Genomic DNA, 144,179 nt, shown 5'->3' on the forward strand with positions numbered 1-144,179 from the left:
TAACAGTGGAGGAGGCAGGGTGGAAAAACAAATTATGAATAACACATGGTTTGGCATTTTTCCAGTCAATTTAACGGAAACTCAGATTAAAATATTCCACAGAATGTACCTGACTCAAATTTTCACACCAAACAAGCTCAACAATTCCCTGGGTTGTTGACTCAACTTGAAATACATTTTAACAATTTAGTATATCCATACGGCCTGGCATCTGATCCTGTCAAACATAAATTCTAGATTTAATGACCAGGATTTCAAGAAATCGAGAGAAAAGCGTAAGGACGATCTCATGAATAAAAATTCTACAAGGGAGGGAATATTAAGAAGGAATATTAAGAATCCCAGCCACTAACCAACAACGGGGTGTATCACAAGTGAAATTCTAAGTATATAATTAAAAATTGTACCCATGGAGAAGAAAACTGTTCATATGCTTCAGGCAATTTACAAATCTGGGCTAAGAGCTCCTGGGTACATGTATAGTTGCAAATCAGAAACACAAAAGAGGCCAAGCACAGTGGCTCACGACTTGAATCCCAGCACTTAGGGAGGCCAAGGCTGGCAGATTACCTAAGGTCAGGAGTTCAAGACCAGCCTGGCCAACATTGTGAAACTCTGTCTCTACTAAAAATACAAAAACTAGCCGGGTGTGGTTACGGGCACCTGTAATCCCAGCTACTCAGGAGGCTGAAGCAGGAGAATGGCTTGAACCAGGGGGGCAGAGCTTGCAGTGAGCTGAGACCGTGATCATGCCACTGCACTCCAGCCTGGGCAAAAGAATGAGATTCCGTTCCCCACTACCCCCTGCACCCCCACCCCCCCAGAAAAAGAAACACAAAAGAGAAAAGTGATGGTTACTAGAGACTAATAATGATTTAAACTACTGAAGAAACAGTACAAAATAGAGGCTTTTGAGGAATGCTAAGAACAGTAAAAATTTATCATTCATTCAACAACTGTTTCAAGTCTAAGAAAGACCCAAGCAAAATAGAGGCGATACATCATTGATTTGTGTAAGTTTAAGAGCTGAGATTCAACAATCTGGTGTATTATTTTTATTTTCTCTGTAAAAAGGGTAGCTTTCAAACACAGATGATATGTTTAGTTAAAACTGAAGCCTCAAATCAGTGAGAAAATAGCAAGGATATTATTATTATTTTTGTTTTGAGACAGTCTTACTCTGTTGCCCAAGCTGGAGCGCGGTGGCGCGATAACGGCTCACTGAAATCTCCGCCTCCCAGGCTCAAGCAATTCTCCTGACTCAGCCTCCCGAGTAGCTGGGATTATAGGCATGCAACCCCACGCACAGCTAAGTTTTGTATTTTTGGTAGAGACGGGGGCTCACCATGTTGACCAGGCTGGTCTCGAACTCCTGACTTTAGGTAATCTGCCAGCCTTGGCCTCCCTAAGTGCTGGGATTCAAGTCGTGAGCCACTGTGCTTGGCCTCTTTTGTGTTTCTGAGGCCTCTGTGGTCTTGAACTCCTGACCTCAAATGATCTGCCCACCTCTGCCTCCCAAAATGCTGGGATTATAGGTGTAGAGAATTTTTTAATGTGCTTTAGTGTCTGGGCCTGCTGAGTTAAATTGTAGGGACTTGAACAAAATTGCAGAGAATAAGCCAAGTCTCTATAGGTAATCTTTGGTAATTCGTGGAAAATGTGAAAACTAAAAAATAATAACATATCATTTTGATTTTCAAAGTGGTTAAAAATGTAGGGTAGGGACTTCCACTTAAATGAGGTAATAAACTTATGTGGAGTACTTGCAGCATTTCAGAATATTAAGAAGAGTTCACATCTCTGGGAACTTAAGGATTTAACTTTAGTTTGACTTATTATAAATTACAAATTATTATAAATTTACATAAATTATAAATTATTATAAATTTTCTAGGAGAGCTTGGTAAACTGTGTGTAGAAACTTTCTATCACTAGATAACTTCTCATACTCATGATTCTGGAAGGGAGGTAGAAAAAAAGGGACAAATATAGTAAGTATGTGGAATAGTAATTAAGAGGGAAAAACTAATTTCAAATACACTCATAAGATGATTTGAATAAATAAGCTTTTAAATAATGGATTCAAAACAATCCATTGAAATGTTTATGAAAAGTACCTTTTAAAAACTAGAGACTCCATATCAACCTCTTTCCCTTCTTAACTATGATTTTTCTATGCAAATGTTCTTGGTATCGTGTCTACTACCTATGATCAGGAGTGATAAAAATGCACAGTGGGGTTGACCCCTTTTTGGGGAATGGCCAAATGTGTTCACAATGGCATTATTTAAGAAACTAACCATAGAATTCAAGCTCCACAGAGAATCAAGTATAGCAGAAGTATAGATTATAAAGTGAGACATCACTTATTTATTTGTTTAGCATAAATGAAGCGAGGGTCTACAATGTACCAGAACCTGTCCTATCCACTAGAATACTGTGACAGTTTTATGTGTCAACTTGACTACAATCCCCAGTCTCAAGTTAGTCAATCAAACAGATGTAGGTGTTGTTATAAAGGCATTTTGTAGATGTGATTAACATCTGTAATTATGCTAGTCATCATGACTCATGCCTGTAATTCTAGCACTTTGGGAGGCCAAGGCGGGAGGACCACTTGAGCCCAGGACTCAAGACCAGTCTGGGCAACATAGTGAGACCCCATCTCTTATCTTTCTGGTAAGATTCAGAAAAAATGAAGAACATGTTATTGGAAACTGGAGGAAAGCTACTTTTTGTTATACAGTGTCACCTTGTTAACTGAATTGTGCCCTATAGTTGTGTGGAAAGCAAGACTTGTAAGCAATGAATGTGGATATATAACTGAGGAAATTTCAAGCAAAATGTTGAAAGTACAGCTCGATTGCTTCTTTCTGCTTATGGTAAAATGAGGGTGGAAAGAGGTAAAGTGAAAAAAAAGAACCATTAAGGAAAAAATAATCTGCATTTAATAACTGGGTAAATTCTCAGGCTATCCAGATTGGAAACAAAAATCCTAAAATTCAGAGATTCACTCATTAGGAAAGAGTGCTCTGGATAGAAGATCAAAAGTGTGGCTGGACAACCTTTTGTTGGTACTAAGGAGATTAGGCATATGACTCATGGATCTCCCAGGTCATCTCAGCAGAAGACAAAAACAGAGACAGGATTAACTAGGAAAGCTCTTTGGAGGATCCTTTGGTCGAACAGAAGGAATTCTATAACATACACAGGAAAGCCACAACAGTTTTGAGAGTGTTACTGCAGCAAAAACACTATGAACTTGTCTTGAAAGTGACAGAGACAGGCAAATGAAAGAAGATTGGCAGACTTTCAAAACTCTAGAAGCAGATAACAGGACGCTGAAACTACTCAGTTTCAAGCATACGTTACCCTTCAATAAAAAGCAAGCACAACTTTGAAAGCAGAGGCCAGGGCCTTGAGTCACTGACAATAATTCCCAGGTTTTGAAACCCAACATAATTTGTCCTGCTGGATTTCAAAGTTGCTTGGAATTAGTAACCCCTTTCTTTCTTCCATTGTCTCCTTTTTAGGATAGGAATTTCTATAACTTTTATACTGTCTGTCTCACCATTGTATTTTATGAATAGATAACTTGCTTTCTAGTTTTACAGGTCCACAGATGGTGAGGATTTTTGCCTTTGGTTGAATTATACCCACAGTCTCATCTATTCCTGATTTAGATGATTAAGGTGATGAGGTTTGTGCTTTTAATCAGATATGTTTAAATGAAATTTTGGGCTTGAGTTGATGCTGTAACGGGTTGAGACTCTTCGAAATGATGAAATGGTTTGAATGTACTTTGCATGTGAGATGGACATCAAACTTTGGAGGCCAGAGGATAAACTGTAGTAGATTGAATGGTGGTCCTCAAAGGAATCAAGAACCTGTAAATGTTGCCTTATTTGGTGTGGGGATGGCGGGGGAAGGTACTTGCAATGTATTAATTTAAGGGTCTTGAGATAAAGAGATTATCCTAGATTATTTGTTTGGGTCCTAAATACCATCACGTGCATCCTCATAAGGAGACAGAGAAAGATTTGACAAGAGAAGGCAGTGTGACTGTGAAGGGAAACGATGGATTGATGCTGCTACAAGTCAAGAGGTGCCTGTAACCACCAGGAAGAGAAGGAATATTTATTAGATTCTCCCCCGAAGCCTCCTGAGGGAGCACAGCCCTGCTGATGACTTACTGTTGTCCTAAAGATACTAATTTTGAACGCTTGGCCTCCAGTACTAGAAGAGAACAAATTTCTTTTTTTAAAAAAAGCCATCAAGTATGTGATAATTTGTTAAAGAAGACATGGAAAATTAATACAGGCACAAAGAAAAGAAAGGAATCCCTTCACAGAGATTATCACAGCCTTGTAGGGTTCAGAGACATGTCAGAAATAATTAAAATCCTTTACAAAAACAACAGTGTACAAAAAAGGAAAGGCTACTTTCTCCTTGAGTCAAGGTCATGTCACAAAAATTTTTTCAGCTGTACTTGCAGATTAAATTTATCTTATCCAGATAAGTTAGAGAAAGAAGGTGATTAGACAGAAAGTAAAAAGGTGCAGAGGCAATGAAATAGTAACTGGTGTTCACAATGTGGAACAGGATCCTATTTGAGTGGAGGAGGGGATAAGCGAAAGGAAGGCTAGTAATGAAGCTTAAGAGGTAATCTGGGATCTTATTGTGGATGACTTTTTGTGTGGTCCTAAGGAAGTTGGACTTATATGTAAGAAATGGGGAACTCTCAAGATCTTTAATGCAGTAAGCCAATAGGGGTTCATGAGATATCATTTTGTTTAGACGTTATAGTGTTCACCTTAGAAGATATATAGAGAAGAAACTAGTGTGGGGTCAGACAGAGACCAGGAGACCAGTTAAAAAACCAATGGCAACACCCCAGGGGAGATTATAAGACAGAGGTGACAGAAAGAATATGAATTTAAGAGTCATTTCTGAAGTCAAACAGCCAGGACTTGCTGATCAATTGTATGTCAGGAATGAGAAGGAATCCAAGGCTTCTTAATTCAGCAGATGAATGAATACTAATGTCATTAACTGAAAAAAGAATGATTCAGCAGATGAATGAATACTAATGTCATTAACTGAAAAAAGAATGATGGGGGGACTTGTGGGCTCTTTGTACAATTCATTCATTCACTTGATAAATATTTCTATCTACCTACTTTGTCCGAGCTGTGGGTTACTGTTGTTCAGCTTGGAGTGATTCCAGGACCAGAAGGAGGTCAAGCAATACAAGGAGGCATGGAAGTGAAAAATGTGAAATTGTTAAAATAAGTTGTAAATCAGTTAACAATACCAATGTTAATATTGCTTTGAACAGAAATGAAAAATGTAACCTTTTAATGATTGACTCTGAAATGCTTTGGATTTAAATGCAGATAGCATGCCACATGCATTTCCTTCAATGGATACTCCATAGAATTGCTATGGTGTAATTCTATGGCAGAGCAATTTCTAATTATTAAAGGCCTACAATGTACTGGGTACTAATGTAAAAATGACTTCTACTCCACCCAACATTGCAGCAAAGGAACTGTTATTGTAATAAATATGAAAACTGGTAATTTTCTCATTTTAATAAATGACAAAAATATTATTTTAGATATTTTAATAGATGAAGAATTTTACTGGCAGAATTGAGATTCAAACCAAACATGAGACTCTTCAATCCCAAAGTCATGCTATTCCTAGCAAAACAAGCTACATCATAAACGTGCTGCTTAAAATCCCGAAATAATCAACACATTTTTGTTTGTTTTGACCAAGATTTAGTTCTTTGGGGAAAATTTTTTTCTCTTATAATGAAAGCTTAGCATATTTATAGGTATTGTCTTTGGTTTAAAACAGGTAGCTAAGGGAGCTAACTAAAGCTAACACTTCAACTAGAGATGTTACATCTTTGAAATTCAAAGTGCCTTTATTTATTTTTAACCATGGTATACAATTGACCATCATAGTCAAGCTACATAAAAACTCATAACATTGAATTATATGCATGTTTTATGAATAAATTCTTTATGATTTTTGCTGTTCTTTAATCATATGAGATTGATCACAGGTATTAATTGTCTTTCTTTCTCAAGAACATACTGAAATGAATCATTAACCAATTTATTCCGTTACTCCCAGACCATCCTTCCTCTTATTCTCCTCTCACCTCAGACCTCGAATTTCCTTCACTCTCAGCCAATACCCTTGCTCCCTGTTATTGCAAAAACAGGACTTCTGAAAACTACTGGTTTTTTTCCAAAATTTTTATTTATCTATGTTGGGTATATATAGGGAAAATAAATGAGTGGGAAGGGTATATAAGATCAGTCTTTGGCTACCGTGAGAAGTAACTGGGTGATGACTAAAACTGATAAATCAAGAAAGAGCATTATGAATATACACCCCATAATATGAAAATAGATATCAAAAGAAAGAGCTAAAGCACTTTGAAAATGGAAATGTTACTTCTGAGGAATAAAACTGGTGGGTCTGGAGGTGCCTGGGGACATTATTTTTTCACCTTAAGCCTCTTAGCATTTTTTTAAAATTCTAGGTGATAAAAAATATAATTAACAAAATTATAAAATTGAAGGCTGGAAAAAATATGTAAAAACTATCATTGCTTAACAACTAAAGTGTTATTCTAGGTAATTACCATGTTTTCCTCAACTTTTTTCCATGTTAGATAACTCATAATTTACCACTGAATCTTTAAGATAAACAATTTCTTTTGTAATTTATTCTATTTTTGAAAATATTTTAAGGGTTTTTAAAAAGAAATAATTCAGTAGTGGCAAAAGGGAAAAGCACATACTTTTGTATGTTTATATATATTAAATCTTACTACTAGCCAGGATAAAAGGTTATTCCCTGCTGGCCCTGCTATTGGACTCAATACAAAATGAGAGAGTATAAAAATGTTTTCCAGGACTAAAGGAGCTGCTGACTTTATCAGCAAATTTAATATGCCAAAGAAAGTACATATCAAGGAGGGTGGTCAGCACAAAAACAGTGGGTGAGTTGGGAGATAAAAGACCCAGTTTCTTATCTTCAAGGCTAATAACTAGACCTTAGACCACGAAAATTCACCAAGGTAATAAGAATCTCTGAGAATTTTTGGTGAACAGTAAGCTGACCTCAAAATACAGCCCACTCACACCTCAAAATGATAACCCATCAGAATTAAGAGTTGACCTTGATAAGGGTAGCTTCAAAGTACAATAAAATAGCTAGATGTCTTAGTCTCTTTCAAGTTAATGTCATACTGTCTAAATCCAAGAATCAGAAGTGAGATATTTCTCTTTCACAGACCTTGCCCTCTATTCTTTTCCTAGATCATTCTAAGACAGTGCTTGAATGTAAAGCTAATTAATCAAGCTATAAATGAAATGACTCAAGTTGACTTTAGTTTTCTTACAGGTACAATGTTGTAATAAGGGATTATTTCCTAATCAACAGCCTGATGCTCAATCTGTAAATAAAATAATCACAGCCTATCAAAATTATTTGTCACTAAAGCATACATTTATACACTGTATAGTATAAAGGTTTTTACATATATAGAAGCTAATATACTTGAACAAATGCAATAATAAGACACACAAATGTGATTGAAAGTATAACTGGTAGAAGGACTTGTAGCTAAAAATTAACAATAAAGGGTCTTCCTGAGGAGAAGCAAAATTATACAGTAAAAAAGGAACAATATTTGGAATCAGGAAACTTAGATATTAGTCCTAGCTCTCCTACATACCAACTCTTTGCCTTTACCCACGTCAGACATCATTTTCAAACCTAAATTTCCCTGTATTTGTCATTTCTCATGCTGCTATAAAGAACTGCCCAACGCCACTGCACTCCAGTCTGGACGACAGAGTGAGACCCTGTCTCAAAAAAAAAAAAAAAAAAAAAAAAGAACTGCCCAAGACTGGGTAATTTAATTTATGAAGAAAAGAGGTTTCATTGACTCACAGTTCTTCATGGTTGGGGAGGCCTCAGGAAACTTACAGTCGTGGTGAAATGGAAGGAAACACCTTCTTCACATGGTGGCAGGAGAGAAAAGTGCTGAGAAAAGGGGGAAAAGCTTCTTATAAAACCATCAGATCTCATAAGAACTCACTCACTATCACGAGAACAGCATGGGGGTAACGGCCTCCATGACTCAATTACCACCAGCTGGGTTCCTCCCACAACACGTGGGGATTAGGGAAACTACATTTCAAGATGAGATTTAGGTGAGGACACAGCCAAGCCATATCAGTATTTTTAAGCAAAATACAATTAATAATGTCTTCCTCATAGGTCTCTTAAGGGATTAAATACACTCATCTATTTAAAGTGACTACTATAGTGACTGTCACATAGTAAGTGCTCAATAGACATTTGACTGTTGATGTTAGCACAGAATAAAAGAACATGTCCACAAGGGTAAGTAGCAAAGCTTTATACAATATATTCTACATTGTTATTATTGATTATTAACAAAATGTTTGAAAACAAGTACCAAAGAGAACCCACACTGAGGAAGCTGCAAGGCTCTCAAGAAGTCATCTAAAGTCAAGGATCCAGGCAAAAGGGTCTTAAACATTGGTGCCTGTCAGAAAGAAGACAGTGCCAATGATGTAGCTGTGTGTGACCTTCTGCCAGGGCTCTGAGTAACTGGCAGAGCACAGAGCCTATGACTCATTATAAGTCAAATTGCTGTAAGTGGGAACCACCTGTAGTTAAGACAAGCGTCTCATTGAATTTATTAGAGCATGAGAAAACTCATTTAAGAGTGATCTCTTTGATGCAAAGTACGTAGTCCTCAACTCTTGCTTTCAGTACTTTCTAGGAATTCTCTCTTACCACACCTGTATCTGGTAAAATCTTCTCTTCCAAGCCTCCTCTTTGGAGAAAACTGAGATCTGGACTCTGAGACACCTATGGTCACCCTATATTTAGATTATGTATACTTGCCTTCTATACAACATTGTAGATGATGGATTGCGCTTAAAAAATAGAAATTAAAAAAGGGAACCATTTCCCATCAATGTCATGTATAAATCATAAACGAGGGAGCCTTATCCTACCTACTTAGCCTGAGTTCTGTCCCATGTGTAGGCACTCAAACTTGGTTTAGAAAACCAAACTTTCCAAAATAGCATCACCATTCACAAAATCTATTTCTCTTTCCCTTCAACTTGTCCAGGGTAGTTTTCACGTTTTAACATTAAAGTTAAATCCTGTCTGGATATTGCCACACATTACTTGACAATTTTCTGCCTATTCTCTTTTCATTATTAAAGCTTTAGAAGCTCACTAGTTCTTTCCAATTGGTTCCTTTCAGTCCCTCCACTTGGGTCTGAATCAAGCCTTCATTTTCCCTCATTTTATTTTCGTATATTTACATTTCAATTTCACTAAAAAGCCTTCTGGGCCCCTCATAACTCTCCTTTCTTTTTATTCCTTCCTAAATTTCCAGCAGCATTAGCCTCATTTTCTCAGTGTGTTTTTCTCATGATTTGACTAAGGTTTTTTCGAAGGAAGACAGTAGAGATGAAGTGTCATTTTCATCATATCATATGATGGGTACATACTATCCACATTAGTTATCAATGATGTAGTTAATCTCAATCCCCTGGCAAGGTGGTGTTGGCAGGTTTTTTTATTGTAAAGACACTTTTCTCCCCTTCCACACTGTATTCATTGAAAGCAAGTTATTAAATGTAACCCATTTTCAGGGGACAGAGAGCTAAGCTCCAACTCCTTAAGAAAAGGAGTGTTAACATGTTATATAGTATTCTTCTGTATGGGAGATTTATATCTTTTCTTTCTTTTATTTGTTTAATAATGTGTTCATATCAACATGGACTTATAGGTGGTTTTTTTTTTATTTTTTTGCTTTGAGTTACAATCCTATACTACCTCATTTATTTTGCTCTTCAAATTGTTCCATCTTTGGCCGTTAGAAGCTTTTTCAGGATAGCTTCTATATTAAAGTTCATAATAATTTCTCCCATTTTATTACCTTGAACAAAATAAGAAAAAGCATACAAGCTGGGCTGTTCTGCCTCTATGTCAAAATTCAATGTATTTATCAACATATTTTATCAATTATGCATTCATCATCTTCCCTCTGTGCTGACCTTCCTTCTTGCTAAATTTTATTTTTTAACAATTCCTTTATAAAGGCCTACTAATTGATGGTAAAATTTCTTAGTTGTGAACAATTTTTAAAGAATATTTTGTCTTCATTTTTGAAAAATAATACAGCTGGGTATAAAAATTTAAGTTTAAATTTTAAGTCATTTAAAGATATGAATCTACTGTTTTCTGTTACCTACTTTTGCTGACAAAAAAATTTGCCTAAAATGTATTAATCTGGGTTTCCCTTCAATCTAGAAGCCATTAAGATAAATGAATTATCCCTCTTGTTAGTAAAATTCAACACAATGAGTCTAAATTAAAATTATTTTTTATTAATTCATTTTGCATTCAGAGTGAAGTTTTTATCCAACAAATTCTGGAAAATTATCAAGTATTTTCTATTAGAGTACTGCTTTTCTACCATTCCTTTCAATCCCTTATTCTGTTGTTACCCTCTTTATTAACCTATACACTTTTTACCTGGCCTTTTGTGCCTCTATTATGAAGAACTTTAGATGAAGGTACCTTCCTCCAAATCACTAATTCCCTTCAACTGTATGCACCATTTATGGAATCCATTAAAAGAGTTTTATATTTTTAAAATATACTTTTTTACTTTCAAGATTTCGACTTTATTTCTTTTTATACTTCCTCTTACTTTTTTTACATTTTTTTTTATTTTTTGAGACGGAGTCTCACCCTGTCACCCAGGCTGGAGTGCAGTGGCACAATCTCGGCTCACTGCAAGCTCCACCTCCCGGGTTCTTGCCATTCTCCTGCCTCAGCCTCCCAAGTAGCTGGGACCACAGGCATCTGCCACCACGCCTGGCTAATTTTTTGTATTTTTTGTAGAGACGATGTTCACCATGTTAGCCAAGATGGCCTTGATCTCCTGACCTCGTGATCCGCCCATCTCGGCCTCCCAAAGTGCTGGGATATTACAGGCATGAACCACCGTGCCCGGCCCTCTTACTTTTTGTTTCACCTTAATTTTATCTAATATTCTATTCTTTTTAATCCAACTTATTTCTTCATTTATCTCTTCAAACATCCTCAGAAACTTTACTTAAAATTTTTGTCAATCTCCACTGAAATTATATTTATATTTTGGATTTTGATTTTGTTGGCTGTAATTTTAGCATTTGACTTCTGTGTAATATCATTTGTGCACTTGGATGGGGATTTTTTTTTTATTTTATTTTCCTCTGCACTTACCCATCTCTGTTTAGCAGTCATTAGCTCTAACAGCCTAATACTTCATGATTTCAGTGCTCCTGCCAGAGGAGGCACTAGGGATGTCACAGATGTATTCACTAGTCTACTAGGTTTCTTGGTTCAGTTTATGGTTTCTGAGCTTGGTTGTTACTGACCCGGACCATAGCCTGCTACAAAACATTGTTGCAGGTAACAGTTAGTTGCCATTTTCCTAAGCCTGCTACTATAATCTAGGGATTGGGGTAAGATTTAAGTTTGAGCTTTAAGTAATGAGACAGACTTCGGGTCTCCATTTATTGTGATAGAGTTGTTTTTTGTTTATTTGTTTGTTTGTTTGTTTTTGCCTCGATTAGCTCGCAAGGGCCAAACACTGCCTGCTTATCACAAAGTCCAGAAAGCCTCTGACTTCATAACTTTGAGTTTCTGTTTCTGATCTAAAGAGATAGGCTTTAGAGAATGCGTTTTTCTATTTTTCTCTTTTCATATTTTATGTTACCCATATTCATTGCATGTTTGAGTAGAGGGATGTAAACAAGCATAAATATACATTTAAAATGTAAGTTTATATGTTTTTAATTGTAACTTAGATGTAAAAATATAAACTTTATGTGCTTTGTGGATCCTAGCTGTTCATATCTAATCTTGTAAAAATATTTACAGTCTATTTTTTTCAAAGTAAAAGAATAATTAGTCTGGGTGCCATGGCTCACACCTATAATCTCAGCACATTGGGAGTCCAAGGCAGAAAGATCACTTGAGCCCAGGAGTTCCAAACCAGCCTGGGGGCAACATAATCATCTCTACAACAAGATTAAAAAAAAAAATAGGCAGATGTGGTGGCATTGCTTGTAGTCCCAGCTATTCTGGAGGCTAAGGTGGGAGGATCGCTTGAGCTCAGGAGGTTGAAGCTGTAGTGAGCTGTAACTGGACCACTACACTCCAGCCTGAGTAACAGAGTGAGACCTTGTCTCAGAAAAAAAGAAAAAGAATAATTGAACCAATATTAAGTTCTAGACTATTTTTCTACATCCAATAGCAGCAGCAACATATAATGGGTATGCATACTGACTGGGCTAAGCATTGCGCAGAAGACATTTGCTAGGTTTAGAGATATGTGTGAATAGTAAATTATCACAGTCTTCCCTTTCTGAACCAACTTAGAAACAGGATACAGATCAAAATACAATCGGTAAAGCTTAATTGAAGGATGGCTTTAACTTGATTCTCTATCCTTCTGACTTCCTTGGTTAGCCTTGGGACTTGCTATGAGAAGAGCAAGACATTTAGCAGGTCTGCTACATGAACCTTTAAGCACAGAGGATCCATCCCACCCTCCATCCACCTGGACACCCAAAAGGCCACATATGCTCAATGATTTTTGCCATATTAATTACATTCCACTGGGAAATGTAGGCCAACATTTGTCTACCTTTTCATTTCACCAATCATTTCACCAAAGTGGGAAAAGTTGACCTACTTTTTCCCTGGGGAGAAGTCAGTAAGAGATGAAAACAAAGCAACAGCATCCTTCTATTTACTAATGTATAAGATAATTACCTGCAAGTTTTGTGAAAGTGCAAATCCAGTAGGTCTGGGGTCTAGCCTGAAATTTTGCATTTCTAACCAGCTCTAGGTCATGCAGATGCTGGTTTTGAGTAGCGAGTTTCCAGAGCAAGATTTGTGAAGCTTTTTCAGGAGAGCCCCAAGATTTAATTAAAAAAAAAAAAAAAAAAAAAAAAAAACTTTGGGAGGTCGAGGTGGGCGGATCACAAGGTCAGGAGATCGAGACCACGGTGAAACCCTGTCTCTACTAAAAATACAAAAAATTAGCCGGGCGCGGTGGCGGCGCCTGTAGTCCCAGCTACTCGAGAGGCTGAGGCAGGAGAATGGCGGGAACCCGGGAGGCGGAGCTTGCAGTGAGCCGAAATCGCGCCCCTGCACTCCAGCCTGGGTGACAGAGGGAGACTCCGCCTCAAAAAAAAAAAAAAAAAAGTTCTTGTAACAACACAAAGATATTACAGTGGAGTTTCCTGGAGAGTACATGTGATGTTAAAATGATTAAATACAGGATAAGATATTAGAATCCAGCTATCTTCTATAAAGAAACTTGTCCATATATCAAACACCACCATTTGTTTCACTAATTCTTTTTGGTTTTGGAGAATATGATTATTTGCCATAAGAGTGTTACCTACATTAGCATATAATAATTGTGGTATTGTTATTAACAAATATTTATTTTTTCAGTTGTAATTTCTAGTGTGGTAAATATTAGCAGATACAATCTACATAAACAAAAGTTCTGGGGGTCCTTGAGAGTTTTTAAAGGCATAAAAGGGCCCCAAAATATTTGAGATTCACTGCTTTCTAGAGGCTGGAAGTTTATTTCTCCTTGGTCAATACACATATAAAGAAAGAGAAAATATGCTCTCCTACTCTTACAGATATGTCAAGAAAATATTGAGAACCCACATGTTTTAAAATACCACCTTAGCTCAACGTACTTGTGAACATTTTTGAAGGGAAAAAAATTTTGGCTGTGTCTTATGCTCTTTTTAATGGAATGTCAATAAACATTCAGCGAGTTCCTATTCAAGTTCCTTAATATTGGGAAATGGCAGAACAGGGAAACAAGTGAGTCTTAATCCCAAAATATGCTGCATTGCCACAAAAGTGGATGAGTCAGTTTATCCTTGGCTTCCATAAATCCTGGTGTTTTCTTACCCATCTCATGGATGAATATTTGGGAAAGTATTTTCTTGTAACATAGGCCAGTATTTTCTTTATTAAACGTATTATTTCTTTTCTATGAGTTTCTTCCCGTCAAGAGAACACATGTGGGGCAGTAAGTCAAACAATGCATTTGTTGATCTCACATGTGGCAAAAACTATAAAATGTTTCTGGAAGTCTAAAAGCAACATTTACTACAGGTATCCCTAGTTTAGCTGCCTACAACTTGCCTTTACCAACTGTAGCTTCGTTGAAATGTTTGCACTCTTGACTCTCTCTCTTCAACCTCATTTTAACGGAACCTCACAGATGTGGTTTTTTGTGTGTAATAACACATTTGGCCATTTTACAACTTCTCCCAAGCATTTATTGATGAGTGAATTCTGCAATGGATGAGCTGCCTGGAGGCGCTATCTCATCTACCACCTTTTCTTCTACCTGTCCGCAGTATAATTGAGATTATTCCCATGTTAGATCTGAGCCATTACTGAATTCCCTTTTTAAATCTATCTGTTTTACTTTATGTCTTAAAACACAACTGTCTTGCACTTATTTACATTCTCATCATTTCCACCCCCAACAATAATAGCTAACCTTTTTAGGAGGAATATCTCTTTCAAAGGAACAGAGTTGTGGCTTTAGCTTTTCTTTAATCTATTTACCTTAGCTACTTGCTATGTGACAATGAGTATTCAAACCAAGACAAACAAACCAACAAAACCTAGAACAAGAAATGCCATTCAACTGCATAGGCTGATCACATTTCAAATTATGAATTGCTGTGTACTATGCATCTAAGATCTTCAGGAAACCACTCAGAGACTGAAAATGTGAATACCATATACACTAATCCTAAGGGTCAAATGTTACATTATGTGATGGGAAAGATAAGAGTCATTGACTTTTCCCTCAAGTTAAAAGCAATCAATACCATTTATTACTACCTGTATTAGTCCGTTCTCACACTGCTATAAAGGTATTACCTGAGACTGGGTATTTTATGAAGGAAAGAGGTTTAATTGACTCCCAGTTTCACATGGCTGGGGAGGCCTCAAGGAAACTTGCAGTCACAAGTTTGCAGTCACAAGAAGGCCCATCTTTGGGCCTTCTTGAAGCAAGGCCCATCTTTCATGGCAGCAGGAGAGAGAAACAGCAAAGGAAGCCACACACTTCTAAACCGTCAGATCTTGTGAGAACTCACTCACTATCAAGAGAACAGCATGAAGGAAACTGTACCATGATCCAATCACCTCCCACCAAGTCCCTCCCTCGACACATGGGGATTACAATTCAAGATTTGGATGGAGCACAGTCAAACCATATCACTACCTGAGTTTTCTTCGAGGTATGGAGCTCTAGAACACAAAAGTTTCTATTAAACTGAGTTATAGATAGTCATGATTATTTTCTTAAGCTATAATTCTTTTTCTTTAAGTTAAACCAATATTACATATGTATGTACATATGTACATACATATGTAATATATGTATATATATTCTCTCTCCTCACCTAGACTCTATGGGACTATATGAGATTGATTTAATCGAAAATCATTAAACCAATGTTTGTCAAAAAACTGTAAAGTCCGATGTGCTAGGCACTGGAGGCATGTGTAGATGGAGTCCTCATGCTCTGTGTGACGGTAGCCTGGCATGCGACAGGAGCAACAGAAAAATAAGCACACAAATGGCTTTAACACTATCAGGGACTATAAATACAAAAGGACATTAACGGAAAGGATGCACTGCTTTTTAAAATTTTTCTCTATATGTAGTCCACATAGAAGTCGTGCATCTTTATACACCTTTTTGGATTTTCCACTTATTTGCATCAGACTTTTCTCCAGCCTTAGTAACTGGAATGTCTTAAGCTTCTTTATTCCTCACAGCCTTAGTGATTCTCTTCCAAAAACTTCTATCAGAACAAAGTCAGAGGTAATCTCTGAGGCAAAATTTAAGTGAATATGAAAGAGTTAAAACCCTTAACTGCTATAGTGAGTAATTTAAAATAACAATAATACATTTATTATTTCTTTGCCATGTTCTAGGTATTTCACACATATTCAAATTCTTAACCTTGCTCACCTTCATAAAAACTCAATGAGGCATGTGTTATAACTATCACTCTTTTGCAGATGAGGAAAAAAGTACACAAAGTATCTAAATAACTTCCCCAGGATCCCAGATAGTGCCTAGGCTAGGACATAAACTCAGGCATTTTGGCTGCTTGTTTCGGCAAGGTGTGCTTAACCATACAGAAAGTTAAAACATAGTGAATGTTCTCCTTCCATGCCTTGTTGTTTGGTAGAATAATTTTGTTATGATGTTCAGCCAGGCAGTTAGCTCTCACTGTTTAAGAGCCACGATTTTCTATACTGCAAGGTCACGCACTGAGATGAGGAAGGCTAGCCAATTGATTTCTTCAGAATAAACACTGGAGGAAGGTTAATGTCCTTACATTCCAGGATTTTACAGATAATTATGGTATTTAGTAAGACTAAGCAAGCTTAGAATGATAGAATTACAGTGGAAATCTCGGTTTTGATTAATTATGAATGTAAAAATTTTATATTTAGTATACCCACCCCGATAAAAGGCGTTGACAGTTTTTACATAGACCAGCAGGTAAGTGACATTCATAGGTAAGTGACAACAGAAAAACAGGAACTACAATAATAGAATAAATGTTGCACACTTATTAGTTACCTGAGACTACACTTTTTAGGAATAATGTAAGAGATAAGCTTGTTAGTTAACATCACACCAATAACTACACACAGTTTCAGCTCAATCTGTTAATATTAAGTATTCGTACTTATGCTCTTTGATACCAAAAATATTTAGATTATCTAATACATGCAAAGGACTGAGCTAGGGGCTAGACATAACATGGTCAGGACAAAGTAGTATGTTAACCAGGTTATTTCTGCTTTAGGTGACAGAATCCCTAATTAAACTTACTTAAACAAAAGAATATTATTAACATTACTGGATTCGAGGATTCTGATTATTTATCGTCCCCTTTTTCTCTCCTCTCTTTTCTACTTTCTCCTGCCTTCTCCCTTTCTTATCTCTGTTCAACTTCATTCTTAGACTTTTCCCATTTGGTGGGATCTCTGAGATAAAATGGCAATCAGCAGAGACCGGCTAGATGTTTCCCCCTCTTTCTTCTTCTTGGTTCACTACTGGTTTGTATTTTTCAGCTTCCCACTCCCATCTTTACATCTGAGTGGGGTCATAGGGCTATTACTGCCATATGGACTGTATTTCTGCCAATGGACCAGAAGTATGCTACTTCCAGGAAGAGGCAAGCAAGGGAGAGTGTGTCTTCTCTACTATCTCTTTCTCTTTCTTCCCTTTCTGCATCAGCCTTGGAAGCAGCTGGGGGGAAGGACTACAGGATGGAGCAAGCTTGAGCTCCTACCGCATGGATCACTACTGTGCTGGCCATCAACCGACAAGGGACAGTGACAGGAGCAAAGAATACACTTTATGTGAAACCATTGAGAATTTAAAGGTATTTGGTACAGCAGTTCGACTTCCCTTCTTAATGCATGATCCTTAGATTGTCTGATCCCGGAGAAAAAGTGCTTTCGGCTAATGGTTTGAGCAAATGTCCAGTGGGCAGAGCTCTTCCCAGAACCATCAGCTCTGGCCAGATGTACGAGGCACTCTGACTTGTCAGGCTTGGTATCCAGTATCCAGATCTGAAGAAAAGCAGTCAGCTTTATTCAAACACATGGATTGACTTTCCTTGGAAAGGTGTGCTTTTATTATTAGAAAAAAGGATGGTAACGAAGAGCAACAGGAAAAATATCAGTAAGCACCCACATACATAATTTTTAAAAATAGTTAACATATGTGTTTTGCATATTTTACATGTGTCCAGGCATGCCTCCAACTTGCTAGTTACTGAACTAGAAACTGGAGATACCATGGTGAGGAAGACACGCATGGTCCCTGGTTTCATAGAATATACATTCTATGGCAAAGACGGAAAGAAAAAGAGGAAGAAAAGAAAAGAATGTGGAAAGAAGAAAGAGACGTTAGCCAAAAATAATTCTGAGACGTTATTATCCTTAGCATGCAAAAAGTTTACTTATGTAGGAGGGACCCAACCATTAGACTCCTGCCAACAACCAAAAGCAAAAGTGAAATTTATGATAGAAAAGAGGGGAAAAAGAATCTCATAATCTCAAGACACTGTTTTGCATTTTTTGGAAGGTAAACTGGTTGGCTGGAAGCTAGCAGAGACTCTAATCAGGTTACTTTGCTCTTTAATGCTCTGAATACCAGCAATTTGTTCAAGTTATTTATGGATTATCTGAAACTTCTGTGGAGTTTAGCTATACCACATATGTAAGAGACTTTCTCTGTGTCATACTGGCCAGTTTCCCTATGTTAATGCCTCTACCTTTCTTAGATTCAATCTGCACCATTTTCCTCAATTGAATTTTCTAAAAGAAAGGAAGACACCTACTAAGCTAATAGATGAATGAAATAATTGCTTATATGATTAATGCTTATCAGAAATAAGTGTGAGTCTGAGGTGCAAAAAAACACGCTAGAGATTATATAGTTAATTATAAATATAAATTTAGTAATTTATAGCCAACTATCGGTAATGAATTCTGTGTCACAAGTCAGAATAACTTTTTCAGGTGCCGTTCAAAATTCACCTGAAACATTTGGAACCAAAATGACATGGGCCATCAAGGGTCTGATAAACTTTCTGGGCAGATCTGGTGGGGATTTATCTGAGAAGATGATTTTGAACAAGGGCTTGAGTCTCACAAATGAGGGTCCCACAACTGAATCCTTTCCTCTCCACCTCCATTCTGAAAAGATTCTGATGCTCCACCTCCTTAAAGGATGGGGGAGTCTTGTTTTATCACTAACATAAACTGGAAAGGGTATAGATGGATTGGAAGAGGGTCCTGAAATGAGAAAAGGAGAGGAGCAAAAGTGGTAGTCTGGCTCTTGGAAAGAACCACACTAGAAGCTATGGGCAAGAGTTAGTTCCCCGAATTGTAAATCAGTCAAAGCCCACTTCCTCTTTTCCTGCTGCCTCAAGCTCATGTGCTCATATTTTCAAAGGTCAGAGGGGTCAATCTTTTTGGGACCCTGGGGCATTTGGGACCCTGGGACATAGTGGTGAAGCAGAAGTTTCCAACAGGTCCAGGTTGGGTCAGCTGGAAGGAGAAAAGGGGGAGAGTTGATGGTGAGTTTCTGGAAGAGGGTTCCTTCCTGGGACTTAGAGTCAAATCTTCATTCAGCCAGTGACAGTGCATTATGACTTCCTGTTTCCAACTTGATTTAACACAGTAAGAAGCAGAGATGTAGGAAGAGCAACTCCTCCTAAGTCAAATAAAAAAGTGAGAAAAAACTGTAATGTATTTACTTGAACTCAGGTCTAGGAGTGTAACACAGGTAACTACTCTTCCACCTGTTAGTCCCTGACTAGGAAAGGTGTAGTATGAGAGAGCTATGTAATAGTGTATGGAGAGTCTGAAAAAAGATACTGTATATTGTCTTCCACTGACTACATAAGCAACTTGCAATGACCCCAACATCATGGGTAGGAGATAATTACATTTATCAAGAAGCTACAGTTTCCATTTCCCTACTTGCCAGGGGTGAGACTGTAACCAACTGATATTTATCAGCTTTGTGTGAACTTACTGCAAGTTCTTACCTTATTTACCAGAAGAATATATCTAACATGGAGAGACCAAATAGTTTTGAGGAACATGGTAATATTCTAGAGCTTGAGCAAGGCGATGTTAAGATACAACCTTAACTGTAAAAAAACAAAAATGCAATTATAGAACCGAGAAACAACTCCTACTACAATTACAGCTACTACTCAGTAAGTAATTTGAACACTTTGCTTGAAATTTGCCATTATGAAAGAAAGGAAAGAAAACCTCAAATGTTTCAAATTACTTCTGCTGGAAATTCCTGACTTTCCATGTGTTTCTAGTAAGGTTTGATTTTTGATGATTTTGGGAAAATAAAGAAAAAATAGAACTCAAGTAACTCATAAAAGCAAGTAATATGTGCATAATTGTGTGAGAAAAGCTAAAACAACATTTCACAGCTGGTCAGCATAAAAAATGACTTGTCGGTTTTACTTTACAGATAACACCTGTATGTCTTAAATAATACATATGTACATTATTCATTTGAAGACTTCTATATAGTATAAAATTACTGTGCATAAAAAATGAAAATCTGGCTTTTCCAGAAATATATTTTCTATAATATTAAGTAAAACAGATTCTAAAGCATATGTTATCCCTCACAATAGATAGATTGTTTTGTAACATGTCCTAATCAGATAGTAGAGAAGATGGTTTCGAGTTTTATCAGGCATTCAGTAAGGTTTCCTGAGGGGGGAAATAAAAGAATCTCTACAACACAGGTCTCTAGAAAGTTTTCTTCGTGAAGGCAGAGGATGATTGGTTTGATCCCCTCTTCTATTATCTGAGCTCTAATTAGGATTTCTATCAAGCCATCAGTGCAGCCTAGAGGGAAACGTGAGTTCAAGTGAGTACGTGTGTGACACATGCGTGCTGATATGTATTGTGTGTACTAATGCATATGAGATTGGGTATACATGCATTAGTGCATCAGGATACATGTTCTGCCATTGTAAATATCAGAGGGGATGGACGGGGGGAAAAGAGCTGGGAAAGGAGTGAACAAGGACTATTTAAGTGTAGTTTCACCCTCTAGAAATGAAGAGTTCTTATCAAAGCTAGAATTGCTCCCAAAGTGTAACCTTTGGTTTTGAAGCAAAGCCCTCTAAAAACTAGAATTTGCAAAGCGAGTGTCACGAAAGGAAAAAGCTCACCCAGAGTCTTTAAGGCATTCATTAATGATCCCACGCAGTAGTGGAGCTTAGTAGTGGAGATCTTACCCGCAGAATCCACACACCCTGCTACCACCAAGGGGGCTGATACTAAAAGGGTTTCCAATTCAGCAGGCCTAGGGTAGGGATCTTGATGTGGGAAAGAAAAACGCAGAGTCGAGACTGTAATTCTTCTACATGGGAGGTAGGGAGCAGGTGTTTGGCTGGAAGGGAATATTTTACTGTCAGATATTTCCTCACTCTTACCATTAAAATCATAGTTTGGGGTGGGGGTAGGAAATGACACTTTAGCAAATGGAAATTTGAGAAAATACTACTTACAAGAGTATACAAATCTATGGAGTGGAGCTATATTGGAAATACAGGGCTCAGAGCACCTGCAGGAGCAATTCTCTTGCTTTTTCTCCCTCTATATTTGCATTTTCCGGTTTGTTTTCTGTGCATCTATTACACAAATGGCTCCATCTCTAAACTGTGAGTTTCCTCCAAACATTACGCATGACTTGTTCATCTTCTCATGCCTCCAGAGAGCCTCATAAAGGACTTTGCAGTAGGACCTTGACAGATACTTGTTAAGCTGGATACGTCGTAAGAGGTGTTGTAGAATGAGCCCACATTAGGAGCTGGGAGATTTAGGTTTCAGGACATTCGGCCGCTACTGGACTTTTTATCCACAGGCAAGCCATTTTGGCATCTAGGTCTCAGCTTTTCACTGTTAGATGGAGGAAGTTGCCCTACCTGATCTCCAAGATAAATTCTAACATTCCGGAGTAGTAAGTCCTTCTTCCTTTTGGGAAATGTACAATCATCTATCAATGGTATTTGTGATCATATACTGTATAAATTTCTCGTTAAATATGCACAAATAAAACTGTTACTTAGAATAAGTAGCAATTAGTCTACTTAAACATGACTGCTAATATATTTTTCTTTCTACTGTAAAAATAAAAAGTTCAGCTACTTTTATCCAGTGCAAATCACTTCCTTAGAGTGACAGATAGTAATTTTTCCCACAACGTAGCAACTCATCCTAATCTACTAGTGTAATGTTTTAAAAACACTACCAAATGAAGTTTCTAAAGTGTCCAAGTTCTTTTCTAAAAAAAAAAAAAATTATATCCAAGTAGAAATTTTCTGAGATATAAGAATTTACTCATTGTATTCATAAGATTTAGTATTTATTTCCTTGTGAATATGTAGCTCTAGTAAATATTCTGTGCTTGATATTCATGTTTGGAACTTTATCTGTGTCTATCCTATTCTCCCCATGTATTTTTAAATATTTGCATAAACTGAGTACACATGTCACTATGTAATTAAACTTAAAGGCTTAAAATTCAGATTCAGGATTCAGCACAGTGCTTGTGAAAGAGGAGAAAAGCTCCATTAAGAAGAAAATTCAAGCTGGCATTGTGTCTCATGCCTGCAATCACAGGTAATCAGGAGGCTGAGGTGGGAGAATCCCTGGAGGCTATGAGTTCAAGACCATCAAAGAAAAGATAATCTGTTGGAATTTCCTGAAATCCTAAATAATAAATCTGTCTGTGAAAATAATTGTAATTAACAAATTTTAACCACTGTCGCCTAAAATGCCTATCAAAATGATTCTTTGACATGAACAATGACGAAATGATTAAATTTATTGAATCAAGGTTGTATTAGAAATGGTGCTTAGTGCCAAATATTGGACCCTTTTTCACTGTACCTGGTTAAAAAGATAAAGTTTGCTATTTGTAGGTGCAAAGCAAAGACCACGAGAGAGAATGGTTAAGGCAAGGCTCACAGGCCTTGGTGAGATAGAGAATATGGCTGGAACCTCCTATGCTGACCCATCCAGCTGTTAGCATTGGCCTGGGGCAACTGGCCACTGAGAGGCTGAGGCATTGTGGAATTATAAAGCAATGGCCTTCAGCAATAGTAAATTCCTCCCTGGTCCTGATGTGTTTCAGAATCCATCAGGGGCTGTTGGGTGTCCCTAAGGCCCCAATGATTTCTTAATTTCTAAGTTAAAACAAGATGTTACATTGGCCCCTCACAAGACTCCAGAGGGTGTTTCAGGCACAGGGCAATAGGCATTGTCGCCAGGCAATTCTGAAATTCCTTCCAGAGGATTATTGCCACTCTAAGCACCTCCATCCAGCCCTGGACCCTGATCTTTCCGTCCCAGAGAAAGTGATCAGCTTGGGGCCTTGCTATCCCCTGCCCTGCTATCTCCAGCATCACCAAAGTTAAACGTAGAAAAAGATGGAAATGTACAAATTACACCACATTCATTTTTCACTGGTGCATTAGTTAATTAGCCTGAAGAATAATTTGGGGATGGAGGGAGCTCTTACCCCTACAGTAGAAGGTAGACCTTCTAACCATAAGTCGTGGGGTTTTCCTTCTCCCTTCTTAGAATGATAATTAGAGGAAACAAAGAGGTCAGAGAAAATGACTAGCAGTGATAATGCCACCCGCGTACTAATAAGCACCAATCTTCCTTCCGCCGAAAGTATTCTTTTTCTTCTAAAAGGAATTTCTGAGAATGAAGGCAGGTCAAGGCCTATGGCGATAAGCGGTTGCTTTAGAAGAGACAAAAACAGATATAGGAATTTATTATTAAATTATCATTTAAGCAAAGAAATAAAAGTGTGAGCGCAAAATTTTAAAATCTTTCGGGAAAAAAAAAATGAGCGGAATTCCCTTTAAGAGTTAACTCTTTCCCGCCCTGCCTTTTTAGAGCAAAGGAAGTTCCAGTGGGCTGGGATTAAGGGACAGATTGTGGACCCTGACGAAAGGCGTGCTGGAGAAAAGCTGGGAGCCCGCGGTTTGCACACAAAGCTGCGGAGTTCCCAAGCGGCGGGCGTTGTTGCCCCGGGGTTCCGCGAAGCGCCAGGAAGCGCCCTGGGCTCACCTCTCTGCTGGTGGCCGGGAGAAGTTAGTCACCCGGAGCCCGAATCCGGCGAGCGTCAAAGCACTAAGAGGCTGGAGAATGGGGAGGGAGGAAACCGGGTGCCGGGACGGAGGGGAGGAAGCGAAGGGAACGCGGTGGGTAGGGGACGCATGTGAAGCTGAAAATCTCTGGCTGGTGCAGTTGCAGGATCTGCGAGGTCAGAGCGCACGGGTGTGCAAAGAGGAAAAACTTGCGGCAGGAACTTCCCACCGAGGGCGAGGAAAGCAGGAAAGAAGGAGGCAGGGAGAGACTTGAAACGTCTCAATAACTTTAAAAACACACCAGAACACCCGTTCAGGAGATGAGGTAAGCCAAGGTTAGCCAACCCCAAATGGTTGTGAAATATCAGACAGACCCGGAGCCGCTGTGGCTTTAAAAGTGGCCAAGGAAATCTGTTTTTCTTGCCCCATTACTTTTTTTCCCCCTCGTCCCTCCTTCCACCTCGCCGGGTCCCAGTCCCTTTCTCCTACTTCGTCTCCCTTTCCTCGATCACCCTCCTCTTTTGCCCTCCCCCATCTGATTAGGCGCGGTCTGGGAAGGGTGGGAGTGGTGGGGGAAGCTCTCCCTTTAAGAGGCAGCGTGCAGTGACGAATTGTTGAAATTGCCATTGCAGGATGGCATGCCGCTATAAATTCATTGTTCCACCTCCTCGCATCTTCACAGCGCTCGCGCTGCTCTCGGCGCTCGCAGCGGCCGACTGGGGATGACGGCGGGCAGGAAGACACCGCAGCCGAAGGGACACAGACACGCCGCTTCACCAGCTCGCCTCAGGCTGCCCCCTGCATTTTTGTTTTAATTTTTATGGCTTTTCCCCGTCTCTTTCTTCCCTTCCTCCTGGTCCCAGCAGAGCCAAGGAAACCCACAAAATAAGAAAGGAAGTGGGCCCCGGAGCTTGGAACCTCCGCAGCCGGCTTGTCCAGCGCAGCGCGGGGGCGGGAGGCTGCGCGCACCAGTTGCCAACCCGGTGCGCGGTACCTTTCCTTACTTTTCTTGGAACAGCGATCGTGCCTGCATTTGGTGGTTTTTTGGTTTTTGTTTTTTTCCTTTTCCCTTATTTGCTGAATCTCCACTATCCGACTTTTTTTTTTTTTTCTTTAATCTTTTTTTTTTTTTTTTTTTTTTTTCCTCCTCTTCTTTCTGGAGCACGAATCCAAACATTTTCCCAAGCAACAAAGAAAAGTTCGCACGCTGGCACCGCAGCCGGGACAGGCTGGCGCTGCTGCCGGGCCCCCCTCCCTCCGACACTTGACTCAATCCTGCAAGCAAGTGTGTGTGTGTCCCCATCCCCCGCCCCGTTAACTTCATAGCAAATAACAAATACCCATAAAGTCCCAGTCGCGCAGCCCCTCCCCGTGGGCAGCGCACTATGCTGCTCGGGTGGGCGTCCCTGCTGCTGTGCGCGTTCCGCCTGCCGCTGGCCGCGGCCGGCCCCGCCGCAGCACCTGCCCAGGATAAAGCCGGGCAGCCTGCGACTGCTGCAGCAGCCGCCCAGCCCCGCCGGCGGCAGGGGGAGGAGGTGCAGGAGCGGACCGAGCCTCCCGGCCACCCGCACCCCCTGGCGCAGCGGCGCAGCAGCAAGGGACTCGTGCAGAACATCGACCAACTCTACTCCGGCGGCGGCAAGGTGGGCTACCTCGTCTACGCTGGCGGCCGGAGGTTCCTCTTGGACCTGGAGAGAGATGGTTCGGTGGGCACTGCTGGCTTCGTGCCCACAGAAGGCGGGACGAGTGCGCCCTGGCGCCACCGGAGCCACTGCTTCTATCGGGGCACAGTGGACGGCAGTCCCCGCTCTCTGGCTGTCTTTGACCTCTGTGGGGGTCTCGACGGCTTCTTCGCGGTCAAGCACGCGCGCTACACCCTGAAGCCGCTGCTGCGTGGACCCTGGGCGGAGGAGGAAACCGGGCGCGTGTACGGGGATGGGTCCGCACGGATCCTGCACGTCTACACCCGCGAGGGCTTCAGCTTCGAGGCCCTGCAGCCTCGCGCCAGCTGCGAGACCCCCGCGTCAACACCGGAGCCCCATGAGCGTCCTCCGGCGCACAGCAATCCGGGCGGACGAGCAGCACTGGCCTCGCAGCTCTTGGACCAGTCCGCTGTCTCGCCCGCTGGGGGCCCAGGACCGCAGACGTGGTGGCGGCGGCGGCGCCGCTCCATCTCCCGGGCCCGCCAGGTGGAGCTGCTTCTGGTGGCTGACGCGTCCATGGCGCGGTTGTATGGCCGGGGCCTGCAGCATTACCTGCTGACCCTGGCCTCCATCGCCAATAGGCTGTACAGCCATGCTAGCATCGAGAACCACATCCGCCTGGCCGTGGTGAAGGTGGTGGTGCTAGGCGACAAGGATAAGAGCCTGGAGGTGAGCAAGAACGCGGCCACCACACTCAAGAACTTTTGCAAGTGGCAGCACCAACACAACCAGCTGGGAGATGACCATGAGGAGCACTACGACGCAGCTATCCTGTTTACTCGGGAGGTAGGTCCAGCCGGGATGCGGGGGTCCCAGCGCTGGGATTAGGAGGTAGGTGGAAGGGAATCTTGCTGGTAGCTTTGCTGCTTCCTCAAACCTCCTGCAGCTGTGGATGTGTTTAACTGCTTCTTGCAGGAAATCCAACCAGCCTTCAACTCTGCTCCTGTATTCAGGTTAGCCCCGCAGAAATTTTTGCCTGAAATGACAAGACGTGCTTAGGTAATGATGAAGACTCAGTCATGCTGTATGTCATCTAGTCTGAGGTGCTGTGGCATAGGAACGTAAACATAAGAAGGCACTAGGATGCTTGGGGAAATGATACAGTTGAATGGGGAAAAGAAAGGAAAACAAAGTTGCCTTTGGGATCATGGGTCTTCTTTCCAGTGAAAATAAAATATAACTTTGTTCAACCTAGTGGAAAGGGCTGGATGGTTCATTTACGGTAGTCACTGTTATCCGATGACCTTCTTTTATAAGTGTCCACACCTTTTTACTAGAATCCCTTGTGTTACACAAAGGATGGGAAAAGTTTCTCAAGGACTCCTTTTCCGGGTTGGATTCCTAATGGAGTTCTTACATGTCCACCTTGGAATCTCAGTTCCTGGGAAGGAAGGAATGTGGGCGGGCCAGCAGGGTATAAAGACCCAATCAGATGAGAGGACAAACTTGTGAGGTTCCTTAACAGCTCCTTTGCTTAGTCGACCAGTACCAGTGCGTCGCAAGCACTGCCTAGGCCAACTCCGCCGCCTAGGGAGGGTCACATCCCGTTTGCGTGTTTGGGTTTTGGATGAATATGTTTCCGAAGCCCCAGTGCAGAAGATCTGGGCGAAGAGTCAAGACAGGAGGAAGAAATGTTTTCTCAGCATTTCCCCCTTTTAAGAAAGATGGTTATGGGGAAGGAAAGAAAAGGATCTTTAAGGCTCAGAGGCTCTGGGAGGAACGCAGTATCTATTTACACAGTATTTGACCACCACGTTAGTGTGACATTTACACAAAAAGTCTGGGTTGGTTTGGGGCCTGGCTTGCGCATAGTTCTAAGCCTCAGTTGTCACAACTCTACTCTGATTGGCAGTTTTAAGTCGTGCCTCTTAAATGCCTGGTAAGAACTGACTTCTAAAGCTCATTCTTTAAGTGTTTCAGACCCATCCAGAATAAAGGATTACAAACTTTGAAGTATTATGTAAAATCATGGTATGAAATGAAGCAAACAGAACAAGGATAGGAAATTAAATGATGGATTGCAGGAGACTTTAGAATCACACAGCTTCACTACCTAATTCTTCTATTTTTACCAAGGCACCCCTGGTATGAAGGAAAAGTGTTGATAAATTTGGACTAGAGAAACACTTGTGGTTCGTAGGGTGGACATTAATGTAAACCACATGTAAACAAAGATGCTGGAGGGCGGCAGTTTAGGGAGAGCCAGGCAGTGCTCAGTGCTGTGCACAATGGAAAAAATTTTTTTCCTCATTAAGTGATTTTCTGGAAGCCATCCTTTAATTCCTCTGCACAACATTAGTCTTTGAAGCGGTAGAACATTCATTTGTAGCCTTCCTTGCAAAGCGAAAAGCAAAGTTCTGTAAAACTATCCATGTCTTGTTTGGTTTCCAAGCTCCTTTTTTTTTTTTGGTAAGCAACTTTCCATATCTAGGGTTCCTTGCTCTGCTACATCACAAGAGGATGCCAAGAAGGAGGCTTTGGAGAGTTTATGGAAGGAGGTTCTCTAAAGGAAGAGGAAGAAATACTTTTGTAAGCACATTGCACCAAAAAGTGGGTCATTTTAGTAGTTCACTTTCATTTTTAAATACAAATCCACATTTCATAATTTTAAAATAAATAAAAATTAATAGAAGGTCTGTTACTTCCTACCTCCTGCCCCATAATGTTACTAATTGTTTCCCAGAAAACAGGAAACTACTCAGTGATTCTCAACGATTTGTCGATTACTTTTTCTGAATTTGTTTTTTGTTTGGATAGTTAACTGTCCTTATTTTTCCAAGGTCTGGAACCTAACAGCATATTTTAAATAGATAAAAAGCAAGGGACAAATAAATTAATGGCCCATCTTAATTTTTGTCAGTATTATAAGAACATGCATTTTTCAAACTAGACTACACACGGAAAATATTTCACATGGGCCCTCTCTGGCCTCCTTGCCAAGCAGAAGCATACTTTTAGGAAAGCAAATTTCATTTGTGGTTGGCCCTGTAGTATATACATCTAACTTCGCAGGAAGCAAATATTTGAAATGCGTGTGTATTTTCAATAGATGTGCCCAATTTAAAAGAGTGTTACTAATTAGGGGGCTGAAAAAAATATTTCAAGGCATTTATGCAGCATTCATTTGAGAGTATTTCACAATGCAAAGTTAATCTCTGCCTAATACTTCAGAGCATAAAAAAAAAAAAAAAAAAAAGAAGGCTGGAGAAGAGATGATCTGAGGTCTTCCATCTCATGAAAATCAAGTATCTTAAGTCCCGAAAAAAAACTTTCAGAGCTATTTCCTTTTCAATGAGAAATACCCAGAGTTGGCACCAAGATTCTACTTTTACAATTCTGTTTTGAATGTAAGAAGTGCGTTGCTTAGCAGCCAGACGCCAAGCCATGAAATCCATGTTTTGATGGGCTCTGAGTCCTGTTCAAATTTAGGTCCAGATGTCTTCTCCTAAATTGCTTGTTTTTCAAGCATGAAGCGAATGTATGAGGATATGTTTTCTACCTCTGTTTACTAGCTGAGGCCACCTTGAAAGTTGCATCTGGAAGTCAACAGAATAGAGCTAGTAACTCATTTATCAAAGGAACACACTTCACTGTCAGGACTGTACCCGGCACTCCAGTACTATTCTAATTAGAGAGAGTTAGCACCAGTCAATTTCCTGGCATAGAAGCTGTTTTCATTCTGAAATGGCACTAATGCTGGAATTCACACCACTTCTGCCATCAAACAGTAGAAATCCAATCTCCCCAGGATTTAACTTTGCTTTCCAGAATCCTTTCCTTGTTCCGGACGTCCTCTTTTATTTTAAGATAATTTCTTCAAAGACAAACTCTTACAGTCGTCTTTTTTTTTTTTTTATAGACCATTTGCTCTTTAGAAACAAAAGCCTACCTGCTTGATAACAAAATAGGAAATTGTTTAACATCCCTTCACCCCTGCATGAAAGCAGCAAAAACCCTGACTCTTTCATAGATTGAAACATTGAATTAAAATCGAACCAACTAAGAGATTGTGCAATATAAAAAGCTAATTCCTTTTCCTTAACTATTGAGATGCCAGTTGATAGATCACTGTCTCAGCTAAAACTCTCTACATTCTGCCTTACAATGCTGGGGCCGGGTCACCACACAGGGCATTTCTCCTTTACCACGTGGCTCCTGGCTTGATTCTGACAACAGGGGGCACTAGAGGAAGACCAGAAGTTTGGAAGAGGGAGAGGGATGTGCTTTTCCTTATTGGCTTGCTGCCTAGACTGACTAATTCAGTCACATATTTGAGTTGAAATCTCATTTAAAGTCAAAAGTGAACCCTTGTCAAGGTATCAGAGCCTATAGGTCAATCCTAATCAATAAAAGGATAAATAACTCAGAAATGGGGAGACTGTAGCAGACTAAGCAGCTCTAGTTAACATTTTTGCAATAAACTGTGAGGGATGTTATGCAAATCTAAAATCTATGCAGTACCTGCCTATATGCACCTCCTACGTGTGAGACTCATGTAGGCAGTTTTAGGTAGCGAGATAGAAATACCTGCTCCCTGCCCACTAGGCATGTCCCTGGCAGAGAGGAAACAGATACGTGTGGAAATCGCTCTGATGTTAGCAAAACTCTGATAACTCCCATGCTGAAATATAAACAAAGTCTGTGAAAGGAAAAGGAAGGTAACAGTTAATTCTGCCTATGGACCTTTATATAGGTCTCATTGCAAATGTAGAATTGAATTAATCCTCAAAGGATTGACAGATTGGATTTAGATTCAGCCAGCTGTTATTGGGCATTTCTTACGTACTATCCATGGCCACAAACTATTTTACAATTAATCATTTCAACAATCTGCAACCATCGTATAATTATCTTGACAGAATTCATGTGAAGAGAAACAAAGATAAACTTCTTAGAGTAACAGCTAACAAACGGCAGACAGAGAAGACAGTCCTGTCTAGTACTCTGTAAACTAAAAGCATTATCACAAATTCATTCAAACCTTTAATACGCTCCTCATAGGCAGAGAGGGATTAAAAAGTAACCCCTTTCTTAAGAATCTATTCCTGGAAACAGACAGGGAAATTGTCATTGCTGTACAGCATGATGACTCTTACAGTAGATGTATTTGTCAGGTATTATGGAAGTGCATTAGTAGGTTGCCACTCCATCTGAGTTCAATTTTGCAGAAAGAGTGAGAGTTAGCCAGATACATAAGGAGGAGATAGGCATTGCAGACATCAGCAAACCATCATGTTCAATGGGGAATGGTAATAGATTAGTTTGGAGAAGATAATAACAGCCCAACTATGGGAAGAAAAACTACACACTATGTCTATTAGTCTGTTCAGACCACTGTAACAGAATATTGTGAAATGGGTGGCTTTAACAACAGAAGTATGTCTTCTCACAGTTCTGGAGGCTGGAAAGTCCAACACCAAGATTCCAGCCAATTCGATTTCTGGTGAGGGCTGTCTTCCTGCCTTGTAAGTGGCCACCCTCTCTCTAAGCCTTTCCACTGCCTGCAAGTAGAAACAGAGTGAACACTCTTGGGTATCACTTCTTCTAAGGACACTAATCCTATCTGATCAGAGTCCTGTCCTCATGACCTCATTTAACCTCATTTTCCTCCTTACAGGCCCTATCTCCAAACAGAGGAGTTTTGAGAGGACACAATTCAGTGTACTCCACCATGCTGACAAGTTTTAACTATAAATTAAGTGCAATGGCAATCATTGGAAAGAACATTAGCAGGAAGATAGCAATGATCAGACTTGTGTTCTGAAATGAGCCTTCTGGTCTAAGTAGTGGACTGGATCCTGGGCGAGCAGGCTATTTCAGAAATCTTCAAGAGGAGGCTCAAGGTGGTCTAAACTAAAGCAGTGGCATTAGGAATTGAGAGGCATAGACTGGGTCAAGAAATGTTAGGAAGAGGTGGATGTGGGTAAAAATTCTTTGTAGCAGAAGGAATGTCTTAGGCTGAGCTTCAGAGGCCAAAATGTTCATGAGATATGCACGAAATAGTGGACAGAATGGAGCAAGAAGGTACAATGGAGGCAGACAGAAAGACTGAGGCTGTATTGTGCAAGGTTTTGAATGCCAGGCTAAGACTGAGGTGAAGGACTGGAGGAATCTAGTAAGATCTGTGTGCTAAGAAGGTGACTGACTGGAGCATATAGATAGGGAAGTTACAGGAGGAAAAGGGACCAGTTAGAAATCTCAGTTGATAATTCAGGCAGGAAGTAATAATGGAAAAAAATGAGAAATAGAGGACAACTACAGTGACTTACAGTGGCTAATTAGATGTGACAGCTGAAAGAAGGAGGTGAATTAATGATGTCACCAGGTTTCTTATCCAGTGCTTCCATTTTCTTGTTTTCTGGAATATCTTTCACAGTGTATTTTACATATTAATATAACTCTAAATTATCTAGTTTTTCCAACATAGCATAGAGATAAAACCAGGATATTCTTTATTTGCTGAAAAAAAGAAATTCGCTTAACCAAGTGCAGATTGTGAATACAAAAGATAAGATTATGTCAAGAATAACATGTGATGATTTAACAAAACCATGGTGAAGTAAGTTCAGGATTCTAAGTGTTTAGACATAGGTTTGAATTTCAGCTTCAGTACAAGCTTGAGATTTCAGGCATTTAATGTCCCTGAGCTTTAATTTCTTTATAAATTGGAATGCTTTTAGTTAATATCAAGACATGTGTAGCTGGAACAAATGCTAGAGATCACCTGGACCAAACTCCTGATGTTAATGATGAAGGAACTTTGTCTCAAAGCATGTAAATGATTTACACAGTGCTTCTTACTAACAGCGTTAAATTAAAAAGCAATCTACCTTCCATTCACTATCTCTAACCGGCTTCCATTTCTGTTTACCAAAATGACTGTCAAGCATCTACTCCCCTGCCCCCAGTCTCCAACTTGTTCCATCTCTTCTTCCCCTTCTGACCTCACAGTTGTCAGAGAAAGCTTCCTGACTTGGAACTCTGGGCCCAGATTCTCTTTCCAACTTCCCTGCTAGCCCTCTGCTCGACAGATCCTGTGTTCCAGCCAAAACAAACTTCTTGTCATTCCCAAAGACTCTGCCTTTTCCCATTCCATTATGTTTCCACTAGTCTTTCCTTGCCAGAGTATCCTTCCTCCCAGGCTATCAGATCCACTCACTTCCGTGGAGACACCTTTATTGATTCCCTCAAGGAGAGTTCATCAATACTTCTTCTGTTCTCCCTCAACAATCTGTTCGTAATGGAAGTCACAGTTTGCTTTGCTCTTGACATCTGTTTTGCTCCTTAGAGCGTGATGTTCCTTAAAGCTCAGGATCAAATCTTATTTCGTCTATTTACCACAGTGTCAGCACTTCCACAGTGTCTGGCAGATTGGAGGCACACAATAATTGTTTTAGGAATAAACACATCTGGGTCTCTGGGCCCCTAACCCATTTGGGCTCTGTGTTTGGTATCCCTTAGTATATCAAGAGACAAGGATAGAGATTGTATAAAATGGGTCATTGTAATGGTTGGCCTAACAGTTCCAATTAATGTAGGCTCTGCTGAAGTCTAAAATTAAAACCCCTATTATTGGGGATTACTGCATAGGTTGCCAGAAAGGCAAAGGACTCCTCAAGAATCAGACCCACAGAACAAATATGCATGTGTGTATGTGTGTGTGTGTGTGTATGTGTGTGTGTGGGTGTGCGTGTGTGTGTGTGTGTAGGTAATACTTATGACTAAAACATGTACCACACCAGATTAATTCTTCTATCACTAGTCTCTAATAAGAATTGTGTGGACAGATGGGTAGATATCTGAAACCTAGTTAAACTCTCTTTTATGCTCTTCCCTTGAGCTCCATGATTGCCCTTACCAAGGGTTAAGATCTATAGAAAGAAAGTTGCTATTATTTAACTCCTATACAAGGTATTCTTCCTTAATTTCAGCTGCTGTTGCTGCAGCTGTGATGGTATCTACCTGTATCAGCATTGGTGTTGCCTCTGGCTCCCTCCCTCAGCATATTTGCACTGCATGCAAGAAACAATCTCTCAGTCAAGACAAGAAATCCTGATTCCTGTGATTTGTCCACCTTAGGACATTTGTGTCTGACTGGTTCATTTTCACCACCCAGTACTGCCCACTGGGATTTTCAAGGTTCACACTATCTTCTGAGCATCTGCTTCTCAACACAGCATGCTTTACCCGCTCCCTGTCCCCCATCCCATCCCCAAGAAGTGCCCAGTAGGTCTTGGGTATTATTACGGCTTCAGAATTCTGTGATCAATCACAAGCTTTGCCATATTTACAGTCTTCTAAAAGATCATACCTGGTGAGTGGTCACAGTGGCAATGACCTTCCTATCAAATCTCTGCTGGTCACGCAGACCACCATGAATACACTTCTGAGTTAGATACCATGTCTCAGTCTTGTATCCTGGCCAACACCATACCACAAAAACACTAGATAAATCTCTGCAGCCTTTATATTTTACTCAATCTTCCATTGCATTACTCTCCACACAGTGGTGATAAGATGCTGACCCTGCATAAAACAAGCCTTATTTGATATGACAAAGATATCATTTATCTTCAGATCTACACTGAACAAGCAGATAAGCTTTTGTCAGCACTTTTAATTCATTTACCTCTTACATGGTATGTATGTGATTCACATCTCTCCAGTATCTCCTGCTTCCAGGTCTAGATTCTATCTATCTATCTATCTATCTATCTATCTATCTATCTATCTATCTATCAATCATCTATCTATCTACACACACATATATATGTATACATACACATATATAATAGCATATGTATGTTAAGGCTGCGGGTGCTATTGTAATAGACAAGTTACAATCCTAAGACATCTTTTTAAAATGTATTTAAATTCCATTATCCTTCTGTGTTTCTGGGTGCCAGAGCAGTTTAGAAGAGTCTCTGCCATATATATATAGATATAGATGCTATTGCCCCAATAATATCTTTACTCCTGCTCAGAATTTAAGAATTTAAGGAAGTATTCTATAAACTTCAAATAAGGTTTACATCATCACCAGAAAGTAGACATGAATGTGATATGCTGTATTCTTAACAATTCGATGCACATTCGTTTTAATTCATTGAAACGAACATCGTTCACAAAGAAATTCAGATGTTCATTATAAGCCTTGAGGCTGAAACTGTAACTGTTTGCCAAGATTTGAAATTGTGTGAGTGAAATGGAAAGGTTGCCAGTTTACATAATTATAGCTACAGAAATATATAGTGTGGCTGAGTAGTCAAGGAGTTTAATCAGTGTGGTTAAAGAAATAACAAGTGCTTCTGTTCATAATTTTGCCACATTTCCGTGGCAAAAGGCCAAATGCATTTAATCCAATTCAAGGATGACAAGGAGGTTTGATGGCCTCTAATGAGCAATTGATTAGCAGTAAATACAGAGATACTAAGAATCTAGTCTAATCTCTCTCTAGAACAGGAGGGTCATTTCCCTTTGCTGTGGCTCTTCATCCTGGCTTATTTATAAAGAGTAAGAAGGGAAAATGTAATTCTTGGATTTTATTACTTAAAGATAATGACCCCAAATTGTGATATAAACATAAATCTTGTTTTTAAAAAATGTGTGCAGATACAACCTACAGTGTCTAGCAACTCCCTTAAGGCATGACCTAGGTTTTTGGTCTAGAGATACTGAAATGATTGTGGGGGAGGGGCTTAAAAATGTATTGTGCTATATTATTATCTCAAAGACTGATTATTATGCAAAAGTGTGTTCCAATTTCAATTTGAAAAACTACTAATTTGTTCTCAACCACTGTAATTTGGCATCCCATGGGATGACATGTGGGGATACACAGGAAACTTTGGAAGGCTGTTGGTTTTGTGACATGATTAACCAAGGCTACTTGGCTGAGATTTCCACTGTCTAAAGCTACAGTAACATGGTGGCCACACTGTAACTTATCTTAGCTGGGAACTCATACTAAACAGAACACAATAAGGACCTGAGAATGTAGTAAGAGAAGAGAATACAGCTTGGTTGGATTTTTATGCAGCAAGATAGGGAAGGGTTAGAAGAATATGTTTCCATTGAGTATGCAGCATTGGTTATGTAGTCGCACTGCCTTGTACTGGCTGTCTGGAGCCTGCTGAGGTCCTGCTAGCATACCATATTAAAGATGTGGGAGCCCTGTAAGGTATCTGACTGTAGATGACAATTCAACTCGATGAAGCAAATGTTTGCTGAGTTCCTACTATATAAGCTGGAGAGTATGGAAGTTGGGCATACAAAGATGATTGCTGTATAATAGAAACATTTATTATTTTAACTAATAAACAGTTGCCTTTTAAAATAATTAATATATTTTAAAACCTTTTCCTTTTGGTGTTACTAACTTACGGCTTACTAGAAACACGATCTTGCTCTTTGGGAATATAAATGGGCACATTGTTAGTAAATTTTCATAGAAAATTGTGGTCAAGCACAAGAAATGCTAATGTCCATTAATACTTAAATAGCATTTAAAGGGAAAGTTTATCATTATGAATCTGTCATGTCAAAAAGTTGCGGCTTATATTTTCTCTTTATGTTTCATATCTCAAGAGGCTTGTTGATGTCCTTTTCATGTAAATTGATCATTTTTCACCATTAGTGGGGTGGAATCATGTTCCTATTTGAGAATCTCTTAAAAGATTATATGACATCTATGAAAAGCTGTGACTTTTTACCAGAAAAATGCATATACTCATGTACACAAAATTTATATATGACATATATTTTCTGCAGGTTGGTCAGCTTGAGAAATGCTACATTAAATGTTATGAGTAAGAATGTACAGATTTCAGAAGACACAACCTATGAAATTACAGCTCATTTTGGGAGTAAAAGATGACCTTTCATCAAATTATGAATTAAAATTTAGTTTTCTATCCAAATTTCTGATAAATTTGTACTCTGTTGCAGACATCTGGCTGCAGTTTGCCCCTGTAATAGAAAATGAATTATGAGGCCAGATTTTGATAAATTTAGCATGAATTTCCATCAGAATTTTAGGACCTTCCTAAGCATGACCATATGGGAAAGTGATCAGAGACGTATATGCATTACAGCTTTGTTAAGGCTACGGGCGCTATTGTAACAGACAAGATACAATCCTAAGATATCTTTTTAAATGTAATTAAATTCCATTATCCTTCTGTGTTTCTGGGTCCCAGAGCAGTTTAGAAGAGTCTCTGCCTTGAGTTTGTCTTTGGAACCTTTCCAGAGAGGAACAGGTGATACCATAAACATATCCCTGTTGCCATTTGGGGTAAGCAAGTGGCTCTATGTGGCGGCTCCTTCTGGATGTAAATTGATTTTAATGATTTCTTTCTTTCTCCTGGGCAGGATTTATGTGGACATCATTCATGTGACACCCTGGGAATGGCAGACGTTGGGACCATATGTTCTCCAGAGCGCAGCTGTGCTGTGATTGAAGATGACGGCCTCCACGCAGCTTTCACTGTGGCTCACGAAATCGGTATGCAGCGCCTTTTCTTTTCCCTCACCAAATCAAACACTTGCAACAGCTGCAACAGGAACCAAAATACTTGGCAATTAATTCCAGATTTCTCCTGGTTCAGATGTACCATTGGGGATTAAATTTGTTTATATTTGCACTTTTAAGGTTAGCTAATATGAGCAAGAGAGAAGGCAAAGTCAGCAACACAGTGGATGTTTTCTTCTGACAGTGTCATTTAAAAGTTCAAGAGAAATTTACTACTGCTACTGCCTCCTTACTATCTTTTTAAGCATCCCTAAATGACCCCTGGATGAAATTTGTCACAGGCAACTTTGGTATGCAGAGATGTCCTTCTTAGAAGTTACTGGAGACAGTATTGATTCATCCAGGGCTAATCAGTTTCCACAGAAATTTCATGTGTTTTATTTCATTGTCAGTAGTAATTGCAGGCTCCTGTCAAAGTTCATCAATGGCTTATGGTAAATATTTCTGTCTGGTTCTTAATAGCAAGGAAAGGAAACCAAGCATGACACTCAACAGGGTTTGCTTTAAAATGTCACTTACCTAATTTGTTTGCTATAAGAAACACATCTAAATCCTACATCTATAAATACAGGACTGAGTTGATTGCTAAAAAATATTCCCAAAATAGAGAATATGTGCTTCCTAATTATTGACCTAGGTTACTAAGTGTATGAGAAATTGGCTTAGTACATTTAGGACTAGATGTTGGAATCAGACACAATTTTTTGTGTCTACTTTATTTTTTTTCTGTCTAATTCCAACATCTAGTCCTAAATGAGCTCAATTTGTGCTAAATTACTTTCTACCTATGTCACACTGGTCTAATTACTTAAGCTCTCTGAGCTCCAGTTTTCATATCTGAAACATAGGGATGATAGTGCCTATTTCAAGGAGTTGTTTTGGAGAGTAAATTGGGTAGAGTTTAGATAGTAAATGTTGTTTATATTCACATATACTTATGTTTTGCTTTTTAGCTAAATAGTTCATTTGCTTTGTAAATGTGTGTATCAACTCAGCATCACCTTTTTGGGAGCAAAGCATGGTTTGATCATTATTGTGCCTTTTGCCATCTATAGCAAAAAAGATTTTGATTTAAACAGATTTTGATTTTTAAGGTTAAAATTATAACTTTTAAATGGGAATTAAAACTACTTTCTTACATTCCTAATAGGCAGAGAGTATTTTCACAAAGCATCCATTTCTAAGTGCTATGTTTTCTTTGGGGAGTTAAATAACTTCTAATCCAAGGTACTTTGTAATTGCATGATTCACAATATTGCCCCAGTAAAACAGAATTCAGTAGTTAAATGTCAATTCTTAAGTATGGCGTTAATGTTCCTGACACATTTCTTACCTCCTAAGCAGAAAAACACAAACATAAAACCTAAACGTAAATAACTATCCAATAGCATCACTGAGAATAATTCCGTGTTTTATTGATTAAGTGTCTTTGGCTTCAGTAGTCAAAGATCTGAGTGGAGTCCCAGCTCTGTCTATGGGTTCTCTGTTTTATCTCAGACAAGTGGTTTAGATACTTTGAGTCTCCATTTTTTCCCTATAAGGTGGGCTAATGAGGAGGCATGGCTCTCTTCTCAGCTGTACTAGAAGAACTGGTCAGCCTGAAAGCGTCCTTATAACACATCCCATTTAGGCTCCAGGGCAGAGATTACGTCTCTCATTTATACCTATTAATCCTTACTGATAAAAACAGAGCCTAATACGGAACCTTAATCAATATTTATTACATATCTATGTATGTGCTTGAGTGAGTAAGCGGGAGAAAGAAACACGAAACTTGCTCAAGGCAACATTCAGATCTGCAGCGGAAACTAAGAGGAATTAGTCCAAATACTCAGGAGGATGTAATTAAATAGAGGAGACTTTTAAAGTACACTAGTAATTAATCACCATCATTCAGAGTGAGAGGAGTCCCATAAGAAAGGTTCTAAATCCCTGGAAAGGCAGAAGCTGATTCGTCACAGGTCAAGTGGCGAAATTATGGGGAATAAGCAGCAGAATTGAATGTTGGCATCATCCATCCACAGGATTATGGGCTCCAAATCCTGATCTTCAAAAGGAAAGATTCCACATTCTTTAAAGGAAGGGCAGTTTCTTTCCTTTCTAGTGATTGATTTTCACACATTGACTGCATCTGGGAGATTTCCCTGTAAGACAAACACTGTGGCAATAAATGCAGCTTCTTCAGAGCTGCTTTGACCTCAAGTTAACTAGGGTGGAAGGAAGAGCCGTGCAGGGTCACCTTTCCCAGCTCGCCTGAATTCCTAAGCCAATCTTGTGTTACAGGGCTGATGCCGCAGTCTGAGAGGCAGGAAGCCAGATGCTGATAAGAACAAACGTTATATTAAAACTAAATATATACATGTGTGTGTACACACACAGTAAGAATTTTTCTCAATAGTACAAGAATATTAGACATAGTTATACAAGGAAACAATGTAGAAAAAGGTGGACTTCTATATGAAAACTCAAACCTAAATCTTTGATATATGATTGTGCCGTTGCGTCCACTAAAATTTTTGGTTGGATCATCTTTGTTTATTTCTTTGGAAGTCCCTGTAATTCATTGTCCAATCAAACACTCTCTACTTAACTTCCCTTTTGTATTACATATGGGCTAATCTGAGCTATTTAAGGTCTAGAAGTGGGGGAATATGGATTCAATTCTGCTTTCATAAAAGAATCTGGCTTTCATTCAGTTTATTTTCTAATCTCCTTATTATTCTTTAATTTCACTTTTTGCCTAAATATTATGAACATGTGTTATAAAAAATAAGCCTTCAACATTTAGGAAACATAGCCTGACAAAAGATTTCCTGATCATCTGTGTATTATTACAGAGTCTTGCCCCTCCAGCCAGTGTGATCTTGGATAATGCAGCTTGCTGCTTTGTTTCCCATTGCTGAATTTTTTGGATTGCTGTGTGAAGCTCTCAGTCTGAGCTAACCATGCTCTCAATTTTAATTCCCCTCAATTCCTGCAGTCTTCCCTCTTCCTATTTGTTTGTTTTTGTTTATGAGATGGAGTGTCACTCTTGTTGCCCGGGCTGGAGTGCAACAGCGCAGTCTCAGCTCACTGCAATCTCCACCTTCCAGGTTCAAGAGATTCTCCTGCATCAGCCTCCCAAGCAGCTGGGATTACAGGCACCCGCCACTGCACCTGGCTAATTTTTGTATTTTTAGTAGAGATGTGGTTTCACCATCCCACTTCCTTTTTACTAGACATTTGTGCCTTTCTAGATTCGGAAGTTGTGTATATGGTTAAAGTATGGTGATGAAAATGAAATTTTGAATGCTCAGTTTTCCAGTGTTTTAAATTTGCTCTAGCCTCATTCCAAAATGTGTAATTTCCTTTATGCAAACAGTGTGAATGTGTTACTGTGCTCAAAACACAAGCAAGGAGAAGATTCCCAGGCAGTTCCCATAATTTTTCTACTTCATTTCTTCTATAAGCAGTAAAAGGATATATTTGAGCAAGAATTACACTTTCATTAATCTATATACAGGTTTTCATGGAAGTGCACAACTGTTTCCTCTTTCTCTTCATAGTGGTTTAAAATAGAAAGTCATTTCTATTTTGTGCATGAATAAACTGAATCAAAATTTTCTTTTTAGTTTATGAACAGCCTGGGCAACATAGGGAGACCCTGTCTCTATTTAAAAAAAAAAAAAAAAAAAAGCTGGGCATGGTGGTGCATGCCTGTAGTCCCAGCTACTCGGAAGGCTGAGGTGGGAGGATTGCTTGAGCCCAGGAGATAGAAGATAAAATGAGCTATGATTACACCACTGCACTCCAGCCCGGGTGACAGAGTGAGCCCCCCACCTAAAAAAAAACTTATCTTGATAATTAACACATAAGGTAAGTAGAGGCGGAGCTGAAGTTTCTATCTGACACCATTTCTATCCAAGGCATTAGATTACTTGAAGTCAAAATGACACAGGTTAAAAATGAACAATTATGAAAAGTTACTCTTTTCATATACCATTTGATAACTAGAACACTTCTTTTTTTCTGCTAATTCTTTCAGAAAAGCTGCTAGATTTTGAAGGTAACTAATCAACTGATGCCAATACAGACTTCTGGAACATGGATATTGATTGACATTGACTCTGGATAGGCAGTCATAAAGTGCTTTCCTTCTTGTGTTATATGCATGTAAATGTTGGCTAAATTGCAAACTATCAAAAACACAGTCTCCATCCATGTTCCTTGAGTGGAGGCAGGAATGTGTTTGCAGCCACTTTACAGTCCAAATGTGAACTGCAGAAAGTTTTCAAGTTAATGTAAGTTTACATTTGGAGTTTATATTTTAACTTGTCAAACTTTTATTATTGACTTGTAATAATAAAGATTTCACCTGCTGCACACATGGTTCTTAAAAACAATAATTTTATTGATGTTGGGCCAACTTCTAATATGCTAGGAGGAATAATCTGATTTTATTTAGACTAATGAAATCCATAATTTGCAAACATGCCGAAGCTTTGCTTTATAGTAGTTAATTATAAAATGCACTGAGTGAATCTCTCCACTGTGAAAGACTCCAGTGTGCTTCCTAAGCTAAACTCAGGCAACTTAAAAAGTTAAGACCAAATATTCAGCTGTGACTTAGGAAGTGGTTGAGACGCAACAGCAAAGCCGCCTGTGTTTTGGTGTGGTTCCAAGGTGTTCCCTGGTTGTGCTGATCTGTGTGTGACTCTGCTTCTGTAGATGATGAGATTAAACACGGCCATATTTTGAAAAGCTGCAGAGGTTCTTGAAACACCACAGACCAAATCCAAATACAGACTCAGATGTCCAGGCTGGCTATAAGATGTGAAGTGAGAAGGAAACTAGGATTAAACTTGATATTTGCCCACAAACCCATTGCTTTAATCAACAAGCAGTTTGGAGCAAAGCCACACTATGTCTTTCTTGGCCCCCAAATAAAATGTGGGAATAAGTTTTTGCTATATGTTGAACAATATTGAGATATTTTGTGTCTATTGTCAGTTTTTTAAAAACTTAATCCCAATTCATGTTTCTCTAGGGAGAAACCTATAGATTATCTGCCACATGTGTGGAAACCAGCAAATTGAAGTTGGCATAAAAAGTAAATCTATCACACACTTGCTGAGTGATTTTTTTTTTCTTAATGTTTAGGAAATTTCCTTTTGCCTCCCACATAAAGAGTGTCTAGTAATATCAAAGCTTTTTGGCTGGTGTGGTGGCTCATGCTTATAATGCCAATAGTTTGAGACAAGCCCTGGCATCATAGTGAGACCCTGTGTCTACAAAAAGTAAAATAAAATCAATCAATCAATCAATCAATAAATAGCCAAGGGTGGTGGCGTGCACCTGTAGTCCTAGCTAGTCAGAAGGTATAAGGATCATTTGAACCCAGGAGATGGAGGCTGCAGGGGGCTTTGATAGCACCACTGCACTCCAGCTTGGGTAATAGAGTATGACTCTCTCTCTCTCTCTCTCTCTCTCTCTCTCTCTCTCTCTCTCTCTCTCTCTCTCTCTCTCTCTGTGTGTATATATATATATACACACACACATACACACACACCACTGATTACTAGAATACTCATAAGTAAAAGTATATAACAATCCCAGAATATCAATGAGGACAATAAAGTTAGCTGACAACCACTGGTCCTTTGATATATGTCAAGCACGTATTCTAATCACTTTGCATGTTTTATATCATTTAATTCTTACAAAATGCCATGAGATAAGTACCATTAGTGGGTCACCCAAGAGAGAGAATGAAGTTAACACACAGGGTATTTCGAAACCCATCTAAGGTCAACAACTAATATACTGCTAAAGTGAGATTCAAACCCAATCCATCTGGCTTCAGAGCTCAAGATGTTTATACCCTTCTAGAATGTTTTTTTAGACAGTTTTTACTTTAAAGGCTATAATTCTGAAATGGATTCAAAAGGATATTGTCACAGCTAGTTATAAGGTGAAAAAGTTAGAGTTTCTTCCTTCCAAATTACATAATTGATACCACATTTACCGTTCATGTTTAATGTTTTGAAATGGGAGTCAAAGAGTTTTATCACATCTATGTAAAGATTCGTGTTTGAATAAGCATGCATGATCCAATGATTGGAGCTCATGGTTCCCTTCTTCAAGAATTCTAGCTTCTGATCCCATGTGAGCAGTTGACTCACTTTTCAACCCCTGGCAAGACCTTGCACCTCCATAATCCCAGCTGGAAAATTAGGTAAAGTAAAAACATGACCTCATTAAGAAACAGATGCTTCATCTGAGCAGTGCTTTCCCAAATAAACACATTACAGAGCTTCTTGTGACATTTTTTCAGGATGTGGTACTGTGTCCCCTTGACCATTGGTCAGTTTGGGATCAGGAGACAAGAGCTTGAAATTCTGTTTAATTTGCAGACCAAAGTTTAGAAAAACAAACAATTTCCTTCCTGAGGTTAATGTTCTAAGTCAGCTCTAGTTGTACAGTAATACCTGGGTTGAATAAGAAGCTGAACCAACAGTTTCCTTTAAAATGATGTGTCTTCATCTGGCTACACATTATCACAGATTTTCTAACACCAGATTCCCTTGTGAATTCAAGAAAGCAAGGTGTCCTTTAAATCTGTATTGGGAATATCAAAGATGACATTTATTTTACAAAATGTTACCCCTTTGCCAATTAGAAAAAAGGATTTTCACACCAGGAAAGTTATCAGGTGGCAATTTGTTTGCTATATCTGAGCTAACAACGTAACTCAAACTCTCAGCCCTATAGACTTTATTCTGACATAATTTATCATTATATTTATTTTCTTAGATTAATTCAAATAAACTCCTTTCTGGTGTTACTTGCTGACAGACACTCAGCATGACTGTTGTCTGTTGTGTTTAAGACGTGATTTAACATCTATTAAGAATAGGTCAACATCATCTAACATAATTTACCCCTTAGCTTTGACTAATTATTTCAAACAGCAAAATACAGTTCTGGCCGGGCGCGGTGGCTCACACCTGTAATCCCAGCACTTTGGGAGGCCAAGACAGGTGGATCAACTGAGATCAGGAGTTCGAAACCAGCCTGGCCAACATGGTGAAACCCCGTCTTTACTGAAAATGCAAAAAGTTAACTGGGAATGGTGGTGTGCACCTGTTACGGCAGTTACTCAGAAGGCTGAGGCAGGAGAATCGCTCGAACCCGGGAGGTGGAGATTGCAGTGAGCTGACATCTTGCCATTGCACTCCAGCCTAGACAACAAGAGAGAAACACCATCTCAAAAAAAAAAAAAAAAAAAATACAGTTCTGAAGCATGCACCACTTGGAAAATACTCGTGGATTAGACGGTTGCATTATTCTCTGAATTTCACTCTGGCTTCTGTCTCCCCTACCCAGTTAAAACCTTATTTAGCATATAAATACAGAGGCCATTAATAAGGGCATCTATTACACAAGTGTGTTTGGTCCTTAATTGCCTCAGGGTTTTAGGTGAAAGGCTTCCAATTACATCATCAAGAATTAAGGATAACTGAGAAAGATAGTATTGTAAACAAAATTGCTCAGGCAAGCTGCTTTTCGATCTTTTGCATGTCTGCTGATTATAAATGGTCCTAAACACAAATACTAACTCTTCCCTAAAGCAAGACTTCACTACCTCTGCTTTAAATCCTGACAGCAGATAGTTACCTCTGAACCCACCTCTGCCTTTTGTCTCGCTAGGAGTTTCACGTCCTATTTTACTGAGGGAGCTTTCTCAAATCTTTGTCAAAATGGCTTTGAGTCCTCCCCACCCTTCCCTTGCAGCACTCTGACTCTCCAAAAAGAAATCTTTCCCTTCTCCAAGGGTAAGGATTGCCATTCTATGTGGATATCTCAATTTCATCCCCTGCCTCCTCTAAAACCTCACCCGCAACTAACTCTGTTTGCTCTGTATTGCTTTAAAAACTCATCATGTAATACAATTTGATGTAAACAACAAATTAGTTTTGGCATTGTACACATTTTCTCCACACTCTTTTATATTCTTCGTGTGCTGTTTTTTACTCTCTGGGACAGGGATATCTAATCCTCTCTGCTGCTAATGCTCCTGGGGTCTGCTTGTCCAAGAAATGCTTAATCTCCAAACCACACCATTCATTTTAAACATCTCTGTGAATGATTTATGAACAACCTCTTCCTGAAAAGGCAGATGTCTTCAAAGCCATTAGCTTTTCCAATTCCCCTCCACAATCCCTACTTGAAATACCCAGTTGTCAGCTGTGACATTGTATTTTAAATTCCCTGGATTCTGGATTTTCTCTAGTAAGTTAGCTTTCAGTATCATAGCGTGCCATCTTTACCGTGAGCACTCCTTTAAAATTGCTTATACTTTTGTATACTTTCGCTTTTTCAAGGCTGATTTCAACTAACAGTAAATGTCTTAGCGTAATCGATTGGAGGGCTCGAATTAGAAAATACCACTCCTTTGGCTGTTTGCAGCCTTTAAAATGTGTGTCACGTCTTTCCTGAAGAGCATCCAAACATCCCTCACATTGATCTTCCCTTTCATATCCTGTCCAGCTCCTGAAGGGAAGTCACATGGTTCTTTCGCCATGCCCTGGTTCGGAACTGGCTGCCTGTTAACTTTGGGTGCTTAAGTGTTCTTCACATTGCGCAGGACTCTCGCTGCCCTTGAGAGAGCATGCCTCTCCCAGACAGCTGACAGGCTTTCTTCATGGAGGACAGAATGTTCATTCGCCCTCAAAAGAGACCATCTCTTTCTGTTGACTCTAAGCAGTCTGCTTCGGCCTGACTTTTGGAGATCTTACAAAATTCACATCCCCTTGCTGAGGTGAAACGAAGATGTGTTCATGCTTGAATGGCAGTCTTTTCCAGTATAATTTCTTTTATGCATCTTCAGTGGCAATTAAGTTTCAGTGTAAAATGAGTCCATTTGGGGAGCATAAAAGTCATAATATTATATTAACGAGCATTCCGAAAGATTCATAAATGATGCCAAAATATTTAAAAATTAAATTGACTTGCTTACATAATTGAACCCTTTAAAATTATATGCTTCATCTCTCAGTTTGAAAGACAAAATGTAGGTACTTTCTCAGGCCCCTCAAAGTGAATTTCGTTTCTGCCATGTTTCCTATATTTTAAATCAGAATTCTAAAATCTACCCTCCAAATGAAGTGAAAATCTCTTGATACAATAATAAAAAGGCATATGGAAAGTGCTATGTATTTATATAGATTTGGAGGAAAAGACAATTACTCCATTAAATAAATATAAATATCATATGAAGTAGAATGCATAAGTCACAGTTTTTAAGTATAAAACCTGGATTCAAATAAATATTATGTTGCAGAGGTCACTTGGGGACACTTTTCTTCTCTCTTATGCCAGAGGAAAAAACTCAAGTGTGAAATTTCCACCCATATCCCTCAGTGTTAACTGATAAATCTTCTATCTCGGAAAAGTTCAGGAAGTGTAGAGTGCTTTATCAACAAGTATTTCATGTACTAAGTAACTTTAAGTCGTTTCTAATAATATATGAATGAAAGATTCTGGTTTTCTTTTCTTTTCTTTTTTTTTTTTCTGTGAGCTGTGAGTTTCTTGAAAAGCTTAACAAACGACTCAAAAATTAGATGAGCCGCTGCTAATTTCCTTTGCAAGTTAGTTGGGACATACTTTATGTATAGACTATAATGCACATTTATGCTACTGAACAAACAAAATGTTAAGTGATGGTGGGAGAACTTCCCAGAGAAAACATGTTAGCGTAGTAAATACTGTTGAAGTAAATATCTGAATAAATAACATAAAAATGTGGAGACTTGGAAGGTCACCAAGCCCTAACCATTTATTTTCATCCGTAACAGCAATCAGTTGCTCAGTGGACAATTTTGTTATGAGGTGTTGGTGATTTAACAAGTTGGCCCAAAGTAGTCGGAATCTAAAGTGAAAGATTTCATCTCTGTTGGGTTTTATTGGTGCACACTGGACTCTGTTGCTAGAATGGCCAAAGTTTTCTGCTTTTGGCATTCAAGAACCCAAGGAGAATGTAGTCACCAATTTGCTACAGTGTTTCCTGCATTTGTTTTAGTGGCTTGTGTATGATTCTAGAAAGCTTTGTTAAAAACACTACCCTAGGATGATTTGCTGTCTACTTTTTAGAGTATGTAATTGCTCAAACTACTGTCCTAGATGTTTTAAATAGCATTGTAAATTTGTTGGGGAATATCATTTTATCCTTAGACTGCATGAAAATTGATCTTATGTAATAAAAAGCAATTTACTTGGATTATAAGAATGTGATTATGGGCTCTGTAAAATAATATCTAGCTTGACTGGAACTGCAGAGAACATGTTTGAGAGGCTTAAGCGCAAATATTACCTGGCTGAGTGGTTTTGAACAATCACAGCAATCACTGGGGAAACCCAGGTGTCCTTTCTTCAAGCTCTCAAACTCCATGTTATTGGTATTTTAGACATTTTAAAATGTAAATGGGTATGTTTTCAAAATAAGCTGTATGTTTGTGACAACAGTAAACTCATAACTCTCTAAATCACCAAAAGAAATGAACGGATGAAGCAAGCTTAGTTGTGCATGAAACAGGAAAGTTCCTCATTTCACTTATCTTTCTTTGTCTCCCCTAGTCCTCCCTTTTATTAGCCACCTATTTACTTGACTAAGAAAATAAGTCACTGACATTCAAAAACCATCTATTAAGTGTTTGCAACTTGCACAGCACTAAGTTCAATACAGAGGTTTCAACAGTATATGGGAGCAAATGCACTTTGATCTCATGGGGCTTGATCAGAGAAGGCAGAAAATTAGACAATCCAAATGATATGTGGTGAGGGCTATGACATAATCCCACAATTGTCTCGCAAACTCTAATTCTAAATAAGGCTTTGTTTCCACATGTCATTAAGCATATGTGATCCAGATGAATTATGGGAACATCTACTCTTTAGTTTTTCAGTTTCCATCGAAATGTTCAGCAAAAGCAACTGCTACACTAACTCCATGCAACTGTTATTTCCCCGGAGGTCCCGTCTCTGGGTGAGAAAGCAGTTGAAGTGAACTCATCTACAATTAGGAAAAAAAATCAAGCCCTAGCATAATAGTCATGGAAAAAAAGAAATACACAATCACGGATTATTTACACTTCCTCTATTCTCTCCCTTAGGACATCTACTTGGCCTCTCCCATGACGATTCCAAATTCTGTGAAGAGACCTTTGGTTCCACAGAAGATAAGCGCTTAATGTCCTCCATCCTTACCAGTATTGATGCGTCTAAGCCCTGGTCCAAATGCACTTCAGCCACCATCACAGAATTCCTGGATGATGGCCATGGTAGGTATCATTTAGAACACAGGCTGAGAAACAAAATATGGGATTCTTAGGAGTTTGACTTCATTATATCCTCATAATATTCACCTTGCCCTCTAAGACAATAGTTGTTTGGATAATGTCAGAAGAAAGACCAAGGAAATTGATCATATGTGGGTATGTACTGCCAACGTCCTTGGTGGCATTTTAGCTATGGTATTTTGGCTTTTGAATTGAAAAAGTTCAAAGGAGAAGCAGTGTGGAAGACCACACAGAATGCCTAGCTAGTGCCCTGAAAGTCTGGCTTTTATTCCTTCTGTTACCACTAGCTTCCTGTGAGAACTTTGGCAGACATCTTGGTTTCCCTGCTATTAATATGACTCTCAGAATTATTTGTTACATGCCTATTATAGGGGTGCAGTTAAGGTGTAGGTGACAATTCTACTGGATTCTCTTTATGGCAACATAAACCTAGAAGAGGAAGCTTTCTAGATTTGCACTGACTAGAAGAATTTGGTTTTATCCTGATAGCAGATTCTCCTGAAAGCAGAGTAAAAACTGCAGAACAGAAATAGAAAAGCAATCTCAATGATGGGAAAACACTTTAAGAACTTCAAAAGAAACTCTTGGCTTTATCCTTTCAATACAATTCAGGAGCACAGCATATTTTATTAAATTCTATAAGACTAGGATTAGTGCTGTAAATTATATTAAAATACTGAGGAAGTTACAATTTTTAGAAATAATAAATTCCGACCCCTAAGTAATCTTTGAAACAAGCTGTTGCAAATTTCCTAGCATTCTTTAGTACTTTAAAATAATAAAAACACAGGAGGATAGATGCATTGGCATTGTAAAAAATCTTCAGACATTATGTAGCTGAAATTTCCTATCTTACAGAAATGGACATATTCTCATTTATTTTGTGTTCTCTTAAAATTTGTGTTTCTAAAACCAGTAGTTAAATTGAATGTGACAGAAATTATTGATCATAATAGTTTTCTACAAAATTATCTCATTATATAGGGTTCAAAGTTGAATCATCTATGAAAACTGTCTTTTTCCCACTTCTACAAAGTTTATGACTTAATGTCCCATAACTTTTTAGTATGTTGACTGTTTTGAATTGTGGCTACATAATACCAGAACAATTGAAAAATTCAAATTATTTCAGACATAAAGGCTGCACAGTTCTCTGATACCATGGAGCCAAAATATGTTCATTAACTCATTCTTGCTCCATTAGTGGTGAACAGGTAAAGATTTAGCCGCCTATTACTATATACTTGTATGTCTCATTTTGAAAAAGCAATCTGGGTCCAACTTGGTTTAAAATATATCTCGATACAAAAAAAAAAGTTCTTTTTTAGCTGAAAAAAAATCTCAATAATTTAAAGACTTGGAAACAACAATAAGAATTAGTGTATGAAGCTTTTCTTTTAGACCAATAATACAATGGTAATTTTATGTTTAGCTCAGTTTACATTGTGGATTAAATGCCCATAAAGTCCTAAAGTAAATGTTACCTTATTATCATCCTGTCTATGTTGATCAGGTCAATGTCTCATAAAGTCCTTCTTGGGTGGAATCTTAAGTCTCCACTCATAATATTGCTTTTCTGTTTTACTTCTTTTCAGGTTTTCTGAAAATAAAATAACATTAATATTTTATTTCAAAATCACACGTTACACATTCCAAGAAGTTGAGCTAAACCTTGAATCACTAAATGAATGGATTTAGTTGCTAAGGCAGCAAATACTTATGGCTAAAATGAGACCAAATTTTTTTCCCTGTGCAAGTATTAGGTCAGCTAATTACAATGCTGGGGAGAATTTTGTTCCTAATTTTGAAATGATTCATTTATTTCATGTTTATGGAATTTGTGATCTTAATTTCTATGCAGTAAATATGCTTTCGGCATTGTCTTCATTTTTTTAACATTAATTCTATATTTAAAGGAGTCCATGCTCTGATTTTTTAAAGATTTTATAACAAATTTACATATTTTTATGTCTCTGTTTCTGTTCCAAAGGACTCAAGATAGAGAACAATTAAGGACATACTTTTAATAGAAATAGATCTTATTCATTTGCACTAATAAAAATGTATCTAAATTTCTCATATATATTAAATAAATTCAGTTACCAAAATTCATTGAACAGAAAATGCTTATAGTTTACTTATTTAATTTATTTCCTCCAATCTAGACTTTCTCACTTTTGAATATGTTGGTTTGGTTAGGCAGCCTTTTGTTTGGATAAAAATAATCCTATTTTATCAGTAGCTTATAACGTGAATAAAGTGATTTCAGAATAACAAAAACCAAAGAAAAGCAGTGTGGCACAATGACAAAGCTCAGTTATATCTTATTTCGTTTCAAAAGAGCATACTCAGATTCAGAATTGAAACAGTGATACTCCCTGTAGTGCTATTATTTAAAGATGAATTGAAATAACTTAATAACTTTTAAATTGTAACCAAAAAGCTGACTTAAGTCAATGTAAGTGAAAGTGTGACCATAGAAACTACTAAACCCGGCCGGGCGCGGTGGCTCACGCCTGTAATCCCAGCACTTTGGGAGGCCGAGGCAGGCGGATCACAAGGTCAGGAGATCCAGACCATCCTGGCTAACATGGTGAAACCCCGTCTCTACTAAAAATACAAAAAAATTAGCCGGGCATGGTGGCGGCGCCTGTAGTCCCAGCTACTCGGGAGGCTGAGGCAGGAGAATGGCGTGAACTCGGGAGGCAGAGCTTGCAGTGAGCCAAGGTCACACCACTGCACTCCAGCCTGGAGGACAGAGCGAGACTCTGTCTCAAAGAAAAAAAAAGAAAGAAAGAAACTACTAAACCCACTTTAGAGATGATTGAGGTTCTAACATTTCAACTGAAGAGCATGGGAGAGAACTAAGAAGACAGTCAAAGCCCAAGATGATAGAATAACAAACAGATGCATCTTTGTTAGAAGACTAAACGATGTCACAAAACTCTATTATAAAACCTTTCAACTTTACCCGTAGGAAGATACGCAGGCTTCCACTCAGAGCCCATTTATTCATATTTTACAGTTCTACCATTTTTCTGTTCTAATTTTCTAGGCCACTCAATTTTTTAAGCAATAAAATAGTCATGAGGGGTGAGGGAGACTTTAGACAGGTAATCTGAGAGGAAGAAATGATATTATTTGACAATAAGAGAAAAGCTGTAAACAGCAGCCTGAGAACATGAAAGGCACAGTGGTCTAGTACCATTTTCTAAAGGTCAAAACCCCTATCTCACCAACACGGTCCCTCAAGTTAGTGCTATATTTCAGCATGATACAATAACTGACACACAGAAAAAAATGATTTTCAATTATTTAGGAAAGTTAAACTGTGGCCCCTATAAAGGCAGAAAAGCAATTGCTATTTTTTAAGCAGGTAATCTCACAACACATATACAATTTTTTAATGGTACCTAAAGAGTACATTATAAATGGGTATTCCATTTATGTCTAATATCTTATCCCTCCCCCTCTCACCTTCAGTAATACTGGAGAAATGAGGTCAGAGAGTAAAATTAAATTCAAAGCATTTGATTTATTTTTAAAATTATTAGCCATAAGTAGCTGGACATTTGTAGCACTTGTCCACTGCCAAATGTAAATTCATTAGTACTGAGTGTTTCCTGATTTAGTTCCAACAAGAAATATGCAGCAATTAGGTTATGGTTGAAAAACCAGTGTGTGCTCACTCTAAAGTCACTGTGTCTGCAGATTTGTGATTCAGAAAAGGAGAAGCCATGTCTCATGGGACCCCCCTACTCCCAACCTTGGCCAAGATACTTGTAGACATTCTGCAGTGTTTATACAAGCTAGCTCTAGGCAAGCTGGCTAGGAGTATGATCCTCAAAAATAAAGGTAAGCACTGGCAAAGAAATTGTGCAGTGAAAGCAGGTTATTGAATTTCCTTTCTCAAATGCTTACTAACCTTGAGTCCAGAAAAGATAGCTGTGCCTGCTGTATCCCTGAGTCCATGGTGCCAGATGATGAGAAAGGCCACCACTTATGTAGATACAGCTCAAGAACACTCACAACATAGGTTGCTAAGGAAAATCTATAGATGGTTTTGAAAATTCGTCATGTAGTGTAAAGAGCTAAGTTTACAGCCACTTACTGAACACAGAAATTTGCACATAAAATGATATTGGAAAACCAGTTCTCTGAATCTTTTGTTAAGTATAGACTATAAAGCCAGCCAGGAGAGCTTAACATCAGTTTTTAAGGTGGAGTTAATAAAATTCAAAGCCAACACTATGGTTGTATCTTGATTTTCATACTAAATACGCTCTTTAATAGAGTGTGCAAATAAGACATATAGTTTAAGGCCACGGTGACTTTTATTTTTAAAAACATTCCTTTATCCTCTATCACAGGGAATCTTTAATTTAATTTCCTTGCCATTACATCTGCTAAACAGTATACCTAATGCATCTAACAGCTTCACACCCAGACCCCTTGAATTACTTTTTGACAATTGTCTGGTTTTTGGAAGTGCTCTTGTTCATTCTTATATCACTGGGTCCAAAATGAGTGATCAAAGAGCAGGCAAATGTACCCATTTATATTTTAACGTTAGACATTCAAGGAAAGACCTAAAAGCAGAGGGCCAAGGGTCGTGAGATGAAGAGAGGAAGCAAAGGGAGATTGTAAGCAGTGGTGTTAGGCTTCTTTGGATGAGTTTCATTAGGAACATTAATTGATTTCTCCTAGATCATGAATATTTGGGTCATGCTCAATTTCATACCTGAGTATTGAAAAGGAAGAGAAGGTGGAAATAATTGTAGTGCTAGAAATAGGGAAGAAAACATTGAAAATAATAAAGAACAACAACTTTGAGACCAGGCATGGTGGCTCAAGCCCTGTAATCCCAGCACTTTGGGAGGCCAAGGTGGGCGGATCACCTGAGGTCAGGAGTTTGAAACCAGCCTGGCCAACGTGATGAAACACCGTCTCTACTAAAAATACAAAAATCAGCTGGGCGTGGGTGGCGCACCCCTGTAATCCCAGCTACTCAGGAGGCTGAGGCAGGAGAATTGCTTGAACCCGGGAGATGAAGGTTGCAGTGAGCCGAGATCGTGCCACTGCACTCCAGTCTGGGCAACAGAGCTAGACTCCATCAAAAACAACAACAACAACAACAACAAAAAGAACAACAACTCTGATAATTTTGGTTCACCATTAATATGAGAGACAAATAGTACTATAAGTCAGATATACAAAACTAGAGATTTTTCTGTTACATTTCCTGGAGGCATGGCATTCCTTCCATCACCTTTAGTGGAATTCTGCCAACACGTTTTCTTACTGGTTCATCTCAAATCACAGCGTTTTACTTTTTATTTTTTTGTCTTATTTTAAGCATTTAGTTTAACATGAATGGTAAAACGTATATGCAATATGCACACATTCCTATTGACTTTCTTTTCTTTCTTTCTTTCTTTCTTTTTTTTTTTTTTTTTTTTGAGATGGAATTTTGCTCTTTGTTGCCCAGGCTGGAGTGCAATGGCGTGATCTTGGCTCACTGCAACCTCAGCCTCCCGGGTTCAAGTGATTCTTCTACCTCAGCCTCCCGAGTAGCCTCCCGACTACAGGTGCCCGCCACCATGCCCAGCTAATTTTTGCATTTTTAGTAGAGCTAGGGTTTCACCATGTTGGCCAGGCTGGTCGTGAACTCCTGACCTCAGGTGATCCGCCCGCCTCGGCCTCCCAAAGTGCTGGGATTACAGGCATGAGCCACCGCACCCGGCTTGACTTTATTTTATAGTCTATCTATTTACATATACACAATGTTAAAACAAAAGAAAAAAAGGAAGAAGAAAGGAAAGGAGAGAGGGAGGGAAGGAGAGAAGAAGAAACTTGCCAATTTGTAGAACAGACCAAACACAAAATGTTCGCAGCAAGGCCCAGATCAAATTTCAGACTACGATGAATTAAAACATATGTGAAGTAGATGTGAAGAAGTGGTTGAGAATAAAAGTAAAATAGGTTAAGAAAAACATCAGCAGTAGGTTGGATGCTTCCAGAGGTCACTAGAAATGATACTGAAGGGTTGATCAGTTTCCCTTTTTACTCCTTCCCCAAACTGTATACATTTTTTAAACATAGAAAAATGTATATCCAATCTGTTATTACTTAGATTTTAAACATTTTATACTGTGAGATTCAGACTTAGACTCTGTATTGATTTTTGTTATTGTTTCTTGCCATCATTCTGTCATTTGGTAGAGATGCTTGTACCTATTTTGTTGCAAAAGGATGTAATTCAATGTAAAAATGAAATCATATATACTTTGGCATAAACAGAAATTGATGCAGCTACAAATCCTAGTACTGAGAATGTTGGCACAACACATTAATTGCAATTCTGAAATAAGTTATTTTATTTTAAGCAAGAAAAGGTCATCTCCACATGTATGACCTCTAAGGGAAAATTATAGAGCTGATATATCTTATTTTTAATGGAAAGCTAAAGTGTTACTTATTTTTAAAACTTATACTTCTAAGTTAAGCTTTTCAAAGAGATGCCACATCTTGAAGTCTCCTTATTGGAAGCCAATTTCAAATTGTTTGCATTACACATTTCTTTTCACTTGTCATCTACTAGTGAGGTAGAACAGGTGTCAGTGACTGTGTATGCATAGTCAGGTGGTGAGTTATTTTGACTCCAGAAAAATGAGGTAGATCCATGCCTTGTGAATGCGTACATGGTAAAGATTTCCTAACTAATATTTAGTTACCCAGTCCTATAGTCTGTGCTTTTTAGTAAAACTTAAAAAAAAAAAAAAGTTTCTTAAAACAGCACTTTTGAAGAACTGGAAAACATTCTTGCAGACTCAGAGATTTGTTGACAGTCTTCTAACATCAGCAATCTGCCAGGCATCTCCTGGTGTACACAGTACTTCTTTTTTGATTCTGCAATGAAGATAATGTTTTTCGTGGGGTTCTGAAGCCCTAATCGCACTCTGTCTTATAAACAGAGCTTAGTGAGCTTTTACTATCATTCTTTCCTACTGACTTGATGTTGATGTTTTTCTTTTAACTTGGTGTTTTTCTCCCAAAGTTCTCTTTGGCTGGATACTTATTTTTAATGCTTTTCCTGGCTTGCCTTAAGAAGCTTTACCTCTGCAAACATTCTGGCTCAGAAGTTTAACAGGAACTTTGCTCTTTATTCATTTTCATATAATGCCCCCAACACAGATTGACAAATTCTAAGGTATTCACTTTGAAGAAATTTGAATGCAGTCCTTAAAAATTTATGGTATACTTAAAATGTGCTGAATATTCGATTTCTCAGTGGTGCATAAGGATTTGAATATGACTTTTTGTTGAATAAAAAGAATAACTGTAATACATCTAAAAGACTGTGAAATATGCTGGGATAGAACTACCATTGCTTTGTATTTTTCTGGTCACCCTTAATCTCTTTGTTAGGTAATTTCACATGTACAGTATCACAGTGAGAAGAGAAGCATTATGCAGATCTTGAAAATAAATTAAGGAGAGGTTAGCTAACTTAGCCAGCAGCATTCCACCATTTAGTGTTTCACCAGAGTAAGACTTCAGACCGGGTGTTTCTTCCATTAAGCTCAATATCCACTGCTTAAAGGATCCTTACACATGGCTGCCCTTCAGCAATACAATCAGGCAGCTACTCACATGCTAACAGAAGCCATCTGGCATCAGAAGAGGAGGGCAGGCTCCGAGCATGAAACCATAACAGCTGTGTGACCTTGGGTAACTGGTCTGCCTCTTACGGGCCTCAGTTTCCTTATCTGTAGCATAAATAAAATATGCACTAGAATCTGCCTGATGGGGCTGTGGTGAGGATTAAATGAGCTCATACGTGTAAAGAATGGAGAATAGTGTGTGTAACACATATTTGTTATTTTTAATTGCTATTATAATAATTGTGTAAATCCTAAAATCAAGTAAACAGAAAAATACAGAAACAGATGGACAATGTGCATGCACGTGTGTGTGACAAAAGAAAATTAATGATGTTAACTCACTGGACAGGGATTCTTAAGGAAGCTTTTGCAGGGAGGGGAAGGAGAGGACGAGGAAGCACATTTAAGGTTTTGGATTCTCATCGTCCATGTTCCAGCTTCTATGAATCCCCCATCTCACCCCTCTGCCTGTACACCCTCATACATGATGCAATGAGATGCCCACCTTGCTTCAGCAGATACGCTCCAAATACTCAACAAATCCCAATTCCATTAAATAGATACAAAGAGAAGAGTATAAAGACTAGCCTAATCCTAAATGATCAAAGACTATTTTTTCTTTTTTCACTGCTCCTTTGTTCTGTGAATCTTGAAAGCTTTTTATTAAAATTTTTATCAGTCTGGGAGAAATACTTTATCTCCTTGACTTTATTGGGAGGCCTTCAAAGGTAGATCTGGGTCATTTTTCTGTATTTCAGATACCTAGTGTGTTTTCTAGAACATTGTAGGTGCCGAACAAATGCTTGTCGAGTGACTGTAAGAATGAATGAGGATCCAGCTTGGCTATTATTTATGGAATTAGTGGAAAGGAGACATGTGATAGGCACATGGGGAAGGGGTGAGTTAGAAATGGGTAATGGGTTATACAAATAGAGTGCCAAAGGCAAACTCTGTTTCTCGAAGTAGTCAATGTTTCATTATCATTATTATTATTATTAAAATTCACCATCTAATTTCCTCTAGGTCCATCCCAATTTCATTTAGCACCTTAGCACAACGGCTATTTTCACAAGTAATCATTACAAAATCATTTTATTTCATCACACCCCTGCCAACCTCACCTCTATTGTCACAGACACTCCGGAGCGTATCACTCCTGAGAACCCTGGAGGGTATTGTGCGTCGGAGGAGGCGCCCAGCCTTGTCCCCGTGGAGTCCCTCTCCAGAGCATTACACTGGAGATCCGTAGGTGCCTCGTGCTCCAACACCAGCCAGGGCATTTTATTTTTAGATCCATGACTTTAGCGGTTTGAAACCTAAACACAGAGCCGTGGTCAATCTCAGATATTCTTGTAGGTAACTGTTTGCTGGACCAACCACGAAAGCAGATCCTGGGCCCCGAAGAACTCCCAGGACAGACCTATGATGCCACTCAGCAGTGTAACCTGACATTCGGGCCCGAGTACTCCGTGTGTCCCGGCATGGATGTCTGCGCTCGCCTGTGGTGTGCCGTGGTCCGCCAGGGCCAGATGGTCTGTCTTACCAAGAAACTGCCTGCTGTGGAAGGGACGCCTTGTGGAAAGGGGAGAATCTGCCTGCAGGGCAAATGTGTGGACAAAACCAAGAAAAAATATTATTCAGTAAGTGATTTTCTCATCAGTCAGGGCCTGGAGGCCCAAGAAGTGAAGTGCATTCTTGTGATGGGTATGGTCACTGTCCTCAGAAGGTTTTATTTTCTGATTTAAAAACTTTTCATTTTGAGATTTATTTACGGCTTCTTTTACTCGCAGTAGCCATTCTCAGTGATCCGAGATTTACTGGGGAAAATGCAGATACCAGGGATTTCTTTGCAGTTTACATCTTTTAACAAATACTCATGTAACTCAGATTCTGTCTAATTGAGACCCCAGGCAGGAGCCTATTCATTGCCTTTGGAAAGTTTACTTTCAAACTTCTCTGGCTGAAGTTATCAGAATATAAGTATTTAAATTCAGTAAGGAGGTAATAGCAGAGCTGATACATGTGGTCCTTGTACATATTTGGTGAGCTCCAAATGGTCACTTTTTTCCCCTTGACAATAAGTTCATCTAAATTTAGGAGCTAAAGTAACTTATGGCTGCTCCGGGAAAACACATCTGCCACCATATACACAGTCCACTTCAGATCAGCAACTGCCCTGTTAATTTTCAAGACCTGAGTAAAATAGGTGCTCGCTCTCAACCCACAAGATTTGCAAAGTTCCTAGAAGAGAATTATCATGTGCCCATTGCCTGTATCTTTCCGGGGCATCACCCAGCCATGCACCATCAGATAACCTGACACAGTCAGCCAGAGGCAATTCACAGATTCCCTCAGCAAAGCAGCTGATCAGATTCTTCCTTTCGGAATCTCTAAGCTCCCTCCCGGAATGTCTCCAGAGAAATAGACTCGGGTTGCCATAAAAGGGCTCTTCCTTCCCTAAGGGGTGTGTCTGCATGTATGCCGTGAGCGCACTTCAGTATCTGTCACATCTAATTAGGAATTAAACCAAGTTGGGTCCGGTACATTTATGTACGTCACGGAGTCGGTCACAGACAGGATGTGGGTTGTCAACAAAGGGACCGCAGAGTTTTACTGCTAAACAGATGCAAACACAAATAATGACCAGTGCCATGCAGATCCTTCAGCATTATACGTTTCAATAAAGATCCAAGATCAGAGTGGACAAAAAGTTACCGTGCTTCAGTGATATTAACAGAGATGGACCAAATCAGAAGACATAATTTACAATGGCCCATAGAAACCAGGAGGTAATCTTTGTGGTGTGCTCAGTACTTAGGATGACGCTTTCAGATCTTCTAGTGCTGGAGTGGGGGTGGTAGAAAAGATGGATTGCTTAACACTGGAAATGTATTGCATTTCCAAAGCATGATCATGTTAAATTCAGTGAAAATATAACTGTGTCTGTGACAAAGTTTCTACTTTGTCATTAGAAGCAAGTGATTTCCAAATGCACATTTTGATTGTTTTTCTCTCATCTGAGTTAAAATATCTTCTATTTTCAGACATCAAGCCATGGCAACTGGGGGTCTTGGGGATCCTGGGGCCAGTGTTCTCGCTCATGTGGAGGAGGAGTGCAGTTTGCCTATCGTCACTGTAATAACCCTGCTCCCAGAAACAACGGACGCTACTGCACAGGGAAGAGAGCCATCTACCGCTCCTGCGGTCTCATGCCCTGCCCGCCCAATGGTACGCTGCTCCCAAGTGTCAGCAACCATCACATGCTACATGTCATTTGTATTCTAGCAATAATTAATACAGGAGGCTGGGGAAATAATATTAATCTTAAACTGCGCAGTTCCACCAATATGCAGATCAATAACAAACACGTATGTGAATTTTATTTTTTTTTGAGACGGAGTCTTGCACTGTTGCCCAGGTTGGAGTGCAACGGCACATTCTTGGCTCACTGCAGCCTCCGCCTCCTGGGTTCACACGATTCTCCTGCCTCAGCCTCCTGAGTAGCTGGGATTACAGGTGCACACCACCACACTTGGCTTGCTATTTATTTATTTATTTATTTATTTATTTATTTATTGTATTTTTAGTAGAGATGGAGTTTTACTGTGTTGGTCAGACTGGTCTCGAACTCCTGACCTTGTGATCTGCCCACCTCAACCTCACAAAGTGCTGGGATTACAGGCATGAACCACCATGCCCATCCATATATGTGATTTTTAAGTTATTATTATAAGCAAAAGAGTATTCAGAGAACTGGAATAAAGAATCACCATTTTGAACTCTATCTATGGATAAAATCCATCAGCACTATTGAGTAAAGAGACTGTGCAAAAAAAAAAAAAAAATTTTTGCATCTTACCCTTAAAATTAACTATTTAAACCCACAGGAATAGATCTAAGTTTCAGAACTGACAAATAATACTGTAACATGTTTGTTTTCTAGGTAAATCATTTCGTCATGAACAGTGTGAGGCCAAAAACGGCTATCAGTCTGATGCAAAAGGAGTCAAAACTTTTGTGGAATGGGTTCCCAAATATGCAGGCGTCCTGCCAGCGGATGTGTGCAAGCTGACCTGCAGAGCCAAGGGCACTGGCTACTATGTGGTATTTTCTCCAAAGGTAACTACACACCAACTGTGCAGAAGCGGTGGGCGTACTGGTGGAAATTATTTGGTAGAACGAAGCCTGCGGACGCAAGATGTAAACAGCTATTAGTTTGGGGTCAGTTAGATTTTGGAAGGTTTTTATTTTCATCTCTATAACTTGTATATTTTCAAACTTTACACAATGAATAAAAATTATTTTATAAACAGAACAAGTAAATGTTTTAAAAGCTATATTTAAAAGGTGTAACTCCCTGTCAAGGAAGGCAAAGTGTGGCCTTAACTTTAAAGTAACCATGAAAACAACTAGTGTTTCCTAAGCACCATTGTAAAGGAGACTCCAAGGCAAGAAAACTTTTTCTATTTTTCCATGATTTACTTAAGAATTCCTTTGATGAGCCATGGAGATGGGTTTCAAGATCATATACCTTTGCCTGAGGCTTTTGAATAAGTCAAGAACCCTTAATATGAATCAATGTCCCTCTAGTTACGTATATTTGTATGAAACATGACTTATTTTTCACAAGTGAGCATTTTCTAAATCTATAGCAGAGTTTTATTCTTATGGTCAGTGTTATACAGCAATTTACACATTTATAAACAGTTGCTACATTTAAAATCACCTATGGCTGAGTGCAATGGCTCACACCTGTAACCCCAGCACTTTGGGAAGCCGAGGCGGGCTTTCACATGATGAAACCCCGTCTCTACTAAAAATACAAAAATTAGCTGGGTGTGGTGGTGCATGCCTGTAATCCTAACTACTCGGGAGGCTGAGGCAGGAGAATCGTTTGAACCCGTGAGGCACAGATTGCAGTGAACTGAGATCACACCACTGCACTCCAGCCTGGTAAGAGAGCGAGACTCTGTCTCAGAAAAAAAATTACCTCTGAAACTTGGCCTTCAGATATTTATGACATGTTATTGAAAAACAAGCTAATGCCCAATTTATGTAATTTTTTAAATATCATGTTTTTATTAGAAAATAATGCATTTTCATTTAAAAAATTACACAGCAGTAAAAACATAAAATCACCTGAAAATACCACCATCTACAGAGCTATTAACCTGATGAAGTATATTCTACTTCAATTCACACACACACACATTCACAACATACACACATGTATAAAAAGAGTTTTCTATATACATACCTATGAAATTTACAGGCTTATTTATGTATGTGAGTATATATATATTATACTCACATGCACAAGCCACAATCTATGTACACACTGTTTTATAACTAGCTTTTAAACTATACACTAATCCCTTTATTCAAAATATATTCAGTCTCTTCCAGTAAGTCCGTTCATCTAACTTCTCCAGACTCCTTTTTCTATACTAATTTGGTTGCCTCTATTTCGGTGTCTGACAGTTCAACACACAATAGGGAATGCTCTCCAACCATGACATAGTTTTGAATGGCAAGTTTAGATTTTCGAATTTGTCATTATCATAACAACTATGCAACAAGAAGGATCTTTGCATTCTCAAGCCTGCTTATATTCAGTTCTGCAAACAAATGATAGTCCAAAACCCTAAGTCCAAAACACTTTTTTCTATCATAAAAAGCCAAGATGGTATCGTGAGAATGTATTATGCATACAAAAACGAAGATAAGTACCTTGTGTCTCCTAACACATTCAGAGGTAAGCTTAAGAGAGAAACTGTGTAACCTAGGCTTATTGTAATCTGCTGTCTGGCAATATGCCAAGGATTTTTCAGTTAGATACTTCCAGAAACTATGTTTTTTGGCTTTTTTTTTTTCAATGAACTATGTCCATCAAACTCAAAAAATCACAAATGAGACCTTACTAGTTGACCAAAGGAGCAAATACTGACGCACACGTTTCCCACTGCTAATGTGTTTGCCGTGATTCAGGTGACCGACGGCACTGAATGTAGGCCGTACAGCAATTCTGTCTGCGTCCGGGGGAAGTGTGTGAGAACTGGCTGTGACAGCATCATCGGCTCAAAGCTGCAGTATGACAAGTGCGGGGTATGTGGAGGAGACAACTCCAGCTGTACAAAGATTGTTGGAACCTTTAATAAGAAAAGGTAATGATAGAACCTTTGCCTTTGTATGAATTGAACAAAGCTTTAGACGCTTGCAAAATTGGTAAAGGGGGGTTCATATTACATCCTAAGCTATGTGTACAAGGAGGTCTAACGTGGCTCTAGAAACACATTTTAAACATGAGAAGGAAGAGACAGGAGATGAATAAAACTCTGGTTGCTCAGGGGTAACTCATGACGCCTCTGGAAGCAGATAAACTGCAGTAGCCATGGGAATCAATAGCTGGCAGAGTCGGAAAACTGAAAAGAAAGAGTGGGTGACATTCCACTTTAGTGATATGTTGCAGATCTATTGTTATTCCTAAAACATAATTTAGATAAGGTTGGCTGGTTTCGATCTTAACTGTAGTTTCAAAAACAAATTCTCCTTACACTGTGTTTTCCTTAAGAAAACATTTCTCCTTGCAAAATGTAAGTTCATGGCAGTGGTGTGGGTAACAATCCTAGTGAAGTATCCTGGTTTATATCTGCTCTCTAAAGAAATACATACAGCAGTGTCTGTCTCCTGCTTCCTCTTGTGGCCCTAGATTACACTTTTGCTTTAAATATTCAAGTTTATAAAGTACCAATTTCTGGCATAAAACATGCTATCAGGTAGGATGACTGGGTTGACTAGAGTCTGGTAAAACACAGGCTTGCTTTTCTTCCCAAACCACTCTTAGGCTGAGTGTTATTAGTCAAAGGTATCTGTATTCTTGATGGACGTGCTCTGTTGTCTGTAATTTGAGAGTAATATGCAAACCAAATTAACAATAGGATTTATTAAAATAATTTAAAATGTTAATGTAAAAACTGTAAATTTCCTCTGATGCGATTTGAAACTATATGGCTGAAAAATTTATTCTGAGTTAAAATAGGCATTACTAATTCTATTTGCTAATGAAATAATTATTCACCCAATTGTGTTAGACCATCTATGTCAAAAACCCTGCATGCCCAATTATAGCCTGCATTTTTATATGTTTCAAAGGTATTAAACACCTTGGAGATGATCAGTCCAACTTTCTGTTTTAAAAATGAGATGGACTCTGCAAATATAGGAGTTAGTCAATTCTCCACGGCTGATGACTGCCAGAGAAGAACAGACACCATAACTGAAATCCTAGAATGCACAGGTCACTTTGAAAAAAAAAATAGAGAAAGAGAGAAAGAGAGAAAGAGAGAGAGAGAGAGAGAGAGAAAGACAGAAAGAAGGAAAGAAAGAAAGAAAGAAGAAAGAGAGAGAAAGAGAAGAAAGAAAGAAGAAAAAGAAAAAGAAAGAAAAAGAAATAAAGAAAGAAAAAGAAAGAAAGAAAGAGAAAGAAAGAAAAGGGAGGGACGGAGAAAAGAAAGAAAGGAAAAGGAAAGGAGGGAGAGAGAGAATTCAGGAATCAGATTAGAAACAAAATTACTTTTAAAAAGTAATACCTTATACACTTTATGGTACATATTCTCATCTATATAAAGTTATAAACCACTTTTCAAATTGCCAAATTTAGCATTTTAAGTATTTTTGTGTTGACAACTAATATCTGCACATTTTTTCCACATGAAAAGATGAAGAAATTCATTACAGCAACAAATGGTATGCAATGTAACCACTCGAAAATTGGTTTGACCAAGATTATATTATGGTACAAACGACTTGTTTGAGTAGTTCAAAGTTATTACCTAGGGAGGCCATAGAAATTTATATGATTTATAAAAAGGAACATTGATCTCATACTGGAATATCTGTAATCAAGCTTTGGCTCAATGATTGCTTAGACATGTGATCTTTGAATCGTCACCTAATTTCTTTACCGTGAGATTTCTCGAAAGTAAAGTGGAAATGCTAGTAATTATTATCATACGGTTAATAAAACTGTTGTGAAGGTGAAATGAGATAATACATACTAAAATATTTTATCAAGTTTAAGCCTACACAATATGACCCTAATCCTAACTTGCTCCTCCCTCAGTTTTCTTCATCTCAGTAAATGGCAACTCAGTCTTTCTACTATTGAAGCCAAAACTCTAGAGTCATGGTTCATGTCTCATTTTCTCTCACCCCACATCCATCCATCACCAGATCCTGTCGGTTCTATTTCCACCACATCTCCAGCATCTGGGTGCCCCTCACCACAGTGACCTCAATCCAAGTGTTCATCAGATCTTGCCTGGACTAACACTGCAGTTTTCTCGTGACCTCTGGATTCTTTGCCCCTCAATCTTGTCTTACCAAGCAAGGAAAGCCATGGCTATTACCTAGATCAGATCATTGCATTCCTTTGATCAATAGCCTCCAATGGCTTCCATCTTACTTAGAGTCAATGCCCAAGACTGTTTTTTAATCTCCAAGGTGCTAAAAGATCTGGCCCCTTCCCTCCTCTGTGTCTTTTCTACACTGTCCCCTTCTCTTGCTCTGCTCTGACCAGAATGGACTTTCTGGCACTTCAAAAACATGACACCAGGTATGAGGATGCTGTTTCCTCTGCCTGGAACACTTTCCGCTATTAATGAGCAGTACATCTTCCAGAATCTCTTAGGTTTCTGTCAGATGTCATCTGCCCAGATGGTGGCTACTGTACATGAACGAGAGGGCATCTTCTGCATTCCCACCACTACTGTGTAACTTCTTACCTTACTGTGTTTCTTCACAGCTCTTATCAATTCATATCACCACATATTTTGTTTGCTGGGAGCAGACTAAAACATCCCTTCTCTGACAGCATGCTTGGATATCAATAAATACATTTCTTCATGACAGTCATTGCCGTTGGCACTGTGCAGATAGCCCTGAACAAAACAAGATTCCTTTACCCTGCTAGCCATACTTCGTAAGAGTTATATGAAAATTGCATTCACTTATGGTAGTCAGGAAAGCTGGTTAGTGTCTGGAGTTTAAATGATACCAAGCAGGATGTAAAGAAAAGGAATCAGGAATATCAAGAGAATCATCTTTTACTAAGGCACTAAAAACTCAGGGCACTAATATTTAGGTTTACCAGTGCTTGTGAAACTTAGTTTGAAGACCTACAGCAATACTGACCATCATACTAATTCTTAAGATGAGACAAGCTCTAAGGAACAAGGGTAAACACCCAAAAAAGTTTTCCTTACCCTTTATTCTTTATTTTACTTACTCCTACTCCCTACTGGGCATCATTTGAACTCTGGACATAACCAGAATTTAATTTCATTTAACCACTACAACATATGGCTGGCAGGGGTCAGGATTTTATGCCTGGGGACATAGTGAAAAAGAGCGCTAATTGGGAGTCAAGAGCCTGACCTTTTTTTTTTTTTTTTTTAAAGACAGAGTCTAACTCTGTTGCCCAGGCTGGAGTGCAATGGCGCAATCTTGGCTCACTGCAACCTCTGCCTCCCAGGTTCAAGCGACTCTCCTGCCTCGGCCTCCAGAATAGCTGGGATTAGAGGCATGGGCCACCAAGCCAAGCTACTTTTTGTATTTTTAGTAGAGACGGGGTTTCACCATGTCTGCCAGGCTGGTCAGGAACTCCTGTCCTCAGGTGATCCCCCCGCCTCGGCCTCCCAAAGTGCTGGGATTACAGGCGTGAGCACGGCATCCAGCCAAGCCTGGCTTTTAAGCCTAACACTGCCACTAATCAGCTCTAAAATGAACTTGTTCAAATACTTTCATATATCCCCATTTCATACTCTTTTTGTGTAAGATGACATATTTATCCCCAAATACCTTCTGTTTAGACAGATCTCATTCTGTTACTCAGGCTGGAGTGCAGTGGTGCAATCATAGCTCACGGCAGCCTCAAAGACCCGGGCTAAAGTGATCCTCCCGCTTCAGCCTTGCCAGTAGCTAGGACCATAGGCATGCGCCACCATCCCTGGCTAACTTTTTTACTTTTTTTTTTTTTTTTTTTTTTTTTTTTGAGACGGAGTCTCGCTCTGTCGCCCAGGCTGGAGAACTTTTTTTACTTTTTGTAGAGACAAGGTCTCCCCTATATTGCCCAGGCTGCCTTTGAACTCCTGGCTTCAAGGAATTCTCCAACATCCCTTTTGACTTTTTTTGAAGCCACTATAGTTTCATGGATTATTTATTAATATTAGGTACTACAAAACACATCTGTAACAAAGTCTGATCTGTAATGTACTACAAAAATAAAAATAATGAATCGAGTTAGACAGAATAAGGAACACCCTGAGCATTGCATCATCTCTCTTCAACACTGTGGGAAGCTGTATCGCCTGTGTGGCTGTCACTATAGAACGCTTCCTTGACGATCAGCTTCCTTGGCGATCAGCTTCCTTTCCAATTCAGAGGAAACTCTGGAGTAAGGGAAACACACTTGGATTTTTAGCATGTGAATGAGAACTGGAAATGAGACAGTTCAGCTCCACACGTCAGTCAAACTGTGCAAGCCAATAGTATTCCTGTTTAAATAACTAGGAAAGTAAAGGGACCCTATTATGAAATTACTTAAAAAGGCAAAAATGTGGACAACAGTAGACTCCTCACCTCACACTTGGTGCTTAATTAGCATTTCCATCCTAGCATTCCTCACAGGCTTATGGGTATTAAAGATATTTATGTCTTTCCCCATTTTTTTGAACAGATGATGGCTCTTTGAAGACTTATATGTCACTCACCATAAAGCCTTTCTCAATCTATCATATCTTATGGGCACTAAGAATTCAGAAACGTTTGCTAAGTCATTTTTAAAAATTCCCCTTTTATGATGGTATTAGTAATATCATTACCCAATTTCGAAACTGCGTGCTTCATTTAGTGGCCTGTCCCACAAAATCCAGAGTTCTAGTAGAAAGGGATGCAGAGACTCTACCCGCCTCTAGTCCAAAAACTAATTAATTATGTGTTCCCAATTAGTCTGCACATTGGAACAATGTGAGAAGTTTCAAAAGTGCTCTTGCCTGTGCCCAACCATGGAAGATGGGATTTAATTGGTCTGAGGTGTGGGTAGGCTCTGAAAGATTTAAAAGATCTCCACATGATTCTAACATGGAGGCAAATTTGAGAAACATTAAAGAATTATATGAGATTAAGTGAAGGCATACTTTTGTCAGTTTGTATTTAAATATATCTCATTTTGTGCCAGAAAGAATGTAAAATAGATTTGTAAAGGTGATAGGATTTGATAAGGATGAAAATGGTTTCATAAATCTTGAAAGTTAGTATAATTTTTTTAAATGAAGGCAGGTTATTAGCATCATCCTAATTTTGAACACCTCCGTTAAAGTGTATCCAATACTGTAGGCTAATTGCAATTTTGTCATAAAAAACAATTTTTAAACTCAATTTTAAACTAATCTCTTAAAGACATTAAAACTGTGTGTTAAGAGAAGACTTTTTAGAGAACTTGTTTATTGTTTACTGTTTACTTATTTTTTCTCCTTTTTTTTAACCACCTCCCCCCACTTCCTGTGAACGTTCCTACTTCCAGTAAGGGCTACACTGACGTGGTGAGGATTCCTGAAGGGGCAACCCACATAAAAGTTCGACAGTTCAAAGCCAAAGACCAGACTAGATTCACTGCCTATTTAGCCCTGAAAAAGAAAAATGGTGAGTACCTTATCAATGGAAAGTACATGATCTCCACTTCAGAGACTATCATTGACATCAATGGAACAGTCATGAACTATAGTGGTTGGAGCCACAGGGACGACTTCTTGCATGGCATGGGCTACTCTGCTACGAAGGAAATTCTAATAGTGCAGATCCTTGCGACAGACCCCACGAAACCATTAGATGTCCGTTATAGCTTTTTTGTTCCCAAGAAGTCCACTCCAAAAGTAAACTCTGTCACTAGTCATGGCAGCAATAAAGTGGGATCACACACTTCGCAGCTGCAGTGGGTCACGGGCCCATGGCTCGCCTGCTCTAGGACCTGTGACACAGGTTGGCACACCAGGACGGTGCAGTGCCAGGATGGAAACCGGAAGTTAGCAAAAGGATGTCCTCTCTCCCAGAGGCCTTCTGCGTTTAAGCAATGCTTGCTGAAGAAATGTTAGCCTGTGGTTATGATCTTATGCACAAAGATAACTGGAGGATTCAGCACTGATGCTGTCGTGGTGAACAGGAGGTCTACCTAACTCACAGAAAGTCATGCTTCAGTGGCATTGTCAACAGGAGTCCAATAATGGGCAGAATCTGCTCTCTGTGACCAAAAGAGGATGTGCACTGCTTCATGTGACAGTGGTGACCTTGCAATATAGAAAAACTTGGGAATTATTGAACATCCCCTGGGCTTACAAGAAAGAAACACTGATGAATGTAAAATCAGGGGACATTTGAAGATGGCAGAACTGTCTCCCCCTTGTCACCTACCTCTTATAGAATGTCTTTAATGGCATCATAATCATTTTCACCCATAATACACAGTAGCTTCTTTTTACTGTTTGTAAATACATTCTCCCTTAATATGTCACTTTATATCCCTTGGTTCTATTAAAATATCCATATATATTTCTATAAAAAAAGTGTTTGACCAAAGTAGGTCTGCAGCTATTTCAACTTCCTTCAGTTTCCAGAAAGAGCTGTGGATATTTTACTGGAAATTAAGAACTTGCTGCTGTTTTAATAAGATTTAGTATATTTTGACTACAGGAGATAAAATTTCAGTCAAAAAACCATTTTGACAGCAAGTATCTTCTGAGAAATTTTGAAAAGTAAATAGATCTCAGTGTATCTAGTCACTTAAATACATACACGGGTTCATTTACTTCAACCTTTGACTGCCTGTATTTTTTTCAGGTAGCTAGCCAAATTAATGCATAACTTCAGATGTAGAAGTAGGGTTTGCCTGTGTGTGTGTGATCAGTACTCAAGAGTCTGAAAACTAGTTTCCTTGTGTTGGAAACTTAAAAGGAAAAAAATTGTATTTCACTGTGTTTTCAATTTGTATTCTCACAACTACTTTCTCTCTCCAGAGCTTTCATCTGATATCTCACAATGTATAACATACGTACAAAACACACAGCAAGTTTTCTATCATGTCCAACACCTTCAACACTGGTATACCTCTTACCAGCAAGCCTTTAAAATGCATTTGTGTTCGCTTATTTGTTTTGTTCCAGGGTTCAGTAAGACCTACAATGTTTTGTATTTCTTGACTTAGTTTATTAGAAACATTAAAGATCACTTGGTAGTTAACCACATTGGGAAGTGGTTATCATTGTTAATGTGGTAAATGCCAAAAAGTGGTTAATATGAATAAGACTGTTTCCACATCATAGGCAATGATTTCTTAATTTTAAAAACCTAAGTCTATTCCTATTGTACTAAAGATTTTTCCCAACTGGAAAGCACTTGGTTGTACCTGTAAGTGTCTGAGTGAGGAAATGTGATGATTTTCAGAAAGTTGTTGTTTTTGTTTCCATAGCCTGTTTAGGTAGGTTGTAAGTTTGAATAGTTAGACATGGAAATTATTTTATAAGCACACACCTAAAGGTATCTTTTTAGATGATAAAATGTACACCCCACCCCCATTACCAACCTCACAGCTTAGAAAATCTAAGTTGTTTCATTTCACTGGGATTTCTTTTGTTGTGAAACACTGCAAAACCAATTTTTCTTCATAAAAATTCATAGTAATCATGCCAAATGTGCCTATTGTTAAAGAGTTGCATGTAAAAATCTTAGGGAACCATTGTTTGAGTTATACAAGCTCATGAGAGTTTATTTTTATTATAAGATATTTTTAATATAAAAGAATTATGTAACTGATCACTATGTCACATCATTTCAGTGGGCCAGGAAAATAGATGTCTCACTGTATTTAGTATTTAGTATTTTCTTAAGAAATTGCTTTTAAAACAAATAATTGTTTTACAAAACCAATTATCATCCTTTGAATTTTCACAGACTGACTTTGCTTTAGATGTAGCAATTTTTTTTTCTTAATAAATTATCAGTTTGAGAAATGAGGCCTGTAGAAGGCTGATAACCTATATTTGATGGAGATCACCCAATGCCAAGGGCAGAAAACAAACCTAGTCAAATAGGCAAGAAAAAAATAATAATCCTAGTGCCATTTGTCTGTGCAAAGAGAATTAGGAGAGAGGCTAATGTTACTTTTTTCCATTTTGGAAATAATTTTAATCAAGTAACTCCAATGTGACAAATTTTTTTTTTTTTTTTGGTTATATTCCCAACAACATTAAAAAATAATTGAGCACTTTGGGAGGCCAAGACGGGCGGATCACAAGGTCAGGAGATCGAGACCATCCTAGCTAACCCGGTGAAACCCCGTCTCTACTAAAAAATACAAAAAACTAGCCGGGCGAGGTGGCGGGCGCCTGTAGTCCCAGCTACTCGGGAGGCTGAGGCAGGAGAATGGCGTGAACCCGGGAGGCGGAGCTTGCAGTGAGCTGAGATCCGGCCACTGCACTCCAGCCTGGGCGACAGAGCGAGACTCCGTCTCAAAAAAAAAATATAATAATAATAATTGAGGCATAAATGTAGTTGTCTCCTACTCGGCTTCTCTTACTATAGTCATAAATTTTTAATATGATTTGTCAATGATTCATGTTTCCCTCAGATAGTGATGGTTTACACATGTCATAGAAACAATCCTAGAGGGCTTAGAGCAAATAAACCACTATTCCATGCTTTTAAGTAGTTTTCTCCACCTTTTTCTCATGAGTCTCACTAGATTGACTGAAGAATGTATGTCTAAATTCCTGGAGAAGGTGATATGGACTGGAAACTGAAATTCAGAGAAATGGAGTGTTCAATAGATACCAAGAATTATGAACAAAGGGAAGATTCTATACTACTCAATCTAAGTCAGTCCAGTTTTGACTTCGTACTGTCTTTCACCTTTCCATTGTTGCATCTTGAATTTTTAAAGATGTCTAGAATTCAGGATGCTAGGGGCTATTTCTTTTTTTAGAAAAAAAAAGAATTTGTCTGAAAATGCTCAGGTTTGTAAGAATCTAATCTCACTTACATAACTAAGCACTCCATAATAAGTTTTATCAAGTACAAAGGGAGTCAGAAGAAGATGACATTTATTTCTTCTAGATCAGAAAAATTTAAATTAAGCCCTGCCTTGCTGTTTAGAAATATAAGGGCATTGTTATAATTTATTCAATAAATTTATCTTTCTTTGCCTTCCTGTGGAAACAGTTTTATCCCACTAAACTAGGAATTAAGGGATAAATCACAAACAAAAAAAAGTTGCAGCACTGAAAAAAAGTAATTTATTGTTTTTGCAACTGGTATGTGAATTTGTTGATAAAATTATTTATTCTTATTTAACAAAAATATGTGCAAATTTTTCTATATTTAAAATGTTTTGCTGTTGTCCTACTTTTTAATTTATGCTTCATGTTTGTGTATAAAGTACACTTTTACACTTTGTGAGTTTACATAATATACAGCACTGGTTGCTTTTGTATTTTTTTACAGAAAGCTTTCTGTGTGAAACAGGTGTATATGTATATATTCCTCATGTATTCTTATTCTGATACTATCATTTTTCTTTCCAAGGAAATTTTAATCTTTCACAACTAATAGTGTTCATTACTTGTACCTATGATAATAGGTCTTTTACATCACATTAACACTAATTTGTCCAAGTCACAAATAAGAAAAACACTTATTCAATGAAACAAGGTGCAAGTTTTAAATTTGGGTACACAAATAGCCTAGAAGCTTCCTACAGGCATTAAGACACAGCCAAGAATCAGATTCTTTCACTTCATCAAGAAACGTGGACAAGTTGACGTTGATGTATTAAATGAAAGTTGTGTACACACAACTTCTGAGGGATACAAATGATAATAAAACCAAATGTTGTCTTTGTCTGTTTAGAAACACCTCCTAAAATTAATATCATTTAGTCTTTAGTGTCTGTAGGATTCTACAGATGAGCACAAATAAATTGGGTTTGTATAACAAATGTTAATAGTCATAATGTTTCTACAAATAAGGGGTGTCCATTAAGAGAATGTGATGTTTTTCTACTACTGTTGAATCCCCTGGGGTGATTCTAGGACTTGAAATAGGCAGAGTTGCCTCTGATGACATCAGCTTGCCTCTGTGATTTCACAGTCTGATCCTGGCAATAAGACAAAGCACCCTTGGACACGCAGCCAATCTCTGGTTGTGATACTTCCCCATTGATTCCTTCCTTGTTAACAAGGTCATTGTAATGGTTTGGGTGAGGACAGCAGCCAGATTCAAAGTCCAGAACTTGTGCTATTACTTAGAGTTCACACTGTAAAATAACATTGAATTTAATAATGATCGAATTTTTCTAGTAGTCTGTGGCAGAGTGTATAATCTCATTGGCATGATTGGTGAATATTAATAATCTCTTTATAATGAAATGATGCTCTACAAATACAATATATTTGCTAACATTTCAAAACTACTAAATAAATGAAATAGCCATGTGTACAGAAATGGTCATCTAAAGCTTTAATAGAACCAAATTCAAGATAATGTATCATTGAGACACACAGAAAAGGAACTTGTATGTTTTCCCTATTATTTTTCTCATTTTCCAACAATCTATAGTTTTAGATTATCAAACAGATAGATCAACTTAACTGGCTAGGACATTGAAAAAAATCTTCCTAAGAATGCTTTGTTGGCATAATCTATAGAGATAATTTCTCAAATTATATTATCATGATGCATATAAACTCTATAACATATAATTGTGTTTCACTTCTTTAATGTATGAGAACATATTGAAATACAAAACCATGTGTTAGCCAAAAAATTGGAACACAGGTGGTGTTCAGATCAGCAAAACATTCAATCTGGTAAATGCCTGCCTGGGGCCATGATATCATTCTCAATGCAGGTTTTATGGGAAAACTGAAAGAATATGTTGTTAGATGATGTTGGTTTTGAAAAAAAATAAGACATTGGCATACACATTCATTAGCCCCATTAATTGCATTCTACTAATATAGTTGCACTTTAGCAATAATTTTGCTCTCTCTGGTCTTTATTCTGTGGCTTCAACTAACTGGACCATGTGGACTACAAAGGTCAAATGAAAAAAACGAGTACTGGCCCCTCATCCTATAAGGTACTGCCACATCAGAGTGACCTAAAAGTCTAACACTGTGAGGAGAACTGTGATTGGTAGGAAAAAACAAACAAATGAAAAACAGGGCATGCCTTTTCATTTTTTTTCCACTTTCCTTTGGCATATCCAGTGAACAATTCTAATTTTTATTGAGGTGCTAACATCTTTCGTGACCAATTGTCAAATGTGGTATTTCTGAGATCCTATTTTTTTTACATGATTTTACAGTTTGCAGGAAAGACCTCTAAGCTTTGTGTCAGGGTAGGGCACAACTGGATACTCCAAATTCGAAAAATGAGCACATCCAATGATGGTTTTGACCAACAGTGGTCAGTGACATAAACTGCATGTGCATCTGAGGACATTTAAGGGGTCATTGAAACTTGAGGAGCATCAGGCCGGAGTAGCAGACTTTTACATGAGTCATATTTCAGCATTCACTAAGTCCTCAGCATTCCATTCAAACTTTCATGTATATTTGGCCTGATCATTGTTTTCAAACTTTGCAATAGTTTATGTTATTAGTAAACACTTGGTGACTATATCTCAGCCTTTTCTTTAACAACTCATACTATATTAGAAACATGTCTACCTATACTGAGAGTATATTTACAATAGAAGACCATACTGTGTGTGACTTTGTAAAGCTAGACTTTTGATTTAAAAATATATAGTCTCTGGATGATATTTTTGCATTACGCACTCAGGCACAATATAAACATTGATGGTTCATCTTGCTACAGTTAGGAGTTGAAAAACACTACTTACGTATTTGTATGACCTATTAGTCAGAGGAAATCATACATATGCTTTGTAAATAGACTTTGTGGATAACTAAATAGACTGAAGAAACATGTTGCATTTGATAGAAGCAATGGCATAAATATTCGGTTTCTATATTAGAGTCTGTGAGTAAAGTAATAAACCTAAGTAGGTGTAACTGAGATTTTTAAACCTTGAAATGTGCTTTGATGGTAGAGAAAATCATTGAAGATTTACATACTGTATATAAGATGTAAAATGTAAGCTGCTTATTACCCTCAATTTTCCAGAAGCAATGGTATATAATGCAGTTGAAAAACCAAAAATCTTGGAAAACTAAGACGGGTCTTGTTTAAAATGTCTCTCAGCTTTGGCAACCTTCAAATCTTAATCAAGTATTTAAAACATTACTGTGTCTTGTAGCCTGCATTCCACAACAGCTCTGTTATTCAGGTAAAAGACTTGAACTGAGCCGTTTGGGACCTATACTGTAATATTTTTCATTGAGGAACAATATCCTATTTTGTAAAGCATTTCCCTATGTGTGACTTTAAACTGTAAAATTAAACACTGCTTTTGTGGGTTCAATGGGCATAATAAATATAAATTGTAAACTAGGTTAAAGTATGTACTGCATATAATATGTTTTAGAGTTGGAAACTATTGTTCATTTATTTTTAATTTTCTCATAACAGTGGTAGCACCAAGCTGGGTCTCAGGGAAGCCCTAGGCTCTTTGTAATTTCTATCATCGCTCACCCTCTTTGGCATAGACAATTAATACTTTATCTTAGTTAAAGTTCTATGAAAACTATTGCTTCAAGTTCTTTTTACCGGACTATCAACCCCTGAAGATTGCATACTATTAAAATTTTGGTGTTAAATTACAAACAGCAAGCAGCATAAACTACCGCTTCATTTTTATTTTTTGTATCTAAACTTAGTCCAGATATAAAGTTAGAGTTGAGATAATAATGCAAGCATGGAAATTTTTTTAAAACACCTGAAATTGACTAGCAAAAGTCTATTTTATAACATTTATAACATTAAGCTTCCTAAGAGCATTACTTCTTTTTAAACCTGGAATCATTTCTTTTCAGCGTACATTTCAAACACTGAATTTCCCTCTTATATCAAATAATATTGTAGAATTGTGATACTTTAAATTTTCTCCTCAGGAGAATGTATGCTTTTAAATAAATGATTTAAAACATCTATATTTCTTAAAAGATGATATAATACACACACACACATACACTAGCTATCAAAATATAGCTAAGATTTATTCAACATCTCATTGAGTTAGGCCCTGTGGTAATCACCCCACAAACTTTCTACCACAAATTTCTCTCCATGCCCTTTGGCTCTTGTGATACTGGTATTAAGATTCCATATTACAGATAACAGTCACAATATAATAGCCATTAAGTATTAGGTATTCGGTTGGTGCAAAAGTCATTGCGGTTTTGCTATTTCTTTTATGGCAAAAACTGAGATTACTTTTACACCAACAGAATATCTTTCACCAAGTGCCAATCACTGTTGTAAGCACCTTAGATGGTTATTATCAATTGTTGGTTTCTGTAATCACTGAGTCTTAAATCCTTTTGGACTGTGAATCTGAGTGAGAGATTGCAGGGTGGCTGGAGGACTGACTGTGCCAGATTAGAGAAATGGAGGGAAGTGTTTAGGTCTAATGTGTCGGCCCCCTGAGTAAAAGCAAGAACATTCCTAAAATTCCAATGAAAATGGTGAGGAAACTATGGAGAGTTAGACCAGCAGTAAGGATAACGTCAGGAGCTGAGGGTAGCATGGACGACTATTGTTTAAGGAAAGAGGAGAGATAATTTGATTTAGAAAACTAAGAAATTGCCGGTAAGAGTTTTTCAAAAATAAATTCAGTATTTTTCCTTACAAACTCCTTCACAGCTGGTAATGAGTTGGGTCAGACAAGGTCAAAGGCATAAAAGTGGTAATGGCAGTAGCTTTTGGATTAGGAGTAGAATGAACAAAGGAGATGCTTAGAAATTTGTGAAGTCCAAATCATCTCTATTTCTCATATTCTGTTGGGTCTTTTTTGATATATTATTGAGTGTTTTATCTGTTCAATTAAATTCATATTTTCCCACAAAATAAATGATTATATGTTGTTATGTAGACACAGGTGAGGGAGTATAGTAGAATAGCCTTGCTTTTTCTAGTTCCCTTCCACGTCTGTCACATAAGGAGACATGATGTCAGAATGATTAACCATCTAGGGCAGTGCCTAGCCCAAGACCTCTCTCCAACATACATTCATAAGATTTTCTGCAATATAGCTTTCTCCTTCTACTTCCAGCTACCTACAATGCTTTGTCTCCCTACTTAAGCCTCCATTGGGATTTGCCCTGAATTGGAATTATGGACTTTTTATTGTTGTTGTTTACTATAAGCATCTAAATCTTGGAAAACATGAAAAAATATTTCTTAATCACTTGTAAGTAGACTGCTTCCAAAAATAGTGGCTGAGCTAGTTTTAGATTTTAAAAAGAGTATTTTATCTACAAAAATGTTGAGAAGCATTAACCTCTTCATCTTCCAAATATGTCTGGTACCTACTAGATATTGTAAAGAGTCTACCTAGATTGTTTCTTTACTGTCAAGCTCCTTTACCATCCCTCTGACTGTTCAAAGATGTTGCTTTGAACACTCATAGGAAGTGCCTGACTATGACCAGCTACAGGAGTGTCAGACAGAATATTAGTGTATTAGAACAAGCAATAGATGTCTCTTTTTTAAGATTATATTAAGACAAGCCAGTTCACAGCTCTACACTGCTACCACTTGAGTAGAATCCTTCAATCTTTTCTATCCTGAACAACAGCAAATGCCTCTTTATGGGACTTCCTGCTGCCTTCAGCAGTTAGACTAATCATGAAAAACCTTAAGTGAGATCATTTAACTCCTCTGCCAAATATTCTCCAACACCTTACTAACTTACTGAAAGCAGTAAACAATCTTCTTTCCACAGGCTTCAAGGCCCCACAGGATCTGATGCCACAGACCTGTCTGATGTTCCCTCCTTTTCTCACCCCTTGGTTCACTCTCCAGCTACTTTGCCTCTCTGTTACTCTTTACAGCATCAAGTTTAAACCTTGTCCAGAATCCTTTGCCTAAAACACTCTTCTCCAGATATACACTGGCTTCCTGTCTTCCTCCAAGTCTCTACTTAAATGTTATGCCTCAGAGAGGCCATCTCTGACCACCCTAAATTAAATAGACACATTCCTCCTTCATTTTTGTTCATGTCACTTACAAGTTCCTGAAATTTCACCATATCCTCATTTGTATAAGTCTGATATCCCTATCATATAACCAGATGTAGAAATGTACAGACTCTGACAGCATACTCTTTATTTTGTATCATTGCTGTATTACCAACTCCTAAGAAGGTACCTGGCATATATTAAGAGTTCAATAAGTACTTGTTGAATAAATGACTGAATCAATAAGTTGATGGCAACCCAGTCAAATAATAATTATTAAAGGGTTCAGGAAATGGTTGATGATGTCTCCGCAAAATGGGCAAAATGTGGCTATGTAAATATTTTTAACAAGTAATACTGTTTAAAAAAAATTTTTAGAAAAAAATCAAGCCAAGTTTAGGCCCAAGAAGTAGAGGAGCCATAGTAGATGGGTGATAGCAAGAACCTGGCTACTTGATTCAAAGACAGATCTTCAGCCCCTGGTATGACACCAACGTGGAAGACAGAATTCTAAAGATGTGCCCCCATAGTTCTTGTCCCTTGGCCATTCAATCAAACACAAATTGAGGTACTGCTGTGAAAATATTGTGTATATGGAATTAATGTTAATAACCAACAACCATAAAATAGGAAGATTAGTCTGGATTAACTTGAGAGCCCAGTTTAATCACATGAACTCTTAAAAGCAGAAGAGAAAGGCAGAAGGGGAATTTAGAGGAATTCCAAGTATGAGAAGGAGTCCGTGCACCACTGCTGGCTAGGAAGATGAAGAAAGGGATCAACAGGCTAAAGGATTCAGGTAGCATCTAGAAAGCTGAGAATGACACCTGGCTAATGGGACAGCCAGCAGGGAAATGAGAACCTCAGTTCTATAACTTCAAAACAAATGAATTCTAGCTAAAACATGAAGGAGTTTGTTGGAATCAGATTCATCCTTAGAGCTTCTATAAAGGAACGCAGCCTGCTGACACCTTGATTCCAGCCTTGTAAACCCAGAGCAGAGGCCCAGCTGAGCTCTGCTGAGGTTAGATATCTACAAACTGTGATATTATAAATGGGTTTGATAAAGATGCGGAATGATTGGCATTTGTTATGTTATTAATAGAAAATGAATGTACACATGAAAACAAGGAATAATCTCAATCTAGAGTGGATTATTAGAAAGGCTATCATGTTCGGCCCATAAGCAGAATGAACAAAATTACAATCCAGTTATTGGGGTTTATGCAGGATTTTTTTCTGCTCCTTAGCTCAGCTAGGTACGGGTTCTTGTCTCATGACCAGGAAGATTTAGGCACACAGACACCAGAGAGTGAGTGGTGTAGAATGTATTAAATGAAAGGAAAGCTCTCAGCAAAGAGAAAACATGGGGGGTGCTTCCCCTACCCAAAAGCAGGAAAGTCTCCCAATATGGCTGAGCCCGGGGCTTTCATGGACTCAGAATGGGGAGTGAATGCTGATTGGTTAGTGAGTATGCAAAAAAGTTTGAAGCAAAAACACCACTCAAAGGTGGGCACAACAGTGTAGAAAAACAATTAGGATAGGGTAGGTATATGTAAAATAGGCTTAGGGTGGTGATCAGTCAGAGGAAAGCATGCCAAGCAGGAAGACAAGTCTTAATCCGGTCTGAGGATTTAACTTGTAGCTTGGCTTTCAGGCTTTAAACTGTCTTTGGCTTGAAGGTGGGGTTTCAACAGGGACCTGCCCCATCAGCCTAGGCATTTGGTGGCCTCCTGTCACTATCAGGGTTACAGAACAAGGTGGAAACAAGAAAACTCAAACTCAGAGTTACCAGATCAGGCACAAAATCTTGGAAAAAGACCATCGGCTAATCTAATTTTGATATCAAATCACTTGAGCTGTTAACAAGGGCTGCATATATACACCCTGACTCCAGGACAGGATTAGTTAAAAATGTGATGTGGAGTAGCAATCTGTAGCCACAGTGTTAAAAACAAGCAAACACAAGGCAGAAAACAGGGGCAAGAAAAATGGAAGTTAATGGATATGGAAATTTATTGCCTGGAAAAATGTTTTCCAAAATACAGCTAAAAATTCTTTGTTGGCAGTCAATAAATGTGTAACAGTTTTAATCAAATGAGTCAAAAATTTAACAAAGGTGTTTTGGTTATATGTTGATGTTAATACAACTTTCTAAATGGAGTGGTTTAAAGGAATACTTTATCGAATATTATGATTTTGTGAGTCAGGGCTCTCAGCTGGATGATACTTCTGCTCCACACACCAAATGGACTTGACTGGAGGGTCCAAGACAGGTTTAATCACATGCCTCGTGTCTTGGATGGGACAACTAGATAATCAGTCTCAGCTGAGTTCCTCTCCCTCTCCAGGCATTCTCAAGGCCTTTCTGTGTGGTCTCTTCAGCAGGATGTTCACTCTTCTTACAAAGTGGTTCAGGGTTCTAAGAATAGGTGTCTCCAGAAAACCAAGTAGAATCTATAAGGTTTTTTATGCTCAAGACTTGGAAGTGCCAGAGTATTCCTTTGTAATATAACTAGTTAAAAATTTCACAATGTGTGAATCAAGAACACTCAAAGATACTTCCTTGATTCTTCTAGAAATTGAAAAATTATAAAATATGCCACTTTATACTTTGGTTACCAACTTTTTAAAGTAAATTTTTCATTGTTAACATGTCTTTCCTACAGGCAAAAAAATGAGGATTTTATTTCAGAAACAACACGATTTAGAATTACAAAGTCATAATAGTTATCAATGAAGAGGGAATTATTACCTTTTATATCCATTTGAGTATAAAATACAACACTTGCTCTTAGCCAAAAGGCTGAGAAGCGATCAGGTATAAAATAAGCAAACTGCAGATGAGAAGTCACACTCTTGTAATTAACTTAGTGCAGCAGCTCTGACTGGGGAAGCTTCCTTGTTGAGGGTGGAGAGGATGAATTGATTCTTTTTTTTGTTTGTCTGTTTGTTTGTTTGTCTCCCAGTCTGAATGTCTTCCCCTGAAAAAAATATTTCAACATTTCTGAGAGGCATTGTTTCTCTGTGAACCAGAGGTATTCAGATATAAGGTAGACGGGAAGTAAGGGGGCCATTCTGTGGATCAGGATGTAAGCAGGCCCCAAATGTAAGACTGGAAAGAAAGTTTTTATCTGTTACACATGTAAAGTTGGATAAGACATCTTCATTTTACGAAACAGATTAAGCCAGATGTGTGCAAGAGTATAATGAATTGTTCAGGCATCATCTGCTGGGTCATTTCATAAGCAACTGAAACCCTTCTAATGAGGAAAATGAAGACTTGGGAAATGTGATATTTAGAAAATGTAGATAGCCTTAGTTTAGATCTATTTAATGAAGCTACAATTAAGTTCTAGCTCCATTCAAGTGATACAGCTCACTCCTAAGTCCTACGTGTTCCTCTGCCATTGCTCTTACAGGGGCTGATCAGAGATTATGGATGAGTTATATAAATCCCTCAACACAGACTTTAAAAGGCACCTACTGCTAAAAATGGAAATGGGTCAGGAAACTACAGAAAGGACAGCTTGTATGTTGCACCCTCCTTATACTGAAAGAATGAAACTATTTTAATATTGATTCAGTGTTTCTGGAGCCCATTATTGTTATTTTTACAATCCATTAGAATCAGACTCCTAAGCCATTTCCAAAATTTTTGCATTGACTAGTCCCCATTATGTAAGCTCAGTGACAGAATTAGACATAAAATCCAGAATTGTCATTGTAGATTTTTTTTTCCACTTTGGGGTCATAGGAGGAAACAAAAATCTCTCTAAAATAGGCCCCAGTTGGCTGTCACATCTTCTTGAAAATAAGTGTTCCCTTGAAGTCCTTTAACTTTGATCTTTCATTTATGCTTTTCCAACAAAAATCTGTGTTGTATAGGAACTTAACATCTGATGCAGGGGAAAAAATGCTTCTTTAAGAAGCTTATTAAAACTGTAGTTGACTTAATAAATGAGCATGCGCATGAAATATTATGTACAACTTTGAGAGAATTCATATACCTCCAGAAGCTAAATAAGAAAATCCAACGTAACATAAACAAAAAGAAATGTGCTGTAAATGGAAATTTTCTAGAAAGTAACTTCTCGCAAATGAAAATTTTGCTCCTAAAATTAGAACATACTTGGTATTCATCGATGCTTTAAACAATTCTTGAGCACACAAGTAATATGACCCAAAATAATATAGGGATGGGATCACAAATAAGACTTGGTTTCAATATTCAACAAGCAAAAGCCAAGGGGGTGCATATATAGGAAATTACACTGCAGTAGAATAGCTTCTATGATACAGGTAAATACAGTATCAATCATGTAATACAATAGCCAGAGAAGCAACGAGGCTTTTAAAGTGCGTTAATACAGTTATAGATGGTGATGCTCTTCCTAGTCTGCATTGATAAGGTATGCAGATTCTGACAATGCTAACTTCCATTCTACCTGCTTTTTTTGCTCCATACCAACATCTGCCCAGCTAGAGACTAGGTCTTTGAGCAGTTGAACCAATATCAACAATTAATCATCCCTGAAATTCCTGTTATGTAAGAACTTTTTTTGTTAAAGGATTAAGTCACTGCAGGATATTCTGAATTTTGTAGACAAAAGCATTTCTAACTGATTCAGTTTCTCATGGGAATTAGGATTCTCAACCTTGGGAATCTTAATAATAATATAAACAGATTGAAGCTCCGTTTAGAGAAAGGTTAGAAAGGTGGAAGATCTAAAACTATGTTCTATATTGTATAACAAAATAAAGTTTGGAAAATGGACTTCAGAACAAAACAGCATGTCCTTTCAAATAGTTGAAGGGCTATCATGGAAAAGAAAAGTTATAATTATTTTACATAAGCCGAAGGGTACAATGAAAACCAATGAGTTGGTCAAAGTAAGAACCAGTGTAGAAAAAAGTTTCTACCATTCTCACATTTCATTTTTTCTTCCAAACACAGTTGCTTCAGAAGTGTCATAACTGTAGATGTTTATTTTTACCACTCTCTTTCACCCATGAAAAGTTTTCCAAAAGGTCAACGTATGCTTTGTGTTTATACACATCACTTTAAGTTAGTTTTATGAATATTTGTCCTACTATTTTTTTACTATGTATACTACTTATACTTCATGCATTCAGTATATAATGCTGACCAATTACAAATTTCTAATTTTAATTTTCCCTTAGTAGAGTGGTTCTAAATCAGGAAAAATTTCTCCCCATGGGATATTTATGATGTTTGGAGATGTTGTGGATTGCCACAACAGTGGGAGGGATGCTATTGACATCTAATGGAAAGAATCCAGGGAAGCTGAAACTCACAGAACAGCCCCCCATCCCCCAACACAAAGAATGATCCTCTCCAGAATGTCAGTAGTCCTGAGATTGAGGAACCCTGCTTCAATAGACTACTCCTGTCCTATTGTGCCTGCGTCATAAACATGCTCAAGGGAATACTTCTTGCCTTCTAATTAGATGTGATCAACATCCTGTTACTCTTTTCTCCTTGCTGCTATAGAAGTTGGAGCAGCAGAATCTGGGAACCAGAGCTTCATTCTTGGAACATTGGCACTTGCTGTATGTTTCCTGAGACCCAAATAGCCTCAGGTAGGTTATGAGCTGTGGGCACTGTTGGGAAAATTGATGGATTATGCAGGTGAGCATGGCATAGACTGATGACAGGCAATTACTGTAAATCACCATTAGTTATACTTCCAGCCATATGCAACTGATTGCAAGAAATCTATGGAAAACAGCCCTGGCCCATCCATTTTAGAAAATTAGGGTTGTACCTAAAGCCAGTTTTGCACATTTTCTGAATGAGCTAAATGGAATGTTTTCCATATAGCCAAGTGAAAAGAATTGAGAAGAATGAAAGTTTTGTTTCCTCAATGGCATTTTTAAATAATATCTTATTTTAGGTGCAAATAGCATGTATTTTTAAATAGTAAACTCTGTAAATGACCATGTTCTAGTTTTTAGGGAATTCTAGGATGTACGAAAACATGATACTACAACAGACAATCCTAATTCATTTTCCAATGTGCATTTCTTAGTATAGATATTGGTTTTTTGTTTAATAATATTTTTGTTTAAAAATTCTTAAACTTTTGCTTGACAGTAAGAGTTACTTAAAAGCTTGTACATGAAGATTTATGCCAAAATATACATTCTTAAGCTTGGCCATTTAACATTAGGGCCATTAAACTTGGCCCTAATGTTATTCTAATTGATGAAAGAAACAAAAATTGGGGGAGCAAGGGGAGTTTTTTTCTTTCTGTTTTTTCCAAACACAATTTCCTAATTTAGAAAAGTCACCAGTAACACAATAGCCAGAAATTTGGTCAATACCAAAAAGGAACCACAATAAACAATATCTCAGATGTCAAGAAGAGGAGAGACAAATGAAGAGAAAGGAAGAGAAGGAGGAAGAAAAAGAAGAGGAAGAGGAGAAGGGAGGGAGGAAGAGGAAGACTGGAAGAGGAGGGGAAAGGAGAGAAAGAAAGAGAAGGCTACAAGCAGTATGATGGCTAAGATCAGGTAAGATCAGCGGAGAAAACAATATGAAGTTCTACTTACATTTTCATGAGGTTATTATTCATTTTTAGATATATACAGTGTACTTGCCACTGGATTCCATCATGTCAAACCAGGATTCCTGAGGTTCTTGTTTATTTCTGCTGTCTAAAGCCATTACCTTCCACCTCCTAAGGGACTCAACACCACAGCTTTCAAGTCAAGGCCAAAGATGCTACATCTCCAGAAGCAAGTGTACAATTTGAAAAATGATTGCACTTTGATGTGCTTGCTTTTCTCTCATGGAAATGATTCTCAATCCTAAGAGTCAATCTTGACTCAATTCAAAGCCTGATATACACAGAGACTAGTATGTTAAAGTACGCAAGCCACCAAAATGAAGGGTAGTCACTAAAAACAAATTATATTGGTTTTGATTCACTGTGCATGTGATATAGATGGAAGAGTGAAAAATTCCTTTTCTCAGTTCAAAGCTAAACTTTGGAAGCAACATGTTTTCCTGGATGTTTAACTAAATCTTCTTGGCTAACTTTACCAAGTCAGAGCAACAAACTTCCAAAACACTATTGCATTTAGAAATGCGGTGGATTCTCACTTGTGAGGATTCCACACTTTAAAGAATATTTGCAGCTCAGTGTTTGACCACATAGTACCTGCCTTCCTCTGGAATCCAGCAGATGACAGGTACTTATCTAAATTCCAGCCAACCTTTCCAGCCACATGTGCAACTGTTATACCTATCAAACACACTGATGATTCTGACACAAAGGCCAGATTTCTTCTAAATGCTCGTGTCTCTGGGTCTTTGCCATATAATTCTTCAGCCGGGTTGCCTTTCAATCATCTTTCCTAACAAAGCTCTATGCAGTTATAAGATCTCATTTGTCATGCAGATGGCCCAATTCTGCTGCTACTATTAATTCTACTACTACTACACACACACACACATACTCATTTCCAGTAAAAAACAATTGCTATGTCTTCTAAATGTCCATTTTATAGTTATCTATATTATTATACTTTTCTATTTTTGCCTTGACTTTAAATGAATTGCAGGAGTCTGTTTCTTCCTTACCCTGACAACTTTACTACCCCACATTACAAGTCTTGAGAGGGCAAAGGTCATGTTTTAAACATCCTTATATTTGCAATCACTACAAGTTTGTTGTATGAATGATTACATGAATATGTATTGTAATATTAGCTAGAACAAACATTGTAGGTATAATTTACAATACAAAACATTTAATTTAAAAATGCAATCTGTCTTTATTTAGAAATGTTGATGCTTTATCCATCATGGATTGTTGTGCAGTAATTCACATTTTTAGAACTGTAACACTAAAGTATTATTTTTCTTGATAACAAAGTCTACCAAATCTCCTCCCTGCTCAAATTTGGTGCTGGAAGCAAGTCCTTCACTTATCTTATCATAGACCCAGTACCAGAATGTTTATTACATCTTATGTAGCTGATGAAAAGTTAGTAGAACATACTTTTTAACTTGCTGTCAATGCTAATAAAATTCTGTTACTGAAGAAAAATAATGTAATGCATAGATTAGAGAATTAAGGAAGCTTAAAAATCATATCATCCACTCCCCTCATTTTAAAGATAAAGCAAGCACCTAAGGGCCAGGAGTTTAGGAGAAAGTAGTCTAGGAACATCCTTTTTCTTCTTTTTTTGTTGGTAATGTGAGGCCTTCATCAGGTTAGAGGTCTGTGGCCATGAACAGAGTCCAGTAAACTTTCCTATGCATTGGCACCAGTTCAAGATCTCGGCTTTGTTGGTACTGTTCTCTATCATTCTGTAGTCAATGTATCTTAGATGACAATGTATTTTAAAATTTAAAAAGCACAAAGAAGTAATCTTAGATCCTTGGTAATTCTGGCTTATTCCATTTGCCAATTGGCTCTCATATTTTGGCATGAACATGTACTTCCTTGAAGGATTTTATAATAAAAACACTAAAGTAACAGCATTTTCAAGAAAGTCAGAGAGAAGCAATGATCTATTGTCTTACTGAAGGTTTCTCTTCTACCAGATAAGGAAACTAATACTAAGTGAGAGGAAATGTTTGCTGACAGATGTTCTTGCCCTAAGTCAGTGGTTTCTGAATCTTGGCTGCATTAAAGTCACCTGTGGCACTTTTTAAAAATACCTGTGGAGCAACAGGAACTCTCATTCATTGCTGGTGAGAATGAAAAATAATACAGGCACTTTGGAAGACATTTTGGCAGATTCCTACAAAACTAAATATGCTATTACCATATAATCCAGCAATTGTACTTCTTGGTCTTTACCCAGAAAGACTGAAACTTCTGTCCACACAAAGATGTTTATAGCAGCCTTATTCATAATTGCTAAAACCTGGAAACGAAGATGTCCTTCAGCAGATGAATGAATAAATACGTTGTGGTACATCCAGACATTGGGATATTATCAAGTGCTAAAATAAATGAGCTATAAAACCATAAAAAAGCATGGCAAAAACTGAAATGCGCGATACTAAGTGAAAGAAGCCAATATGGAAAGCCTGCATACTTTGTGATTACAAATGTTTGACATTCTGGAAAGGGCAAAACTATGGAGACAGTAAAAAGATTACTAGTTGCCAGGGTTTGGGGATAGGGAGGAATAAATATGCAGAGCAAAGGAGATTTTTAGGGCAGCGTATTAGTCTGTTTTCACCTTCTCATAAAAACATGCCTGAGACTGGGCAATTTACAAAAAAAAAAGAGGTTTAATTGGACTCACTATTCCACATGGCTGGAGAGACCTCACAATCATGGTGGAAGGCAAGGAGGAGCAAGTCACATCATACATGGATGGCAGGAGGCAAAGAGAGGCTATGCAGGGCAACTCCCGTTTTTAAAGCCATCAAATCTTGTGAGACCCATTCACCATCACAAGAACAGCAACGGTAAGACCCACCCCCATAATTCGACCATCTCCTACCGGGTCCCTCACACAACACATGGGAATTATGGGAGTTACAAGGTGAAATTTGGGTGGGGACACAGAACCAAACCATATTAGGCAGTGAAACTGCTCTGTGTGATATTGTAATGGTGGATACATGTCATTATACATTTGTCCAAACTCATAGAATGTACAACACCAAGAGTGAACCCTAAAGCATGGACTCAGGGTGATAATAATGTGTCACTGTAGGTTCATCAATTGCAACAAACATACCACTCTGGTGGGGGATGCTGGGAACAAGGGAGGCTGTGCATATGTGGGAGAAGGGTGTATATGGGAAGTCTCTCTACCTTCCTTTCAATTTTGCTATGAACCTGTAAATGCTCTAAAAAACAAAGCTATTAAAAACAAACAAAAAACAACATCCAGGTCTCACTCCAGACCAATTAAATCAGAAGCTCTGGGCTGAGGCACAGGTGGTGGTGGTGGTGGTGGTGATGTTGTTGTTTTCTCCTCAGGAGATTTCCAAAATGAAGCAGTGAAACAAATTATTTCTGTACATCTTTATGACAATGTTCTCATTCCTTGTTCTAGAATTTTTTTTATAGACTATATGCTTTGGTTTGGTGTTTAGTTGCTCATTTTTGAGTGGAAAAAGATTGTCAATCCAGACGATGATTTTTGCAATAACGAGAGGAGCTAGGCTCCATCAAGTTTCACTTCATTTAGGGGAGTTTTCCAGTCATAATCTAAAAGCCAAAAAGAGGTGCGTCACCTCGCCTGGCTAATTTTTTGTGTTTTTGGTGAAGACAGGGTTTCACCAGGTTGCCCAGCCTGGTCTCAAACAGCTGAGCTCAGGCCATCCATCAACCTCGGCCTCCCAAAGAGCTGGGATTACAGGCGTGAGCCACCTCGCTCCACCCTCAGGCCCTGGCTTGGTGGCTTCTTTCTTGTCCAAGCTCAGAGATTGGAACCTAGAATGTGGAACCCAAGAATATGCTTTTCATATCTGTCACACCAGAGATGAAATTAGAGAAAATTCTGCCCTTGTTCACGTCTTGTATTTAATTTATAGTGCTGCTGCCACTGTCTGTGCATTATTATGGGAATTTGAATAGGAAGTTAAGAGGAGGTATACTATTAAGCATGCCTAGTATTGCAACTCAGAAATCCTATATATCCTTTTTTTTTTTTTTTTTTTTTTTTTTTTTTGAGACAGAGTCTCATTCTGTCACCCAGGCTGGAGTGCAGTGGTGCGATCTCGGCTCACTGCAACCTCCACCTCCCAGGTTCAAATGATTCTCCTGCCTCAGCCTCCCGAGTAGCTGAGATTATAGGTCTCTGCCACCATGCCCAGCTAATTTTTGTATTTTTAGTAGAGATGGGGTTTAACCACGTTGGCCAGGCTGGTCTCGAACTCCTGACCTCAGGTGATCCACCTGCCTCAACCTCCCAAAATGCTGGGATTACAGGCATGAGCCACCTATATACTTTTATATATAGGCCCAGCCTCCTATATACTTTTATAACCAGAAAGAAAAAATAGTAAAACTAAAAATTCTGGTGTTTGTCCTATGTTCTGGAACATTAGATACAGTTTATGAGTTTCATCTGGATGCAGGCTAGTGGCTCACAACTATCTAGTATCCCCACTCTCAGTCTCTTATGCTCAAGGCCAGATCTCCCATCTTGAAGCCTCTCTTGAATCCTGAATCCTCTTGAAGCTTAGGTTTTGTTAAATCAATAAATATGGATCAAAATTCTCAATCTATAAATCTTAGCAAGTTTTTAAACACCTCTGAGCTTTAGTTTCCCCAGCTGCATGGTAGGGCATATAGCATAACTGTATACTATATAGCACAGAGGAATAGCTCCATAAATATTTGGTCTCCTTTTTTCAGAGATTCTTTCTTTCTTATTCACTCTTTTTCATGGAACTCTACTTAAAGTTGTTAAAGGCTACCAGGTGTCAATTATTAAAATAAAATCTGGATCCTGACATGATAGGGTGTGTGCAAGCCTAACTTTCCTGCTTTACCTTCCACTTTGCCTATGTCCTTCACCCTGAGGTTACTCTCAACCACCTGACATGACTTGGCTGTCACCCACATCCTTGCATTCTAGGAGCCCATCCCCTCTGTATGGGTACTCTACCCCATCCTTTTGTTACTGAAATTGTGTCCTTCCCGAAGGGCCAATTTAATTGTTGCTTCCTCCAGAAAGCTACGAGGACCTCACTTCAAAGAACTTCTTCCAAATTTAGAGACTCAGATTGATCCCTTGCCTTTTTAAGTCAAAAGTCAAATAAACCAAGAACATGCCAAGAACTTAAAGTTCACGGTGAAGTCAACAAATGAAAGAAGAAAATAAATATACCTGAAAAAAGAAACATTCTAAAATATGTTTTTAATAAAAAACCTAATGCTTCATTTATATTTTTTCTTCTAATTTAAAAAAGATAAGTTAAATGCAATTTGTTTCATTTTAGCTTAACCTTTTTTCACTATAAAAGGGCGAGTGTTTATACTAATCCTCTGTGTAGATGAAATACTTAGATTGTTAAGGGGTCTGGTATACATCCTGTTTGCAAACTAAAATTTCTTTCTGAATGAAGAATAAATTGTGCATGTGCAGACCTGAAACAAAAACCTCACTTTGGAGCTTTGCTATTAGTTCCAGTCTTTATAATCTGCATCTCTAAAATGTTCCACTTCACAAAGTACAAAGCTGTTTTCATAGTTCTCTCATAACTTGTTTTCCTGAAGCACTCCAATCAGTTTTATGCCAGTGAGTGTCTGTTGTGTTTATTATATTCTGCATTTTCTCCACCCAGGCCCCCACCCTCAAATCCCACATTGTGAGCAAGTCTTTTGAGTATCCAAGCTTCTTAGCAAATTTTCCAGCAAATAGAATTTTTTGGAATTTTTTCCACCTTTGGTTGATGGGCTTACCCTGAAATAAACCAGTCATGTTTGTGCTAAACTTCTAATGGAACTTCACTTCCACTCACATTTAATGAATGAATGACAAACTGAATATACCAACAAAATCAAGACATGAATAAAAATAGAGAGAGACAGAGAGTCACTGAGTAAAACAGAAAGAATGTGAGAAGAAAACTTTGGGAGAGAGAATAAATGTTTATTTCTGTGGCTCCTATAACAAAAACTTAGCCAATGTATTTTCCCTAGGCTAAATATGAATGTCTGAACATCTGAGAGAATCAACTAAATAAGTTAAACCCTTATTTTATTTCCATTAGATCTACTCAATAACTATTGGTCCCTTTTACTGACATCAAAATGTTGATAAACCTATTACTATGTAAGCGTTAAAAGTCACAAAGTGAACGTGAGATCACTTTGTGATTTGGAATTTGGAATTTAAATACTAACTAGGCCTATCTAGGTGAGTCAAGAAGCAAACAATGACAAAGCCTTAACCAAAACATCAAACCAAATGGGATCTAGACTTTCTTGCCTCTGAGAAGCCCTTTGGCCTCAATTATAGTCACTCCTTTAGTTTTTAGTTCCATACTATATACTTTCATTTTGATTTTCTTAATTTCTCTGTATTTTTTAATATTTTTTCGTTATTTTCTTAAAATTCTTGTGGGCACACAATAGGTGTATATATTTATGGGGTACATGAGATGTCTTGATACAAGCATGCAATGTGAAATAAGCACATCATGGAGAACGGGGTATTGATCCCCTCAAGCATTTATCCTTTGAGTTACAAACAATCCAATTACATTCTTTAAGTTATTTAAAAATATACAATTATTATTGGTTATAGTCACCTTTTACACTATCAAATAGTAGGTCTTATTCATCTTTTCTCCCTATTTTTGTACCCATTAACCATACCCACCTGCCCCTCAACCCCCCACTATCCTTCCCAGCTTCTGATAACCATTCCTTTATTCTCTATGTCCTTTTCCAAAAGTGCCAAAGTATTAGCTTTGAACTAAGATGAATAACCGACTAGCAATAGGAAAATGAGGTGGGGAACATAAACCAAACAGAAAAAAATGTGTTCAAAGCATAAATACCTTGAAAAATGGTCACATCTTCATCCTCTAAATCAGTTTCACATCATGGCTTAACCTATTACCATGTATTGTTCACTTCACTAAATTTAGTCTCAAGAATCTTAGGAGACTTGAGAAGATGATCACAGTGTACGCCCCGACCTTAGATAATTCTAACAAAATGTTATCAGTCACTCAAGATACACACTTCTAAAACCTCAAATCCCCAGAAAAATGATAATCCTTTCTTATACATAAGATAGTAGCATGTATTTTTATAAATGCATTCAAATACTGCATCATACTTTGTCTGACTCAATGTAGGTGCTGATTCAATTCTTGCTCTATTGGATAAAACTATATTAAAATCACGTGAGAAAGTTTCATGTATACCATGGACCTAGGAAATGGGAAGCCAAAATAAGTGTTGGTTGGAGACAGTGCTTGGTTTGTACGCCGCTAAATCAGAGCTAAGTGTCAGGCTTGTTGGAAGAGTTGACACGCCAGACAGCTAGAGTCAGTTAATTTACCTGTGGGAGAAAACGCTTACACAAAGAGATGGCCAGAAGCTGATGATGCCAAATCTAATTTAAAAATGAAAACACTTACATAAAGAGATGACCAGAAGTTGATGATGCCAAAACTAATTTAAAAATGTGTGGTCACCTGCCCCGTTGCATTTTTATGGGACGAGATCAATAATTCATGACCAGAAGTCAAATTACTTGCCAACGCTGTCAACAGCACCCTTTCATCTATTGGTTCAAAAAGACCAAGTTCACACTGATGTCCTCACAACGCTTCACATTTCCATGTGACACTTCTCCATGCCTTACCGTGGTGAGCATGGTACCATGCCCAACCTGTCACCGCCCTTCCCACTGCAAACACTGACTAAAACTAATCCCTCTCTGAGCTTCAGGGACTCAGCGAGCACACAGGACTGCTAGTCCTTAGTTGGAAACTTGAGATTGTTCCACCCACAAATCCCTGTGCTGCCTTTGTGATATGTGGTCTGATTTAGAATGGGAGCAGACATAACTTTAGGAGTAAGAGACCAGACAAAGGGATCAAAATGAGATTACAGCCAAAGTTAAAATCATTGACTCTATGTGACTGTGAATGAAAAGGGATCTCTTTAAAGTCCTTTTTCAGGACTGAACATTATTTAAAGCTTCCAAAGAGAAGCATTGAAATTCATCTGTATACACTATATGCCAGGGAATACTTGGTTGTCTCTTCTGTGTTCATTTACTTGTATGGCAAAATAATTCAAGAAAAACGAGCAAAGGAGGTTAGATTAAATCCGGGAGTTTTTTGTTGTTGTTGTTTGTTTGTTTGTTTTGGCTGATGTTCTATTTTTATTCTGTCTTTTTGTATATTTGCTTTTGAGTTTGATGCAAGAGTATGATTCTAGTATGTAAAATAAGAAAAAGAAATGAAAACACCAACTACTACAAATATATTCTAAAGAACATAAATTTTACTCTGAAACTATAAATGAAAAACTAAAACAAAACACCTTTGACTGATTTGAGGAAATACGGAAGACCTTATTATTCTGATTTGGGAGATTTATTTGGTACAAGGTTTTATTTTTTTGATGTCACTATCAAAAATTGAAGCCATATTATTATTTTGACAGTCAGAGGTATCTAGGCATTCCCAAAATAAAATGCTAGATTACTAACTTCCCTTAAGACCAGCATATTTGATGACCGTGTGGATTTTGAAAGTATAATATTACCAATTATTATTTTGACACGGTTTTAAATTTCAAGATAGAGATTTAAAAGTTCAGAAAGGACAGCTATTTCAGCTCATGACACAGTCACAGAAACTGAACTTGCCTTCCCACTAAAAACAACCAGAAAACTGACAAAATATGTAAAACTGCTATTTTCAGGCATTGGACAACTGGAAGTATAGGACTGCATTGATTTAAAAAAGGGAAACAAAAGAGGTGAACTATATAATCACTGCACTTTCTTCCTTGAATCACCTTTCTTAATTTCAGAGCTTATAGATAAGGGGAGCCCAAGCTAGGCATGACAGTCCCACCTAATTGATGGAGCAGCAATTAGAGTTCAGAGAGGCTGAAGCAGCTGCACTTGCAAGAAAGAGTAAATAGCTCTAGAAATCTGTACGGAGCACCTTGATAGCTTGGTTGAACACTATGCAATATATGCATGGGGTAAAGCTAAGTAATGAATAGGGTGAAACTCCATGAGCCTGGACAAAAATGAAAAGCTACTGGCGAGCTGGAACCTGAATGATTCCCAAAGATCACACAGGAATGGGAGACAACTTCACACCGATCAAGCCAAAAGGGGATACCTTGTTGAAAGTCTGAGGCATTTAAAAGAAAATTCAGAGGGTACTTCATAGTAGGGCTACTCTATGCCATCCTTAAAAAGATGAAAGATAAAGTTCAAAATAATCCATAAGTGATTAAATTTTCTGCCAAAATATACTTCAATACTCGTTACATGAAGACAGCAAGATCCACACACTTATCACCATAATATTCACGATGTCCAATATCATATAAAAACTACTGAACATGAAGCAGGAATTTATGGCTCATAATCATGAGAAACATGACAGAAACAAACAGAAATTACAGAGATGGTAGAAGTAACAAACAAATACATTAAAACATTATAAATAGTCTTAAGGATTTAAGAGAAAACAAGGTACTAGAGCAGTGGAAGCCTTGAGAAAATGAATGTACTTTCTAGAGTTGACAAGCATAATATCTGAGAGAAAAAAATAAATGGATGGACTTAGTAGTGGATAAAAGACTGTATGATAGAAGACCAATGAACTTGAAGACATAGCAATGAAAGGATGCAAACGCAAATACTGAAAGGAAAAATCTTGAAAAATCAATATAGTCTCAGTTTCCTGTGGGACAACTGGACTTCCAGACAAAGAGGAGGAAAGGTCAGATTAAAAAAGAGGAGGAAAGGTCAGATTAAGCAATAATAGTGAAACTTTCTCCAACTTTGATGAAAACTATTGATACCGTTAGTCTTTGTGTCCCCACCCAAATTTCATCTTGAATTGTAATCCCCATAATCCCCGTGTATCAAGAGAGAGATCACATGGAGATAATTGAATCATGGGGGTAGTTTCCCTCATGCTGTTCTTGTGACAGTGAGTTCTCATGAGATCTGATGGTCTCATAAATTATTCTTCCCCCCTTCAGTTCGGTGCTTCTTTCTCCAGAAGGTGCCTGCCTCCCCTTCGCCTTCCACCATGATTGTAAGTTTCCTCAGGCCTTCTCAGCCGTGCCCCACTGTGAGTCAGTCAAACCTCTTTCCTTTGTAAATTACCCAGTCTTGTGTATTTCCTTATAGTAATGTGAAAATGGGCTAATACAACTATAAATCTGCAGTTCTAAGAAACTCAACAAAGAGAATAAAGACAAAGAAAACCACAGAAGCCATATTTTAATCATATTATTGAATATTAGTGAAAAAAGAGAAGCATGGGGCAGGAAGAATGTCTTTCACTGCTTAATTCTATTAAACATTGAAGAAAGAAAACAATAGTTTTACATGAACTCATTAATTAGAATTAGAGGGGGGAATAATTTCCAACTCATTTTATGAGACTGGCTTTGGTGAAATACCAAAAACAGAAAGAGAGATTACAAGAAAACTACCAATATACCTTATAGATATAAACCCAAAAATCTTTACCAAAGATTAGCAAGTAAAATCCAGCAAAACAAAAATTTAATGCCACATGACCAATTTGGGTTTATCACAAGATTTCAAGTTTGGTTAATAGTTGAATAGCAAATCAAGGTAATTTGTGATATTAACAGAGGAAAGAAAGAAATAATATGCTATCTCACTAAATGGAGAAAAAACTATTTGACAACATTCAGTAGCTATTCATCATAAATGCTAATAGCAAATTGGTAATAAAATAAAACTTTCTTTACTGGAAGACAGTATGATAGTGAAAATTAAAGAAGCTACAAAATATCTAATCAGAATATCCTATAGATGTAAAATAATGTAAGGACATAGGATAGAAGATTAATATTTTAAAAATTAATTTTAATTTATAGATTAGCAACTAACAATGGCATATTGAAATGTTTAAAAATACCATTTCAATAGCATAAAATATTCAGTACAGAATATAAATAATGCATGACTTCTATTGTAAAAATGATAAAACATTGCTGAGTGGAATTATGAAAAATTAAGTGAAGAGATGTATTATATTCATTAGAACACAGTATTAAAAAGTCAATTTTCCCAAGTTGATATATTGATCATTCTGATCATAATTTCGCAGGGTTTTTTCTTTCTAACTAACAAGCTGATTCAAATATTTATTTTGAAATTCAAATGATCAGAGCAGACAAGATAATTTTTTGAAAGGACAAAGTTGGAGGTAGTATACTAATGTAATTTAAGACTCACCACAAAGCTGCAGTAATCAATAAGGTGATAACTTCAATTGTATCAACGTATAACTCAATGGAACAGAATAGAAACTTTAGAAGTACATGTGCACATATATGGTCGTTTTATTTTATTTTTTATTTTAATTTTATTCTTGACTGACACATAATAATTGTACGTATTTGTGGGGCACGGTGTGAGGTTTCAATAAATGTGCTACAGAAATACAATGGGAAAAGGATAGTTTTTTCAACAAATAGTAGTGAAGCAACTGGATATCTATGTGGAAAAAAACCTTCAATATTTCATACTATTAAATATACAGAAAATTTTCTCAGACTGGATCATAAACCTAAATGTTAAAGCTAAAGCTGTTAAGCTTCCAAAAGAGAACTATGAAAAAATAAAAACTTTGAGAACTCAATGAAGGCAAGGATATATTAGGATATAAACAAACTGTTGTGTCCCTACACAATGGAATACTACTCAGCAATAGAAAATAATGAATTTGCACGATATGTGCAACAATTTGGCTGAAGCTCAAAAACGTTATCCTAAGTTTCAAAGAGGACACGCTGCACTGGTGACTTGTGTGGGACACAAGGCAGCATGGCCTTGGCTTGTCTAATCACAAAAATCCACCAATCTTCAAATTTGGAACTTGTGAGATAGAACAATCAGGCCACAGGGAATTCTTTCTAATGTCAGCTTCAGCTACACTAATCATCCAGGGCACCAGTAGCTGAGATGCCTATCTATGGCGGCATCCAGGAATCAGAGCCAAAAGTAGAGATTGTATAAGCTGAGATACTCTGTTGTGTCATGCTGGCAGTAGCAGTGTCCTCTTTGGAGAGAATCTGTGCCATTATCATGATCTGTGCAATTCTGGCTTTTACCAGCCTTCTTTGTTCCTGACAATTCCCTGAGCTATCCTGGCAATTCTTTGAATGACCCAACATCCATTCAATATTCTTTTCTTATTGAGATGATCCCTTTTAGTGTTGTTTGCTAATAATAACTCGGATTAATAAAAATTGTCTTAAATACCATGTAAAGAGGGATGATTTGAAAATTTATTTTTCCGCCTTTGACCCCATCTGCAGATAGATGAACTCTCCTTAAAATCACCCTCAGATACAAACTAAATATCTGTGAAACAGAATTCTTGATCTCCTTCTTCCCCATGAACTGGCAATTGACTAACCAAAGCATAGTGTTTTCTTTCTGCAGTACATCAATTAGCAGCCACTAAACAACCCCATCCTTCTTATAATTACTATCAAATTACAAAAGTATTAAATTTCATAGCTGCTGTGCAGTCCAGTGCATCCCTTTTCACTTGTATTCCATCCCAACTCGCCACAGGTAAAAATATCAACAACTTAATGCTACAGCAGGCCAGAGGATATCACCCCTTCACTCACCACAAACAACAGCTTCTCTGTTGCCATCTGGGCATTGAGTGATTTAATTCTGAGTCTCATCCTAAGAGTTGGCTTCCTAGAACCAATTTCAGTACCTAAAATTATTGACGTAGGGTTGGATTCCCCAGAAGCACCATACTGAGATGAGGATTTTGGGGGAAAGTGACTTGCTTGAAGTATTCCTAGGACAGAAGTAAAGGAGGAAGGAGTTTGGACCTGAAGAGGAAGGAGACCAAGGAAGGCTGTGATAGCAAGCATAGCCCAGCAGAATGTATCTTAGGCTCAATAATCCAGGGGCACTTTGCATTCCATGTTGTTCTCAGCTTACAGGTGTCCTGATTAGGGGATGGAATATTTCTGTTCCTTCATGTTTCAGTTATTAGCCAAGGGCTATTCCCAGGGAGAAAAAAATGCCCAGCTACTTCTCCTCTCCGAGCTTACAGGAAAGGCAGATTCTAGCATCCTGGAAAAGAAACACACATGTTTACTTTGTGTTTCCCCGAATAGGCTGTGGGTCACATAAGGCCAGATGCCATGTCTTCCTATGGAGCTGTATTGAGCACCAACAATAGTGTAGAATGTCAACAACACCTTTGCATCCAGCTTTGCACCACTCTGGGTTCCAACAATCAAGATGTGGAATTGAGAGGATATTACTTAGAAAGCAGAATTCTGAGAAAAGACATGGGAAGTAATTTAGATCAAGATCAACAAGTACATGTGAGATGAGACAAGAAGTTTAAGGTCAAGAATATCAGAAATCCGGAGGAAGCAATATACTAACTGGACTAGCGCAGATATAATTAAGACATCCTGGATGTATTATTGAATCAAAACTATGAACAAAAATATTTTTTAATGCCATGCCTATGACTGTTGCATGGGTTAGCCTTAAGAATTAAAGGGGGCTAAGGGAATAAGAAATAACAGAGCATTAGGTGACCTTGACTATTTGATAATAGTGAATTTGTTCTCAGAAAAAGTGAGATATTCTCAGAATAGGATGATTAGATGGAAGAATCACCTGCAACCAGCTATTAAATCAATTACTGAAAACAGTTCTATACCATCACTCTAGAGGTGGAAAAAGGAAGACAGATTATGTGTCTAAGTAAATTAGACATTTTTGAGTCTCCAACAAGTACAAGGCAGAACCTGCCTAAGAGAAATATAATACAAGGCACATATGTAATGTTAAATTTTGTGGTGGTCACATTAACAAAAAAGTGTAAAGTAACAGGTACAATTATTAATAGTAATACATATTATTTAACCCAATGTATTCAAAATACTACCATTTTAACATACGATCAATATAAAAATATTAATGATATATATTATATTCAATTTTTTAATCGAATGGAATAAAATTTTTAAAAAATTAAAAATCCAGTTCCTCAGTCTCACTAGTTACATACATTTCAAGTGCTCGATAGTCACATGTGGCTAATGGCTACTTTATACGACAAAGTCATGCTAGAACCAAAGAATAATGATGATGTGAGACTTTCTGAGAAATATTGAATTTAATGCATAATGTTCTCATGGTCTAATGCTTGCAGTTAATGAAATTATTACCCTCCTTTCAGAAGGTCAAGTTTTTGAAAAATTTGCTTTTGAAAGCTTCTTAATGGCAGACTATCAATGAGGCTACTGCAGAAGCCAAAATAATCATCACTTATTGAAGAACGTTCTGAGTTAAGCTGCTTCTATTTAGAATGTTTGGCCTCCCTGGAATGTTCCATGACTTCAATCTGACCTTGCCACCCAGTTCCAGATGTGCTGCCATATATGAATGATGTTCTCACTGTGGCATGAATAGATGATGAACCCATGAGAAGAATTTAGAGATTCTTCTAAATCTTCTAGATTCTATCTATCTATCTATCTATCTATCAGATATATATCAGATATATATCACTCAGATATACACACACGCACGCGCGCGTGCACACACACACATATATATGTATATATGTGAAAAATCCACTGTAAACCTCTCAGACTCCAAGTAGTATCACTGGTATTTTCCTCCCTAAATCAGGACACAGCAACACAGGAACTGTAAATGCTAAAAAGAAGGTATGATTTTAAAACTTTCTCGTGGTTACTTACCACAATTCCTTTTTCTGCTCCCTCTTCTTTCCCTGAAATAATAAAAATCATACAAGGTCATTTCATTAGGGTTCTCTAGAGGGACAGAACTAATAGAATATATGTATACATGAAAGGGCATTTATTAAAGAAAAATGACTCACACGATCACAAGGTAAAGTCCCACAATAGGTTGTCTGCAAGTTGGGGACCAAGGAAGCCAGTGGTGAATCTGTCTGAGTCCCAAAAACTCAAAGTAGGGAAGCCGACAGTGCAGCCTTCAGTCTATGGCAAAAGGCTCAAGAGCCCCTAGCAAACCACTGGTATAAATCCAAGAGTCCAAAAGCTGAAGAAGTTGGAGTCCCATGTTCGAAGGCAGGAAGCATCAGCTTGAGAGAAAGATGAAGGCTGAAGACTCAGCAAGTCTTCTCTTCTGTCTTCTCTTGCCTGCTTTATTCAGCCACACTGGCAGCTGATTCGATGGTGCCCACCCAGATTGAGGGTGTGTCTGCCTCACCAAGTCCACTGACTCAAATGTTAATCTCCTTTGGCAACACCCTCACAGACACACCCAGGAATAATACTTTACACTTCAATCCAATCAAGTCGACAGTCAGTATTAATCATCACAGTCATCGTATTGGAAACTGGAATAAAGCTGGAAATGACATTTTGTAGTTGGGAATTTATTCATCTGTTATAAAATCCAAGGACACCTACTTTCCGCGAAAATTTATCAGAAAATATAATCAGGAATGCGGTGTGATTTTATGTCCATTTCTCAGGGAATACCGTTTCTTAATTTGGTAGGTAATTCAAAATGGCTTCAGGGCCAGGAAGTTTCATTTCAAACATCTCCTGAAATAATCTAAAAAACACACAAAGAGCCACACAATATTACTGCCAATAGTGGTCTGATTAATTCATTTCAAACAATTTCTCCAAGTTATCACATACCCTCCATCATCTTGAACAAATGACAGGCTAGAAAGAAGGTAGAGATGACTAAGGAAATGCTAAAACAAATCTTTCTAAAAATGGAATTACTAAGCATTCATCACCAGCATGCCATTCCATATTCCATCTCAGCAGTTAGTCTTGATGGCAGTTACGGGGCAGCATCTCAACACTCACCTCCATCGTAAATAAGGGTCAGTCTTGGGTTCTGTTGGGTTCTACCTACTTAATCACCTCAACTCTACTACAAAAAGTGACAACGCTAGGCAAAGGAGTTAAAACAAAGTGGTCTAAACCTGCTATAACTGTATTCCATGTGAAATGGATTGGAGTAGCAACATTATGATACTCAACTGAGATTTTCCTCTCAGGATAGCTAGATAATATTATGAGTATTCACTCAATTCATTACAAGTGTCATCTTTATTTTTTAAAAATACAAAAATTAGCCAGGTCTGGTGGCACACATCTGCAGTCTCAGCTACTTGGGAGGCTGAGGCTACTTGGGAGGATGACCTGAGCCTGGGGATGTCAGGGCTGCTGTGACTCATGATTGCACCACTGCACTCCAGCTGGGGCAACAGAGTGAGACTCTGTCTCTCTCTCTCTCTCACACACACACACACACACACACACACACACACACACAAGATACATACATAAAATACAGTAAATAAATATTTCCACTTACACATATATACATGCACTTATATGTATACATAGATATGTAAGCACACACATATGCACTCGCACTCTTATAACTCTCTTTAGAACCATCAAATGAAAGAGTAATTAATAAAAAAAAATTTTCCAGGTTTTTCTTTATCAACTAGTATATATAGCTATAGCTCTGCAAAGACCACTTTTCTTTGCATTTTTTGAATTTATGAATGGCAGCTGATGCCATAGGTGAGAGCTAGGATGCAAGCCCAGGCAGTTTGTCTCACATCCTTGGCTATATCCCTGGTCACAATGATAACATAGAAACTCATTTTTGGAAAGAATTTAAGAAATTGTCTTGCCTAACTCAAAAACCAATATTTAATGTGTTCAATATTCCCGACAGTGTATCAATTCTTCTAGCAGTAAGGACAGAAAAACATTTCTGAAGCTAAAGGAATGTGTCAGATCTTTATTCTGTGTGACAAATTCAAATAGTTTAGTTACTCCTTAAGCAGCTCCACTATCTGATTTCCAATTTTAGTTCCAATTTGAGGAATTACCCCTTCCCATAATAAATGAAGTAAAAGCGCTATAATCATTATTTTATTTTCTAGGGTATCTGTCTAGCTTGGGAAAAGAAAAACTGATAAATTCTAAGGTAAGCTGTAAACATCAACTGTATAGGTTTATAAAGTCATCCTATAACATGTCTAATATTTGTAATAACAGAATCAGATTGTTCATAGAAAATACTCATTCAGTTTTCAAAAAGTACTTTTCACCCATTATGTCTAATGTCTCATCTCTATCTTGTCCTACGCAGAAATGTGGACTTTCTCAAGGTTGAGCTCTTCATTGAACACACACACACACACACACACACACACACACCCAGAGACAGAGAGAGAGAGAGAGAGAGAGAGATTGTTATCTAGGAAAAAAATTAGAAATGAAAGAAAATAGAAATATCACCAAAATTGTGGTTTCAAACAGAGACCAACTTAAACCCTTCCATAGTTTTTTACAATCAATCATAAAAGCAGTTCTTTTACTTACTTTTTCAAAAAGGGTTGGAATAGGGAGCCTTCCCAGGAATCTAAGCAAACTTCAAGCAGGATTATAGTCCTGTTTCCCACATTTGCATAAACATCCTTCACAATGATTTGACTTTGCAGCATCAGGATTGTCTGGCAGAGCAAACAAAGCCAGAGTTGGCACAGGTATCTCCTTAGCTCTGGAATGAGATTAGAGATGGAAGAAATATCAACATCTACCAAAGCCAGTGAAAGCAAATCTAAACTTTCTCCTACCACCAAACAAACAACCACAGCCACATCTTAAAAACTACAATCGGATGGCTGATTTGGGCCCCATGGTCCTGAAGTGGCTTCTTGTATATCTTAGTCCTGTAATTAGTGGCGAGTGTTCCCTCCGGATGCTAAAGAGTTGGATTTAGTTTGAATGTTGTTCAGAAGCTTATCCAAATAACGCTGGATTTTTCTTCTGTGTGTGTTCCTCCTTTTACTCATATATTTTCTTCCTCTTACCCCACCTATTCAATTTTTTTTCCTTCAGAACCTAAATAATATTTACTTCCAAGTATAAAATGTTCTATTATATTTCATTAGTTCAGTGCCTATGTCCTACTCTTTAAAAAAATATTCATTTTACTTTCTAGAAGCTACAGAATAGAATTTTTTGTCAAAAAAAATAGCTTAGTTGAAAAAGTTCCAAGTTCTTTTTAGTCAGAAAATAAATCTCATACCCATTCTTCATAAGGCTTCAATTTTGTTTTTAAGAATCTTTCTAAACAGAAAATAATAAAAGCTAGAATCAGCTGGAAGTAGACATTTGTAATTATTTGACTGGCTAGCATCCTTTTTCTCTTCCTAAGTGCACCATGATTTCTAAATATTTGAGGAATTACCTCCTTCCTTTCTGTCAGGACTATAATTATGGGCCCAGACCTCTTGTAGGCTAGGCAGTGAAAATGTTCCTCAAGATAGGCAATAATTCAGAGCTCTCTGGAATTTGATTCTTGAGTAGAGGGACAAAGAGACTGAAAGTTGTGGTTTCTCCTTTTCCACAGTGGCTTCCTGACTGGATTCTTCATGTTACAGGAGACTTTCTGTGGTTCTTGATCAGTTTGCTGCATGTACTTTTCTGCTTGCCTATTTCCAAGCCTACTTCTCCAGACTATATATCAAGTCTGAGAATCCCCAATAACTCACCACAGTTTTCTTTGGTTCATGTTAGTCAGGGTCCGTTTCTTTTGCACACAACCAAAGAATACTAATGAATTCAGAGTTAAGACCTGTCACTCATTCTTAAATAGATAACGACCTGAGCCAGGTTCATTGAATTATAGTCAGTTCAGTGAACGTAACTCTAACATTCTCAGTGCTAGAAAAATAATACGAAAAAAGGAAGACAGTACTTATGCTTAGGGCATTTGCCACACAGTTAAGATTAATCCACACACAACAATTACAGTTCCCAGGCATACAAAGAACCCAGAAGGAATGCATTCAGTATCCAAGCAATGAGTTTTCTTGTCACCCACCTTATTTCCCAAGTCTAAACCTGAAATTCATTTTTGAATTACCTCTTGTTCTCACCCCATACATCTAATTAGTCACAATTCATTCATTGAGAAAATATTTATTAGCAAACCATGTTCATTGTTCTTATTCTATATCTCTTGTTTCTTTCCATCCCCAAAGCCACTGCTTTAATTTAGCCCCTCATGGTGCATTTCTCATCTGACCGACTGCAGCAATTTCCTAAATGGCCTCTCTGCTTCTGTCTTTGTTCCTTACAATTCCTTCTCCTCTAAGAAGATAGAATTATCCTTCTAAAATGCAAATCTGATCATGTTGCTTTCTTCCTGGGGCTTGCCAACATTTTAGGAAGGGCTCCAAATGTCTTAGTATGGTATTCACGGCCCTTCAAGGCACTTAAAAACTCTTCTGGAACAGAGTGAGCTGTAACTAAACAAACAATTGAAGAAGCAAGGTCTGTCATGATTTGGCACTTGCTTATCTCTCCGGCTTCATCTCTCACCACTCTGTGCTACAAGCATATTGAGCTACTTACAGCTCTCTCATCTGGCCTGGGCACTGGCTGCTTCTCTGGCTGGAATGCCCTTCCTGCTCACTGCCCCCATTTCACCTGACAAGCTCCGACTTTCCCAAATCCAGGTCTAAGAAATCTACTTCTCCTTTGCATTGCTGTGCTAGTCCCTCTGTGCCTATCTCTAACACAATATTTATCACTTTATACTCTAATTTTCCTTTGTTTGCCTTTCTTTCTAGAAGGCAGATGCTGTTATTTGATTTTGGAAACTGTGCCTGCTTCATCTTTGTATTCTCCACACTTAGTAGGACACCTAGCACATGAAATCATCCAATACATGTTTATTGACTAATTGAACACATATAAAATATGTTCAGAAGCAATGTATGCAGTATCTTTTCTACAGACCCAAATAATAGAAAAGACCAGAGAATATATTTTAAGGCATTCTCCTTATAAGCATGAGAAACATCTTAATACCTAGAGAGTTTGAGGTCTCTCCAAAATGCCAACTCTAAATTACAAAAAAATGTATTACGGTAGAGGAAACAAACTTTACAGATTCATGTAAAGCTTCTGTTGACTCAAGCATGGACATTTCAAAACAATATAGATGTTCGTAAAGCTCTTCATTTTGTGGGATAACACTGATGCATATTGATGCATGATCCAGCCTGAGATAATTGGTTTTATAACATTTAAGAATGAGCTAAGATTGTCATTGCAGCCCAAGAAGAATATGCAACCTTTTTTTGGACAATCTTCTCCGAATAAATATAGACAAAAATAATGGAAAGTTGTACAAGAAACCAGAGAATGAGTGGACTATTGCTGCATATATTCTCCTAGGATGGAGTCAAATGGAATAAAAGTTGTAAAAACATAAACGTGGTTTCATAGGCACTTTATATTCGTCTGTTTTCACATGCTATAAAGATACTACCCCAGACTGGGTGATTTATAAACAAAGGAGGTTTAATTGACTCAGAGTTCTGCATGGCTAGGGAGGTCTCAGGAAACTTACAATCATGGTGGAAGGTGAAGGGGAAGAAGGGACCTTCTTCCAATGGCAGCAGGAGAGAGAAGAGCAAGCAGGGGAAGTGCCAGAAGCTTATAAAACCATCATATCTCACGAGAACTCAGTCAGCATCATGAGAACAACATGGGGAAAACTGCCCCCATGATCCAGTCGCCTCTCACCAGGTTCCCTCCTTAATACCTGGGGATTATAATTCAAGATGAGATTTGGGTGGGGACACAAGCTTAACCATATCACACTTGTAACAAAAAAAAAAAAAAAAAAGGCACCATGTATATGGTAATGAGCTCAACATGCTGTTTACAAAAGATACTTGATGCAGTTCTTCAAGAACTTGTTTTCCTTTTTCTGCCATGAACAAGTCTCCCTCATTAGCACTTTGCACATCTTTGTACAGATAGATAATTCTCTCTCTCTATGATTATAATCTAAAGGCAAATTATCATCACCTAGCATTAATCCCAAATATGTAACTCCTGTTCTTACTTCTAATTGTTTTATTTCCTTATATACAACTGTCCAGAGAGCTTGCCCTTATTGTAAACAAAATGTATTCAATCATAAGTGAGTTATCTTCACTCTAGTTAGTTCTCCTTCACCTTCTATTTCTGTAGAGGCATGGCCATTCTTCATTAACTCCTTTTTTAAAAAAATTTTTTAGTTTCCTCTCTATCTCTTCCTCTTATTCTTTATAACTGAATGCTCCAATAAATCAATTATTATAGTTACAAATTATCCGGCACATGCCAACCTTTCTCTGATACTAACTAATCAGGTGAAATATCATCTTATCTGGGTATTGTGAGCAACATCACCAACATCATCTTCCTAAGCTATTGCCTACTGCTTCCATCTGGCCCCTTTTGCTCCTCATCTTCCTTAAAAACAGCATGGGAACTCCCAAGCTGTTTTCTCACTCTGGATTCTCCACATCCGTGAAAGTTCATCTTATATAGCTCTATGACTTAAACACCTTGTCCTCTTCAAGCCAGCTTTCCTGTACCATACACACTTCTCTTCCCACTCCTTTGCTAGAGTTCCCTGCTCAATATGCCTTCATGGCTTTCTCAACCTATCCTATAATCTTACTGTCCTCTAAAAGCTTGTTCCAGTCTCATGTTTGTGAGGATTTGCACAATTTCTCCTAATAGTGCCTCCAATGAAACACACACATGTTGCATACAAAAGCGCTGTGTAACTATACTAGTCAAGATAGGCTAATTTGTGCCGTACTAACAAAAAATCCATGAATTTCAATGACTTCACAGAAGTTTTTTCTTACACTAAATGTCCCACATGAGCCATCATGTAGCTTTACTGTGCTGTCACTCAGATATTCAGTAAACAAAGGTTCTCATATTTGGTGCTCCATTATGCTCAGTTGCAATGGCAAGGGAAGAGAAAAACTAGAGAAATGTGCAAGGAATTTTTATTGCCTCTAATCAGAAGACAAAATTCATTTCAGCTCACACAGTCTCACCTTGCAAGTGGGCCATAAAATGTAGAGGAGTGAACAGAATACTTAACACTACAATTGCCATCACTGTAAATTTGTATTAATAGTTTCAGCTAAGCTTATGCAGAAAGTAGAGTTCTTAAGTCTAGAACTGCAGTTTTTCACATCAGAACATTATTACCTATAGAGAAAAATTGAGGACAGTACCTGCCTGTCCTAGCAGACCCACTTATGTCGCCTGCTGTCAGACCAGATGGAAAGCAGCATGAATAGGAGCATGATCTTAGAATCTGAAGGCCAAAAGCCCAGGTATATTAGGAGATTCTCTCCTTAGCACAGATAAAAGTCTGCCACTCATGGTTGTGAGCTAAGCTGACCAATAAAGACGGTCTAGAATTGCACCTGATGTAATAAGGTCAAATTGTCTCGAATGTCCAGAAGAGCTTTGAAAGGTGGAGGCTAGCAGCTGTCTTATTCTCTTCATCCATTTAGGCTGCTATAACAAAAATACCTAAGTCTGAGGAGCATATAAACAACATAAATTTATTTCTCACAGTTCTAGAGACTGGGAAGTCCAAGATCAAGGCACTGGCAGACTCAGTATCTGGTGAGGACTCTGTTCTGCATAGACAGACATCTTTTCATTGTAACCTCACATGGTGAAAGGGGCTAGCTAGCTCTCTGGGGTCTCTTTTATAAGGGTGCTAATCCCATTCATGAAGGTGGAGCCCTCATGACCTAAATCACATCCCAAAGGCCTCACTGTCTAATGCTTTCATGTTGGAAATTATATTTCAATCTATGAATTTAGGGCAGTAGGAAAAAAAAGAAAACATTCAGACCATAGCACTTGTTTTGCTGTTTCACTGCTTCAAGTGTCTATTCATTCTCCTAGAGAGAATTCTAAAATAACAGGCGTTGTGCAAGATAAACTTCCCTTGCGCTCCAGCACTGTGTCATCAGGGAATACTCAAGGCTGTTTCATAATGGCCAAGAGCCTCTTCATTAGAAAGACCATGTGTGCATGGGTAGGAAGTCCTTCTTTATTCCTTGTGTTTTCCTCTTTGTGGAAAATATTCCATCATACCCCCAGCCTCCCTTGCTTTCTCACTCATTTCCAAATAGTTTATATACCTGGGAGGGGCTTATCTCGCAGGTGATGTTGGAAGGAAGACCTGGGCAAGTGGAACCCACGTCTTCCTTCACTGTTTCTCTTGAGAACAGTTGCCCCCATGTTCTGCTTTACTTCTCTGTGGGTGACTTCTGCTTTCATAGGTAGAGCCTGCCCAGTCAAGCACTCCTGTGACAAGGTGAATAAGGCTATATAAATCAAGCCTTCAGTGCAGAAGTCCACTGCTCCCAGATACAAAACACATTCTCCAATTTCAATTTTGACTGAATAAGGGTGATTATATTTTATTCTCTGTATGTGAAGGAATTTATTATATTTCCTAATTGAAGCTGAAAGGGTAAATGGAGCACAATTTGTTGCATCTCCCAAACAACCTCAAAAAGGTAGCATATTGTTTTATTTACTTAAATACATTCATTGTTAACCTTTACAGTATGATTCTTTTTTTTACTGTGACTGTAAAACAACTACTACTTTAGACCTGATATTCAGTGATATTAATACATTATTAGAATGTGTAGCCACTGCAAAACTTTTCATAGAAAATGTTACCAGTTTGAAGTAAAATATGTCAATATAAATGCATTATAATCTTTTATTTTTTTCCGAGACATATTTTCACTCTGTCACACAGCTGGAGTGGCATGATCCCAGCTCACTGCAACCTCTGCCTCCCAAGGGCTCAAGCCATCCTCTGGCCTCAGCTGCTGGAGTAGCTGGGAACATAGGCACAAGCCACCAGACCCAAATAGTTTTTGTTTTTGTTTTGAGATGGAGTCTTGCTCTGTTGCCCAGCCTGGAGTGCAGTGAAGCAATCTCTGCTCACTGCAACCTCCACCTCCCAGATTCAAGCGATTCTCCTGCCTCAGTCTAGCAAGTAGCTGGGATTACAGGTGTGTGCCACCACGTGGAGCTAGTTTTTGTATTTTTTTGTAGATACGGGTTTCGAAATGTTGCCCAAGCTGATCTCCAACTCCTGAGCTCAAGTGATCCACCCCCATCAGCCTCCTAAAGTGCTGGGATTGCAGGCAGTAGCCACTGCACCTGACATGCATTTTATTTTTAATCTACCTCTATTGTGACTTGCTCACAGAGGCCAAAAAAAAAAAAAAAATCGGTTTGAACATGACATTCTCTACTAGCATTAGAAAATGCTAAGGCATTAGAAAAGTAGTTCAATCTTTTCTGGTTGTGTCAGTCAATGACAGGTCCTCTAAGCAGCCATAGGAGCCTACTGATTTTTAAGTTTTTAAACAGGAAAGAGTATATACAATTCAAAGTCAAACTTTATATGAATGTGAGTGCTGGGTTTTATAGTAGGGGAGGAGGATATAATGGATGAGGTTGGCAGGGGTTGAATCCCATGATTCAAAAAACTCTAATAAGGAAACTTCACAGCTTCTATTCAAATCAAACTTAGGTCTCATAATTCTTTTTTTTTAATTTTCTTTTTTATTATTATTATACTTTAAGTTCTAGGGTGCATGTGCACAATGTGCAGGTTTGTTACATATGTATACATGTGCCATGTTGGTGTGCTGCACCCGTTAACTCGTCATTTACATTAGATGTATCTCCTAATGCAACCCCTCCCCACTTCCCCCACCCCATGACAGGCCCTGGTGTGTGATGTTCCCCTTCCTGTGTCCAAGTGTTCTCATTATTCAATTCCCACCTATGAGTGAGAACATGCAGTGTTTGGTTTTCTGTCCTTGCGATAGTTTGCTGAGAATGATGGTTTCCAGCTGCATCCATGTCCCTACAAAGGACACAAACTCATCCTTTTTTATGGCTGCATAGTATTCCATGGTGTATATGTGCCACATTTTCTTAATCCAGTCTATCATTGATGGACATTTGAGTTGGTTCCAAGTCTTTCCTATTGTGAACAGTGCTGCAATAAACATACGTGTGCATGTGTCTTTATAGCAGCATGATTTATAATCCTTTGGGTATATACCCAGTAATGGGATGGCTGGGTCAAATGGTATTTCTAGTTCTAGATCCTTGAGGAATTGCCACACTGTCTTCCACAATGGTTGAACTAGTTTACAGTTCACCAACAGTGTAAAAGTGTTCCTATTTCTCCACATCCTCTCCAGCACCTGACTTTTTAATGATCATCATTCTAACTGGTGTGAGATGTTATCTCATTGTGGTTTTGATCTGCATATCTCTGATGGCCAGTGATGATGAACATTTTTTCATGTGTCTGTTGGCTGCATAAATGTCTTCTTTTGTGAAGTGTCTGTTCATATCCTTCTCCCACTTTTTGATGGGGTTGTTTTTTTCTTGTAAATTTGTTTGACTTATTTGTAGATTCTGGATATTAACCCTTTGTCAGATTAGTAGATTGCAAAATTTTTCTCCCATTCTGTAGGTTGCCTGTTCACTGTAATGGTAGTTTCTTGTGCTGTGCAGAAGCTCTTTAGTTTAATTAGATCCCATTTGTCAATTTTGGCTTTTGTTGCCATTACTTTTGGTGTTTTAGACATGAAGTCCTTGCCCATGCCTATGTCGTGAATGGTATTGCCTAGGTTTTCTTCTGGGGTTTTTATGGTTTTAGGTCTAACATTTAAGTCTTTGATCCATCTTGAATTAATTTTTGTATAAGGTGTGAGGAAGGGACCCAGTTTCAGCTTTCTACATATGATTAGCCAGTTTCCCCAGCACCATTTATTAAATAGGGAATCTTTTCCCCATTTCTTGTTTTTGTCAGGTTTGTCAAAGATCAGATGGTTGTAGATGTGTGGTATTATTTCTGAGGGCTCTGTTCTGTTCCATTGGTCTATATCTCTGTTTTGGTAGCAGTACCATGCTGTTTTGGTTACTGTAGCCTTGTAGTATAGTTTGAAGTCAGGTAGTGTGATGCCTCCAGCTTTGTTCTTTTGACTTAGGATTGACTTGGCAATGCAGGCTCTTTTTTGGTTCCATATGAACTTTAAAGTAGTTTTTTCTACTTCTGTGAAGAAAGTCATTGGTAGCTTGATGGGGATGGCATTGAATCTATAAATTAGCTTGGGCAGTATGGCCATTTTCACGAATTGATTCTTCCTATCCATGAGCATGGAATGTTCTTCCATTTATATGTGTCCTCTTTTATTTCATTGAGCAGTGGTTTGTAGTTCTCCTTGAAGAGGTCCTTCACATCCCTTGTAAGTTGGATTCCTGGGTATTTTATTCTCTTTGAAGCAATTGTGGGAATTCACTCATGATTTGGCTCTCTGTTTGTCTGTTACTGGTGTATAATAACGCTTGTGATTTTTGCAGATTAATTTTGTATCCTGAGACTTTGCTGAAGTTGCTTATCAGCTTAAGGAAATTTTGGGCTGAGACGATGGGGTTTACTAAATACACAATCATGTCATCTGCAAACAGGGACAATTTGACTTCCTCTTTTCCTAATTGAATACCCTTTATTTCTTTCTCCTGCTGGATTGCCCTGGCTAGAACTTCCAACACTATGTTGAATAGGAGTGGTGAGAGAGGGCATCCTTGTCTTGTGCCAGTTTTCAAAAGGAATGCTAATTCCATCCATTACATTTACCCGTTCTGAAAAAAGAAAAATAGCTCTAACAAATGTCCTTTGCTTTGCTTACTTACATCTTGATAAAGTGGCTTGAATTCTAGGTGAGGTACAAAATCTGATCTCAAAATTCCACAACAAAATAGCAAAATTATCCACTTACACTAACATCTGGTATTTTTAAAACTACAGTTTTGAATTTGACCAACAACGAGGATCTCTCTGCTTTAGGTTAGAAATGGAAAATATTATTGACTGTCACCCAGGATCTGCCATTGACAGGTCATTCATTAAAGAGTCTATTTTCTATAACCCTGAGGCACACAATAGTGTGAAGTTGGATTCAGATGAGAGCATCTGTTCTTTCAAAACTTATGGTACAAGCATGACTCCAAAGAAAATCAGATTAGCCTGCATATGACAATGTCTCTGATGATTACACACACAAAAAATCACTAGTTTTGTAGGCTGAAAGATATTAAATTAAATATATACAGCTACAAGACAAATGAATTTCAAATGCTTTAAGTTGGACTGAAAATAGAAGCTTTTCTTCAAAATATTGACAGCTTAATATTTACAAGTTGCTAAGAAGCAATTTAAGTATTTAAACATAAAAGAAGACTAAAGCTTCTCTACCATCTCTCTTTTATGTCACCAAATTCTACTTACTTGGAGGTCACATATCTGTTTTTTTAGTGCCACCTTTTGGGTGGTCTTGTTATTACATAACATTAAAATTGAAATGCTGGAAATTCAGTGTGTGTGTTATAATTGAACTTTAGCATATTAAGTTTATTCTCTTAGTTGTCCACATTAACTGCACAGTTTATTTAGATAGAGATATTTTTCACTTGTCTTCTGTAATAAAACAGAAACTGTGAAGTTTCCTTAGTAGAGTTTTTTGAATCGTGGGATTCAGCCCCCGCCAATCTCATCCTTTATATCCTGCTTCCTCAATATAACCCCCGGAACTTACATTCATACAAAGTTTGACTTTGAATTATACCTACTCTTTCCCTTTTAAAAAACTTAAAAATAAGTAGACTCCTACGGTTGCTTAGAGGATCTGTATCATTGATTGACACAACCGGAAAAGATTGAATTGCTTTTCTAATGCCTCATGATTCGCAAGTAGTGGAGCTGAAATCAAACCTAGGTCTTATCAATGTAACTCCATCAATTACATTTACGCATTCTGAAAAATATATATAGTAACTCTAACAAATGTCCTCTGCTTTGCTTACTCATATCATGATAAAGTGGCTTGAAATCCAGGTGAGGTATAAAATCCCCTCTCAAAATTCTACAGCAAAATAATAAAATTACTTACTTACACTAACATCTGGGGTTTTTTAAACTATAGTTTTGAATTTGACCAAGAACAAAGATCTTTGTGCTTTAGGTTAGAAATGTAAAATATTATTGACTGTCACCCAAGATCTGCCATTGACAGGTCATTCATTAAAGAGTCTATTTGGCATATTATTCACCCATTCACCTAGATTCTCAAAGTCCCATTCTGATAATTAAGTAGATCATTGAGCAATAAATCTAAAAAATATTAATGCAGTATCCATAAGAAAAGTTTATAATATAATATTCAGCTATTGGGTCAGTAAAGACGTCATCTCTTTAAACACAATTTTAGATCTCTTTTTGGTAAAACCATAGTCGTTTTTCATTGATTTTTTTTATATACCTTATAAAAGCACCTCTTTTACATTCAATTCCTGCAAAAAAAAAGTTGTTAAGTGAATTAGTATCATTTAAATTTTGTAACTAAAAAATGTCTTTGCTTCCAGGCAAATCAAACTCCATGCCCAATTATGATAATTAAATAATCTCAGGTATTTGTTCATGTTTACTTTTTCTACTCTTTGCTGGTGACCTCTGTTCTGTTTTTGTTTTCATTCCAAATTGCTCTGCCTTTTGTTATGTTTGCTTTTCCAAATTATCTTAAATCTTGTTGGATGTGGCACAAGTGCCAAAATGAAAGGGGTTAATTCAAGGATTCCAGGAAAGAGGTGGCTGCTGCAGCTAGCATCAGACAAGAGTAGGGTGGAAGAGCCTTCCAAGATTTCACGGGTCATAGCTAAGGCCAATGGAGAGGTAAAGCAAAAGACAATGAGAGTGAATGCAAGATAAATTGAGAAAAGAATGTATCAAACATGTTGAGACAGCCGGCATGAAGACTTGTAATCAGACAGAGCCATGGCTAAAGATTCTCAAGAGAAAGCTTATGAAGCCCACTGGGTCTGATTGAAGAGCTGGGTTAGCAGGAGTTTACCATGTAGCAGTCAGGTGGTCTTACTGGAAGCAAAACCATTCTGGTCATGTACTTAAGAATTTATGACAGTGAATTACAGATAGTAATCCACTAAAGGCAAGGATACTTTTTGAGAAATGGTACCTATACTTCCTTCTGAACCCACCTACTGAGTTCACCCCATGGTTGACCAGTGGTTCAGTGCTTCCCTCCTGAACCCACCCATTTTGAGAAACTCTGCCTCAGTGTGAGAAAGGAGTAACTGGAGAAAAGAAGCTGTACAAATCTAGAATTCATCAGTTATATAAATGAATACATTCCACACAATACCACAACATGTTCACTGAGTTTACTTAACCTTTAAGATTATTTACTGGCCGGGCGTGGTGGCTGACGCCTGTAATCCCAGCACGTTGAGAGGCCGAGGCGGGCAGATCACCTGAGGTCAGAAGTTCGAGACCAGCCTGGCCAAGGTGGTGAAACCCCATCGCTACTAAAGATACAAAAAAAATTAGCTGGGTGTGGTGGTGCATGCCTGTAATCCTAGCTACTTGGGAAGCTGAGACAGGAGAATCGCTTTAACCCAGGAGGCGGAAGTTAAAGTGAGCCGAGATCGTACCATTGCACTCCAGCCTGGGCAACAGGGCAAGACTCTGTCTCAAAAAAAAAAAATAAATAAATAAAAGATTCTTTACTGTCTGCCACATGGTATGATGAAATGCAAATTTGTTTTAAAGGTCGTGTCCTCTGAAAGTGTACTGTGCCCACTTTATAGTGTGTACACTGACAATAATTTAAAGCCAATCAATGTTGTGTACTGCTCTCCATAGAGTGGAAGCCAGCTCTGTTTGGGAATCAACATAAATGTCCACAAACAGGAAAAACTGTACTTCACAACTTCTCAGTCATTATTAGTATTAATTGAAAAATAAACACATATTTAAACCATGCAAATATTATTACTTTCTCTATTTTGTTAGTATGTCAAGAAACCATCACTTTCAATAATGGAGAAAAAATGCATCATCCATAATAAAGTACTATTTCTTTGTTGTCCACAAAATGCGGCAAATTAGTTAATTTGTTGTTTATACCTAAATAGAATCCTCCAGAATCGCTAAATGCCTCCACAGATTTGTCTTCATAGCATATTTAAGAAGTACAATATATTTGGTTTTTCTTCTTTCACAAATTGGGAAATGCAGCATCAGAAATTCAGAAATGAGTTGAGGTTTTCCCCCAAGTTCATTGGTCTGATTTCCTCATTAGACTTCACACTAAAATTGTGTACTACTTTTGTCTTGTACATATTTATATTTTAAACTACTGAAGAATGTCAATAGTTATCTGTACTGCTCATGTGACTCCTAACAGAAAATGTATGTAATAGAAGGTCTATTTGGTACTTAAGGACTTTTATACCAAATGTATAACTGAATTCATCTAAAAGAAATATTGTTCATAAAAGATAGAATGATATTTTCTACAGGCAATTATACATTCTATATTGCACAAATAAAAGACATTTAAGTTATATAACCTCTAATTACAAAATGACAATAAATGTCACCCAATTTCTGGGAAATACAGTTTCAAAGCATTAATTCAAAACAAAAATGCATGTTTATTATCTTATATAAGTTTACGTGATAGGAAAATTCTAAATAAAGACCACCATTAATTTTAATCTATATTTTTAAATAATTGGCCTAAAAACTACATTTTTAGATTTTTGTGCAAGTTATTCTTTTAAGTAAAAAATGTCAAAAGATTTAGGATACACATTAAGTGAAATAAAATGTTTACTTAAAAATAATATAAAATATTTTAAATAAACTTTTTATTTTGAATAGTTTTAGTTGCAAGAACATAGAGGCTCCATGTACTCTTCAGTCTGATTTCCCTAATATAACCCTCTTACATAACCATGGTTTAATTGTCAAAACTAAAAAATTAATATCAATACATTGATAAATTAAACTACAGACTTTACTCTGATTTCACCAGTTTTTCCTCTAATTCTTTTTCTGTTTCAGAAGTTAATACAGGATATCACATTGCGTTTAGTTAGATCACTTTTTTCTAAAAACATGTTTACATTTATTTTGGATAAATATATAAGTATAATTAATATAATAAATATTACTTGATTATTATTAAAATATGTGATGTAAGAATAAATCTAATACATTTATTTGCCAAGAGGTTGTATGAACCTTAGAGAAAACTTTGAAGTGTATCTAATGAGTTTCATAACTTCTAGTAAAATTATCCTTTTCATCTTGCTCTCATGGTGCGTTTGTTTACATTTAGTGTATTGTGTAAGCATTAAATGATATGAAAATATTGAAATAATAAATTCACACAATCTGAGAAAGTAAAATTTGTATTTTCATATATTCATTACAGTATTATTTGTACTGTTTATAGAGGTATTTCTATGACTAAAAACTATCTGGGTTAGATAAATGGACTATTTGCATAGAGTTGCTACTCTCAAATCCTAAGAAACTAGAGAGAGTGGGGACAGATAATTTTAACAACTCAAGGCTTGGGTATTTTTCTGGGGAACTGTGGAATAGAAAGCTACCTTATTAAAACCTTTTTGGAAATTGCATTTAGAGCCAATATATTTTGGATTTGCTCACTGATACCGTAGAGCGCACAGCATGAAGGAATTAAGAGGCCATCCACTCATTATGTTTAGGAGTAGTCAATTCCACAGCATTACAAGGTTTATAAGCCAAAGCATGAGGAAAACTCAGAGCAGACCAAAGAAATAATGCAAATATGGTTAAATGATTAGAGAACACGAGCATTAAGATATAAAAATTGTTTACCCTAGAGAAAGACAGCTAAAATCAATCTTCAATTTTAAGCTTGGCTACTACCCAGAGGATGCAATCACTAGATCTACTGAACCTCAAACAGATGGAAGCAATTGTAACAATACAAAGATATATGTGAGATAAAGGAAGTGAAAGTCTTTCTGACTGTGGAAGCCATTAAGCTGTTGAAAGTTCCACAGTGTTTTTGTTTTTAGCAAAGAAGAAAACTAGCATTCTGAATTGCATGTCCTCAATTTTCTTTAGATTATCGCCATGTATGTTTGCATCCTTTAACAATATGTCTACTTTGGGATATTTCTAGACGTCACACAAATAGAATGACATTGCATATATTCTGCAATATACTTTTGCTTGCCAAAAATTATGTTTAATACAAGTAATTTATTTTTATAACTACTTTATTTTCTGGTACCACAAGATATTTCAAGCACATCTTCTATTTTCCTTGTCCAAGCAACCTCTTTACCAAGGAGCGTGGTTTCTTTCTTTGGAGAATGGTACTTGAAAATCAAAATCTGGGCTTCAAGTGTTCTTATTGCTACTGGGTTGTCATTGCTTTTAAACTCTCTCAGCAGACAGAGTGTGAAGAAATGTGTTTGTATACTACCTCATACATACATACATACACACTGTATATTTATTTCTGTGCGCGCGCGCACACACACACACACACACACAACTTTATACAGATATTTCCAACTCCAGTCCAGCAGCACAGAGTTCATTCTAACCTTCCTCCTTTACTTCTTTGAAACTTTTGTTCTCAAACAATAAGAAAGAAACCCGGCTTTTATTTTCTACATATATCTATTTGTGTTTTCAACCATAGTGTCCACATAAATTAGTTTCAGAATAACTAATCCATGTCTCTATAAGAAACAAAGCTACTAACTGCAATGTGGTATGTATGTGATGCTCTTTGTAAATGTAGCTTTAAATTACCCATTCTTTGTGGTATACAGTTCTACTGGTTTTGAAAAACGAATGGAGTCATGGGCCTACCTCTATAGTTGTGATTTGAAAAGTTTCATCAGCCCCCACATTCCTTGATGGTGACTTTTTGCTGTCAACATCTCCCCTCACCCTAACACCTAGCAACTACAGACTTCTTTTTCATCCTGCGCTGGCTAATTTTATGTGTGAACGTGACTGGGGTGAGGGATGCCCAGATGTTTCCGTGATGAAACATTATTTCTGGGTTTGTTAACGAGGGTGTTTCTAGAAGAGATTATCATTCGAATCAGTGGACCCAGTGAAGAAGATCCACCCTCACCCATATGGGCGGGCATCCATCAAATCAGCTGAGGGCTCAGATAGAACAAAAAGGCAGAAGAAAAGTGAATTCTCTCTCTCTCTCTCTCTCTCTCTCTCTCTCTCTCTCTCTCTCTCTCGCTCTCTCTCTCTTTCTCTCTCTCGGAGGTGGAACGTTCAGTTCTCACCAGTGGAACCACCCTCCCTGTTCTCAACTCCCCTGGTTCTCGGGCCTTAGGATTCTGGCTGAATTACACCACTGGCTTTCTAGTCTCCAGCTTGTAGATAGAGTACCAGGGTAGATTTCAGCCTCAAAACTCACATGAGCCAATTCCCATAATAAATATCTTATATATCTCTATACATATGTTATTGCTTCTGTTTCTTGGCAGAACCCTGACAAGTATACATCCTATAATTTTGCTTTGTATATAATACTTTATGAATGGAATCAAGTAATATGTGACATTTTGAATTTGGTTTCCTCTGCTTAGCAAAATGTATTTAAGATTCATCTATGTTGTTGTGTAAATTAATAGTTATTTCCTTTATTTGCTAAATAAGTTTCACTGTATCACTGCATTACAGTTTCTTTATCCATTCACTGACGGAAGAACGTTAGAATCATTTCCAGTTTGGGATAATTATGCATAAAACTGCTGTAAATATTCATGGGGTGGTTTTTATGTTAATATAGCTTTTCATTTATATTGTGTAAATACTGAGGAGTAGGATTACTAGGTCCTATGGTAAGTACATGTTTAATTTTATAATAGAATAAAGAATTTAGAAATAGATTCATGTGCAAGTATTTCTTTAAATTATGATAACTATGATGCAGTTGAATGGGGGAAAGAATGGTCTTCTCTATATGATGCTGTGGCCAATTAAAGAACACATGTTCTCACTCATAAGTGGGAGTTGAACAATGAGAACACATGGACACAGGGAGGGGAACATCACACACCGTGGCCTGTCGGGTGGTGGGGGAATAGGGGAGGGATAGCATTACGAGAAATACCTAATGCAGATAGCAGATTGATGGGTGCAGCAAACCACCATGGCATGTGTATACCTATGTAACAAACATGCATGTTCTGCACATGGACCCCAGAACGTAAAGCATAATAATAATAAAAAAGATGGCCACAAATTTGTTCACTTTTTTTTCCATTGAGATGTGGTCAGTTTCCCTTCCCTTGAATCTGAGCTGTTTTGTGAGTGTTTTCACCAACATAGCATAGTGGAATTGGTTATAATGCTATTTCTGGACCTTGTCATAAGTGGGCTGGTAGCTTCCACCTTGGTCTGTTGAAACCGTGAGCTGCTATGTAAAATGTTCAACTACTCTGAGGTCACTGTTCTATGAAAATCCCAAGCCACATTGAGAAGCCCTAGTGGATGAGACACCATGTGAAGATTAAGAAATAGAGAGGGGCCAAGAAACCCAGGCACCAGACATAGAAGAGAAGAAGCCATTGTGGAAGTAGATCCTTCAAAGCTAGGCGTCCTAGCAGATAATAGAGAACAGAGATGAACCACCTTGCCAAGCCTTTCCATAATTCCTGATCCAAATAATCATGGAAAAAAATAAAATGAGCGTTTTACCCATTTTATTTTATTTATTCACTTTATTTATTTTAAACTTTTAAGTTTTGGGATAGTTTTGTTTGTTTTTGTTTGGTTGGTTTTTGGCAGAAATTAATCACTAGAACAGTACTGAAACAACTATATATCCATATAAAAAATAAAATACAATTTGACCTCTACTTCACTTCCCATACCCAAATATTAATTTGAAATGGATTATTGCTCTAAACGTAAAAGGTAAAATTATAAACATCTAAATAAAAAAGAGAGAGAATCTTTATAACTTGGAATTAGGCAAAAATCCTTAAACAAAGTTCAGAAAATACTAAGCCTAAAAGGAAAAGTTGATAAATTATACTGCAATAGAACTGAAAACTTCTGATTTTTGGAAGATATCATGTAGCATTTCAAAAAGTTTGCATAGATTGGGACAAGACATTCACAATACATATATTTGCTTAAGGTTTTATTGCATGTTAATATAGTTTAGATATTTGTCCCCTCCCAAGTCTCAAGTGGAACTGTAATCTCCAGTGTTGGAGGTGGGGCCTGAAGGGAGGTGTTTGAGTCAAAGGGATATAGATCCTTCATGAATGGCTTGGGCCATACCCTTGGTAATGAGCAAGCTTTCACCACTCTGAGTTCACACAAGATCTGGTCATTTAAGAGTGTGTAGCACGTCCTCCCACTCTCTCTAATTTTTTATCACACCTGCTTTTGCCATGGGACATGCAAGCTCCAGCTTCACCTTCTGCCCTGAGTAAAAGCTTCCTGAGGCCTCCCCAGAAGCAAATGCCAGTAGTATTCATCCTGTAGAACTGTGAGCCCAATCAAACCTCTATTCTTATAAATTACCCAGTCTTGGGTATTTCTTTATATCAATTCAAGAATAGCCTAATACGTATATCCTTTCCAGGGTCTATTTTCAACCTATCTATATTTTATCCTTCTTAAAAAGTTATGTCCCATGTAAGAGTTATACAAGTGGTTCTTTATTATTATTACTTTGATCTAACAATCTTTAATCTTTGTCTTTGGAATATTCAGTACAGTTGCCTTTGATGTACCTACTCACAGTGATTAGCTTTGTTTTCTGTTTGTGCCATCTTGTTATTTCTTTTTCTTGACTTACTAATTTTAGGTATCTTTTCATACAATTGCCAAGTTTTTCTCTTGACATTATTAATGCATTTTTTGCATTTATTGATTTTCTTTTCTTTTTTCTTTTTAAATAAAGACTCAGTCTTGCTATCTTGCCCCAGGCTGGTCTCATACTTCTGGCCTCAAGCGATTTTCCTACCTTGGCCTCCTCAAATGCTGGGATCAAAGGCATGAGCCACTGCACCTGGCCTGATTTTATGTTGAACCTCTGTTGCACTTCTGAGTTAAACCACTTGGTCAAAAAGTATTTATATTCTTTTTTTTTTTCTTTTTTTTTTTGAGACGGAGTCTCGCTCTGCCGCCGAGGCTGGAGTGCAGTGGCGCGATCTCCACTCACTGCAAGCTCCGCCTCCCGGGTTCACACCATTCTCCTGCCTCAGCCTCTGGAGTAGCCGGGACTACAGGCGCCGCCACTGCGCCCAGCTAATTTTTGTATTTTTAGTAGAGACGGGGTTTCACCATGTTAGCCAGGGTGGTCTCGATCTCCCGACCTCGTGATCCACCCGTCGTGGCCTCCCAAAGTGCTGGGATTACAGAGTATTTATATTCTTTATTGTACATTGCTCAGTTATGCTTGCTAATATTTGGCTAAACATTTTTGCATCAATGTCACAATGAGATGACCTGATATCTCCTTCCTCATTCATTTTTGAGGGGGCTTTTGCTAACAAACTTATGCTATTTTCATATAAAGAGCTGATTTTTTATTTCTTTTTATATACTCTGGAATCATTATATAAACAATCAAGTTGTTGCTTGACCCCCTGACAAAAACTTCCATCTAAGATAATATTCTTTCTTCCTGAAATGTGGGCGCAAGCCACCCCGATGCCGAGGAAAGAGACCGAAGGCACAAGCTGTTCCAGGATAATAAAGAAAATATAGACAATAAGAATAGTTATACTAGAAATAGATTGTAGATATGATTATATATGAATATTATCTGTCATTAGTTAGTAACATTACTCTTTATTCCAATATTAAAATAATCTTTGTTCTACAACTCTAACCTAGAAAAACCCAGGCCATACAGAGATAGGAGCTGAAGGGACACGGTGAGAAGTGACCAGAAGACAAGTGTGTGAGCCCTCTGTCTCAACCGGACAGGGCCACTGGAGGGCTCCTTGGTCTAGCGGTAGCGCCAGTGCCTGGGAAGGCACCCGTTACTTAGCAGATCGGGAAAGGGAGACTCCCTTTCCCCAGGGGAGTTAGAGGAGACTCTGCTCCACCACCTCTTGAGGAAGGACTGACATCAGTCGTGCCCACCTGCAGCCATCCAGAGGCCTAAACATCTCCCTGTGATGCTGTGTTTCAGGGGTCACGCTCCTGGTCCACTTTCATGCTCCACCCTGTACACCTGGCTCCGCCTTCTAGATAGCAGTAGCAGAATTAGTGAAAGTATTAAAGTATTTGATCTCTCCGAGAAATACATAAAAGAGATAATGACGTAAGCTGTCCCCTCTCTCTCTGCCTTGGCTACCAAATAGGGAAGGGTCCCCTGTCCAGTGGACACATGACTTGCATGACCTTACCTATCATTGGAGATGACTCACACTCCTTACCCTGCCCTCTTGCCTTGCATACAATAAATAACAGTGTGGCCAGGCATTCAGAGCCACTACTGGTCTCCAAGCCTTGGTGGTAGTGGTCCCCCAGTCCCAGTTGTCTTTTCTTCTATCTCTTTGTCTTGTGTCTTTGTTTCTGCGATCTCTTGTCTCCACACATTAAGAGAAAAATCCACAGGCCCAGTAGGGCTGGACCCTACATTGAAATGTGTGTTTTAGGTTTTCCTTACTTTATTGTGGACAAACTGTTAGGTTTTATCTGAAACTGTCATTATTTTGCCCTAATTCTCGTGATTTTTCTAGTATACAATTCTGCAATGACAGTTACTTTCTCTCAGGATATTAAACACATCATTTCACTTTCTTCAAGCTTTCACTGATGCTGTGGAGAAATCATTTCTCAGAATAATTATAATCCAACTGAACATAGCTGTCTATACTTCTGGGTAAGGTTGTAACACTTCTCCCATTTGCTCTGAGAATACTCGCCAGCAGTGCTTGCAGCTGCAGCATTTACCCCGAGATAAATTTGCCACAAAATATCTTGCTTGTATTATTATTTTCACATTGTTCTTGTATATCAACTTCAGAAACAGAAAACATCATTCTATTTACAGCATTCTATTTACAGCATTCTATTTACATCATTCTGTTTTTAGTAGTGGTATTTCCATTTACAAAATATAGTAATTCTCTATTGCTAAAAATATCGAATCCTAGAAAACATAGCATTCCTATACATGATTTTTTTTTTTTTTTTTTTTTTTTTTTGAGACGGAGTTTCGCTCTGTCACCCAGGCTGGAGTGCAGTGGCATGATCTTGGCTCATCGCAAGCTCTGCCTCCCTGGTTCACACCATTCTCCTGCCTCAGCCTCTCAAGTAGCTGGGACTACAGGCATCTGCCACCACGCCCGGCTAATTTTTTTATATTTTTTAGTAGAGATGGGGTTTCACCATGTCAGCCAGGATGGTCTTGATCTCCTAACCTTGTGATCCACCCACCTTGGCCTCCCAAAGTGCTGGGATTACAGGTGTGAGCCACCGTGCCCAGCCAGCATTCCTATACATGATGTTAACATTTTTCTTGAAGAGTTGCTGGTCAAAGATTCATTTGATGAATCTGATTTTTCCAAAATAGATGACTCTCATGATTCAGACAATTCTGATGTTAGTTCTGCTTAGAAATAACTCTGAGAACAGTTTATGTATTTTATTTTCACTTTGAAAATCAGTCAGATTTGCTTTAGCCTCAAAGAGCATATTTATGTAAAATTGTGCTGGCAGTGAGTTGCACTTTTTTTTCTAAACTGGAAAAGGGTTAAATCTTCGATTTATCTTTGCTCACCTAAATTTTTACTGTTATGATAAATTTACTGTTTATATATTAATTTCTTGTTTTTAACCTGACTCCATCTTTCATTTTACTTAACATGTCTTCTCTATCTTTCATCCCATGGACTTTCTTACATTCTTTAAAATTTCTCCATATCTCTTTCCAGTTCACTAATTTCCTCTTCATCTTTGTCTAATCTGCTAATAAACCCATCATATTTGGATTTTATATTCAGTCATTTTTACAGACTCTCACTTGTAACTTATTTTCAAATCATTGTTTTATATGTTGTGTCTGATAATTCCAACATTTAACTTTTTTTTTTTTTCAGATTTGATTCTGTGATTTGTTTTTTTCTGCTGGCTCTCATTCATCAAGTCTTGCTTACTTTATTTTGCTTTGTTTCACTTTTGTTTTTACTGTGAGCTCATATTTCTATGGATATTATTTGAGCTCCAAGCTGTGATAGTTTTCATGGCAGAGGGCTTTTGTCTGGACCTGGCGGGTCCCAGGGACACCAGTAACCAGGACCACATTACACTGAGTGTATGCTGAGAACTGAGACCACCCAGGAAGTATGAATTCTGTCTATAAAACTGAAATCAGATGGCTTATGGTTACAAAGTCTGAAAGAAAATTTTTCTTTTTCCTCTATACAGCATCAAATTCCAAGAAGAACTATTTTTCTTGTCTTCTTCTGAGAGGTAAATATATGGGATGTAGAGAAGTGACTCCCTGTGAATATCCGTCTTGTATAGACATGGAGTTGATCCCGTGTTCCCCACTTATGGACAGTCCCTGTAAACAAACTTTCTCCCTACAGAAAATTTCCTTAAGGAGAATTTACATCTGAGTTTTGTTTTCCTCTGTTGATTCTTTGACCTCTAAAAATTCCTTACTTTCTTGTGTATTTACAAGATGCACTCATAAAGAGTTTATTGTTACATTTTCTCTGTCTCTTTTAGCTCTTTTCCATAGGAGGAATCTTAAGGCAATCTAGTCCAAAATACCACCTGAAATGGAAAGAAAAGTGTACTAATTTTTGAATTCTGTATTGTAAATTTAAATAAAAACCTCCAGTTAGCCAAGTCTTGTATTAACGGTTCTTACCTAAAACAATTATATGGCTTAACAATTGCTACTTCAAACTAAGAAACACAAAGGACGTTAAGAAATCTGCCTCCTAATAATTCCTTCACCATAACATTTACTTAAGAAAGTATGCTCTCCTCTGAATCCTATCATAGACAAACATCATTTCCATATTGATCTTAATAGTTTTCACTTCAATTAGTTTGAAATAAACATTTGTTGGTTGAGTGCCTGAAAATTTTTTTTTTTGAGTTATAGGTGGTGATAAGACACAACTACTGTCCTTGGGAAGTTTACACCCCAGTGGGAAAACTGTATCAGTAACTAAACAATTACAGCAATTTTATACATATAAAAGGTAATAAAATAGCAGTATATATAGCAATAAAAATAGAAGAAAGGAAGATATTCCTACTTCAGCCTGTTTGTTTCTCAGGAAAAAACTGATACTATGTGGGATTTCTTCAACATGACATCACCAGAAGAGCAGAGTATTAAAAATAAATATTTTTCAGGCTCATGAGAGTGTAAAGGATGTTTCAAGATCTAGGAAGGGAATACAGACTAGGTAAAAGAACAGAGATATAAAGCAGCATTGTGTGTGCAGAAAACAACAGAGTTTGGTACCATGAGAATTCACAGTGCTAGAAGGGCTTCTGATGAGTTGACAGTAGAAAGGTTGTCCCAGGGCAAAGACAGGAGTTTGGATTTTGTCTTCTAAATGACCAGGAAGCTTTGTTTGAAGTACCAAAGGGGCAAACAAACTCATACAACAAAAATGTCATTTTTGAAATTTGTGGAAGATGGACTACATGAAACATGCATATGTTTCTTTATTCTTTATTGTATCTCTGTCTTTTGACTTAGCATTTTCTATAGTATTTTCTATGCATTTCTATTAAATATAATTATCATTTTAGTGGAAATATGCCATCTTACCAGTATAACAAGAAAATTGGTTTGTTTGACATATATATACACATAATACATATATTATACATGCATTCATTTACATACACATATCTATGTCTCTTTCATGCATTTTTACATAGTTTTAAAGGGCACATAAAACATAATCCTCTGTAAACATTTTAATAAGTTAAAAGTATATCATAAAAATTTACCAGGACTTTAAATTTTCTTCTCAGGGCATTTTTATGCAGCATAGCACTAAATCATATGCCTGTATTCTAATTTATCTGAAATTGCTTATGTTTGAACATTCTTTGATTCTTTGATATTATAAAAAGCTGGTGGGGCATGAAGTCTGACACCCGTGGTCCCAGCAACACTGGAGCCTGAGGTGGAAGTATTGTTTGAGCCCAGGAGGTTGAGGTTGCAGTGAGCCATGTTCACACCACTGCACTCCAGTCTGGGTGACAGAGCAAGACCCTGTCTCTCACACACACACACACACACACACAAAAGCACATAGTGATGGTTAATTTTATCTGTGAACTTGATTGGGTCACAGGGTGCCCAGATTTGGGCTCAAACATAGTGTTTCTGGGAGGATGTTTCGCATGAGATTAACATTTAAATCAATGGAGTGAGTAAAGCAGATGGAACTCCACGATGTGACTGGGCCTTGTCTAATCAATCAGAGGCTTAAATAGAACAAAAGGTGGGCCCTCTCCCTAGTAAGAAAGAATTCTTCCTATCTAGCTACTTTTGAACTAAGACATTGGCTTTTTCCTGCCTTTGGAATCAAACTGAAATTTCACCTCTTCCTGGGTCTCTTCCCTCTTCCTCCAGGAGTGGAATGTTTTATTTCACTTTGTTTTCCCTTCCCCTGTTCAAGGAAGATAGTTTTGTTTTAGTTTCCACCCCCAGAGTTACTGGATTCTTCCCCTTTAACTCTGGCTCCAAATAAGGGATAATTCTAGAAAGTAGGTAGAGCTTTGTACATAGCATCACCAAGGGGAGGAAAACGTCCAGCTTGTGAGTGAGTGCAGAACTTTCTCATGTTTGGACTCCCTGACATGCTGGTTAATACTTGGCTTTTTTTTTTTTTTTTCTTACTCACCTTTGCAGTAGGTAACTCTTCTTAGTGCTCTACCAATGGTGAAAAAAAAATTGTGTGTTCTCACCTTGGAAGGGTTTGTTACACTTTGGAATTTAGTGTAGTTAGTTCCTTATGACTACAGCTTTATGAACAGTTCAAGAAGAGTTATGATTTTGTTTATCATCCAGATTTTTCTAACAGTGTTCTCTGACAGTTTTATACATCCTTAGCAAAAGCTGAACTCCTTTGAATTAGTTCTTCCATATAAATTGTAAACTTGCTATTCTGGGTTCCCTCTGAAAAATATTCTGTTAATATTTTTACTGTGATTATGTTAAGTGTATAAGTTATGGAGAACTAATATTTTTATAATGTTGAGTCTTCCACGTACTCAACCTTTCACAGTAAGGTATAACATCATTTGATCAAATCATTTTGCATCCCTCACAAGTTGTTTGTTTTAACTTTATTATTTTTCAGCACATCTTTAATAGATTTTTTCATGCTCCTTTTTAAGATTTTAATAATTTTTTATTGTTGTGAAGGGAGCTTTGCTTACATTATTATTATTATTATTTTTTTTTTTTTGAGACGGAGTCTCGCTCTGTCACCCAGGCTGGAGTGTGGAGTGTAGTGGTGCGATCTCGGCTCACTGCAAGCTCCGCCTCCCGGGTTCACGCCATTCTCCTGCCTCAGCCTCCCAAGTAGCTGGCACTACAGGCGCCCGCCACCTCACCTGGCTAGTTTTTTGTATTTTTAGTAGAGACGGGGTTTCACCATGTTAGCCAGGATAGTCTCGATCTCCTGACCTCGTGATCCACCCGCCTCGGCCTCCCAAAGTGCTGGGATTACAGGCTTGAGCCACCGCGCCCGGCACATTATATCTTTAAACTGCTTGCTTTTTATGTATGTGAAAGTTATGACGATGCTGTTATATTGTACATAGTTTTTACTTGATTTTCTTAGTTTTCAGTAAAATAGTGCTATGTGCTTAATGTTTGTGTCCCTTCCAAAATTTGTATGTTAAATCCTAACCCCTAACGTTACAGATGGAGGGTTTTGACTACCAATTGTGCAGGTTCTTGGCATTTTGAACAAAAAATTGGACAAAATACGCAGACAAAGCAATCAAAGAATAAAGCAATGAAAGCAGAGATTTATTGAAAAGAAAGTACACTCCACGGAGTGGGAGCAGACTCAAGCAAGCGGTTCCAGAGTGCTGGTCACAGAAATTTCTGGGATTTTAATACCCTCTAGAGGTTTCCCATTGGTTACTTGGTATACATCGTATGTAAATGAAGGAGTGGCCCCCAGCCAGTCTGATTGGTTATGGAAGGCAACCAATCAGAGGCTGAAGTGAGGTTACAAAGTTACATCCCTCTGCAAATTTAGACTAGGCCCACCACCATTATGACTGGTTACAGGAGGGGACCTATCCGAGGTACTTTCCATTTTTTATCTCCAAAGTACAAAAGGGGAGGGCTGTAAAAGGAGTAGCCTTTGATCCTTTTGTTATTTGGGCATGGAAAGTTGGGGATTCTTTTTGATTTAGTTCTAGGAAGTCAGCATAAATTGCTCTTAGGTTTCCTGCCTGCAGACTCTAGTCTCCTGCCTCACCAAGATGATGGCATTAGGAAGAGCCACCTATGGAAAGTGATTAGGTCATTGAGGGAAGAGCCCTAATTAGTGGGACTGGTGCTTTTACAAAAGAGGCCCAAGAGAGACCCCCAGCCCCTTCAAACATGTGAGGACACAGCTAGAAGATAGTTATCTGTGAACTGAAGGGCTGTCTTCCCCAGACACTGAACGTGCCAGCACCTCGAGTCTGCTTGTCCATTATGGTTGTGAGCTCTGTTGTCATTGTCATTCTTCCAAGACTCGGGCTTATAGAGCAGCCAGTGATCTCGACATAAGCTTTGTCCTTACAGAGGAAAATAAAGGGAGCATGGCAAATCACTCAGTGGCTTCAGAGTTTCCAACTGGAAGTCATATTCTGCTTTCATTTTATTGGCCAATTTAAGTCACTTGGCTCACAGTTTACTAGAGCAAGTCACACAGACACACCTAATTTCAAGTGGGTGGGGAAGTACAATACTAACATGTGCTTGGAAAGAGAACCAGAAATATTTGGTAGACAGTTGATAATGACTACATAAACTGCTTCTTAGCTATGGGACCTTAGGTAGTTCAATTAACATTTCTAAGCTTCCAACAATTAATAGAAAATATTTCATAGGGCTCTTTTGAGGAAATAAACTAATACATGGGAAGTATTTAGTGTAGTGTCTAAAAACCCCAGTACTGAGTAAATGTGAGTTTTTATACCACCACCACTATCATCATCATTTTTGTGAGTTATAGCTAAATCAATTTTACTTAAGTATTGTTAAAAATATTTTATATATGTTTGTCTTGGATTGTCCAATATTTTGTGAATGATTTTTGTCTTTGAACCATTTATTAATCAGAAAAGTTCATTTTTCATTGTGATTATTTTCTTTACTCTTTTAGGTTTCTTGGGGAACCATTGAGCCTATATGTTAACATTTACATTAATATCTACCAGAGAATGAATGAGGAAAAAAGACCTTTCAGGTTGAAAACATATTGCATTCAAATGGCACTTTTCAACTCCTCAAATGATTCACATTAAAAATGATATATTATTCAAAGTGCCAATTCAGATAATACATTCAAGGTTGTAAGACTATCACAATTTGTAAAAATATAAGTAAAGGCATATATTGATTGCTCTAATGTATGAATGTTTGTGTGTATACATATAAATATAGATATATAATGTAGTCTACAAAAAATAAGTATAGGACAAAAACTAAATTATTTTTCATTTGCAATTTTTACTTCTTAGTATGTGCATTTCCCTCTTCTCCAAGAAAAACGAAGTGAAAACAAGTTTTTTCTTAGGAAGATAAGATTCTCCTCATCAATCGTTTCACTATTATGTACCATCCTTAACAGAAATAATTAGAAAAGTAGGCAAAAAATACAAGAAGTCAAAAAGCCTTTCCTATTACTCATACACAATCATTTTAAAGAGAATAAGTAAACCATATGTAAAGGAGAAAATAGTAATGCAAAATATTTAAAATATTTTAATATTAAATTGAAGACTCCAAGTTTAAAGTTTTTCTTTACAATGAAAAAATGCCTAAGTACACTAAGTAGTGAATGACACTTTAGAGTGTGAGTTTTATAAGCTCTCATATTTTTCTTTTTTTCAGAGAAAAGTTTTACAGATAAGCAGAAAGAGTTAAACAATAATAGCTATTCGCTATGCTTTTAAAATTAGATTTTAGCATACTTTAGATTTAGATTTTAAAATTAGATTTAGCATAATTTTCTTTGTTATTTCCTGAAGTTACTAAGCTGTTTTTCAGTAATAAAGTCTTTTCATGTGTGAATATCTGTGCATGGTCATATTATATTGCTTTAAAACAGAAGAAAAATTAATAAGGACAATTTAAAATGTAGAAACTAAGCTACACAGAGTAAAATGTGCTAATGTAAATCAGTAGAATCTCAATTGAAAAATCTTTTCTAGAAAACATGAACTTTCCAAAAGAAGTGAAGTGTTCCATATTCTTAACTTTTTAGAGAAAGAACAGAAATGGAAATATTATTCACATACAAGATAGATCTATCAAGTCTCAAAATAATATAATGAAGAAAATCAGATCAATAACTCTCCCTTTGTAAAATGTCTCTGCTCCCTCCTCATGCCCTTGAAGGAAGTTAATGGTCCTAACCTCTCTATTCTGCCTGTTTTCCCTGTAGATCACTAGCTACACTAAAGAGCGAGTATTCTAACAATTCTTGATAAGACTGTGAAGTCTTTGGGTGCAAAGAATATACCATTAGTGCCCAGTACAGCACCTGACACAAAGTAGGAATTTAATAAACATTTAAAAATCTGTGTTAAGCACAGTACACAGAAAAATAAATAAATTAATTAATTTTAAAAAATGTAAAAAGAAAGGACTGAAGGAGGAGAGGAGGGAAGAAAAGAGGGAGAGAGGCCGGGCGCGGTGGCTCAAGCCTGTAATCCCAGCACTTTGGGAGGCCGAGATGGGCGGATCATGAGGTCAGGAGATCGAGACCAGCCTGGCTAACACGTGAAACAAAAAACTAGCCGGGCGTGGTGGCGGTCGCTTGTAGTCCCAGCTACTCGGAGGCTGAGGCAGGAGAATGGCGGGAACTCGGGAGGCAGAGCTTGCAGTGAGCTGAGATCCAGCCACTGCACTCCAGCCTAGGCAACAGAGCGAGACTCCGTTTCAAAAAAAAAAAAGAAAAGAAAAGAGGGAGAAAAAATAAAATTGACGAAGTCACATAAAAATTATACAATCAGACAAACAGAGAGACAAATCATGAATCAACTTCCATTCACAATTGCTTCAAAGAGAATAAAATACCTAGGAATCCAACTGACAAGGGATGTAAAGGACCTCTTCAAGGAGAACTACAAACCACTGCTCAGTGAAATAAAAGAGGACACAAACAAAGGGAAGAACATACCATGCTCATGGATAGGAAGAATCAATATCGTAAAAATGGCCATACTGCCCAAGGTAATTTATAGATTCAATGCCACCTCCATCAAGCTACCAATGAGTTTCTTCACAGAATTGGAAAAAACTGCTTTAAAGTTCATATGGAACCAAAAAAGAGCCCGCATTGCCAAGACAATCCTAAGTCAAAAGAACAAAACTGGAGGCATCACGCTACCTGACTTCAAACTATACTACAAGGCTACAGTAACCAAAACAGCATGGTACTGCTACCAAAACAGAGATATAGACCAATGGAACAGAACAGAGTCCTCAGAAATAATACCACACATCTACAGCCATCTGATCTTTGACAAACCTGAGAAAAACAAGAAACGGGGAAAGGATTCCCTATTTAATAAATGGTGCTGGGAAAATTGGCTAGCCATAAATAGAAAGCTGAAACTGGATCCTTTCCTTACTCCTTATACAAAAATTAATTCAAGATGGATTAGAGACTTAAATGTTAGACCTAATACCATAAAAACCCTAGAAGAAAACCTAGGTAATACCATTCAGGACATAGGCATGGGCAAGGACTTCATGTCTAAAACACCAAAAGCAACAGCAACAAAAGCCAAAATTGACAAATGGGATCTCATTAAACTAAAGAGCTTCTGCACAGCACAAGAAACTACCATCGGAGTGAACAGGCAACCTACAGAATGGGAGAAAATTTTTGCAATCTACTAATCTGACAAAGGGCTAATATCCAGAACCTACAAAGAACTCAAACAAATTTACAAGAAAAAAACAAACAACCCCATCAAAAAGTGGGCAAAGGATATGAACAGACATTTCTCAAAAGAAGACATTCATATAGCCAACAGACACATGAAAAAATGCTCATCATCACTGGCCATCAGAGAAATACAAATCAAAACCACAATGAGATACCATCTCACACCAGTTAGAATGGCGATCATTAAAAAGTTAGGAAACAACAGGTGCTGGAGAGGATGTGGAGAAATAGGAACACTTTTACACTGTTGGTGGGATTGTAAACTAGTTCAACCATTATGGAAAACAGTATGGCGATTCCTCAAGGATCTAGAACTAGAAGTACCATATGACCCAGCCATCCCATTACTGGGTATATACCCAAAGGATTATAAATCATGCTGCTATAAAGACACATGCACACGTATGTTTATTGCGGCACTATTCACAATAGCAAAGACTTGGAATCAACCCAAATGTCCATCAGTGACAGACTGGATTAAGAAAATGTGGCACATGTACACCATGGAATACTATGCAGCCATAAAAAAGGATGAGTTTGTGTCCTTTGTCTGTTGTTGTTTTTAACAGAATAGCCCCATACTTTAAGACTTTTGAGTCAGTAAGCAACCTTTTTGCTTTTTTGACTTAGAATAATTCTGAACTGTTGAGTTGTGCTCACAATGAGGATTCCTCTAAAAGTTACTTTTCTACTTGCTTCTGTGAGCAAAGCAGTTGCCGTACAGATTGAATGCATCTGCAGGTTACTGGCTTAAGGATTTTTTGATAGGAAAGCTACCGGGTTGTCAGTGGTCTCAGTGTTTTCAGGCTACACCCTTGTTTACACTGACAACAAGGTAGTATTGGAGTGTTATAGGGTCACGGAGAAGACCTTCAATTATCAATTATAAGTTTTAAATTTACCCTGGCTTTTAAAGGAATAGGGCACACTGTCACACTGTTTTGTTTTGTTTTGTTTTGTGTGGTTTTTTTTTTGGGTGTGTGTGTGTTTTTTTACTATTTTTATCTTTCTCTTTCTTTTTTTCTTTGACTCCCTCTTTGTCTCTCTCTCTCTCTCTCTCCTCTTAACCATTACAAACTTGGGGCCCTGGCAAGGGTGGTGGGGAACGGGTCCCCCATAACTGCCCATGTCGAGAACTGTATGCCTAAATTGGGAGGAACACCAGGGGCAAGAATCCCTGGGTTTATAGCCTAGATGTCTAAGGAGGTGGCATAGACCTTCCTTAGATCCCTTTGGAGACACAACTTGCTACAGGAAATGAAAGTCTGAACCATTAGTACGTAGGAGGCAGGGATCAGAGGAAGTAGATTCAGAGGTAAGGAGAATTTTGGGGCTACACTTTCAAGAAAGTCGTGGTCGGGACCCAGGAGGTATGGGTCAGAAGGAAAGGTAGGGGTGCACACATGGGCGACTGTTGAGTAGAAACTTCTGGCTGCGCCATCATCTCAACCGGCTACAGCTGGGAGTTTGGAACGACAGATTTCTGCCTCTAGTCGGCCCTCAACTTTCCCAAGAAAATTGAAAGTGGAAGCTGGCTCCAGGCAGACCAACATCCCCAGCCCAGAAGGGTTAGGGGTTGTTAGAAGGCCCTTCCCCAGATAGTCTCACAACTGAGTCTTAAGTCTGGCGGCCATGCTAATCATTTTTAACTGGCTGACAGGTGCCCGGTATTTTCCTCCAATTTAAAGGAAGGATAGGACAGAATAGCAAGAGAAAGTGGTCCAGTATTACTCATTGCTTTGGAGGTTCCTTCATGGTTACCAAAATGTCCTTGCTCCCACAGCTCCCAAGATGGTGGTGGGCCACTTCCAAGATGGTGGCAAGCCTCGTGTTGTCTGACCTGGGGTTCTTGGCCTCACGGATTCCAAGGAATGGAATCTCGGGCCATATAACACTAATAGAGTGTTATAGCTCTATTAGAAGCCGTGGGTCATGGAAGAGAACCGTGGAACCCAGTGACTAGTGTTCAGCTCGATTAGGACGAACCCAGGCACTTAGCCGTGCAGGAACAATGGCAAGCCTTTAGCCCGATCGGGAGCAGCAATGGGCACCTCACTGGATCAGGAGCACAGCGGACACCCTGCCAGATCCAGAGGGATGGAAGTCAGCGGCGGGTCTGCGATGGCAGCAAACAGCAGTGGTGGCTGGTGAGCGAAAGCTCAGCTCGAGCCATAACAAACATGGACCGGAAGAGTGCACTTGCAAGATTTAATAGAGTGAAAACAGAGCTCCCATACCAAGGGAGGGGACCCAAAAGGGGTTGCTGTTGCCAGCTCAAAAGCCTGGGTTTATATCTCGATCATTGTCCCTCCCGCTGTGCTCTCAGGCGATAGATGATTGGCTATTTCTTTACCTTCTGTTTTTGCCTAATCAGCATTTTAGTGAGCTCTCTTTACTGTCCTACTGGTCAGGTGTAAGCTAAGTTGCAAGCCGCGTGTTGAAAGGTGGAAGCCGTCACCTTCCCAGCTAGGCTTAGGGATTCTTAGTCGGCCTAGGAAATCCAGCTAGTCCTGTCTCTCAGTATGAACACCATAGAGTGTATTTACATAAATCTCGATGGTAAAACCTACTCCATACTTCGGCTGTGTGATATACCCTATTGCTTCTAGGCTGCAAACCTGTACAATGTGTTACTGTACCGAATGCTATATACAAATGTACACAATGGTGTCTGTATATCTAAACATAGAAAAGCTACAGTAAAAATGCAGTGCTATATTCTTATAAGACCACTGTCATATATGCAGTCCAACACTTACTGAAACATTGTTTTGTGACACACGACTGTGTATGATTTTTAAAGTTACAGAATCTACAAAAAGTGTCACTAAATCCCCACTAAACCCTGTTGTATACCATCATATTTCTCAGTTTATTTATGAGCAAAATTACCTAAAACAGAATAGCCTTATTTAGAGTTTGAATTCATTGTTTCCAGACACTGGTGACAATAATGCCATTATCGACAGTGGGTTTCTGGAAATAGAAATAAGTGTGTCTTATATTCTAATACGAACAATGTTCTAATTGAGGCAAAGTTTAATTGAGGAATAATTTCCTCATCATTGTTGATGATATAATAAATCACTTAGGAAACAAAGATATACCATTAAAACAAAGGTACATCAATTTGTACATCTATCATCATTCAAAGTATAAAAATTATACTAAGAGTTATGGAATACTCAAGTTGGAGCTGTTCAATCCATTCCAGATTTAGAAACTGAGACCCAGAAAGTTGGTAACTGAGGCCATTGAACTAGACAGCTGCAACCTGGAACTGGCTACTTTGATTCTCAACCTAGTCCTCTTTCTTCTCTACACCACATCACCCTCACAATGTTTTAAATACAGGTGTATATACAGTACATTGTGTTAAAGGTTAAAAAAACAGATTACCTGACTCCATCAATTATTATCTGTGTGGGCTAGCCAAATTTCTGCCTCAGTAACCTCATCAATGCTATAGGGATATTAATAGTAATAAATCTACATGTGAGCATTAAGTAGCAGATGTACGTAAAGTAGGCATGGTATATAGTAGGCACTAAACAAATATCAGGCATTATTATTATTGTCACAGCAAAACAGTAGAAAAATATATATTCAATTATAAAGTCATTGGCAATTAGTTCCCTTCCGCTGCCAGCTGGTTCTCTTGAGTGGACTGGAGTTCCTAAGATAGGAGTGACATAAAGGGTAGAATCGGTCTGGCAGGAAACAGCAGGCAGCCACTGCCCTGGAAGCAGGGAAATGGGACCTGAAGTGTGAGATCTCCCCTACTACACACATAATGAGCATTCCTCAAACCGAATCTCTCTAGATCAGACAAACAAATCAAAAGATTCCTCGAATCATTGTTGGATCCTGGAAATCTCAGCCAGATACCTGACTAGAATCAATATCAAGTTGATATTAAACCTGAATGGACAACCACCACCAAGCTTCATAGTGAAGTTGGGCCTGGTTTTGGTTTGGCTATCACCCCTCCAGATTCCCAGAATTTTTACTATGGGGAGAGAGAGATCTTCCAACATGATATATGTTATATTTACAACATATATTGCTTTCAATATTAGATACATACACTACTGCTTCCATTTTTTAAATTTGGAAAATATTTACGAAATAAAATTCATATGATGTGATGGTTAATTTTATGTGTCAACTTAACCAGGCCAAGGGGTGCCTAGTTTAAACACTGTTTCTGGGTGTGTCTGCAAGCATGTCACCAGATGAGATTAACATTCGAATCAGTGAACTCCAGTAGAGTAGACTGCTCTCCCCAATGTGGGTGGGCACGATCCAATCCACTGAAGCTCTGAATAGAACAAAAGGGACAGAGGAAGGAGGAATTCCCCCTCCTTTGTCTTCCTGCCTGCTTGAGCCGGGACATCAGTCTTTTTCTGTCCTTGGACTGGGATTGATACCATCGACTCCCCTGGTTCTCAGACCTTTCAGACTTGAACTAAAATCAAACCACTGACTTTCTTGAGTCTTCAGCATGCTGACAGCAGGTCATGGGACTTCTCAGCCTTATAATCATGTGAGCCAATGCCTCATAATCTCATTAAATACATATGTTCTATCTCTCTGAAGAATCTTGACTAATACATATGGTCAATGTTTCTTACAAAAGTTCCCGCAGAAATTTTGGACTTTAAGAGGCTAGGAATGAGGGGGAAATGGGGCAGAAGATGAGCAGGACAAGTATCCTTTTGAGGCACCTGCCTCTGCTGAGAACTTTACAGTCTCTAGGCTAAAAAAGGGTGTTCCCTTCTAGCAAGGGGGTGACATCTGCTTCTGCAGGGTCTGGGAGAATCTGGGGCTCATCCCTCCAAATGTCTCTGTTATGTCTCAGAATCCCAGTTTTTCTATTAGGACCCTAACTTTAATATAAAACAACTATAAGATTATACATTTTTAGATTTTCAGCATTGTCTGCACTCTGATTGCAGGAGATAAAAGTGACTTCTATGCCATGTCTTGAAATTAAGTTAGAAAACTATGTAATCTCTATATTTGCAAAATAACCTTCAAAACAGGCATTGGTAAGCTTTTTTGAAGGGGCCAGATAACAAATATTTTGGACTGGAGGACACTGCTCTCTTTTGCAATTATTCAACTCTGCTTTGCATTGTGAAAGCAACCATGAAAAATACATACACAAATGATCATGACTTTGTTCCAGTAAAACTTTATCTACAAAAACAGATGGTCAGCCTGAAGGTCATAGCTTGCCAGCCCCTGCTCTGAAGCAACTATCAAAACCCATCCAACGACATGTTCCTTTCAATTGTTATTTTCCTCATACTGTCTAAGTGCCACTGCTGCTGCATAAACCTGCTCCTCACCCCATACCACCAGCTCATCCCACACAGAGACTCTTTGTCATTGCACTGACACTGCATGCCGGGGGCTATCCCATTCCATTCACCACCAGCAAAGGGGTTCTACTGCCCTCTAATCAGTGAGCAGTCCCCTCTAGAAGATCTCCTGATGCTCGTTGTTTTCAACTCAGTTTAGCCTAGAAAGCACAACCTGAGAAAAGGGCTTGTGTGCATGCAGTCCCTGTAGAGGCGGGGAGGGTAAGTAAGTTTAGGAAACAGGAGGGGGTAACTAGGAAGGAAGAGACAGAGGAGGAAGCAAATACAACGGTGCATTATCCTTCCAGTCAGGATTGTTGTCATCTCCATTTGACACATGAGGAGGCTCAAGGATGATCAATGGCTTCCCTGAAGCCACAAAGTAAGGATGCAGCAGTCAGATTGCCAGAATTCAGATGTGGATTATGTGGCTCTCCACCATGAGCTCTCAGGGTATGAAGGGCAGGGAACAGGAAGATCCCCAAGCTCTATGCTTTAGACACTGTGCCACTTTAGAATGGTGTCCAACTCTAATCCTTTCAACTATCTTGTCCAATTATGTATTTAGAGAGATTGTCTAGGCCTTTCCAATCAACATTTCATGAATATACAAGCCTACCATCAACCAATTACGAGTGTGTCCAGTTCTCAGGGTGACCTGAGAGCCACATGGAACAAGAAAGCTTTCCAGCCAGTGTTTCCAGCGGCAAGCATCCTAACCCAGGCCTAGGAATCTGAAGATACAGTGTCCAAATATCAGTGCTTCTGAGCTACTAACTGTTGTAATTGCCCAAGTATACGGCCAATCAATGGCAATAATTCATAATTTAGTTTTTGGTTATTAATAAGATTTATTGTATCTTACACAAAAGAGCATTATAAAGTGATAAAGTTGGAGGACAGAGGCTGATATATAACCAAATATTGCTCTTTATGTTTAGCAAAAATCACTTTCAAAGGACAATTGATTTTCAGCCTCTGATTAAATCCCTGCTAGTGGAAGTGTAGGGAGGGGACCAGCTCCTATCTCAATCAGCTAATCAATAATTGTAAGCTGGGTGGGGGAAAAAAGCAGTAGTGAAATAGTTTAAAATATCTTATTCTGTGGTCTCAAGTGCCGCCTGCTGACTAAAACTGTCCACTTCCAATTCCAGCACTTAGTAAACTAGAGATAATATGTTAATATTAATTTGTTTTAAGTAATAAAATATTCCTAGAATATGATTTTAAATTAACATGACATTCGGAAGTCACTTATATTTGCAGTATTCAAGAATTATATGAAGTACGCACTTGTTAAGAGTGATTTTAAATTTTATCTTTTGTCACCACCTGGTGGTAGAACATTTTCTCACTTTTTCCATTTTAAGATTTATGTTGTTGCTAAGGAAAATTTCTAAACCAAGGAAACCAGTTAGCTAGTATTGATCATCAAGTATTGATGTATACTAAACATACTGTATGTACTTAATATCTATAGAATAAATGAATGAGTTTTAATCTGTTTTAATGGATTGCAAATTATTTAATATTTTCATTTGAATGGCAGGAGGTTCTCAAATGTAATGAATAAAAGTGGTCCACAGTATTATTTTGTCAGAGGCAGTTTTCTTTCTTTAAAGTCTAATTGGATTTTTGTTTATGGTAATACACATACATAATTTAAAAGTAGTTGGTTTAAAAAGCATTTTATTATGCCCTTAAGAATAAATTCATTTAACATTGTAATATTTTTAAAATATTTTCCATAATACCAAGACGTAGAATATTTAATTAGAATTTATTAAATATGATTAAGAAGATGTAAAACTTTTGCAAATTCTTAACTTGAACTGTTAAGAATAAAAAAGAAAAAAAAAAACAAAAACCAAAACCGATTTGCGCATCATTTGTTGTAGACCATCGCCACCTTGTGTTTGGAGAAAGAAGTACTAAAGTCCGTGAATCTTTTAAGGTGGAAACTTTTTATTGCCGGAATTTTCCTATTTATAATTAAAAAAAACTTAACTGGAAACAACATCATTCCAAAGTCTGACAACATAATTACCTCCTACACAATTAGATAGGTTAAAATGTCAAAACAGTTGATTAAAAGTTATGAGTCAGAGCCATTTCTAAGCCCCCAGTTTGTCTCTCGCTAGACATCTTGGGAAAACTGCTTAACCCTTTTGAGTCTCATTTCTGCATCAGTTACGCAGACGGAGTCGATTTGGCAGATTATACTCCTCTTAGTTCTCCAAGTGCATGATTTGGAGGGAATATCAATTTTGAATCTAAATGTAAGCTACAATAATTTTTCTGTCTCCAATATTTGCAATACTTCTGGGCACATAACCTGTTTAAACTAGAAGTTTTCTAACTACTTTCTCATTTGTGATCAAATAAAATATCCATTTGTCCAATATTACTTTAGACCATATGTTCCCAAAAGGAAGACTAATACCAAACAGCTTCCCTACTTCTCATTAGTCAATCTTCTGGTACTAACATGGGAATAAAAAGTATTTCCTGGTTATAAAATATGCACACTAGTTGTTTCTCTAGAGAATGTTTACATGAAAACAATTCTAATAGCTCCGTGTATTACCAGATTTCCTCATTTCATGGCTACTTGTTGAATACTTACTTTGGTATAGATTTCGTGAAAATTGTGAATAGAATATTGTGTCTATAACATATGAAGCAGTGAAACAAATACGAACATATAAAGTGTAAATAGAAATTAACACCTTAATGCTTATCTCTCACTTTAAACTGCAAACAACTTGTTCTTTTTTTCAGACAGTCCCGCCGTTCATAGAGGACAATAATGTGTTTAATAGGTCAAACAGTTAATTGTTCCAATAATTTTATGTCAAATGTTTTGAGTTTTGTTCTATTATCTCTAGAAATAAAAATTGGCTTACATATGTAAATTGGAACATGTTAAGATTAATGCTTGTATAAGCTCATATGTATTCTATAAAAATAAGATCCAAAACATGAGGAGTAGGGATTAGGATAGCATTTTGGGTTATTTTAGGATAGCATTAGGATGTTATTTTGGGTGCCCATTCAAATCAAGGGGCAAAAATTGGATTAAGAAACTCACTATAAGAACCCAACATTACATGTCACTTTTACTAGTGCTTTGTACAAATTTACTCCTGCGGTCTGTTTCTACATTCAAATGTTTTTCTAATTCACATTTTGCTTATAAATATACATATATGTTATATGTATATATTTGCATATTACCACAAATGCCTGATGAGTGCTGATCTTTAAAAAAAAAAAGAGAGAGAGAAAAAGTGAGTGGATTAAATGTTCTTCTGAGCATGGATGGAGTTTTTCCGCTTAGTAGTTGGCAACTCCAACATCCATGTCTCTGTTGAAGCGATTAAAAAAGAATCATTTCCCAGAACTACAGGTGCACAACAGATTGGAGTCATTATGCAAAAGAACAGAAATCTGGACAGAAACCCAGAGAATAAAAAAGCCATGTTCCCGGCCATCCTTTTGCCTTTAACTCTCCGTTTTTTCAACTCTATTTGTATCTGCAACATGAAATATGAAAAAATTATAATGGATTTGTAGTAACCTATTCAAGATCAGAAATGCATGCTTTAAACAAAGCTCCAATAAGAATACCCTACAGGTAGAAACACACTAAAGATCAAACTTACATTAACATATTTTTAAAAGCTAAAGTTTATGTAGAGAAGTCGATAGACTGAAATACATAACATGTCTTTAAAGATACAGATTTTCTGCTGTTTTTGTCCCTTCTTACCCCAATTTAAGGGAATCACATCTACCTTCACTAATCTTCATTCAGCCCCTGGGCCACCTCTCCTTGAGATGGAGATTATGAATGTCCAAAATCTCTATCTCAAATCTCCATCTCAAAGCCACTCTGAGACTCTAACTTTTGTCACCATATATTATATCTTCTGAGCCCTCTTCTAAGCAAGAGGTTTGAAAATGTACGGATGGCTTTGCCTTCATGCTTTTGTGATCCCGACGTCAATATCTTGAAAGTCTAACATGACTTTGCTCATATGTTCTCTCAAGTATCTTACCTTTCTTCTAGCTAGAAAGAACAAGTAAAATGAAAAGAAATCATAGAAAATAGACCGTCAAAAAATTACTGTAATAGAAGATAACAATGTTAAAAAAAAAAAAAAGTCTGAAAACCAAACTGGGAAGTAGGAATGATCAGATGTTTGGGAAAAGACGCTTGGGAAACAGAAACAGGAAGGAATAATCCTCGTAGTTCAAACTTGAAGAGGAGGAGGTAGGTTGAACAATGCTGGACAATGGAGAAAAGAATCACACACACATGTGTGCGGGTGTCAATGTTGAGTTTGAAGGAGAAATGAAACGGGGAAGAGAGCGAGGGCTGCAAAGGAGAGACTCAGTGAAAAGAGGTAGGCAGAAACACTATCAGAATGTTAATCGAGAGCTCTCAAAATATATCTAAGGCCTTGGTTGATCATTCAACGTTCAACGATGAGGGTGATTTTAGGAAACCAAAATTACATTTACGAAACCACCCACTCCTAAATGTGTAGGGACTAGAGGTCGTTACTAAGCCCTTGCAGAAGTAAGCGGAGTTGCTTCTCTCTGCCCTTCTTGCTCATTTGATTTTTCCTGGTGAGTGGAGAGCAATGTGTTTGTTTTCGTTTTTCAAGTAAGCAATCTCGCTAGGAAAAAAGAAATTGGAAAGCATCCGGAAAGGAAAGCTTGGAAGAGGGACGTGTGGGAGAACTAGAAGTGACTCTTCTGGCTGGGGCCGACTGAAGTTGGGAAGATCTGGGGAGGAGCGAGGAAAGGACCCAGATCAACTTGGAGCCAACCAAGAGAGCGGACGGGGGTGGGGCGGAAAGGCGGAGACCAGGTTGAGCACTAACGCGGGGGCGCGCGAGTGTGAGGGTTGCGGGTCTGCCCGGGGCTAGGGCGGTCGCTCTCGCCATTGTCCCCGCGGCTTTCCGCTGTGAAACACGTCCTTCCTCTGGGTCCTTGAGCCCCTCCCACATTTTGGAGAGAAAAGCCACTCAGTTTTTTTTCCTAAAGACCTGTTGGTGGAAAGACTCAGCTCTCCTCGCTTTCGTAACGCGGATATAGCCTTTTCCCTTCCTGATAGGAAGAGGAAGGAGGGGTCCGGGAAGGAAGCCGATTTCCTTCTTTACCCCACTGCACGCTTGCTAGCCCCAGCGATCGCTGCTGGCCCCCTGGTAGGAAAGTGGGGTTCCTAGCCGTTTCTGCGACGCTGGCCTAGGGCTTGCAGCTGCTGTGGAGTGGAAGCACGCAGACTGGCGGGAGCCGATCATTTCTCGAATGAAGAAGAGAAAGCGCAACTCCCTCCTTAGGCTCTAGGGAATTGAGCCGCGTCCCAGATCACCCATTCCAGAAATGTGAAACCGGGTCCTCACAAAGTCGTCTCTGGGGAAGAGGTGGCGTGTGGGGTGGGGGTTGGTGGAGGGTGAAGGCATAAGCAAACATATTTTAAAATCCAGACCCTAAGAAGTGTCACCTGGCCCCTCACCCAGGCATGCTTTCTGGGGGAAGCGCAGGGCCAACCAAGCTTTCCCGAGAAAAGTTGGGGCAAAGAGAGAGCAGGCTGCGGCTAAGGAGATCCTGGCAGGCTGCGAAGGTGGAGAAGTGGGGTGGGGTACTTTTCTAGAAAGTGTAGCCCTAGCTCATCTCCTAGATTGGGGAAGAGGGAACTGAGGGAGTAGGGAAGGAGACTCAGGGCAGCTCCAGGATAGGGAAATGTTGAAGAAGGGACTCCGTTCTCCACCCGAACCTTCCTGCCCGGGAACCGCAGCCCAGCGCGGTAACTGAGTTACCGCAACCGGGCGGTGGGGAGGAAGGGTGGTCCAGGAAACCCGCGAGGGAGAAGATAGGTGGAAGGGAGAGTCTTCTCCCTGGAGCGGCCCCAGCAGTACAAAGTGCTGGTCACAGTGCCCCTTCCGCCCCTAGATTGACGAGCAGTGGCGTGGAGCCAGCGCGGAGGCTGCCCCCTCCCCCTCCCCAGCCCGCAGCGCAGAGCGCGGTTTAGCACCAACGGAGCCGGGGGCGGCGTCGTTGGGATGGAAAAGGGCCAAAGGGGAGGAGTGGGGTGGGGGGGGAGGGGCGGTTTCACTGTCCACTATAAAAGGACCGCTCGGTTGCCCGGTTCTTGCACTCGCTGGAAAGCGGCTCCGACCCAGGGGCTATTGCAAAGCCAGGGTGCGCTACCGGACAGAGAGGGGAGAGCCCTGCGCAGAGTGAGCAACACCGCAGCCAAGGCGGAGGCCGAAGAGGGGCGCCAGGCACCAATCTCCTCGTTGCCTCAGCCCCGGAGGCGCCCCAGAGCGCTTCTTGTCCCCGCAGAGCCACTCTGCCTGCGCCTGCCTCTCAGTGTCTCCAACTTTGCGCTGGAAGAAAAACTTCCCGCGCGCCGGCAGAACTGCAGCGCCTCCTCTTAGTGACTCCGGGAGCTTCGGCTGTAGCCGGCTCTGCGCGCCCTTCCAACGAATAATAGAAATTGTTAATTTTAACAATCCAGAGCAGGCCAGCGAGGCTTTGCTCTCCCGACCCGAACTAAAGCTCCCTCGCTCCGTGCGCTGCTGCGAGCGGTGTCTCCTGGGGCTCCAATGCAGCGAGCTGTACCCGAGGGGTTCGGAAGGCGCAAGCTGGGCAGCGACATGGGGAACGCGGAGCGGGCTCCGGGGTCTCGGAGCTTTGGGCCCGTGCCCACGCTGCTGCTGCTTGCCGCGGCGCTACTGGCGGTGTCGGACGCACTCGGGCGCCCCTCCGAGGAGGACGAGGAGCTGGTGGTGCCGGAGCTGGAGCGCGCCCCAGGACACGGGACCACGCGCCTCCGCCTGCACGCCTTTGACCAGCAGCTGCATCTGGAGCTGCGGCCCGACAGCAGCTTTTTGGCGCCCGGCTTCACGCTCCAGAACGTGGGGCGCAAACCCGGGTCCGAGACGCCTCTTCCGGAACCCGACCTGGCGCACTGCTTCTACTCCGGCACCGTGAATGGCGATCCCAGCTCAGCTGCCGCCCTCAGCCTCTGCGAGGGCGTGCGCGGCGCCTTCTACCTGCGGGGCGAGGCATATTTCATCCAGCCGCTGCCCGCAGCCAGCGAGCGCCTCGCCACCGCCGCCCCAGGGGAGAAGCCGCCGGCACCACTACAGTTCCACCTCCTGCGGCGGAATCGGCAGGGCGACGGCGGCGGCACGTGCGGGGTCGTGGACGACGAGCCCCGGCCGACTGGGAAAGCGGAGACGGAAGACGAGAACGAAGGGAATGAGGGCGAGGACGAAGGGGCTCAGTGGTCGCCGCAGGACCCGGCACTGCAACGCGTAGGACAGCCCACAGGTAGAAGAATTGCTCTCGTTTGTCTGTCCATTCATCCTCCTCTCCTCACTTTCTCTATCCCACGCGACTTCAGGGTAGACTCCTGCTGGCAGGCAGGAGCATAAGTCCGCGGACAGAACGGAGGCCTGGAATGGAGGAATGTGGTTTGAGGTTTGGATTGGTGAACTCAGCTAGAAAACACACTTTCATTTGGCCGAATAATGAATAACCAAGAAAAAAACTGACAAACGATTTTCTGCAAACTAAAGCAAAGCATTTTTAGGCCGGGGAGGGAGAGTTTGTAACCTGGCTCCTTCCACCTTTAGTGAGTTGCAGCTTGTGCGAGTTGTTTCCACTCTGTGTATTTCTTTTTAACGATTTTGTGTGTGCCTTTTGTCCGGGTTGCAATGTTGCGCTGAGTTTTGTAACTGCTGCCTGTGCGTGCATCCTGCGCTCACGGGAGGGCGGATGTGGAGAGG

General features: G+C 38.4%; 2 protein-coding genes across 4 annotated transcripts in view; both read left to right on the forward strand.

Annotated features, from left to right (window-relative positions):
• The first annotated feature begins 23,749 nt into the window (after positions 1–23,749).
• ADAMTS5 (ADAM metallopeptidase with thrombospondin type 1 motif 5) lies at positions 23,750–72,654 on the forward strand. Of its 3 annotated transcripts, none has more exons than XM_065541436.2 (9): positions 23,750–24,198; positions 24,506–26,362; positions 36,947–37,079; positions 48,257–48,424; positions 57,463–57,746; positions 59,151–59,334; positions 60,050–60,225; positions 62,095–62,270; positions 67,688–72,654. In XM_065541436.2, the coding sequence occupies exons 2-9, from the start codon at positions 25,259–25,261 to the stop codon at positions 68,253–68,255; spliced, it is 2,793 nt and encodes a 930-aa protein (XP_065397508.1). In that variant the 5' UTR covers positions 23,750–24,198; positions 24,506–25,258; the 3' UTR covers positions 68,256–72,654. The 3 variants fall into 3 exon arrangements, with proteins under 3 accessions (XP_065397508.1, XP_073890282.1, XP_045245140.2); XM_045389205.3 differs by having other exon boundaries at positions 23,880–24,198; positions 24,556–26,362; XM_074034181.1 differs by lacking the exons at positions 48,257–48,424; positions 57,463–57,746; positions 59,151–59,334; ... (1 more) ...; positions 62,095–62,270; positions 67,688–72,654 and adding an exon at positions 41,131–41,470.
• Positions 72,655–142,536: 69,882 nt separating this feature from the next.
• Positions 142,537–144,179, forward strand: part of ADAMTS1 (ADAM metallopeptidase with thrombospondin type 1 motif 1) — a 9,090-nt gene continuing 7,447 nt past the window's right edge. Inside the window, exon 1 of the mRNA XM_005548880.4 lies at positions 142,537–143,721. Within this exon, the coding sequence (XP_005548937.1) occupies positions 142,992–143,721 (730 nt within the window). The 5' untranslated portion in view covers positions 142,537–142,991. The remainder of the gene's footprint in view (positions 143,722–144,179) is intronic.

The sequence above is a fragment of the Macaca fascicularis genome, chromosome 3 (assembly GCF_037993035.2).
Source record: "Macaca fascicularis isolate 582-1 chromosome 3, T2T-MFA8v1.1".
In the NCBI taxonomy this organism is placed as follows: domain Eukaryota; kingdom Metazoa; phylum Chordata; class Mammalia; order Primates; family Cercopithecidae; genus Macaca; species Macaca fascicularis.

What these genes read in the sequence shown, in the direction of transcription:
- ADAMTS5 (XM_065541436.2), top strand. Translation starts at nt 25,259, where the DNA reads ATGCTGCTCGGGTGGGCGTCCCTGCTGCTGTGCGCGTTCCGCCTGCCG. An exon ending in CCAAGAAAAAATATTATTCA is followed by an intron (nt 57,747 to 59,150) that starts GTAAGTGATTTT and finishes TTCTATTTTCAG; the next exon opens with ACATCAAGCCATGGCAACTG. An exon ending in CATGCCCTGCCCGCCCAATG is followed by an intron (nt 59,335 to 60,049) that starts GTACGCTGCTCC and finishes TTTGTTTTCTAG; the next exon opens with GTAAATCATTTCGTCATGAA.